This window comes from Pristiophorus japonicus, chromosome 16 (genome assembly GCF_044704955.1).
Source record: "Pristiophorus japonicus isolate sPriJap1 chromosome 16, sPriJap1.hap1, whole genome shotgun sequence".
Taxonomy (NCBI): domain Eukaryota; kingdom Metazoa; phylum Chordata; class Chondrichthyes; family Pristiophoridae; genus Pristiophorus; species Pristiophorus japonicus.
This window is the reverse complement of record NC_091992.1, coordinates 71726476-71870654: the sequence shown is the minus strand read 5'-3', so window position 1 is coordinate 71870654 and position 144179 is coordinate 71726476. Positions and strand designations below refer to the sequence as shown.

General features: G+C 46.8%; 2 protein-coding genes across 2 annotated transcripts in view; one reads left to right on the top strand and one right to left on the bottom strand.

The window, feature by feature from the left end:
- xylt2 (xylosyltransferase II) overlaps window positions 1-44461 on the top strand; it is a 370823-nt gene extending 326362 nt beyond the window's left edge. Inside the window, exons 6-11 of the mRNA XM_070857420.1 lie at window positions 10740-10956; window positions 27692-27868; window positions 28776-29038; window positions 32169-32364; window positions 41806-42139; window positions 43555-44461. Coding sequence (XP_070713521.1) covers window positions 10740-10956; window positions 27692-27868; window positions 28776-29038; window positions 32169-32364; window positions 41806-42139; window positions 43555-43877 — 1510 coding nt within the window. The 3' untranslated portion in view covers window positions 43878-44461. The remainder of the gene's footprint in view (window positions 1-10739; window positions 10957-27691; window positions 27869-28775; window positions 29039-32168; window positions 32365-41805; window positions 42140-43554) is intronic.
- A 10744-nt stretch (window positions 44462-55205) lies between these two features.
- On the bottom strand, window positions 55206-95199 carry LOC139226571 (uncharacterized). Its single transcript, XM_070857419.1, has 2 exons — window positions 94376-95199; window positions 55206-62553 (listed from the first exon to the last, which is right to left on the bottom strand). The coding sequence occupies exons 1-2, from the start codon at window positions 94626-94628 to the stop codon at window positions 62195-62197; spliced, it is 612 nt and encodes a 203-aa protein (XP_070713520.1). The 5' UTR covers window positions 94629-95199; the 3' UTR covers window positions 55206-62194.
- Between the last annotated feature and the right edge of the window lie 48980 nt (window positions 95200-144179).

Sequence of the window (144179 nt, the reverse complement as noted above, 5' to 3'; positions counted from 1 at the left end):
AGTCACCCATTATAACTGCTGCACCTTTATTGCATGCACTCCTAATTTCCTGTTTGATGCCCTCCCCAACATCACTACTACTGTTTGGAGGTCTGTACACAACTCCCACTAATGATTTTTGCCCTTTAGTGTTCTGCAGCTCTACCCATATAGATTCCACATCATCCAAGCTAATGTCTTTCCTAACTTTTGCATTAATCTCCTCTTTAACCAGCAATGCTACCCCACCTCCTTTTCCTTTTATTCTATCCTTCCTGAATGTTGAATACCCCTGGATGTCGAGTTCCCAGCCCTGATCATCCTGGAGCCACGTCTCCGTAATCCCAATCACATTATATTTGTTAACATCTATTTGCACAGTTAATTCATCCACCTTATTGCGGATACTCCTTGCATTAAGACACAAAGCCTTCAGGCTTGCTTTTTTAACACCCTTTGTCCTTGTAGAATTTTGCTGTACAGTGGCCCTTTTTGTTCTTTGCCTTGGGTTTCTCTGCCCTCCACTTTTCCTCATCTCCTTTCTGTCTTTTGATTTTGCCTCATTTTTGTCTCCCTCTGTCTCCCTGCATAGGTTCCCATCCCCCTGCAATATTAGTTTAACTCCTCCCCAACAGCACTAGCAAACACTCCCCCTAGGACATTGGTTCCGGACCTGCCCAGATGCAGACCGTCCGGTTTGTCCTGGTCCCACCTCCCCCAGAACCGGTTCCAATGCCCCAAGAATTTGAATCCCTCCCTGCTGCACCACTGCTCAAGCCATGTATTCATCTGCGCTATAATGATGAAGTATAATGTGGATAAATGTGAGGTTATCCACTTTGGTGGTAAAAACAGAGAGCCAGATTATTATCTGAATGGTGACAGATTAGGAAAAGGGGAGGCGCAACGAGACCTGGGTGTCATGGTACATCAGTCATTGAAGGTTGGCATGCAGGTACAGCAGGCGGTTAAGAAAGCAAATGGCATGTTGGCCTTCATAGCGAGGGGATTTGAGTAAAGGGGCAGGGAGGTCTTACTGCAGTTGTACAGGGCCTTGGTGAGGCCACACCTGGAGTATTGTGTACAGTTTTGGTCTCCTAACTTGAGGAAGGACATTCTTGCTATTGAGGGAGTGCAGCGAAGGTTCACCAGACTGATTCCCGGGATGGCGGGACTGACCTATCAAGAAAGACTGGATCAACTGGGCTTGTATTCACTGGAGTTCAGAAGAATGAGAGGGGACCTCATAGAAACGTTTAAAATTCTGATGGGTTCAGACAGGTTAGATGCAGGAAGGATGTTCCCAATGTTGGGGAAGTCCAGAACCAGGGGTCACAGTCTAAGGATAAGGGGTAAGCCATTTAGGACCGAGATGAGGAGAAACTTCTTCACCCAGAGAGTGGTGAACCTGTGGAATTCTCTACCACAGAAAGTTGTTGAGGCCAATTCACTAAATATATTCAAAAAGGAGTTAGATATAGTCCTTACTACTAGGGGGATCAAGGGGTATGGCAAGAAAGCAGGAATGGGGTACTGAAGTTGCATGTTCAGCCATGAACTCATTGAATGGCGGTGCAGGCTAGAAGGGCCGAATGGCCTACTCCTGCACCTATTTTCTATGTTTCTATGCAATTTTTTGTACGCTTAATGATGCATGTCAGCCTCGTGCACAATCCCCTACACCATTTAATTGGCCCAAAGCCTGCGTGCACAATTGCTGATTGACTAATTCCCTTTGACGCCACACAATCATTGGCCTATGTCTCATATTTCTCCAACGTGTTACCTCTGACACCTTGCTCTGTTTATCTGCCTCTCTGGGCCTTCTGTGGTTCAACAGTTTGGCAGCAGTCAATCATTCTGACATGTTTTTCCTGGCGTTATCTCTTCTGCCCGTTACACAACTTAGAAAGCTGACCACTACAAAATCCTATTGGCTCTTTTTAGTCCCGTGACCCATTTTTAACCCTTTAATTATAGCAGAGCTCGAAAGCCCCACTTCAGTAGGTCAGGAGTGAGACAGCCTGAGGTCTGGAGTCGCGGGGTCGGGGGTCGCAGTGTGAGGGGTTGGGGTCGCAGTGTGTGATGTCGGGGTCAGACATCTGAGGTCGGGGGTCGCAGTGTGGGGGGTCGCAGTGTTAGGGGTCAGGGTCGCAGTTTGTGAGGTCGGGGGTTGGACGCTCTGAGGTCGGGGATCGCAGTGCCTGAGGTCAGGGGTGCAGTGTGAGGGGTCGTGGTTGCAGTGTGAGGTCAGGGGTCAGATGGTCTGAGGTCGAAGTTTGCAGTGCCGGAGGTCGGATGTTCGGAGGTCGCAATGTCTGAGGTCAGGGGTCGCAGTGTCTGAGGTCAGAGTTGGTCGGGGGTCGCAGTGTCAGAGGTCGCGGTGTCTAAGATCGGGGGTCACAGTGTCGGGGGTCGGAGTATCTGAGATTGGAGTTGGATGGTCTGAGATCAGGTTGGATGGTCTGAGGTCGGGGGTCGCGGTGTCTGAGGTCAGGGGTCGCAGTGTCTGAGATCGGAGTTGGTCGGGGGTCGCGGTGTCTAAGGTCGGGGGTCACAGTGTCTGAGGTCGGGGTCTCAGTGTCGGAGGTCGCGGTGTCTGGGGTCGGAGTGTCTGAGATTGGGGTTGGGTGGTCTGAGATCAGGGTTGGACGGTCTGAGGTCGGGGTTGGACGGTCTGAGGTCGGGGTTGGACGGTCTGAGGTCGGGGGTCGCGGTGTCTGAGATCGGGGGTCGCGGTGTCCGAGGTCAGGAATCACTGAGAACCCGAGAATCAGTTTGAAAGCCCTTGAATTGAGGTTGCCATTGTTTAACAGCCCATAGCAGTAGTGGAATGTAGCGACTTTACAACCTGTTCTAACTGAGATGAAACCGGTAAATGACTTCAAGTTGGACATCTAGTAACAGACCAGTTGATGGAGTCTGGAACTTTCGTGCTCTGTGCACCAGGCAATGCATTTGCTGACTGGGGTACAATGGTGGGGGCACTATAACTGGCTTCACATACCTGGGTAAGTGAGGGGACAAATCACTCGATACCAATCCTGATCTTACTCACTGACACGCTGCAAAAGTGGATGTTGGGTGAGAAGAAGACCCCCAAGACTGAATAGCCCACTGACACTGGTTTTGGAATGTTTAATTTGGAGAGGACAGCTGGTGTTTGTAGAACAAGCAGCCCTGTGGTGATGGCACTGGGCTGGTAACCCAAATCCCACCGTGACCAGTGGTGAAATTAAATTCAATAAATCTGGTACTTTTATTTGGTGTAAAAATCCAACTGATACCATTCAGGAAAGGGAAGCTGCCATACGGTCTTAGCTTACCCGGTCTCTCCTGCACGTGACTGCAGTCCCACACTGTGTGAGTGGCTCTTGATGCCCTGAGGGCAGCAAAGGCTGCATTCCCATCTCAAGAACAAATGATAAAACACAAGTCACCATTTTCAGAAGAAGGTGGTTAGAGAAGACAGTTGGGAGCGGAGAGGAAGAGGAAGAGAAATGCCTGGAACAGAAATGAGAACAGAAACTGCACAGTTCCCTCTGGGGTTTTATGACCGTGCCACTTTCCGCAACTCATTCTGAAAAGCCGAGAGGTGTCGTTGTGGGCTGAAAATGCTTCTTGACACAGGGAAAACTGGGGGCTGTCAGGCGCAGTTTGTGTCAGAGCAGTGGGGGCCCTGTGGAGCGCTCCCAACACCTCCGAGACAGTGGAGCTGGCTGCTATTTGTCACTGCGCGTTTAGTAACTGGAGCAAGAGATACGAAGGAAATCGTCGGGAGGATTAATGTATTACTGCCTGTGTCAGCATAATAATGCGTGCTGCTTTGTGACAACACATAAAGGAACAACAGTTACTGCGGTGATGACATGGGATTGTTTGAAAAACAGCAGAGTGGTGTTTGGAACCCTGGCTTAAGTTCTTTCCCTTGCTCTCTCGAGAGCACGGACTTTTGCTGCAGTGCAGTTCAGCAGATGCCGGCACACCTTTACCTAAGTAGCTGATGTTCCCACTGAGTCTGGATAGTGAATCGCAGCAGGCTATTTCACTGTAAAGGGCACCACACCTGAGCCCAATTCAGTCCTCCTCTCATGTCTGCATGTGCAACAGGAGTATGCACAGGCCGATTGCTGGCCTCATCTGAGGCAGCTGATCTCAACTGGGCAAGCGGGAGAGCTGCTACAATTTGGGCTAGCGACAGGGGGATCAAGCAGGGGACCCCTTCCTAATAGCTACCTGCTATAAAGTGTTTGTGAATGGATGCTGGGTGACAGCAGGATTGAGCTGGGTGATGATGCCCCCATGATCAAATAGCCCGCCGACACTCATTTGCCTGAGTTCACACATGAACGGTGGCCAAATGGTGAGGTACCAGAAGGCGACCAACATCCCTGGAACTGTGCCCCAGGAAGAGTCTGACATCAGGAGAGGACTGGGGTGATAAACTAGGCAAAAAAACTCAGTTAGTTCTGCCAGTCAACCCTAGAAACAGCTGAAAGCAAGACACAGACAAATCTCATTGCTGTCAGATTTCCGAGATGTAAGTGATACGTGCCCCGATAAAGGCTGCAGCTTCAAAACCAATCAATAATGAATCTGCCCAGTATCTTCCTTGTGTTGCAGTTTCATCGACCCTGTTCCCAGCTCCCAGCCTGTTTATTCTCCCAGGACTGTTTATCTGTACACTCAGCCCTCTGGGAAGGCAAGCAGATAATGAACCCCTCCACCCATGCCCAGCACGCAGTTACTGACTGGGAAGCTCCCTTCAGGCAGCCCTGGTGAGCAGTGTTCACTCAGAGTGCTCTGTTACATTGACCCAGAGTCTGCTGGAGCGGGTCACTGTTAGACATTTTCCCACGCCCCTCAACTGAAAAAAAGTTTGTGCCATAAATTGCTGGAAGTGCGAGCTGATAGCGCATCGTGGGCATCTGGGACCTGTGTGAACGGTGGGACCAACAATCTGTCTCTGTAACTAATGAGATTTAAGGACAGAGAAAGAAGCAGAGGAACGATGGAGAAGGAAATAGAGGTGTAGAAAGAGAAAGAAAGAGAAATTGGATTAAGAGAGACAAAAGCGACAGAATGGATAAGTAAGAGAAATTTTAAAATAAAAATGTTAATTTTAAAAGCCTCGAAGAACAATATACTACCTGCAGGCAAGTGACTCCACCGTTTTAATTGATCCCTTTCTGGGCCAGAAGGGTTGAGTGGTATTGCAAGAACATAAATCTCCTCATGAAAGGGATCCTCACACTGAACTACCAGCCCTAAATTCCTGCGGCAAGTTTCATTTGTTTTAACAGCACAAATGCAGCAATGTTTTGAAAGTGGTGAGGAGGTTGGTGGCGAGATCCTGTTTCCGCGTGGCTGGCGACGGAGCGACTTGTGGCGATATCGCCTCCTCACCGCAGATTGCTGGGTTATTTACACACTCATAACGGCGAGGGCCATTAAAGGCGCCGTTATTATCCCAGCAAATTCTAGGCCATTATCTTTTCCATTAGTCTGGATGATGCTGCTAAAATTCAGCAGTTTTTTCTGCTCAGTGTGCGGGAAGGAAGATGTACAAAATGTGATATAAATGGTTGAGGAACACGATGCTCACTATGGAGAGTAAGTATAAGCAAAAGGAAGATAGATCCAAGAGTAAACTAAGTGAAGGGCCTCCAGACTGTAAGAAAAGATCAATTAAATTGGGAATCAAACAATAATATACAAAACCCACAGTGAATAAGAAGGGAGGAACTCGGATAAGCTTAGAGATATTAGAGGTAGAGGGGAGGCTGGAGACGAGGAGTTGATCAGGTTGATACGTACTAAATACTGTCAGTATCAGACAGCAGAATGTACTGATCAGACCTCACCTCGTACTCTGGTACTGCTCGCCACAACACAAAGAAAATGCAGACGCACTGAACAATGTGAGCAAACAGGAGAAGCACTGATCCCGAGCTTGCAAGGCATGTGTTATGGTGACAGATCGAGAAACACAAGCTGTGCAACCTGCAAATGGTGGCGACAACTGCATCAAGGAATCTAAAATATTGAGCAGTTTAGATCAGGGAGAGCCACAGCATTACTTCACAGTCAGTTAGGGGAGTAGGGGCAGATGCATAAAGCTAAATTGGTAAACATTACATTTAAAGTATGTTCAGAATAACTTTACTGAAAATGTGTTAAATGGAATAAATGGCCCATGACGCTAGTGGAGGCCAAAAGATTGTGGCCGTTCAAGATACAGTTGGATGCAATGGTACAAAGAGAATTAGCTTCGATGGGAGGGTTAGGATACTAGAGTGCTGGGCTTCAATGGAAAATTAAGGTATGAGAGCGATGGGTTGTGATGAGAGGGTTAGCGTTCTGGAGGAATGGGCTGAGATGGAAGAATTAGGATACTAGCGGTTTGGGTTGGGATGGGAGTATTAGGGTATAGAGGGATGGGCTGTGATGGGATATAGTTAGGGTACTGGGGGGATGGGCTGTGATTGGACAATTCGGATACGAGAGGTTTGGGCTGGGATGAGAGTATTAGGATACTGGAGGGATGGGCTATATTGGTAGGGCTAGGATACGAGAAGGATGGGCTGTGATGGGAGAGTTGGTGTATTGAGGGATGGGCTGTGATGGGAGAGTTGGTATTCTAGAGGGATGGGCTGTGATGGGAGAGTTGGTGTATTGAGGGATGGGCTGTGATGGGAGAGTTGGTGTATTGAGGGATGGGCTGTGATGGGAGAGTTGGTGTTCTAGAGGGATGGGCTGTGATGGGAGAGTTGGTGTATTGAGGGATGGGCTGTGATGGGAGAGTTGGTGTATTGAGGGATGGGCTGTGATGGGAGATATTGAGGGATGGACTGTGATGGGAGAGTTGGTGTATTGAGGGATGGGCTGTGATGGGAGAGTTGGTGTATTGAGGGATGGGCTGTGATGGGAGAGTTGGTGTTCCAGAGGGATGGGTGTGATGAGCTACTGTGGTATTTTCTCATCCTGACTTCCTTGTGTCAAGAGTCCTCAGTAGCTGTTCATCACTTGACAGTGAGTGTCAGTGGTGATCAGCCAGACCAGATCCTGCCCTTTCCACAAACACACCCTTTCCACACTGCATACAACCAGGAACACCAATGCTGGATGAGCACAGCTTGCTATGCAGGGTTGAGGGTATAAACCTGGGTCTCCCTGGTCTGCATGCAGCATTGTGCAGTTCATTTACCTGCTAAACCATAAGGGAGCATTTGTCAGTGATTTGTTCAGACTTCTGTTTACTACAGAAGATGCATTTATCTAAAACAAACATTAAACTCTCACCTCTGAGTCAGAAGATTGTTGGTTCAAGTTCTCAATCAAAAAATTTGAGCACATAATCCAGGCTGACGCTTCAGTGCAGTACTGATGTTAAACTAATATGGCAGGGGGCTGGGAACCTATGCAGGGAGACAGAGGGAAGTAAAATGGGGGCAGAAGCAAAAGATAGAAAGAAGAAAAGTAAAAGTGGAGGGCAGAGAAACCCAAGGTAAAAATCAAAAAGGGCCACATTACAGCAAAATTCTAAAGGGACAAAGTATGTGAAAAAGACAAGCCTGAAAGCTCTGTGCCTCATTGTGAGTAGTATTCATAATAAGGTGGACGAATTAACTGCGCAGACAGCAGTTAACGGATATGATGTAATTGGCATCACGGAGACATGGCTCCAGGGTGACCAAGGCTTGGAACTCAACATCCAGGGGTATTCAACATTCAGGAAGGATAGACAGAAAGAAAAAGGAGGTCGGGTAGCGTTGCTGGTTAAAGTGGAAATTAACGCAATAGTAAGGAAGGACATTAGCTTGGATGATGTGGAATCTGTAGGGGTAGAGCTGCGGAATACCAAAGGGAAGAAAACGCTAGTGGGAGTTGTGTACAGACCACCAAACAGTAGTAGTGAGGTTGGGGACAGCATCAAACAAGAAATTAGGGATACGTGCAATAAAGGTACAGCAGTTATCATGGGCAACTTTAATCTACATATAGATTGGGCTAACCAAACTGGTAGCAATACGGTGGAGGAGGATTTCCTGGAATTTAATAGGGATGGTTTTCTAGACCAATATGTCGAGGAACCAACTAGAGGGCTGGCCATCCTAGACTGGGTGATGTGTAATGAGAAAGGACTAATTAGCAATCTTGTTGTGCGAGGCCCCTTGGGGAAGAGTGACCATAACATGGTAGAATTCTTTATTAAGATGGAGAGTGACAGTGTTAATTCAGAGACTAGGAAAGGTAACTTCGATGGTATGAGACGTGAATTGGCTAGAATAGACTGGCGAATGATAACTTAAAGGATTGATGGTGGATAGGCAATGGCAGACGTTTAAAGAGCACATGGATGAACTTCCAACAATTGTACATCCCTGTCTGGAGTAAAAATAAAACGGGGAAGGTGGCTCAACCGTGGCTAACAAGGGAAATTAGAGATAGTGTTAAATCCAAGGAAGAGGCATATAAATTGGCCAGAAAAAGCAGCAAACCTGAGGACTGGGAGAAATTTAGAATCCAGCAGAGGAGGACAAAGTGTTTAATTAGGAGGGTGAAAATAGAGTATGAGAGGAAGCTTGCTGGGAACATAAAAACTGACTGCAAAAGCTTCTATAGATGTGAAGAAAAAGAGATTACTGAAGACAAACGTAGGTCCCTTGCAGTCAGAATCAGGTGAATTTATAATGGGGAAGAGAGAAATGGCAGACCAATTGAACAAATAGTTTGGTTCTGTCTTCACGAAGGAAGACACGAATAACCTTCCAGAAATACTAGGGGACAGAGGATCTAGCGAGAAGGAAGAACTGAAGGAAATCCTTATTAGTCAGGAAATTGTGTTAGAGAAATTGATGGGATTGAAGGCCGATAAATCCCTAGGTCCTGATAATCTGCATCCCAGAGTACTTAAGGAAGTGGCCCTAGAAATAGTGGATGCATTGCTGATCATTTTCCAACAGTCTATCGACTCTGGATCAGTTCCCATTGACTGGAGGGTAGCTAATGTAACACCACTTTCTAAAAAAAGAGGGAGAGAGAAAACAGGGAATTATAGACCGGTTAGCCTGACATCAGTAGTGGGGAAAATGTTGGAATCAATTACTGAAGTTGTAATAGCAGCGCATTTGGAAAGCAGTGACAGGATCGTTCCAAGTCAGCGTGGATTTATGAAAGAGAAATCATGCTTGACAAATCTTCTAAAAATTTTTGAGGATGTAACTAGTAGAGTGGACAAGGGAGAACCAGTGGATGTGGTTTATTTGGACTTTCAAAAAGCTTTTGACAAGGTCCCACACAAGAGATTGTTGTGCAAAATTAAAGCACATGGTATTGGGGGTAATATATTGACATGAATAGAGAACTGGTTGGCACACAGGAATCAAGAGAGTCGGGATAAACGGGTCCTTTTCAGACTAGTGGGGTGCCGCAGGGCTCAGTGCTGGGACCCCAGCTATTTACAATATACATCAGTGATTTAGATGAAGGAATTGAGTGTAATATCTCCAAGTTTGCAGATGACACTAAGCTGGATGGCTGTGTGAACTGTGAGGAGGATGTTAAGAGGCTGCAGAGTGACTTGGACAGGTTAGGTGAGTGGACAAATGCATGGCAGATGCAGTATAATGTGGATAAAAGTGAGGTTATTCACTTTGGTGGCAAAAACGTGAAGGCAGAATATTATCTGAATGGCGGCAGATTAGGAAAAGGGGAGGTGCAACGAGACCTGGGTGTCATGGTACATCGGTCATTGAAAGTTGGCATGCAGGTACAGCAGGCGGTGAAGAAGGCAAATGGCATGTTGGCCTTCATAGCTAGGGGATTTGAGTATAGGATCAGGGAGGTCTTACTGCAGTTGTGCAGGGCCTTGGTGAGGCCTCCCCTGGAATATTGTGTTCAGTTTTGGTCTCCTAATCTGAGGAAGGACTTTCTTGCTATTGAGGGAGTGCAACGAAGGTTCATCAGACTGATTCCCGGGATGGCCGGACTTACATATGAGGAGAGACTGAATCGACTGGGCCTTTATACACTGGAGTTTCGAAGGATGAGAGGGGATCTCATAGAAACATATAAAATTCTGATGGGTCTGGACAGGTTAGATGCAGGAAGAATGTTCCCGATGTTGGGGAAGTCCAGAACCAGGGGACATAGTCTAAGGATAAAGGGTAAGCCATTTAGGACCGAGATGAGGAGAAACTTCTTCACTCAGAGAGTTGTTAACCTGTGGAATTCTCTACCACAGATAGTTGTTGATGCCAAGATGGGTTAGATGGCTAAAGGGATCAAGGGGTATGGAGAGAAAGCAGGAAAGGGGTACTGAGGTGAATGATCAGCCATGATCTTATTGAAAGGTGGTGCAGGCTCGAAGGGCCGATGGCCTACTCCTGCACCTATTTGCTATGTTTCTATGTGCAGAGTTAAATGTGCTGTTTTTTGGAGGAGACATTACACCCAGCCTGCCCCTCAGGTGAATGTAAAAGGTCCCATGGCACTATTCGAAGAGCAGGGGAATTCTCCCCAGTGTCTTGGCCAATATTTATCTCTCAATCTCCATCTCTAAAACTGATAATCTGATCATTTCTCTCGTTGCTGTTTATGGGAGCATGCTGTGCGCAAATTGACTGCCACAGTTATTACATTACAACAGTGACAATGCTTCAGAAGTATTTCACTGGCTGTAAAGTGCTTTGGCACGTCCTAAGGTCAAGAAAGGCGTTATAGAAATGCAAGTTCTTTCTTATTCCTGTTATTTACAGATTCATCAAGAAGCAGGGGTTGGACCGACTCTTCCACGAATGTGACAACCACATGTGGCGCCTTGGAGACAGGCAGATCCCAGAAGGCATTATGGTGGATGGCGGTTCTGACTGGTTCGCTCTGACCCACAAGTTTGTTGATTATGTGGTGCACACGCAGGATGAGCTGGTCACTCAGCTGAAGCAGTTCTACTGGTACACACTGCTCCCAGCGGAGGTGAGAGCCGGCAGATGCACTGACACTTTCTTTTCAAATACCTTCTGTTCTGTGCCCATCAAAATGGCCAACTGTAGCGCTGGGGAATGGAACACTTTCCATTTCAGGCACACAGTGTCCGCATCAAACACTCCCAGGGCAGGCACAGCATGGGGTTAGATACAGAGTAAAGCTCCCTCTACACTGTCCCATCAAACACTCCCAGGACAGGTACAGCACGGGTTAGATACAGAGTAAAGCTCCCTCTACACTGTCCCATCAAACACTCCCAGGGCAGGTACAGCACGGGTTAGATACAGAGTAAAGCTCCCTCTACACTGTCCCATCAAACGCTCCCAGGGCAGGTACAGCACAGGTTAGATACAGCATTTAAAAAAGCAGGAAACTATAGACCAGTTAGCCTAACATCTGTCGTAGGGAAAATGCTGAAGTCCATTATTAAGGAAGCAGTAGCGGGACATTTGGAAAAGCATGATTCAATGAACCAGAGTCAACATGGTTTTATGAAAGGGAAATAGTGTTTTACAAATTTGCTGGAGTTCTTTAAGGATGTTACAAGCAGGGTGGATAAGGGGGAACCAGTGGATGTGGTGTATTTGGATTTCCAGAAGGCATTCGATAAGGTGCCACATAAAAGGTTACTGCACAAGATAAAAGCTCATGACATTGAGGGTAATATATTAGCATGGATAGAGGATTGGCTAACTAACAGAAAACAGAGAGTCGGGATAAATGGATCATTTTCCAGTTGGCAAACAGTGACTAGTGGGGTGCCGCAGGGATCAGTGTTGGGGCCTCAACTATTTACAATCTATATTAATGACTTGGATGAAGGGACCGAGTGTAATGTAGCCAAGTTTGCTGATGATACAAGGATGGGTGGGAAAGCAAATTGTGAGGAGGACACAAAAAATCTGCAAAGGGATATAGACAGGCTAAGTGAGTGGGCAAAAATTTGTCAGATGGAGTATAGGGCCCAAGTTTCCGCCTTCTGTAAAAACGGCGCACCTCCATAAGGAGCGGCAACTTTCTGGAATAAAAAGGGCACCGAAAACTTACCTTGTGATTTTCTCCGAGCTCCTTGGGACGTCTTCGGCCTCGGCGTGGCGCAGCACAAAGGGTCGGGGGCAGAGCCAGGTCCCGGCGCTGAAAACAGTGCCGGGACCTCTGCACTTGCGCGCTAGAGTGCGCGCGCATGTGCAATAGCTCCTCGCCCCGAATCTCTACAGTTCAGCCTCCCCTTCAGCTCCACCCCACTCCCTCCTGCTCAGCTCCCCCCCCCTCCAGTTCAGCCCCCCCCCCTCCCGTTCAGCTCCCCCCCTCCTGTTTAGCCCCCCCCCGTTCAGCCCTGCCCCCCCTCCCGTTCAGTCCCCCCCTACCATTCCTCCCCCCCACCTCCCCCCTCATTCAGCACCCCCCTCCCTCCCGTTCAGCCTCCCACCCCCACCCCCTCCCCTTCAGCCTCCCTCCCTCCCTCCCATTCTGCCTACGTTCAGCCTCCCCCCCTTCCCTCCCGTTCAGCCTTCCCCCCTCCCTCCCGTTCAGCCCTTCCCCTCCTCTCCCCCCCTCCTCCACCCCTTCCCTCCTCCTCCCCCCCTCCCCCTTCCCTCCTCCTCCGTCCCTCCCCCCCCCCCCTCCCCCACCCCTCGCTGTCAGAAACACAGAGAGACACTGACAGAGACAGAGAGAGAGAGAAATACTGACCGGGACAGAGAGAGAGAGACACTGGGGGGGCCTGTCCCAGCATGCTGTTGGAGGGCTCCCGATGCTGCAGTCGGTGAGTAGAAACTTAATTTTTTATTTATTGATTGATTTTTTTGAAAAAAAATTTTGATTGATGTATTGTTTGATTTATTTATCATTTATTATTGATGATGGCTCTTTATTTGTAAAAGTGAAGTGTTCTAAAAAAAAACTTTTCTAAAATGAACCTATTCTAACTCACTAGAATTGGAGCAAATTAAATGCCGAGAATTGCAATTTCTAAGATACTCCATTCTAAACTAGTTACTCCAAAAAAATAGGAGCAACTCAGGCCGAAACTTGAGCCCATAATGAGGCAAAATGTGAGGTTATCCACTTTGGCAGAAATAATAGAAAAGCAAATTATAATTTAAATGGAGAAAAATTGCAAAGTGCTGCAGTACAGAGGGACCTGGTGCATGAAACACAAAGTTAGTATGCAGGTACAGCAAGTAATCAGGAAGGCAAATGGAATGTTGGCCTTTATTGCAAGGGGGATAGAGTATAAAAGCAGAGAAGTCCTGCTACAACTGTACAGGGTATTGGTGAGGCCACACCCGGAGTACTGTGCATAATTTTTGTCTCCGTATTTAAGGAAGGATATACTTGCATTGGAGGCTGTTCAGAGAAGGTTCACTAGATTGATTCCGGAGATGAGGGTAGGTTGACTTATGAAGATAGGTAGAGTAGGTTGGGCCTATACACATTGGAGTTCAGAAGAATGAGAGGTGATTTTATTGAAACTTATAAGATAATGAGGAGGTTCAACAAAGTGGATGCAGAGAGGATATTTCCACTCATAGGGGAAACTAAAACTAGGGGACATTGTCTTAGAATAAGGGGCCGCCCATTTAAAACTGAAATGAAGAGAAATTTCTTCTCAGAGGGTTGTAAATCTGTGGAATTCTCTGCCCCAGAGAGCTGTGGAGGCTGGGTCATTAAATATATTTAAGGCGGAGATAGACAGATTTTTGAGCGATAAGGGAGTAAAGGGTTATGGGGAGCAGGCAGGGAAGTGGAGCTGAGTCCATGATCATGATCTTATTGAATGGCGGAGCAGGCTCGAGGGGCCGTATGGCTGACTTCTGCTCCTATTTCTTATGTTCTTATGTAAAGCTCCCTCTACACTGTCCCATCAGACACTCCCGGGTGATTATTTTCCATTTACGTTATCAGGCATCCGGTGGCCTCTTGAACTGAGAATGTTGTTTTAGTTAATTGGGCACAGATTTATCTTGTGGGGCCCATGCCTACTCGAACATATCCAAAACTGATTTCACTTAAGACTGTTACACCCATTAAACACAGGATACTTTCATATCATCAGTCTGGATTCAATTTAACATCAAACCATTTTTCAGCAGAGAAGGAATGTGCTCAATCCCCTATCCTTTCCCCATTCAGTCCACTCTCTGTGCTATCTCTCTCTCAGCAATCGCCATATCTCAGTCCCCTGCCCCTTCCCCAGATCATTTACAATATTTCCTCTTCAAACAGTTATCCACTTCCCTTTTGAAAGCTATTATGGATTTGGCTTGTCCCTCTGTTTCTAGTTGGACATTTATGTGCTCAAGCCCTCTGTGTATTTTTTTCTCTCTTAAACTGTCCCTTTATTCTTTTGGTGGTTATGTTAATTGATACCCTCTCCTTACCGACTCATCGACCAGTGGAATCGATTGTTTCTGATTTACCGCATCAAAACCCCTTGTAATTTTGAACATTGCTATCAGATCGCCACTTAAGCTTTGTCCGAATGAAAAGAGCCCCAGTTCCTCTCGTCTTTAATTTGAACTAAAGCCCCTTAGCCCTTGAAAATTGCTTCATTGGCTGTGAAGCGCTTTGGAACACCCTAAGGACGTGAAAGGCGCTATATAAATCCAGGTTCTTTCTGATATGTGCATTGCTCTGTGTCGGGTGGTGTGGGTGTATCAGAAATGGACAAATAATATACCAGGGTAAGAATTTAATAACCTGTTCTGCCACCGTAAGAACTGGCTTTCCATAATTGTCTCCCCTCCTAAAGATGCTGCTGTTGTTGGGGTCCAGTCCCACGGACGATGGATACCCTTTGGTACCATACCCAAGTTCCTGTTCTTTATGTGTGTGAGCCTAGACGGTGAGAGTTTGTCGGCTATTGATCCATGGAGGGCATCACAGTGAAGCCTGACTCTGTAGTCACCAGAGATCTGCAAATGCACACTGCAGTGAGGGGCAGGAACCCTGGCTGGTTTTTATATGTTCCTCCCCTCGCTAACCCAGGGAGTTTGGGACCAATTGTCGTGCCCTATTCCCGTCCCAGCTGAGATTAACCAGCTTGGCACAGACTTGAGATTGAACCTGTGACCTTCTGGCCAGTATGTGCTGCTGGGCACTTTGTTTTTATAATGCTCCTATGTCTTAGCTCAGACAGGTGTAATTAGATAATCCTCTACACAGTGTATTTATGTACAGTTAGGAGCTTTGATTGTGCGAGTAAATCAGGGCTGAATAGATGCAATTACTCAACTTCCATTAATGTGCCACATGGGCAGGCAGTTGACAGTAAATCATGCACGCTTGAAAGGTAGGGAAAAGTGCTAGCAGTGGGGTATTGACAGTACCTATGGGACTGGCTGAGGAGAAGCACGTCGTCCCCTGCAGTGCACCAAGACAGAAAATGTATTTCATTTCTAACTAAATAGAAAAGGTTAATGAGGTTGGGCACGTTATTACTGGAAAGGAAGAGATTTCGAGGTGACTTGATTCAAGCTTTCAAGATTATGAAAGAATTGACTTGAGTTGTTTGTGATGGTGAAGGTTTCATCAGCCCACTGCCCACTGCCGCCCACATTGCTCCTGCAGATCCGCCCAGTGCTACTTTGGAGGTGGCCTGGAGCGGGCGGGAGGGGAGAGCCACTGGGAAACACCCGCTGAGTGGCGCAACCCAGCTCCCGCCCGCTGAGCTCCCAGATTCCTGCGGGCGGGACTCGGTGGCAGAACGGGGAAGGACCGCTGGCTGGAGGCTGGTCTGTCCCCGACGGTAATATGAAGAACCTGAAAAAAAGGGTAGTGAACATTTTTTTTTTTTATTTCAACAGCGACTTACCTGCTTGGGGTCCCCTGGTCTTCCAATAGTTTTTTTATTTTTTAGTGGTGAATTTTTTTTTCAACTCTTCGACCCTCCGTGGGCCCGACTCCATCCTCGGCGGCACTTGGGCGGCAAGCGTCTCTGCTGCCGAGAATGGGACCTCCCGCCCGCGGCCGCCCAGATTGGCGACGTACGTTGTCCATTTGCCGCCCGCTGACCTTCGAGGGACCTCGGTCATGAATATCCCGCCCAAAGTACCGTCCGGTACCCCGGCGGCACTTGGGCGGGCGGAGGCCTTGATGAAAATCAGCCCCAATGAGTCAATTGGGAGTAAGGAGGGAAGTCGGGGGATCTTTTTCATCCAAAGGACAATGGAGTTTTGGAGTAATTTAGCAGGGAGAATGATTGAAGTGGGCAGATAAGAACATAAGAAAAGGTGAAGACAAAAAACGTGATTTGGCCATCCCTCCAGTCCTATAACTATCCAATCCAAGCCCATCCCTCCAGTCCTATAATTATCCAATCCAAGCCCATCCCACCATTACTATAACTATCCAATCCAAGCCCATCCCTCCAGTACCATAAGAACATAAGAATTAGGAGCAGGAGTGGGCCCTATGGCCCTTTGGGCCTGCTCTGCCATTCAATAAGATCATGGCTGATCCTCGACCTCAACTCCACTTTCCCGCCCTAACCCCACATCCCTGATTCCCTTAGAGTCCAAAAATATATCCACCTCAGTCTTGAATGTGCTCAACAACTGAGCATCCACAGCCCTCGGGGGCAGAGAATTCCAAAGTTTTACCACCCTCTAAGTGAAGAAATGGTTTCTCATCTCAGTCCTAAATCGCTGACCCCTTATCCTGAGACTACTAGTTCTAGACTCCCCAGCCAAGGGAAACAGCCTCTCCAGCATCTACCCTGTCAAGCCCTCCTAGAATGTTATATGTTTCAATGAAATCACCTTTCATTCTTCTAAACTTCAGGGAACCCTAACTCTCCATCGGAGCCCAGCCTTCTAGAACGCTAACTCTCCATCACAGGCTATCCCTCTAGTATGCTAACTCTCCCATTAATACACAAATCTGTATTTTAAACATCCTTTATTTTCTGTCTCTTAACTACCTTCTTTCTAGGACAGAGAGCGTCCTTTTCCCATAGGTGGCTGTTACACTGGCATCCTCTCAGTGTTTTATAGCATGACCAGGATTGAACATGTTCTCCAAGTAAGGTTCCCCGTAAAGCTTCCGCTGACCTTTGGCCATCTATCCCAGCATTCTGCTTCCATTGTCTTGCTATATTCCCAACACATTAAAAGTGATGAGCCTGTGACAAGGATGCTGTGATGTGAGAAATACAATTTTACAATTTCTGTCTGACATTTTAAGTGACATATTTATGGAATGATAGATGCATCAGAGTAAATAATATGTACAAAATGGGTTATTTTATGCATACCCAAAGATGCATATATGCTCTATACCCCAACAAAAGGAATTTATCCTGAATGTCCCTTTTGCTTTATAACCATGTGTGTTATGGATTTTTTCTTGTATACCTAACTCAAGATTAGATAAAACGTGAACAATGAAAGGCCATTCTGCCCATCAACGCTGCTCCTCCCACTGCCCATGTACACTCTCCCGATCATGGACGTTGCCCGTCCAATTAATTTCAGAGGGAAAGTTACTGTATTAATAATTCATGATTGCTAAATATTCATTCACCGCCTCGCATTTCCACTGTTCCCATGTTTCCTGCTGTCCTCCAGACAGTGTTCCCTCCATGGCAGGAAGCATTGTGTTCAGGAGTATTTGGCTAGCTGGTCTGTACCACCCCTATAACCACAAACCCTGTTCTCAAACATCTTTATCCTTTGTCTCTGCCTCAAATTTTAACCCTGTTCCCGTGTTCTACAACACATCAAGGTAAACATCCACTGTTTTAAAGACTTAGATCATAGGAACAGGTGTAGGCCCCTCAAGCCTGTCCTGCCATGGCTGATCTGTATCCTACCTCCATAATGCCTTAATACCCTTGGCTAGCAAAAATCTTATCGATCTGAAATGTAAAATGATTAATTGAACTAGCATCTACTGCTTTTTGTGGGAGATAATTCCACAATTCGACGACCCTTTGCGTGAAGGAGCGTTTCCTAACACCTCCTGAATGGCCTGGCTCTGATTTTAAGGTTAAGTCCCCTTGTCCTAGACTTCCCCACCAGCGGAAAATGGTTCTCTCTGGCTACCCTATCAATTCCTTTCAAAATCCCAAAAACCTCAATCAGTTCACCCCTTAACCTTCTATATCAACCTAGTTTATGTAATCTTTCCTCATAATCTAACCCTTGGACCCCCAGTAACATTCTCATGAATCTATGCTGCGCTCCTTCCAAGGCCAATATATCCTCCAAAGGTGTGGTGCCCAGAACTGCTCACAGTGCTGCAGCTGGGATCTAACCAAGGTATGGTTGTATTCTCCTTTATATTCTAGCCCTCTAGTTATAAAGGCTAACATTCTTTCGTAAATAACTACTACATTTTAATGATCTGTGTACGTGGACTCCGAAATCTCTTTGGGCCTCTGCAGTTTCTTGCATTTCACCATTTAAATAATACGCAGATCTCTCCTTTTTTGGTTCAAACTGGATGACCTCACAGTTACCTGCGTTGAAACCCATCTGCCACAGTTTCGCCCACTCACTGAATCTATCGATGTCTGTAATTTCATGCTCCCATCTACACTACTTACTGTACCTCCAATCATTGCATCCTCAGCAAACTTGGATGTATGACTCTCTATTGCATTATCTAAGTCATTAATAAATACATCGGTGGTGGGGAATTATAGACCGGTTAGCCTGACATCGGTGGTGGGAAAAATGTTGGAATCAGTTATTAAAGATGAAATAACAGCGCATTTGGAAAGTAGTGACAGGATTGGTCCAAGTCAGCATGGATTTATGACTTGACAAATCTTCTGGAATTTTTTGAGGATGTAACTAGTAGAGTGGACAAGGGAGAACCAGTGGATGTGGTGTATTTGGACTTTCAAAAGGCTTTTGACAAGGTCCCACGCAAAATCAAAGCACATAGTATAGGGGGTAATGTATTGACGTGGATAGAGAACTGGTTGGCAGACAGGAAGCACAGAGTCGGAATAAACGGGTCCTTTTCAGATTGGCAGGCAGTGATTAGTGGGGTGTCGCAGGGTTCAGTGCTGGGACCCCAGCTCTTTACAATATACATCAATGATTTGGATGAAGGAATTGAATGTAATATCTCCAAGTTTGCAGATGACACTAAGCTGGGTGGCGGTGTGAGCTGTGAGGGGGATGCTAAGAGGCTGCAGGGTTGCTTGGACAGGTTAGGTGAGTGGGCAAATGCATGGCAGATGCAATATAATGTGGATAAATGGAAGGTTATCCACTTTGGTGGCAAAAACAGGAAGACAGAATATTATCTGAATGGTGACAGATTAGGAAAAGGGAAGGTGCAACGAGACCTGGGTGTCATGGTACATCAGTCATTGAAAGTTGGCACGCAGGTACAGCAGGCGGTGAAGAAGGCAAATGGAATGTTGGCCTTCGTAGCTAGGGGAATTGAGTATAGGAGCAGGGAGGTCTTACTACAATTGTACAGAGCCTTGGTGAAGCCACACCTAGAATATGGTGTTCAGTTTTGGTCTCCTAATCTGAGGAAGGATGTTCTTGCTATTGAGGGAGTACAGCGAAGGTTCACCAGACTGATTCCCGGGATGGCAGGACTGACATATGAGGAGAGACTGGATCAACTGGGCTTGTATCCACTGGAGTTTAGAAGAATGAAAGGGGATCTCATAGAAACATATAAAACTCTGACGGGATTGGACAGGTTAGAGGCAGGAAGAATGTTCCCGTTGCTGGGGAGTTCCAGAACCAGGGGTCACAGTCTAAGAATAAGGGGTAAGCCATTTAGGACCGAGCTGAGGAGAAACTTCTTCACTCAGAGAGTTGTTAACCTGTGGAATTCTCTACCGCAGAAAGTTGTTGAGGCCAGTTCGTTAGATACATTCAAAAGGGAGTTAGATATGGCCCTTACGGCCAAAGGGATCAAGGGGTCTGGAGAGAAAGCAAGAAAGGGGTACTGAGGTTGAATGATCAGCCATGATCTTATTGAATGGTGGTGCAGGCTCGAAGGACCGAATGGCCTACTCCTGCACCTAATTTCTGTGTTTCTATGTTTTATAATGAATAGTTGAGGCCCCAGCACTGATCCTTGTGGGACACCACTAGTCACTTCCTTCTAATTTGAGTACATACCCATTATACCTACTCTCTGTCTCCTACCACCTAACCAATCTCCTAACCAGGTCAATAATTTGCCTTCAATTCCATGAGCTTTAATTTTAGCTAACAGTCTCTTATGTGGAACCTTATTGAATGCCTTCTGGAAGTCCATATAAACTACATCCATAGACATGATCTAACCCTCACAAATCCATGTTGGCTCTCTCTAATCAGATCAAGTTTCTCGGTCCTTAATTATAGATTCCACTAACTTCCCCACAACAGCTGTTAGACTAACAGGTCTAGAATGTTCTGATATCTCTTTCTCACCTTTCTTAAATAATAGAGTTACATTTGCAATTTGTCAATGTAAAGGCACAATTCCTGAATCGAGAGCGCTTTGGAAGATTATGGCTAAAGCATCTGCAATTTCCTCACCTGCATCCTTTAAACCCCTGGGGTGTAAACCATCGGGTGCTGGGGGCTTCCAGTCTGTCGTGGCATTGTTTTATGTAATACTGTTTTCGTACTTTAACTTTAGTGAGTCCTGTCTTTGAATCATTATTCGTTTCCCTGGAATGTCAGGTATAAGAACATAAGAACGTAAGAAATAGGAGCAGGAGGCCATACGGCCCCTCAAGCCTGCTCCGCCATTTGATACGATCATGGCTGATCCGATCATGGACTCAGGTCCACTTCCCTGCCCGCTCCCCATAACCCCTTATTCACTTATCGGTTAAGAAACTGACTATTTCTGTCTTAAATTTATACAATGTCCCAGCTTCCACAGCTTTCTGAGGCAACAAATTCCACAAATTTACAACCCTCTGAGAGAAAAAATTCCTCCTTATCTCTGTTTTAAATGGGTGGCCCCTTATTCTAAGATCATGCCCTCTAGTTCTAGTCTCTCCCATCAGTAGAAACATCCTCTCTGCATCCACCTTGTCAAGCCCCCCATAATCTTATACGTTTCGATAAGATCACCTCTCATTCTTCTGAATTCCAATGAGTAGAGGCCCAACCTTCTCAACCTTTCCTCATAAGTCAACCCCCTCATCTCCAGAATCAACCTAGTGAACCTTCTCTGAACTGTCTCCAAAGCAAGTATATCCTTTCGTAAATAGAGCCTTGGTGAAGCCACACCTAGAATATGGTGTTCAGTTTTGGTCTCCTAATCTGAGGAAGGATGTTCTTGCTATTGAGGGAGTACAGCGAAGGTTCACCAGACTGATTCCCGGGATGGCAGGACTGACATATGAGGAGAGACTGGATCAAAACTGCACGCAGTATTCCAGGTGTGGCCTCACCAATACCCTGTATAGCTGTAGCAAGACTTCCCTGCTTTTATACTCCATCCCCTTTGCAATAAAGGCCAAGATTCCATTGGCCTTCCTGATCACTTGCTGTACCTGCATACTAACCTTCTGTGTTTCATGCACAAGTACCCCTAGGTCCTACTGTACTGCAGCACTTTGCAATCTTTCTTCATTTAAATAATAACTTGCTCTTTAATTTTTTCTACCAAAGTGCATAACCTCACATTTTCCAACATTATACTCCATCTGCCAAATTTTTGCCCACTCACTTAGCCTGTCCATGTCCTTTTGCATGTTTTTTGTGTCCTCCTCACACATTGCTTTTCCTCCCATTTTTGTCAGCAAACTTGGCTACGTTACACTCAGTCCCTTCTTCCAAGTCATTAATATAGATTGTAAATAGTTGGGGTCCCAGCACTGATCCCTGCGGCACCCCACTAGTTACTGATTGCTAACCCGAGAATGAACCATTTATCCCAACTCTCTGTTTTCTGTTAGTTAGCCAATCCTCTATCCATGCTAATATATTACCCCCAACCCCGTGAAGTATATGCTCTTCCTCTACTGTGAAGACTGATACAAAGTCTTCCTATTGTTTTTGTCTTCCTTTGCCATGTTTTATATCCCCAGTCCCCTAGATATACACTATTCTTTACACTTTTTCATGCTCCTTCCTTTAGTTTTATGTTATGACCTTTATAGACCATGGCTGGTTTATTTGGTAAGTCAAGCCTTTGCCCCTTAGGGATATATATTAGTCCTGTATTAAGCTAAATTATTTTTTTGAAAAGCTCTGAATGTTGATCTGTAGATTTTTTTACTCGATAACCGTTTTAGCCAGTTTGCTGCTGCCAGCCTCCGTCCCATACCGAAATCTACAATCTTAGTAACTGTTACGTTTCTCCCTTTCAAACCTAACACTAAATGCGATCATATTATGAGCACTGTTAGATAAATGTTTCCTTCCTGTTAGATTATTAACTAAGTCTGGCTCATAACTGAAGCTAGTATGACCTGCCCTCTTGTTGGTTCCAGAACATATTGCTCCAGGAAACTAGCTTGAATTTCAGTTGTGAAGTTCACTGCTTTTCAGACTTCCCAATCTGTATGAAAATTAAAGTCTCCCATTAAAACAACTTTGCTTTTGCTAAAGCCTCTCCAATCTCTGAATTGATATATTCTGCCCCTTCATTGTTGCTATTAGAAGGCATGTAGACAACTCCCATTACAGTTTTACGTCCTCTCTTACTTCTCAATTCTAACAATAGAGTCTCCGCTGATGGATTTCCCTTATGTTTATCCTCTCTGACTAATGTTGTTCAACACGCAGTCAAACATTCAGGGTAAACGCACATACATACTCACAACCATCATCGCAATTACACAAGATGTGGTCATCGAAGATGCACACGTTAGTCAGATGAGCTCAACTGTGTCTCTATCTATTTCTCTGTCTGTCTGTCTCTCTCTCTCTCACTCTGTCACTCTCTGTGTCTCACTCTCTCTCTCTCTCTGTCTCTCTCTCTCCCTCACTCTGCCACTCTCTGTCTCTCTCTCTCTCTGTGTCTCTCTCTCTCTCTCTCACTCTCTGTCTCTCTCTCTGTCCATCCAACTTCTTCCCCCTTCCCATTTTCTTCCCACTTCTGGTTATGACCTCATATCATTTAAGCTGTTTCCAGGCTGCACTAATCGATTGGCCTTTTGCATCCATAACCCTTTACTCACTTTTCATACCAGTCCCTATCAAGAGATTCCAGGGCTACTAAATATTATGGTCCTAAAGTAGCACAGTTGTTTGGGTTATCGAAGCATAAAAAGAGACCTGAGTTTCCAATTGTCATAATAAAGCGAATCTAAATATAAACATGTGATAGCTGGCCTTCGAGAATGCTGCAGTGATGTTTGTACAGACACACTGTCAATTGTTTTTGCAGTCTTTCAGTCTCAGAATGTTTTAACAGTAGAGCTTAATATAAAATGGAAATTAATATAAATTATTTTTGTACAAGGTGAATTCCATTACTAACTTTTGATCTTGATCATAAGAACACAAGAAATAGGAGCAGGAGTAGGCCATACGGCCCCTCGAGCCTGCTCCTCCATTTAATACGATCGTGGCTGATCCGATCATGGATTCAGTTCCACTTCCCTGCCCGCTCCCCATAATCCCTTATTCCCTTATCGGTAAAGAAACTGTCTATTTCTGTCTTAAATTTATTCAATGTCCCAGCTTCCACAGCTCTCTGGGGCAGCGAATTCCACAAATTTACAACACTCTGAGAGAAGAAATTTCTCCTCATCTCAGTTTTAAATGGGCTGCCCCTTATTCTAAGATCATGCCCTCTAGTTCTAGTCTCCCCCATCAGTGGAAACATCCTCTCTGCATCCACCTTGTCGAGCCTCCTCATAATCTTATATGTTTCGATAAGATCACCTCTCAATCTTCTGAATTCCAATGAGTAGAGGCCCAACCTACTCAACCTTTCCTCATAAGTCAACCCCCTCATCCCTGGAATCAACCTAATGAACCTTCTCTGAACTGCTTCCAAAGCAAGTACATACTTTCATAAATGTGGAAACCAAAACTACACGCAGTATTCCAGGTGTGGCCTCACCAATACCTTATATAGCTGTAGCAAGACTTCCCTGCTTTTATACTCCTTCCCCTTTGCAATAAAGGCCAAGATACAATTGGCCTTCCTGATCACTTGCTGTAGCTGCATACTATCTCCTTTTGCATTTCATACACAAGTACCCCCAGGTCCCGCTGTACTGCGGCACTTCGCAATCTTTTTCCATTTAAATAATAACTTGCTCTTTGATTTTTTTCTGCCAAAGTGCATGACCTCACACTTTGCAACATTTTACTCCATCTGCCAAATATTTTCCCACTCACTTAGCCTGTTTATGTCCTTTTGCAGATTTTTTGTGTCCTCCTCACACATTGCTTTTCCTCCCATCTTTGTATCGTCAGCAGACTTGGCTATGTTACACTCTTCTTCCAAGTTGTTAATATAGATTGTAAATAGTTGGGGTCCCAGCACTGATCCCTGCGGCACCCCACTAGTTACTGATTGCCAACCAGAGAATGAACCATTTATCCCGACTCTCTGTTTTCTGTTAGTTAGCCAATCCTCTGTCCATGCTGATATATTACCCCAACCCCGTGAACTTTTATCTTGTGCAGTAACCTTTTATGTGGCACCTTATCAAATGCCTTCTGGAAGTCCAAATACACCACATCCACTGGTTCCCCTTTATCCACCTTGTTCATTACATCCTCGAAGAACTCCAGCAAATTTGTCAAATATGACTTCCCCTTTATAAATCCATGCTGACTCTGCCTGACCGAATTATGCTTTTCCAAATGTCCTGCTATTGCTTCTTTATTAATGAACTCCAACATTTTCCCAACCACAGATGTTAGGCTAACTGGTCTATAGTTTCCTGCTTTTTGTCTGCCTCCTTTTTTAAATAGGGGTGTTACATTTGCAGTTTTCCAATCTGCTGGGACCTCCCCAGAATCCAGGGAATTTTGGTAAATTACAACCAATGCATCCACTATCCCTGCCGCTATTTCTCTTAAGACGCATTCCTTAGGATGCAAGCCATCAGGTCCGGGGGATTTATCCGCCTTTAATCCCATTATCTTACTGAGTACCACCTCCTTCGTGATTGTGATTGTGTTAAGTTCCTCCCCCCCCCTATAGCCATATGGCTATCCACTGTTGGAATATTGTTAGTGTCCTCTACTGTAAAGGCTGATACAAAATATTTATTCAGAGTTTCTGCCATCTCCATGATCCCCATTACTAATTCCCCGGTCTCGTCCTCTAAGGGACCAACATTTACTTTAGCCACTCTTTTCCTTTTTATATACCTATAGAAACTCTTGCTATCTGTTTTTATATTTCGTGCTAGTTTATAGTCTATCTTCCCTTTCTTAATCATTTTTTTAGTCGTTCTTTGCTGGCTTTTAAAAGCTTCCCAATCTTCTGTCCTCCCACTAGTTTTGGCCACTTTGTATGTCCTTGTTTTTAATTGGATACTGTCCTTTATTTCTTTAGTTAGCCACGGATGGCTATCTTTTCTCTTACACCCTTTCCTCCTCGCTGGAATATATTTTACTTGAGAGTTGTGAAATATCTCCTTAAATGTACACCACTGTTCATCAACCATCCTACACTTTAATCTATTTTCCCAGTCCACTTTACCCAACTCTGCCCTCATACCTTCATAGTCTCCTTTATTTAAGCTTAGTACACTGGTTAGAGATCCAACTTTCTTACCCTCCATCTGAATTTGAAATTCAATCACGCTATGATCACTCATTCCGAGGGGATCCTTTACTAGGAGATTGTTTATTAATCCTGTCTCATTACACAGGACCAGATCTAAGATAGCCAGATTCTAACCTATTCAATCTTTCCCCATAATCAACCCCCTCATCTCCGGAATCAACCCTGTGAACCTTCTCTGAACTGCCTCCAAAGCAAGTATATCCTTTTGTAAATATGGAAACCAAAACTGCACGCAGTATTCCATGTGTGACCTCACCAATACCCTTTATAGCTGTAGCAAGACTTCCCTGCTTTTATACTCCATCCCCTTTGCAATAAAGGCCAAGATTCCATGGGCCTTCCTGATCACTTGCTGTACCTGCATACTAACTTTTTGTGTTTCATGCACAAGTACCCCCAGGTCCCGCTGTACTGCAGCACTTTGCAATCTTTCTTCATTTAAATAATAACTTGTTCTTTGATTTTTTTTCTGCCAAAATGCATGACCTCACACTTTCCAACATTATACTCCATCTGCCACATTTTTGCCCACTCACTTAGCCTGTCTGTGTCCTTTTGCAGATTTTTTTGTGTCCTCCTCACACATTGCTTTTCCTCCCATCTTTGTATCATCAGCAAACTTGGCTACATTACACTCAGTCCCTTCTTCCAAGTTGTTCATATAGATTGTAAATAGTTGGAGTCCCAGCACTGATCCCTGTGGCACCCCACTAGTTACTGATTGCCAACCCGAGAATGAACCATTTATCCTGACACTCTGTTTTCTGATCGTTAGCCAATCCATGCTAATATATTACCCCCAACCCCGTGCACTTTTATCTTGTGCAGTAACCTTTGATCATGAACAATACCATACTTTAAGCTCGCCCTGTAGCAGTGTTACTGGGGTCTCAGTAACATGCAATGAGAGTCAGCACCTGGCTGCTTTCTCTCATTCTCCTCTTTTATTTTGATCTCCCTTTTACTCTGCCTCCACTTCTACCACAGTAATGCTTTGTGTCAGCTGTGGCTCAGTGGGTAGCACACTCGCCTTGGAGTCAGAAGGTTGTGGGTTCAAGTACCACTCCATGGATGTGAGCATATAAATCTAGGCTGACACTCCGGTGCAGCGCTGAGGGAGTGCTGCACTGTCGGAGGTGCCATCTTTCGGATGAGGCATTAAACCAAGGCTCTGTCTGCTCTCTCAGGTGGATGTAACAGATCCCACGGCACTATTTCAAAGAAGAGTAGGGGAGTTATCCCCGGTGTCCTGGGCCAATATTTATCCCTCAACCAACATCACTAAAACAGATTATATGGTCATTATCACATTGCTGTTTGTGGGAGCTTGCTGTGCACAAATTGTCTGCCGCGTTTCCTACATTACAACAGTGACTACACTCCGAAAGTACTTCATTGGCTGTAAAGCAATTTGAGACGTCCGATGACCATGAAAGGCGCTATATAAATGCAACTCTTTAGGCTTAATGAACACACAGCTTACCCACACTGCTCAGGGGAACTGAAACTGCTCCCGAAGGTCACTGAGCAGTCTGGGTACACAGTACCCCATCAATCTGACACTTTGCACAGCCTGTAGCAGGAGAGCATCACGGGGCTAATTGCTGGTACTGCGTCATTTCCTCAGCCTGGAGCCCACTATGTACAAGTTCATGGTTTGTTCATATCTTATACCCTGAGATATCTGAGCTCCTCTAATTCTGCCCTCTTGAGCACCCCCTGATTATAATCGCTCAACCATCGGTGGCCGTGTCTTCAGCTGCCTGGGCACAAGCTCCAGAACTCCCTCCCTAAACATCTCTACCTCTCTTTCCTCCTTCAAGACGCTCCTTAAACCTACCTCTTTTGGTCATCTGCCCTAATTTCTCCTTATATGGCTCGGTGTCCTGCCCTAATTTCTCCTTATATGGCTCGGTGTCCAATTTATCTGTTTGTTCTTATAACACTGCTGTGAAGCACCTTGGGACGTTTTCCTGTTAAAGGCACTATATAAATACAAGCTGTTGTTGTCGTGACTTTCTCCATCTGCTCCCTCCCACAGTCCTTCTTCCACACGGTGTTGGAGAACAGCCACATGTGTGAGACATTGGTGGACAACAACCTGCGGGTCACCAACTGGAACCGCAAGCTGGGCTGCAAGTGCCAGTACAAACACATCGTGGACTGGTGTGGCTGCTCGCCCAATGACTTCAAGCCGCAAGACTTCATAAGACTTCAGGTAGAGAGAGTACGGCTTCCCTGTCAGCCCCAACAACCCACCCTTCACCGGGAGGCACTGCTTTCAGTAACAGCATTGGGTGGGCTCAGCGAGGGGTATTGTGGGTATGGTCAGCTCGCGCTTCTCTTACTGCCCAGGGAAGTGGAGTTCCAATCCCAGTCTGCATCCAGTGTAAAGCATCTGGCAATAAACAGCTGGCCTCAGTAAAAGTGACCATGGAGCTGTGGGATTGTCGTCAAAACCCAACTGGGTCACTGACGGCCGTTAGGGAAGGGAACGGTGCTTACCCGTCCTGTCTCCAGTCCCACCCTTTAACTGGCCTCTGAAGTTAATACCCCTGACTGCAGCGCTTCAAGAAGAAGGTTCGCAGAATGAACTATCTCGCACATGGAGAGTGGACCCTGGGGTGTGAGGCCCTGGGGGTGAGGGACCTGGGGTGTGGGGCCCTGGGGGTGGGGGGCCATGGGAGTTGGGGACCCTGGGGGTGAGGGACCCTGGGGTGGGGGACCGTGGGGGGTCCTGGGGGTGGGGGGTCCTGGGGGTGAGGGATCGTGGGGACCCTGGGGTGGAGGCCCTGGGGTGGGGGATCCTGGCTGGGGGCCCCTGGGGTGGGGGATCGCGGGGACCTTGGGGTGGGGGACCGCGGGGACCCTGGGATGGGGGGCCCTGGGTGGGGGGTCGCAGGGACCCTGGGGTGGGGGACAGTTGATGGTCCCCCGGGGTGAGGTCATGGAACCATCCCTGTGAGAGTCAGGGCCTTGAGGGAAGAAGGGGATGAAAAGTAACCCATCCTCTAAAACATAGACGACTGTAAAACCAATATGGACAAGGTGCCCATTTGATGGAAGCATTTATTCTCCTTTCTGATTGGGAGTTTTGATTCCGTTTTCTGCTTCTTTATTGACAGCAAATGACGAGACCAACGTTTTTTGCCCGGAAGTTTGAGTCGACGGTTAACCAGGAGGTGATTGATATTCTGGACTCGCACCTGTATGGCAGTTACCCTCCCGGGACAGCAGCTCTGAAAGCGTACTGGGAGAATGTGTACGATCAGATAGATGGGCTGAGCAGCCTCACCGATGTGGCCATTACCAGCTACATGGCCTTCTTCAGGCTGGGCCTGAGCAAAATGCAGTCGTCATGGCGCCGGGGTACAGACAGCCGCTGCAGGTAAGACAGTGAGTACAGTGCAGTAACCGAGACACACAGACCATCAGGTCCGCGCACATTCAGCTTGTCTCAGCCAACTGGCTGGGCATTATCATCGACCTCAGTGCCTCCGGGACAATGAGCCAGCGTTCCTGCTCCTGATCCGTCCAGTGACGCCAGCTGGGAAGTGTGTGGGTGCCGGGCTCGGGGGCAATGCCCGGCAAGGCAGCGATGGCCATGGAACTGTAGCCCAACAGGGTAGAGAATAGGCAGGGAAACAGGGAATGGTGAGTGCAGTGACATCATCACATTCTGAGTACGCAGTGACATCATCGCATTCTAAGTATGCAGTGACATCATCACATTGGGATGGGGAGGGAGCGGCAGTGTATCTGGGGGCAGTGTATCGGGGGGGGGCAGTGTATCGCGGGGGGCAGTGTATCGGGGGGGGGCAGTGTATCGGGGGGGGCAGTGTATCGCGGGGGGCAGTGTATCGGGGGGGGCAGTGTATCGGGGGGGGCAGTGTATCGCGGGGGCAGTGTATCGGGGGACAGGACAGTGTATCGGGGGGGCAGTGTATCAGGGGGCAGTGTATTGGGGGGGCAGTGTATCGGGGGCAGTGTATCAGGGGAGGGGCAGTGTATCGGGGGCAGTGTATCGGGGCAGTGTATTGGGAGGGGCAGTGTATCGGGAGGGGCAGTGTATCGGGAGGTGCAGTGTATCGGGGGCAGTGTATCAGGGGAGGGGCAGTGTATCGGGGGGGGCAGTGTATCGGGGGGCAGTGTATCAGGGGGGCAGTGCATCGGGGGGGGGCATTGTATCGGGGGGGCAGTGTCCCGGGGGGGGCAGTGTCTAGGAGGGGTGAAGGTGTATCGGGGACGAGGGTGTGGGGCTACTATGATGCTCTGCTGCCACCTGCAGAAATGTTTGCGCAGTGCGGAACAGCCTGTATTTCACACTGGGATTTTCCTGTGCGCTGTGGGAAACGCAATACTCCCGAGGTTTAAGGGTATCTGTCCTTGGCTGCAATGTCCCACTGAAATAAGGGAATGTTATAGTTCTGTACAACAAAACAGGTGTTATTTATGACTCCCACACTAACTATTCCCCAACTCTCCACTGGTGTAACCTATCCTGTATTTCATTTAGACATCAAATGTGGGAGTACGATCACCACACGGACGGCAGCAGTTCAAGAAGGCAGCTCACCACCACCTTCTCAAGAGCAATTAGGGATGGGCAATAAATGGGCCTTGGCAGCAACACAAACATCCCAGGAACAAATTTTTAAACCTGCAGTTCAACTGACATGCCCACTGGGGCCCCTCGAATTTCAAACCCAACACAGAAAGATGAGATGACTGATTGTGGTGGTTTTAAGGATCGTGTGAAATGTGCATGGCACGGATCTGTCGCACTTGCCTGCCTCAATTCAACTCAGGATGGCGGGTCTGGGAATTGAAAAATGATGCACAACGGGGTTAATTTTAGAACGAACTTTACTCTGTATCTAACCCATGCTGCACCTGCCCTGGGAGTGTTTGATGGGACAGTGTAGAGGGAGCTTTACTCTGTATCTAACCCTGTGCTGCACCTGCCCTGGGAGTGTTTGATGGGACAGTGTAGAGGGAGCTTTACTCTGTATCTAACTCCCTGTACCTGCCCTGGGAGTGTTTGATGGGACAGTGTAGAGGGAGCTTTACTCTGTATCTAACTCCCTGTACCTGCCCTGGGAGTGTTTGATGGGACAGTGTAGAGGGAGCTTTACTCTGTATCTAACCCGTGCTGTACCTGCCCTGGGAGTGTTTGATGGGACAGAGGGAGCTTTAACAACAGAAACATTCAGTACTCTTGCTGCCATCTATTGGTCCTGAGGGGATGCGTGGTGTAGCCAGTTTAAGAAGTGGGCGGCTGGTCGTGGATGTGGCAGTAACGGACCGATTTAGCGCTTGGAGCAGATTCCACAGCCCTATTCCTTGCCCAGTGGGTGGGAAAGGGCGATGCACTGCCACACCGCCCATCTCCCCCCCGATACACTGCCACACCGCCCCCCCCCCCCTTCCTCCCCAGGAGTTGGAGTACTGGGGGGAATGGGCTGTGATGGGAGAGTTGGAGTACTGGGGGGATGTGCTGTGATGGGAGAGTTGGGGTATGGGCTGTGATGGGAGAGTTGGGGCACTGGGGGGATGGGCTGCGATGGGAGAGTTGGTGTACTGGGGGGATGGGCTGTGATGGGCGAGTTGGTGTACTGGGGGGATGGGCTGTGATGGGAGAGTTGGTGTACTGGGGGGATGGGCTGTGATGGGAGAGTTGGTGTACTGGGGGGATGGGCTGTGATGGGAGAGTTGGTGTACTGGGGGGATGGGCTGTGATGGGAGAGTTGGTGTACTGGAGGGGATGGGCTGTGATTGGAGAGTTGGGGTACTGGGGGGATGGACTGTACTGGGAGGATGGGCTGTGATGGGAGAGTTGGTGTACTGGGGGGGATGGGCTGTGATTGGAGAGTTGGGGTACTGGAGGGATGGGCTGTGATTGGAGAGTTGGGGTACTGGGGGGGATGAGCTGCGATGGGAGAGTTGGGGTACTGGGGGGGACGGGCTGTGATGGGAGAGTTAGGGTACTGGGGGAATGGGTTTGAGTAGGCAGAATGGCTTTTCCTTATCTTTGCCTTTTGATGAGTGATTCGTTACTCTCATGTTACAGAAACTAATTTTGTTACCAGTGCAGCATCAGTTGTGCTCCCTGTTACCTGTGGTCTGTGTATTCTGTTTCTTGACAGTTCAATGGAGGGATTTGGTAGGAACTGCTGTCATATACACAGATGGATCATTGCACTCAAAGAGACAAACATTACAGAGCACTGACATTCGAAAAGCTAATACTTCTCACCTGGATACAATGTGCCAATCGACAACAGTGGACTCCCATGTGACCATGTGGGCTATGATTGGGCCACACTAACCATGTGACTGTGAACTGGTCACAGAGTCATGTGATTGATAATGATGTCGATTTAGAGCATAGTTTACTGAGATAAGTTAAAGGAAGGGTGTGCAGTTAACAGGGAACGATACTTATTTACCTCACGGTTTATTTTAACTTGTATGATCATGGAAAAGTCTTAACAATATTTGCCTTTTCCTTTGTTCAGCTACGAGCCCGTGGGACACCCCCTCTCTGTCCACCTGTACTTCTACGATGACCGATTCCAAGGTTACTTAGTGATGCAGCAAGTTCAGAATGTGACGACCGGACAGAAGGAGACCCTGGAGAACTGGGTGGTGCCTCGTTCCATGCTGCGCCTGGCAAATGTTGGCCCAGAGCTCGACCGTCTCCAGAACCTGGAGGTAACCAACCTTGCACTGCCACAGGGCGTGGCATTGCCAATGCTACACTTAGCTTACGTCAATTTATCAGAGAAATTTACAGCACAGAAGGAGGCCATTTTGGCCCATCATGTCCACACCGGCCGACCCAGAGCTATCCAGCCTAATCCCACTTTCCAACTCTGGGTCCGTAGCCCTGTAGGTTACGGCACTTCAGGTGCACATCCAGGTACTTTTTAAATGTGGTGAGGGTTTCTGCCTCTACCACCCTTTCAGGCCGTGAGTTTCAGACCCCCACCACCCTCTGGGTGAAGAAATTTCCCCTCAAATCCCCTCTAAACCCCCTACCAATTATTTTAAATCTATGCCCCCTGACTGTTCACCCCACAGCCAAGGGAAACAGATCCTTCCTATCCACTCTATCCAGGTCTCTCAATTTTATACATCTCAATAAGGTCTCCCCTCAGCCTCCTCTGTTCCAAACAATCCCAGCCTATCCAATCTTTCCTCATAGCTAAAATTTTCCAGTCCAGGCAACATCCTCGTAAATCTCCTCTGTACCCTCTCCAGTGCAATCACGTCACAATTTGTGCTCATCGTGGCCAGGGTAGTCACTGCTTGGGAGCGGACCACTTTCTGTTCCCGGCACCCAGTGTCAGTGTTCAGGATCAACTGTTAGTCAGCCTTCTTCCTCCTCTGGTTCCCATCAATACAGTCCGATTAAGCACAAGACACTTGATGGTGGAGTATATGGCACAGACTTTATTCATATACAGCACAGGTGATCCATCTATATGGTACAGCGAGTGGGGCCAAAATTGTCCTCCCCAAACAGAGCGCACCTACCATGTAAGATTTTTCTCCGCCCCAGTCCATGATGTTCCATCACAGTCCATGAGTTCCAGGTCTAAATTGCTTTTTTCCGGTCGGAGTGGTGTTGCTGTGGTCAGCGGGGCGAAAGGGTCGGGTCAGGTCAGCCGTCGCTCTGAGTCATCTTCTTCAGTCTACCCACGTAACTGAAGTCCCTCATCCCTGGAACCATTCTGGTAAATCCCCTCTGCACCCTCTCTGAGGCCTTCACACCCTTCCTAAAGTGCGGTGCCCAGAATTGGACACAATGCTCCAGTTGGGCCCGAACCAGTGTTTTATACAGGTTCATCATAACTTCCACACTTTTGTACTCTATACCTCTGTTTATGAAGCCCAGGATCCCGTAAGCTTTATTAAACGCTTTCTCAACCTGCCCTGCCACCTTCAACGATTTATGCCCATATACCCCCAGGTCTCTGTGTCCCTGACCCACTTCAGGATTGTATCCATTCGTTTATATTGTCTCTCCTCATTCTTTCTACCAAAATGTATCACGTTGCACTTTTCTGCCTTAAATTTCAGCTGCCACATGTCCGTCCATTCCACCAGCCTGTCTATGTCCTCTTGGAGTTTATCCCTCTCCTCCTCACTGTCACTATACTCCCAAGTTTTGTGCCATCTGCAAATTTTGAAATTGTGCCCTGTGCACCCATGTCCAAGTCATTAATATATATCAAGAAAAGCAGTGGTCCCAGTACTGACCCCTGGGGAACACCACTGTATGGTATGAGACGTGAATTGGCTAGAATAGACTGATGAATGATCCTTAAAGGGTTGACAGTGGATAGGCAATGGCAAACATTTAAGGATCACATGGATGAACTTCAACAATCGTACATCCCGGTCTGGAGTAAAAATAAAACGGGTAAGGTGGCTCAACCGTGGCTAACAAGGGAAATTAAGGATAGTGTTAAATCCAAGGAAGAGGCATATAATAAATTGGCCAGAAAAAGCAGCAAACCTGAGGACTGGGAAAATTTAGAATTCAGCAGAGGAGGACAAAGGGTTTAATTAGGAGAGGGAAAATAGAGTATGAGAGGAAGCTTGCTAGAAACATAAAAACTGTCTGCAAAAGCTTCTATAGATATGTGAAGTGAAAAAGATTTAGTGAAGACAAACGTAGGTCCCTTGCAGTCAGAATCAGGTGAATTTATAATGGGGAACAAAGAAATGGCAGACCAATTGAACAAATACTTCGGTTTTGTCTTCACGAAAGAGGACACAAATAACCTTCCAGAAATACTAGGGGACGAGGGTCTAGGGAGAAGGAGGAACTGAAGGAAATCCTTATTAGTCAGGAAATTGTGTTAGGGAAATTGATGGGATTGAAGGCCGATAAATCCCCAGGGCCTGATAGTCTGCATCCCAGAGTACTTAAGGAAGTGGCCCTAGAAAAAATGAATGCATTGGTGGTCATGTTCCAACATTCTATAGATTCTGGATCAGTTCCTATGGATTGGAGGGTAGCTAATGTAACACCACTTTTTAAGAAAGGAGGGAGAGAAAAAACGGGTAGTGGGGAAAATGTTGGAATCAATTATTAAAGATGAAATAGCAGCGCATTTGGAAAGTGGTGACAAGATCAGTCCAAGTCAGCATGGATTTATGAAAGAGAAATCATGCTTGATAAATCTTCTAGAATTTTTTGAGGATGTAACTAGTAGAGTGGACAGGGGAGAACCAGTGGATGTGGTGTATTTGGACTTTCAAAAGGCTTTTGACAAGGTCCCACACAAGAGATTAGTGTGCAAAATTAAAGCACATGGTATTGGGGGTAATGTATTGACGTGGATAGAGAACTGGTTGGCAGACAGGAAGCAGAGAGTCTGGATAAACGGGTCCTTTTCAGAATGGCAGGCAGTGACTCATGGGGTGCCGCAGGGACCCCAGCTATTTACAATATACATCAATGATTTAGATGAAGGAATTGAGTGTAATATCTCCAAGTTTGCAGATGACACTAAGCTGGGTGGCGGTGTGAGCTGCAAGGAGCTGCAGGGTGACTGGGACAGGTTAGGTGAGTGGGCAAATGCATGGCAAATGCAGTATAATGTGGATAAATTTGAGGTTATCCATTTTGGTGGCAAAAACACGAAGGCAGAATATTATGTGAATGACGGCAGATCAGGAAATGGGGAGGTGCAACGAGACCTGGGTGTCATGGTACATCAGTAGTTGAAAGTTGGCATGCAGGTACAGCAGGCAGTGAAGAAGGCAAGTAGTATGTTGGCCTTCATAGCGAGAGGATTTGAGTATAGGAGCAGGGAGGTCTTACTGCAGTTGTACAGGGCCTTGGTGAGGCCTCACCTGGAACATTGTGTTCAATTTTGATCTCCTAATCTGAGGAAGGATGTTCTTGCTATTGAGGGAGTGCAGCGAAGGTTCACCAGACTGATTCCTGGGATGGCAGGACTGACAGATGAGGAGAGACTGGATCGACTGGGCCTGGGAGTTTAGAAGAATGAGAGGGGATCTCATAGAAACATGTAAAATTCTGACGGGATTGGACAGGTTAGATGCAGGAAGAATGTTCCCAATGTTGGGAAAGTCCAGAACCAGGGGATACAGTCTTAGGATAAGGGGTAAGCCATTTAGGACTGAGAAGAGGAGAAACTTCTTCACTCAGAGTTGTTAACCTGTAGAATTCTCTACCGCAGAGAGTTGTTGATGGCAGTTCATTGGATATATTCAAGAGGGAGTTGGATATGGCCCTTACGGCTAAAGGGATCAAGGGGTGTGGAGAGAAAGCAGGAAAGGGGTACTGAGGTGAATGATCAGCCATGATCTTACTGAATGGTGGTGCAGGCTCGAATGGCCTGCTCCTGCCCCTATTTTCTATGTTTCCCCACCACAGAGGTTAAACTGACCGGCCTGTAGTTGCTGGGTTTATCTTTACTCCCTTTTTTGAACAAGGCTGTAACATTTGCAATTCTCTCACCCTCTGACACCACCCCCGTTTCTAAGGAGGATTGGAAGATTATGGCCAGTACCTCCGCCATTTCTTCCTTCACTTTCCTCAGCGTCCTAGGATATATCCCATCCATTCCTGGTGACTTATCTACTTTAAGTGCAGCCAGCCTTTCCAGTACCTCATCGTTATCGATTCTTATCCCATTCAGTATCTCCTCTACTTCCTCCTTCACTCTGTCTATGGCAGCATCTTCTTCCTTGGTGAAGACAGATGCTCATTTAGTATCTCAGCCATGCCTTCTGCCTCCGTGTGCAGGTCCCTAATCAGCCCATCCCTCCTACCTGTTTACTATTGATATGCCTATACAAGACTTTTAGATTCCATTTTATGTTAGCTGTCATTCTGTTCTCATAATCTCTCTGCCCCGTCTTCTTTCCTTTTCACTTCTCTGAACTTTTTATATTCAGCCTGATTCTCAGATATATTCTCAACCTGACATCTGTCATATGTGCTATTTTTCTGCTTCATCTTACACTCTATCTCTTTTGTGATCCAGGGAGCTCTGACTTTAGTTGCCCTACCTTTCCCCCTCGTGGGAATGTACCTCGACTTACCCGAACTATTTCCTCTTTAAAGGCAGCCCATTGTTTGATTACAGTTTTGCTGCCAATCTTTGATTCCAATTTACCCAGGCCAGATCCGTCTCATCCCACTGAAATTTGCCTTGCTCCAATTAAACATTTTTACTCTAGATTGCTCCCTGTCCTTTTCCATAGCTAGTCTAAACCTTATGATACTATGATCGCTGTTCCCTAAATGTTCCCCTACTGATACTTGCTCCACCTGACCCACCTCATTTCCCCAGAACCAGACCCAACAATGCCTCCTCCCTCGTCGGGCCGGAAATATACTGATCAAAAAAGTTCTCCTGAACTCACTTCAAAAATTCTTCCCCCTCTCTGCCCTTTGCACTATTTCTATCCCAGTCTATATTAGGATAGTTGAAGTCCCCCATGATCACTACTATCGTTCTTGCACCTCTCTGTAATTTCTCTGCGTTTGCTCCTCTATCTTTCCCACTATTTGGTGGCCTACAGAATGGCACCTCTATTGTTTCTTAACTCTAGCCATATAGATTCTGTCCTTGACCCCTCCAGGACATCCTCCCTCTCCAGCACTGTAACATTCTCCTTAACCAATACTGCCACACCACCTCCCATCTTTCCCTCCCTATTTTTCCTGAACACCCTATATCCAGGAATATTTACTACCGATCCTGCCCTTTGAGCCAAGTCTCAGTTATTGCCACAGCATCATATTCCCATGTGGCAATTTGTGCCTGCAGCTCACTTACCTTGTTTAATACGCTTCGTGCGTTCACATACATACACGGTGAACCTATCATAGACCAGCCTCTGTTCTCTCTTATTCTGACCCTACCTAATACCTTACTATTACTTGCTTTGGTGCTATCCGTCTCTCCAAATCCTTTGTTTCTCCTTACTAATGCTACATCCTGGTGCCCATCCTCCTGCCAGCTTAATTTAAACCCTCCCCAACAGCACCGGCGAGGATATTGGTCCCGGCCCTGTTGACGTGCAACCCGTCCGGCTTGTACAGATCCCATCTCCCCAAGAACCAGCCCCAATGCCCCAGGAATCTAAAGCCCTCCCTCCCTCCTGCACCATCTCTCCAGCCACACATTCATCTGCTCTATCCTCCTATTTTTGTACTCACTAGCTCGTGGCACCGGGAGTAATCCTGAGATTACTACCTTTTGAGGTCCTGCTTTTTAATCTCCTTCCAGCTCCCTAAAATCTGCCTGCAAGACCTCATCCCTCTTTTTACCTGTGTCATTGGTACAACATGGACCACGACATCTTGCTGTTCACCGCCCCCCCCCCCCCCCCCCCTCAGAAAGTTCTGCAGCCGCTCAGTGACATCCTTGACCCTGGCACCATGGAGGCATCCTGGAGTCACGTCTGCGGCCGCAGAAATGCCTGTCTCCTCCCCTAACTATTGAATCCCCTACCACTATAGCTCTTCCATTCTTCTTCCCTCCCCTGTGCAGCTGAGCCACTCGTGGTGCCGTGGACTTGGCTCTGGCTGCACTCCCCAGAGGAACCATCGCCCTCACCGCTACTCACAACAGCATACTGGTTGGAGAACGAGATGCACTCTGTGGACTCCTGCACTACCTGCCTGGTCCTCGTCTTCTATCTGGCTGTCACCCATTCCCTCTTTGCCTGTGCACTTTTTATCTGCGGGGTGAGCACCTCCTGAAACGCGCTAGCCACGTAGCTCTCAGCCTCGCGGATGCACCGCAGTGATGCCATCTGCTGCTCAAGCTCCAAAACTCGGAGCTCGAGCTCCTCCAGCTGGTGACCCCTCCTGCACACGTGGTCGCCCAGAATACACGAGAAGTGTCCTGGAGTTCCCCCATCGCACAGGATGTGCACTCCACTGGACCGCGCCGCCCTGCCATGCCTTTATTTATTCCAACTATTAACTAACTAACTTTTCTTTTTTTAAGTAACTTAAAAGAAATAAACTGAAGACTTAAAACAATCACCAACGACTCACCAATCAGCTCCTTCCCTTGCGCTGACGTCATTTACCTCGCTCCCTGACACTCGTGCTCCCTCCGAGCTCTTGGGCCGACCTTTATCTCCTCTCACTGTCCCGTAGGTCAGCGCTTGTGTCTATTAACTAAGAGGCTTTGGGTTCCGCTCCTCCTTTACAGTCAGACATCTCCGCCACCTTCCTCCTCTCCACCGAATTCCTGCGCTCACAAAATTCCTCCACTTTGCTTGCGAATGACTCAGTTTGCGAAACTCCCAGCTCTCTCCCCAAACTCTCTCCCTTCCTCCAGTCCGATAAACAGCCGTTCACCACTACTCTGTTTCCTGTCACTGAGCCAGTTCTGTATCCATGCTGCCACTGTCCCCTTTATTCCATGGGCTTCAGTTTTACTGCAAGCCTATTATGCTGCACTTTGTTGAACGCCTTTTGGAAATCCATGTACACCACGTCAACCGCACGCACTGCCCTCATCAACTCTCTCTGTTTCCTCATCAAAAAACTCAATCAAGTTGGTTAAACACGATTTGTCTTTAACAAATCCGTGCTGGCTTTCCTTAATTAATCCACACCTATCCAAGTGATTGTTAATTTTGTCCCTGATCACTTTCTAAAAGCTTCCCCGCCACCGAGATTTTTTTGAACAAGGGTGTAACATTTGCAACTCTCCAGGCCTCTGACACCACCCTGTATCTATGGAGAATTGGAAGATTATGGCTAGTACCTCCGCAATTTCTGCACACAATTCCCTCAGCGTCCTAGGATGCATCGCATTCGCTCCTGGTGATTGCTCTACTTTGAGTACATGACAAGACCTCATGATGTATCTGTTCCTGAATCCTTTGAAAACAGTCTATTTACATAAACAATTGTAGTTGTTTACTTCAAAGATACTTCTCTCCACCAACACTTCCCAACCTATCTGTTCCGGCATCTTTTGAAGAGTTTTATTACCAGTCACTTTTTTTCTTGCACGATCAATTCTTGCAGATAATACTCAGATTAAAAGCACAGTATAAGCCATGCTCTTTTCACATGGTATCTCTCTGCTATCCTATTTATATTGGAACGCCTGTTATTCTCTCTCTTTTCCCCCCCCCCCCCCTTCTCTCTTGCCGCCCCCCCCTCGCTCTCGGCCCCGCCCCCCTCGCTCTCGGCCCCGCCCCCCCTCGCTCTCGGCCCCGCCCCCCCCCTCGCTCTCCGCTCCCCGCGCTCTCTTTCTGTTATGTCTCATTCCCTGCGACTGTCACGTCCAGAGTAAGAGGAAAGTTATTGAACCAACAAATCTTCTTTGTTACTGAGTGGTGCAGTGCAGGTGATGGCGATAACGGTTATGGTGATGTTGAAGCTGAGGTATATAATAATTTCCGTTATTAACATTATTGTAGAGTTGCAGAAACGGCTTATCAGTATCGAGCCTGTATACAGCGACAGGCAGTGAAGGTTAAAAGCAGATCTAATAGATGGTTTTATATTGATGAATGATTTTGACATTGTGAATAGGGAAAGATTACGTTGTGTGGTTGGGGAGGCAGTGATGAGGGGTTATCTGTTCACTGATGTCACTAAGAGTGAGGAGGGGTTATCTGTTCACTGATGTCACTAAGAGTGAGGAGGAGTTAGCTGCGATTTCTGTAGAGAGATTTGTTGGAGCAGAATGGTTTGCCACAGGGCATGGTTGAGGCAGAGACCATTGCACTTTTTGAAGGAGAAATGGTTAAATATTTGATACAGGGAGATGCAGAGATTAGTTTGGGATTGACACAGGACTACGGGGAGAGAGCGGGGCAGTGGGATTAGTTTGGGATTGATACAGGGCTATGGGGAGAGAGCAGGACAGTGGCATTAGTTTGGGATTGATACAGGGCTATGGGGAAAGCAGGGGGCAATGGGATTAGTTTGCAATTGATACAGCAAGGAGCAAGCACAGATGCGATGGGCCGAATGGATTCCTTCTGTGCCATGACCTTTCCTCGGTGGCGGGGCAGTGAATTAACACACTGGCCTTGTGCCTGCCGGGCCTGAGCTCGGCTAGGGCCCAGACTGACCAGATGAAAGTCTAATTTCTACGGTGGCTCTGTAACATCGCCCTTGCCTCAGCTCATCTGCTGCTGAAATCCTCGTCCATGCCTTTGTTACCTCCAGACACAACTATTCCAACGCACTCCTGGCCAGCCTCCCATCTCCCCCCCACCACCCCCCCCCCCCCCCGCATAAACTTCAGATCATCAAAAATTCGGCAGCCCATGTCCTAACTCGCAGCAAGTCCCGCTCACCCATCACCCCCTGTGCTCGCTGCCCTGTGTCCTAACTCGCAGCAAGTCCCACTCACCCATCACCCCCTGTGCTCACTGCCCTGTGTCCTAACTCGCAGCAAGTCCCGCTCACCCATCACCCCCTGTGCTCACTGCCCTGTGTCCTAACTCGCAGCAAGTCCCACTCGCCCATCACCCCCTGTGCTCACTGCCCTGTGTCCTAACTCGCAGCAAGTCCCGCTCACCCATCACCCCCTGTGCTCACTGCCCTGTGTCCTAACTCGCAGCAAGTCCTGCTCACCCATTACCCCCTGTGCTCGCTGACCTACATCAGCTCCCGGTTAAGCAACGCCTCGATTTTAAAATTCTTATCCTTGTTTTCACATCCTTGGCCCCATCCCTCCCTACCTCCTGTAATCTCCTCCAGCCCCATCTAAGATCTCTGCACTCCTCTAATTCCGGCCTCTTGAGAGCATTCCTGATTTTAATTGCTCCACCATCAGTGGCTTACCTTTTGTTGCCTGGGCCCCAAGCTCTGGAATTCCCTCCCTAAACCTCTCTGCCTCTCTCTCTTCCTTTAGGACGCTCCTTAACACCTTCCTCTTTCACCAAGCTTTTGATCACCTGGCTTAATATTTCTTTGTGGCTCGGTGTCAAATTTTTATCTGATAATGCTCCTATGAAGGTCGTTTTGCTACTTTAAAGGCGCTATATCAATGCAGGTTGTTGGGGATGGGGTCGAGCAGAGGGAGCTGGAGTGCTTGGTGTTGATTTAAAGCTGTGCAATGCTTTGCTTTGATTTGCGTTGTCTGTGAGCGGAGCTAATCGCTGCCTTTCATTGTGTAGGTGGGAACGGAATGGGACCCCAAGGAGCGGCTATTCCGTAACTTTGGCGGTCTGATCTCGCCCTTTGACGAGCCCGTTGCCATGCAGAGATGGGCCAGAGGCACCAACATGACGGCCACGGTGGTGTGGATCGACCCCGCTTACATCATTGCCACGTCCTACGACATCACGGTGGATTCGGAGGCCGAGTACACGCAATACAAGCCCCCGTTAAACCGCCCGCTGCGGCCCGGGACCTGGACCCTGCGGGTGCTGCACCTGTGGGTGCCCCTGGCGGAGACCACCTTCCTGGTGGTCCCGTTGGCCTTCAGTGGGAAACGGCCGCTCAGAAAAGGTATGTTCAATCCTATGTGACGTTGAGGCCAGAATCTGCCTGCCAATCTCTCACTGGCCACCGCTGGGCAGCACTGAGCACAAGCACGTCCCTTTTCCTGACTGGGCTGCACCTCACTCACTACCCACTCACTTTGGGCATTTCAACGTATCTCACAAATGTAGAGAGACTGGAGGAGCTGGGGTCCTTCTCCTTGGATCAGAGAAGGTTAAGGGGGAGATTTAATGGCAGTGTTCAAAATCATGAAGGGTTTTGTTAAATGAGAATCTGTTTCCAGTGGGAGGTAACCGGAGGACACGGGTTTAAGATCATTGGCTCAAGTACCAGAGGGGACATGAGGTGAAGTATTTTTACTCAGCGAGTTGTTGTGATCTGGAACGCGCTGCCTGAAAGCAGGTGGAAGCAGATTCAATAGTAACTTTCAAATTGGATAAATATTTGAAGGGCGATGGGGAAAGAGCAGGGGGGGGGGCTAATTGGATCACTCTGTCACAGAGCCGGCACAGGCTCGATGGGCTGAATGGCCTCCTGTGCTGTATGATTCCCTCACGAATAAACGCGGCTCTGTGTTTAAACAGATTCATAGTGTGTCTCACTATTTGTGACCTCGGCCCCGATGTCTCCCTGGCTGTCAGAATGCTGTGAATGCGATAGGAGGAAACTGTGAGCTGTACACTGGGGATTCCGGGGTCCCGACTGACCGACAGCATAAACAAGGAAGGCGCTCTTCCCCCCTCCCTCCCCCATACTCTGGAAGGCTGGGTGTGTCCAGTGTTGTACCGAGCCGCCCCCAGACCAGGAGTGCTCCAGGTTTGTCCTTGGTCTGTGAGGAAGGTTCTGGGGATTACACCCTGACCTAGTGAGATGGGAAATCATCAAAGCAGTCCCACTCCCGATCCCTGTACTGTGAGTAACTGGCACAAGCCTGGTTTGTAGGATCAGACTGTGAGTCACCCACAGTGGAATAGCTATGGTGCGACCATTCCCACATAAAAAAGAAATAAATCATTTTTATTTTTATAGCATCTTTTGTAACCTCAGGACGATCAAAGCACTTTACAGCCAATGAAGTACTTTTGAAATCACTGGTGTAATATAGGAAACGTGGCAGCCACACTGTGCATAGCGATGTGTTAAATGACCAGAGATCGTTGACTGAGGGACACCGAGGAGAACTCCCCTGCTCTTCTTCGAATAGTGCCACGGAATCTTCTCTGGCCTCAGTTTAACATCTCATCCTAAAGACGGCACTGGGAGTGATGCCCTGGATTATGGGCTCAATTCCCCAGTAAGTGTGTCTCCTGTCAGGGGAGGGAAGGTGGGGGAAACCAGACATTGCTTAGTTTATTCTGGTAACTGCCATTCTGAGAGTTAATCAGTAAAAACAAACCCCTTCTCTCCTCTCTGCGATCCAGGACAGGACCTGTGGCAGCACGCTGGCCCACCGAACAATGAGTATATGGAGCAGAGCTTCCAGCACCTGAGCAGCATTCTCAACCTCCCTCCGGCAGATGTGGCTGCGAAAGAAGCTCTCCAAAACTCTCAGCTTGTGGGCAAACAGCTGGAATCCTGGGTGTATGAGAGCGTGGGCAAACTGTGGTCAGCGACCGACACCTGCGCAGTGGAACCATCACCGTGCCCGGCACTGCGACCCTGCCACAAGACCGTCTGGAGTTCCCTATCTGACGACCCCAAATCTGAACTGGGACCAGTCAAAGGTGACGGGCGCCTTAGGTAGCACAGGACGGGGGTCGGGGGGGAGGAGGGCACAAGACTTATCCCAGCAGAAAGAAACCTCCCTGCGGACTGGCAAGTCGGTCCAGTGCGCTGTCTGGATTGGCACTGGCAGCTCCAGGGATGGTGTCGATGGGTTTAAAAGACCGAACGTTTGAGGAGGATGAGAAGCAATTGTCTGCGAATGCCCAGGATCAGGGTATGGTCCCAGTCCAGTGCAACGATCAGGGCTTCGGCGGGAGTTGGACGGAGGTGTCTGCCCTCGACATGTTGCCAGCTGTGAGAGGGATGGCAGAACACCGGGCCCACGTTCAATGGCCCTCAGCAGATCGGAGATGAACCTGGGCAGCCCCAACAATCCCAGTTTCACACCACTGCCTCGCAAATCTCAGCACTTTTGCTAGCGTCCGTTTTGTGGTTGAATTTGAGCAAACGGTCGCTAGGTGGAATTAAATGAAATGATTCGATAGTTTGAAAGCCATCACCAGTGCCCTTGGAGGGAGAGACACACTAACTTCAGATGTTCTCGGTTTATTACCATATGGCCCCAACTACAGAACACTTTATAAAGAATTACCGTTTTAAAAATATTTCTGTCTTTAGTTTGTGCTCATCAAGCAGAGAGATGTCAGTACTGGGAAATGGAGAACTTTACATTTCAGGCACCCAGGGTCAGCACCACATACTCCCAGGGCAGGTACAGCACGGGGTTAGATACAGAGTAAAGCTCCCTCTACACTGTCCCATCAAACACTCCCAGGGCAGGTACAGCACGGGTTAGATACAGAGTAAAGCTCCCTCTACACTGTCCCATCAAACACTCCCAGGGCAGGTACAGCACGGGGTTAGATACAGAGTAAAGCTCCCTCTACACTGTCCCATCAAACACTCCCAGGGCAGGTACAGCACGGGTTAGATACAGAGTAAAGCTCCCTCTACACTGTCCCAACAATTAACCTCAGTCCCAATCTGAGAAGTGCCCCTCCAGTGTAGACGTGATGTTTCCCAGTCCTTACACCAGTCAGAATGTCAATTAAGAAATAAAGAAGGAACTTGCTTTTATTTGGCCTCATCACTTCCGCAGGATGTGGCAAAGGGTTTAAAATCCAATGAATCACGTTTGAAATCCAGTCACTGTTGTGACTCACTCAACAGAAATAATCAAAGGAGGCAGTGAAAATAGTGAGAATTAATTCTTAAAGGAGCCTGGTGATCGGACGAATGTTTGGTCTGCAGAACCCAGCTGGGGCAGTAGTGGGCCTCAGTACCCCTGGGTTCAGGAAATGAAACACCAGCCAGGGTTCCCACTCCCGATCACCACCCACTGACCCCGACTGGGAAAGGCAGGATCAGGTTCATTCGTGACGCTTTCTGTTGTCGAATAGCCTGCAGATACTCACTGTCTTGGCTGATACACAAAGTATGGCCACTTGTGCGAGGTACTGAATTAAGGTAATTGGTAAAAGACCCAGAGGGGAGAGGAGGAGAATTTCTTTGCGCAGTGAGTTGTTGTGATCGGGAACGCGTTGCCCGAAAGGGTGGTGGGAGCAGATTCGGTAGTAGCTCTCAAAAGGGAATTGGATATATACTTTCAATGGAATAATTTGCTGGATTAAGGGAAGTGGGAAGTGGCTGGATTGCTCTTTCACAGAGCCAGCACAGGCATGATGGGCCAAATGGCCCCCTTCTGTGCCGTATGATTCTATACTTGGAGGGTGCCTGTACCCCAGTAAAACAATATATATTCTTCACTGTGCAATAATTGTTGGTGGAAAAACTGGTTTTCATTTGTGAAACACAGGAGGTGATGGTGCTTCTTGTATCAGTGCAGCAAAAATAATACTCAGTCCCCAGCTCCACCTTTAAAACCGAGCGGTCCAGGGTCTGACAATGGCTCATTCAAAGGCCCTTCCATTTGATTTTACTATCCATGTTTACTTGGACTGCTTGTTTTGATAAGAACAGTACAGAAAGAAACATTGCATAGTTTCTGTAATATATAAAATGTCATGTATATAGTGTATAGTTTGTTCCGCAGTGTGATATAGTACCAGCCGTGTGGGCAGAAACACGTTCCCTGCCTCAGCTGGCAAGGTCTGTATCTTTCTCCTTTACCCTGCTCCTCAAAACCCACAGAGCAACGGAGAATTCCTATTTTTTGAATAATAAAGTGTACACAATATCCGTAGCTAAAAGCTAGTTATTTCACTTGAATCCCGCCCTCAGTGCTGTTTTCTGCCATTCTTTCCCTGTATTCCTATATTACGTAGAACTTTCAGCACAGAATCAGGCCATTCGGCCCAGTGGGTCCGTGCCGGGGTTTATGCTCCACTCGAGCCCCCTCCCACCCCTCTCCATCTCGCCCCATCACCACATCCTTCTATTCCTTTCTCCCTCGTGTTTATCCAGCTTCCCCTTAAATGCATCGATACTATTCGCCTCGACCTCCCTATCTCTGTAACCTCCCCCAGCCCTACAAGCCTCCGCGATCTCTGCGCTCCTCCAATTCTGGCCTCTTGCGTATCCCCGAATTTAATCGCTTCACCGTTGGCGGCTTCCAGCTGCCTGACCCTCTCTGTCTAAGACGCTTCTTAAAACCTGCTGCTTTGACCAAGCTTTTTGTCATCTGTCCTGATATCTCCTTCTGTGGCTCGGTGTCCAAAATGTTTTTATTGATATCGCTCTTGTTAAGCGCCTTGGGATGTTTTGCTGCAACAAATGGCTATATAAATGTAAATTGTTTTTCTGGTCACATGTTCCACATTCTAACCACTCTCTGGGTAAAGAAGGTTTTCTCAATTCCCTAGTGGATTTCTTGATTTATAGAACAGCTTCAGGATTCAGGCACAGTGAAGCATTATTAAATTTTTTTTTTCTCATGAATTATTTTGCAACTTTCCCTGATGGGGCTCTTCAGATTTATCCAGTGAGTGGCTGGGCCATCAGACCCAGCATGCTGGGTCCAACCCCTGGTCCCAGCCCAGTGGCTGATCGCGGGAGGGGTGCTGTGTTTGGTCTCAGGACCTCTAGGCTGGGGAAGGGTGCAAGAAAATGAGCCAAGATGCCTGACTGAGCGGTCCCGTACTACAGTGAGTTTCCTCTGATTGCGGCATGAGTTGGTGGTGGAGCGAGCATAGAATTAGGAGCAGGAGTGGGCCATACGGCCCCTCGAGCCTGCTCCGCCATTCAATAAGATCATGGCTGATCATCGACCTCAACTCCACTTTCCCACCCGATCACCATATCTCTTGATTCCCCTAGATTCCAAAAATCTATCGATCTCAGCCTTGAATCTACTCCGAGACTCGGCATCCACAGCCCTCTGGGCAGGGAATTCCAAGGATTCACAATCCTCTGAGTGAAGAAATTTCTCATCTCCGTATTAAATGGCCAACCCCTTATCCTAAGACTGTGACCCCTGGTTCTAGGCACTCCAGCCCAGGGGAAACGGCCTCTCAGCATCTACCCTGTCAATCCCCTTAAGAATCTTTTATGTTGCAATGAAATCACCTCTCATTCTTCTAAACTCCAGAGAGAGTAGAGGCTCAGTCTCTCCTCATCCCAGGAATCAACCTCTAAGGCATGTATGTCATTTCTCAGATAAGTAGACCAAAACTGTGCCTAGTACTCCAGGTGTGGTCTCACCAAGGCCCTGTACAATTGTAGTAAGGCTTCCTTACTCTTGTACTCCAACCCCCTTGCAATAAAGGACAACATGCCATTTGCCTTCCTATTTGCTTACTGTACCTGTATGCTAACTCTGTTTCCTGTACGAGGGGCACGCAAATCTCTCAACACTAACATTTAACAGTTTCTCACCATTTAAAAAAAATATATTCTCTCTTGCTATTCTTCTTACCAAAGTGAATAACCTCACATTTCACTCTTCTGCCACCTTATTGCCCACTCACTTAACTTGTCTATATTCCTTTATGGTCTCCTCACAGCTTACTTTCCCACCTAGCTGTTTATTGTCAGCAAACTTGGATACATTGCACTCGGTCCCTTCATCTAAGTCATTAATATAGATTGTAAATAGCTGAGACCCAAGCACTAGTTAAAATGACCCGTTTATCCCAATTCTCTGTTAACCAATCCCCTATTCATGCTAATATATTACCCCCAACCCCAGGAGCCCTTATCTTGTGTATCAACCTTTCATGTGGCACCTTATCGAATGTCATTTGGAAATCCAAATATACTACATCCACTGGTTCCCCTTTATCTATTCTGCAAGTTAAATCCTCAAAAAACCCTAATTTGTTTTAACACTATTTCCCTTTCATAAAACCATGTTGACTCTGCCTAATCATATTATAATTTTCTAAGTGTCCTGTTACCTCTTCCTTAATAATGGATTCCAGCATTTTCCCAACGACTGATGTCAGGCTAACTAGCCTATAGTTCCTTGTCTTCCCTCTCCTTTTTTGAACAATGGGATTATGTTTGCAATGGGACTGATTTCAATCTATGGAATTTTAGAAGATCACAACCAATGCATCCACTATCTCTGCAGTTACCTCTTTTAGAACCGTAGGATGTAGGCCGTCAGGTCCAAGGGATTTGTCGGCTTTTAGTCCCATTAGTTTCTCAAGTACTTTTTCTCCACTGATATTAATTACTTTAAGTTCCTCAGTCTTATTAGCCCCTTGGTTCCCCACTATATTTGGTATGGTTTTTGTATCGTCGACTGTGAAGACAGATACAAAATATTTGTTTAAAGTCTCCGCCATTTCCTTATTTTCCATTATAATTTCACCTGTCTCGGCCTCTAAGGGATCAACGCTTACTTTTGCTATTCTTCCTTTTTGCATACTTGTAGAAGCTCTTAAAATATGTTTTGAAATGAGCTGGTGGTGGAATACGAAGGTGGTGAAATAATTTAATGGAATGAGTTGATGATGTAAGGAGTTGCTGGTGGAATGAATGGCGCTGGAGCGGGCTGGTGGTGCAATATGTTGGTGGTGGAATGAGCTACTGGTTAATGGGTCGGAATGAGCTACTTGTGGTTTGAATTGGTGATGCAATGAGCTGGTGATCATGGAACGATTTGATGATACAATGACCTTTGGTGAGTTGGGCTTGTGGTTGAATGAGATTGTGATAGATTAAGCTGGTCATGGAAGGACATGGATGGTGAAGGGGTGGACAGTGAGGGGATGGACAGAGAAAGTGCAGGGAACAGCACCTGCCCTTATACATGGCCTTCGACCTTACAAAGGCCTTTGACACTGTCAACCGGGAGGGTCTGTGGAGCACCCTCCCCTGTTTCGGCTGCCCCCAAATGTTCGTCACCATCCTCCGCTTGCTCCACGACAACATGCAGGTCGTGATCCTTACCAACGGATTCGTTACAGACCCAATCCACGTCCGGACTGGGGTCATCATAGGCAGTCCCTCGGAATCGAGGAAGACTTGCTTCCACCCTTAAAATGAGTCCTTAGGTGGCTGAACAGTCCCAATACGAGAACCACAGTCCCTGTCGCAGGTGGGACAGATCGTCGTTGAGGGTAAGGGTGGGTGGGACTGGTTTGCTGCATGCTCTTTCCGCTGCCTGCGCTTGTTTTCTGCATGCACTCGTCGATGAGACTCGAGGTGCTCAGCGCCCTCCCGGATGCACTTCCTCCACTTAGAGCAGTCTTTGGCCAGAGACTCCCAGGTGTCGGTGGGGATGTTGCACTTTATCAGGAAGGCTTTGAGGGTGTCCTTGTAACGTTTCCTTTGCCCACCTTTGGCTCGTTTGCCGTGAAGGAGTTCCGAGTAGAGCGTTTGCTTTGGGAGTCTCGTGTCAGGCATGCGGACAATGTGGCTTGTCCAGCGGAGCTGGTCAAGTGTCGTCAGTGCTTCGATGCTGGGGATGTTGGCCTGGTCGAGGACGCTAACGTTGGTGCATCTGTCCTCCCAGGGGATTTTGTAGGATCATGTGGAGGCATCGTTAGTGGGACTTCTCCAGTGATTTGAGGTGTCTACTGTACATGGTCCATGTCTCTGAGCCATACAGGAGGGCGGGTATTACAACAGCCCTGTAGACCATGAGCTTGGTGGTAGAGTTGAGGGCCTGGTCTTCAAACACTCTTTTCCTCAGGCGGCCGAAGACTGCACTGGCGCACTGGGGGCGGTGTTGAATCTTCTCATCGATGTCTGCTTTCTGCTTTTGTTGCTAAGAGGCTCCCGAGGTATGGGAAATGGTCCACGTTGTCCAGGGCCGCGCCATGGGTCTTGAAACATAGAAACATAGAAAATAGGTGCAGGAGTAGGCCTTTCGGCCCTTCTAGCCTGCACTGCCATTCAATGAGTTCATGGCTGAACATGCAACTTCAGTACCCCATTCCTGCTTTCTCGCCATACCCCTTGATCCCCCGAGTAGTAAGTACTACATCGAACTCCTTTTTGAATATATTTAGTGAATTGGCCTCAACAACTTTCTGTGGTAGAGAATTCCACAGGTTCAGCACTCTCTGGGTGAAGAAATTTCTCCTCATCTTGGTCCTAAATGGCTTACCCCTTATCCTTAGACTGTGACCCCTGGTTCTGACTTCCCCAACATTGGGAACATTCTTCCTGCATCTAACCTGTCTGAACCCATCAGAATTTTAAACGTTTCTATGAGTTCCCCTCTCATTCTTCTGAACTCCAGTGAATACAAACCCAGTTGATCCAGTCTTTCTTGATAGGTCAGTCCCGCCATCCCGGGAATCTGTCTGGTGAACCTTCGCTGCACTCCCTCAATAGCAAGAATGTCTTTCCTCAAGTTAGGAGACCAAAACTGTACACAATACTCCAGGTGTGGCCTCACCAAGGCCCTGTACAACTGTAGCAACACCTCCCTGCCCCTGTACTCCAATCCCCTCGTTATGAAGGCCAACATGCCATTTGCTTTCTTAACCACCTGCTGTACCTGCATGCCAACCTTCAATGACTGATGTACCATGACACCCAGGTCTCGTTGCACCTCCCCTTTTCCTAATCTGTCACCATTCAGATAATAGTCTGTCTCTCTGTTTTTACCACCAAAGTAGATAACCTCACATTTATCCACATTATACTTCATCTGCCATGCATTTGCCCACTCACCTAACCTATCCAAGTCACTCTGCAGCCTCATAGCATCCTCCTCGCAGCTCACACTGCCACCCAACTTAGTGTCATCCGCAAATTTGGAGATACACATTTAATCCCTCATTCTAAGTCATTAATGAACAATGTAAACAGCTGGGGCCCCAGCACAGAACCTTGCGGTACCCCACTAGTCACTGCCTGCCATTCTGAAAAGTACCCATTTGCTCCTACTCTTTGCTTCCTGTCTGACAACCAGTTCTTAATCCACGTCAGCACACTACCCCCAGTCCCATGTGCTTTAACTTTGCACATTAATCTCTTGTGTGGGACTTTGTCGAAAGCCTTCTGAAAGTCCAAATACACTACATCAGCTGGTTCTCCCTTGTCCACTCTACTGGAAACATCCTCAAAAAATTCCAGAAGATTTGTCAAGCATGATTTCTCTTTCACAAATCCATGCTGACTTGCACCTATAATGTCACCTCTTTCCAAATGCGCTGCTATGGCATCCTTAATAATTGATTCCATCATTTTACCCACTACTGAGGTCAGGCTGACCGGTCTGTAATTCCCTGTTTTCTCTCTCCCTCCTTTTTTAAAAAGTGGGGTTACATTGGCTACCCTCCACTCGATAGGAACTGATCCAAAGTCAATGGAATGTTGGAAAATGACTGTCAATGCATCCGCTATTTCCAAGGCCACCTCCTTAAGTACTCTGGGATGCAGTCCATCAGGCCCTGGGGATTTATCGGCCTTCAATCCCATCAATTTCCCCAACACAATTTGCCAACTAATAAGGATTTCCCTCAGTTCCTCCTCCTTACTAGACCCTCTGACCCCTTTTATATCCGGAAGGTTGTATGTGTCCTCCTTAGTGAATACCGAACCAAAGTACTTGTTCAATTGGTCCGCCATTTCTTTGTTCCCCGTTATGACTTCCCCTGATTCTGACTGCAGGGGACCTACGTTTGTCTTTACTAACCTTTTTCTCTTTACATATCTATACAAACTTTTGCAATCCGTCTTGATGTTCCCTGCAAGCTTCCCCTCGTACTCGATTTTCCCTGCCCTAATCAAACCCTTTGTCCTCCTCTGCTGAGTTCTAAATTTCTCCCAGTTCCGGGTTCGCTGCTATTTCTGGCCAATTTGTATGCCACTTCCTTGGCTTTAATACTATCCCTGATTTCCCTTGATAGCCACGGTTGAGCCACCTTCCTTTTTTTATTTTTATGCCAGACAGGAATGTACAATTGTTGTAGTTCATCCATGCGGTCTCTAAATGTCTGCCATTGCCCATCCACAGTCAACCCCTTAAGTATCATTCGCCAATCTATCCGAGCCAATTCACGCCTCATAGCTTCAAAGTTACCCTTCTTTAAGTTTTGGACTATGGTCTCTGAATTAACTTTCATTCTCCATCCTAATGCAGAATTCCACCATATTATGGTCACTCTTCCCCAAGGGGCCTCGCACAACGAGATTGCTAATTAATCCTCTCTCATTACATAACACCCAGTCTAAGATGGCCTCCCCCCTAGTTGGTTCCTTAACATATTGGTCTAGAAAACCATCCCTTATGCACTCCAGGAAATCCTCCTCCACCGTATTGCTTCCAGTTTGGTTAGCCCAATCTATGTGCATATTAAAGTCACCCATTATAACTGCTGCAGCTTTATTGCACGCACCCCTAATTTCCTGTTTGATGCCCTCCCCAACATCACTACTACTGTTTGGAGGTCTGTACACAACTCCCACTAATGTTTTTTGCCCTTTGGTGTTCTGCAGCTCGACTCATATAGATTCCACATCATTCAAGCTAATGTCCTTCCTAACTATTACATTAATCTCCTCTTTAACCAGCAATGCTACCCCACCTCCTTTTCCTTTTATTCTATCCTTCCTGAATGTTGAATACCCTGGATGTTGAGTTCCCAGCCGTGATCATCCTGGAGCCACGTCTCTGTAATCCCAATCACATCATATTTGTTAACCTCTATTTGCACAGTTAATTCATCCACCTTATTACAGATACTCCTTGCATTAAGACACAAAGCCTTCAGGCTTGTTTTTTTAACACCCTTTGTCTTTTTAGAATTTTGCTGTAGAGTGGCCCTTTTTGTTCTTTGCCTTGTGTTTCTCTGCCCTCCACTTTTCCTCATCTCCTTTCTGTCTTTTGCTTTTGTCTCCTTTTTGTTTCCCTCTGTCTCCCTGCATTGGTTCCCATCCCCCTGCCATATTACTTTAACTCCTCCCCAACAGCACTAGCAAACACTCCCCCTAGGACATTGGTTCCAGTCCTGTCCAGGTGCAGACCGTCCGGTTTGTACTGGTCCCACCTCCCCCAGAACCGGTTCCAATGCCCCAGGAATTTGAATCCCTCCCTGCTGCACCACTGCTCAAGCCACGTATTCATCTGCGCTATCCTACGATTCCTACTCTGACTAGCACGTGGCACTGGTAGCAATCCCGAGATTACTACTTTTGAGGTCCTACTTTTTAATTTAGCTCCTAGCTCCTTAAATTCGTTTCATAGGACCTCATCCCTTTTTTTACCTATGTCGTTGGTACCAATGTGCACCACGACAACTGGCTGTTCTCCCTCCCTTTTTAGAATGTCCTGCACCCGCTCCGAAACATCCTTGACCCTTGCACCAGGGAGGCAACATACCATCCTGGAGTCTCGGTTGCGGCCGCAGAAACGCCTATCAATTCCCCTCACAATTGAATCCCCTATCACTATCGCTCTCCCACTCTTTTTCCTGCCCTCCTGTGCAACAGAGCCAGCCACGGTGCCATGAACTTGGCTGCTGCTGCCCTCCCCTGATGAGTCATCCCCCTCAACAGTACTTGATGACTGGAGGGCAGTGCTGTGCGGCGAGGACAGGCTGGTGGAGGACCTTTGTCTTATGTATGTTTAGCGTAAGGCCCATGCTTTCATACGCCTCAGTAAATAAGTCGACTATGTCCTGGGGTTCGGCCTCTGAATGTGCGCAGAAGCAGGCGTTGTCCACGTACTGCAGCTCGACGACAGAGGTTGGGGTGGTCTTGGACGTGGCCTGGAGACGGCGCAGGTTGAACAGTTTCCCCACTGGATCTATAGTCTAGTTCCACTCCAGCGGGGAGTTTGTTGACTAAGGTGGAGCGTGGCAGCGAGGAAGATTGAGAAGAAGGTTGGGGCGATGACGCAGCCCCGTTTGACCCTGGTCCGGACGTGGATTGGGTCTGTAATGGATCCGTTGATAAGGATCACGGCTTGCATGCTATCGTGGCGCAGGCGGAGGGTTGGGGCGATGCCGCCGGGCTGCCACCAAGCTCATGGTCTACAGGGCCGTAGTAATACCCACCTCCTGTATGGTTCAGAGACATGGACCATGTACAGTAAACAATTCAAGTCGCTGGAGAAATACCACCAGCGATGTCTCCGCATGATCCTACAAATCTCCTGGGAGGACAGACGCACCAACATGAACATCCTCGACCAGGCCAACATCCCCAGCATTGAAACACTGACCACACTTGATCAACTCTGCTGGGCAAGCCACATTGTCCGCATGCCAGACACGAGACTCCCAAAGCAAGCGCTCTACTCGGAACTCCTTCACGGCAAATGAGCCAAAGGTGGGCAGAAGAAACACTACAAGAACATCCTCAAAGCCTCCCTGATAAAGTGCAACATCCCCACTGACACCTGGGAGTCCCTGGCCAAAGACCATCGTAAGTGGAGGAAGTGCATCTGGGAGAACGCTGAGCGCCTCGAGTCTCATCGCTGAGAGCATGTAGAAATCAAGCGCAGGCAGCGGAAAGAGTGTGCGGCAAACCAGTCCCACCCACCCCTTCTCTCAACGACTATCTGTCCCACCTGTGACAGGGACTGTGGTTCTTGTATTGGACTGTCCAGCCACCTAAGGACACATTTTAAGAGTGGAAGCAAGTCTTCCTCAATTCTGAGGGACTGCCTATGATGGACGGGAAGGAAGGTGGATGAGGAACTGCTAAAGCAATTAGGTTAAACTCGAATGCAACGGGTTGGTGCAATGATCTGCTGATTGAATGAATTGGTGGTGTAATGAGCTGGTGGAGGAGTGAGTTGGGGGTACATTAGTACATTAGTTGGTGTTGGAAGTAAGTTGCTGGATTGAGCTTTTAGTGGAATTAGTCGATAGTGGTAGAATGACTAGGCGCTGGACCGAGCTGGCGTGGATCGAGTTGGCTTTGCTCTTGTTCTGTTCCATAATGTAAATGTAGAGCAATTGGGAGACCGAAATATTGGAGCTTTAACATTTATTTCAATTGGTTTGCAGTTCGTACAAATTGTTCAGTATTAGCAGCATCTAGACTTGCGATTTTAACCTTGTCTATAACTGATTCTATGTATGGTAATAGTATACACCTAAGAGGAGCATATAGAAGGTATACATTAGTGCAAAAAACATTCAGAAAAATGCTTGTTTTATATTTACAATAGCAGTGCAGTTTAGGAGACACATTTAAAATTGTGATACTCAGACACTTGAGACACATTTCTTGTAACAAATGTGAGCATTTTCCTCCATGTTCAATGATGGGCTAACCCCCTGGAACTTGTGGCTTGGAACCATGCCATTTCTGAGGGAGTCGTTTAGTTCTCAGCCCTTCAGCACTCTCCCATCCTTCTCGGAAGAGGAACTCACCCCCTGACTCCAATGGGCCAGTGAACAGTAGGTCAGATTACAGACTCACTGTCTCAGCAAGAGCAGGCCTCGAAGGAACCGCAATCAGCCAGCTTGTCAACAACAGCTGCTATTTATATAGCGTGTTAAACGTAGTAAAATGTCCCAAGGTGCTTCTCAGGAGTGTTATAAAACAAAATTTGACACCGAGCCACAAAAGGAGAAATTTGGGAAGATGACCAAAAGCTTGGTCAAAGAGGTAGGTTTTAAGGAGGAATGAGAAGTAGCGAGGCGGAGAGGTTTAGGGATGAAAATCCAGAGCTCAGAGCCCAGGCAACAGAAGGCACAGCCACCAATGGTGGAGCAATTATAATTGAGGATGGTCAAGAGGCCCTTATTAGAGGAGTGCTGAGATCTCAGGATGGGGGGGGGGGGTTGTGGGGCTGGAGGAGATTAGAGATAGGGAGGGGAGAGGCCATGGAGGGATTTGAAAACAAGGATGAAAATTTTAAACTCGAGGTGTTGCCGGACCGTGAGCCAATGTAGGTCGGCGAGCACAGAGGTGATGGGTGAGTGGGTCACAAACAGCACCTTTAATTCAGGGCCCAAGGGAAACTGTGCAAAATGGCAGAAATAAGGGTTTGTTCAGTGTACAAAAGCGAAGAATTAATATTTTCAGTGTATAATGCCACCTATCACAGCAGCCTGGTTTGCTGTGTACTGTATCTGTTCCAATAAGGGATGCTGTCAGAAATGACCGCGACTGACAACCATTCTGAGCCTCTGAATATGCCGGGTGTTCCAAGCAGTCACATGGAGAACTTCAACATTTAGTAATAACTCTGAGCGGGGTTGTGAGTTATGAGAGAAGAAGCTTAAATTGATGAGGATTCTTAACAAGTACTTTCTATCAGTGCTTACCTAAGAACTCACTTTCAGAGTGAAAGCAAGTCTTCCTCGATTTCGAGGGACTGCCTACGATCGCCTGGATGGGTCGGAGAGGCATTTTCCCAGACTTTTTCTTCCTAAATTGGCCTGGGTTTTTACCTAATGTTTACCTCTCCCAGGAGATCACATGGCTCCAGTTGGGGTGGAGTGTAGAATGTTTCAGTATAAGGGGAGTCGCAGTTGTGACGCGGACTGGTTTGGGCCGGGTGCTCTTTGCCTTTCCGCCATTGTTCATAGGTTTATATGTAACCTTCACAGTGAGGATGTAACTGGTAGAGTGGACAAGGGAGAACCAGTGGATGTGGTCTATTTAGACTTTCAAAAGGCTTTCGACAAGGTCCCACACAAGAGATTGGTGTGCAAAATTAAAGCACATGGTATTGGGGGTAATGTACTGACGTGGATAGAGAACTGGTTGGCAGACAGGAAGCAGAGAGTCGGGATAAACGGGTCATTTTCAGAATGGCAGGCAGTGACTAGTGGGGTGCCGCAGGGCTCAGTGCTGGAACCCCTTACAATATACATTAATGATTTGGATGAGGGAATTGAGTGTAATATCTCCAAGTTTGCAGATGACACTAAGCTGGGTGGCAGTGTGAGCTATGAGGAGGACGCTAAAAGGCTGCAGGGTGACTTGGACAGGTTAGTTGAGTGGGCAAATGCGTGGCAGATGCAATATAATGTGGATAAATGTGAGGCTATCCACTTTGGTGGCAAAAACACGAAGGCAGAATATTATCTGAATAGCGGCAGATTAGGAAAAGGGGAGGTGCAACGAGACCTGGGTGTCATGGTTAATCAGTCATTGAAAGTTGGCATGCAGGTACAGCAGGTGGTGAAGAAGGCAAATGGTATGTTGGCCTTCATAGCTAGGGGATTTGAGTATAGGAGCAGGGAGGTCTTACTGCAGTTGTACAGGACCTTGGTGAGGCCTCACCTGGAATATTGTGTTCAGTTTTGGTCTAATCTGAGGAAGGACGTTCTTGCTATTGAGGGAGTGCAGCGAAGGTTCACCAGACTAATTCCTGGGATGGCAGGACTAACATATGAGGAGAGACTGGATCGACTGGGCCTGTATTCAATGGAGTTTAGAAGGATGAGAGGGGATCTCATAGAAACATATAAAATTCTGACAGGACTGGACAGGTTAGATGCAGGAAGAATGTTCCCGATGTTGGGGAAGTCCAGAATCAGAGGAAATAGTCTAAGGATAAGGAGTAAGCCATTTAGGACTGAGATGAGGAGAAACTTCTTCACTCAGAGAGTTGTTAACCTGTGGAATTCCCTGCCGCAGAGAGTTGTTGATGGCAGTTCATTGGATATATTCAAGAGGGAGTTAGATATGGCCCTTATGGCTAAAGGGATCAAGGGGTATGGAGAGAAAGCAGGAAAGGGATACTGAGGGAATGATCAGCCATGATCTTATTGAATGATGGTGCAGGCTCGAAGGGCCGAATGGCCTGCTCTTGCACCTATTTTCTATGTTTCTATATTTTCAGGGCTGCTAACCAAGGGCCGTGCGGCTCTTTGTCAGCTGGTGTGGATATGATGGGCCGAGGTGGCCTCCTTCTGCACTGTAAATTTCTATGTTTCTATGATGACACGAGAATGATCATGGGGGAAGAGGTCAATCCTGAATTGGTTAAAGTGAGAGGAGAAATATTATAAATAAAAGGAAGGTGAGAGAGAGAGGTTAATTAAGCTGAAGAGAGACAAAATGCCAGGACCTGATGGGTTACATACAAGGATCCTGAGGGAAATGGAGGGCAGAAATAGTGAAGGCCCTGGGGTAATGGGCATGTTCCCCAATGGGCAGGATGTGACTAGTGCGCTCTACTGGGCCATCAGCTTTTCACCATATTTATAAATGCCTTGGATGAAGGAACAGCGAGCTGTATATCCAATTTGCTGACGGCACCAAGTTCGGTGTCACAGTAAACAGTGCAGATGGGAGCAGACAGTTGCAACGGGACATTGGCAGATTCAGTGAGTGGGCAAAACTGTGGCAGATGGAGTTTAAATAAACATGAGAACATAAGAAATAGGAACAGGAGTTGGCCATTTGGCCCCTCGAGCCTGCTCCGCCATTCAATAAGATCATGGCTGATCTGATCATGGACTCAGCTCCACTTCCCTGCCCACTCCCCATAACCCTTGACTCCCTTTATCGCTCAAAAATCTGTCTATCTCTGCCTTAAATATATTTAATGACCCAGCCTCCACCGCTCTCTGATGCAGAGAATTCCACAGATTTACAACCCTCAGAGAAGAAATGGCTCCTCATCTCAGTTTTAAATGGGCGGCCTCTTATTCTAAGACTACCCCTAGTTTTAGTTTCCCCGATGAGTGGAAATATCCTCTCTGCATCCATCTTGTCAAGTCCCCTCAATATCTTATAAGTTTCAATAAGATCACCTCTCATTCTTCTGAACTCCAATGAGTATAGGCTCAACCTATCTTCATAAGTTAACCTCCTCATCTCCAGAATCAACCTAGTGAACCTTCTCTGAACAGCCTCCAATGCAAGTATATCCCTCCTTAAATACGGAGACCAAAACTCTACGCAGCACTCCAGGTGTGGCCTCACCAATACCCTGTACAGTTGTAGCAGGACTTCTCTGCTTTTATACTCCATCCCCCTTGCAATAAAGGCCAAGATTCCATTTGCCTTCCTGATTACTTGCTGTACCTGCATACTAACTTTTTGTGTTTCATGCACAAGGACCCCCAGGTCTCTGTACTGCAGCACTTTGCAATTTTTCAACATTTAAATTATAATTTGCTTTTTTATTATTTCTGCCAAAGTGGATAACCTCACACTTTCCCACCATTATACTCCATCTGCCAAATTTTTGCCCACTCACTTAGCCTGTCTATCCTTGCTGCTCCTGCTGTACCTGCCCATTGGTCATTGATGTATATCACAAAAAGCAAGGGACCCAGTACTGAGTCCTGCGGAACCACAGTGGAAACAGCCTTCCAGTCACAAAAATACCCATCAACCATTACCCTTTGCTTCCTGCCTTTGAGTCAATTCTGGATCCAACTTGCCACTTTGCCCTGAATCCCATGGGCTTTTACTTTTGTGACCAGACTGCCATGTGGGACCTTATCAAAAGCCTTGCTAAAGACCATATATACTACATTGTACGCACTACCCTCATCGACCATCTTCGTTACCTCCTCAAAAAATTCAATCAAGTTAGTCAGACACGACCTTCCCTAAACACATCCGTGCTGACTGACCCTGATTAATCCGTGTCTTTCTAAATGAAGATTTGTCGGGGCGAAGGAGCGGCAAGAATTCGAAGAGGGATGTGATCGGGGCCCAGGAGAGGCGTGAGTTCGGGGCAAGAGACAAGGACCCAGGAGCAGCACAGGCCAGCCCACACTGCGATATGTGTGCACGCTAGGTCTGTGCAGCAGAGCTGGTCTCCAGTCGTCTTGATTAACCCTTGCCACTGGACCAAGACCTAGCTCTGTCAAGCCCGTGTGTTGGCTGGTGTGCAACGGCCACACCACGTTTAAAAAAAATAAAAAATCCATGCACAGGCATCTTCCACCCTTCAGGATTTAGTTCGGGACCTGGAATATTAGGTCTTTCATTGAAACAGCTGTGAACTTCTTGTTGTGGAAGCAAGTCATCCTCGACTCCAGGGATTGCCTCTGATGATAATGACTATATACCTTTGCAGATTTTTGTGTCCTCCTCACAATTTGCTTTCTTACCCACCTTTGTATCATCAGAAAACTTGGCTACATTACACTCGGTCCCTCCATCCAAGTCATTAATATAGATTGTAAATAGTTGAGGCCCCAGCACTGATCCCTGCAGCATTCCACTAGTCACTGTTTCCCAACTGGAAAATGATCCATTTATCCCGACTCTCTTTTGTGTTAGTCAGCCAATCCTCTATCCACGCCAATATATTACCCCCAACCCCGTGAGCTTTTATCTTGTGCAGTAACCTTTTAGTGTGGGGAAATGTGAGGTCATCCACTTTGGACCTACAAAAGATCGACCAGAGTAATTTCTAAATGGCGAGAAGCAAGGAACTGTGGGGGAGCCGAGGGATTTAGGGATCTCTGCACAGAAATCACTGAAAGCAAATGGACAGGAACAAAACATAATTATAATGGCGAATGGAATGTTATCCCTTATCTCGAGGGGACTGGTATATACAGGGGCGAAAGTGATGCTACAGTTATATAAAGCTCTGGTCAGACCCCATCGGGACACTGCGTGCAGTCCTGGGCCCTGCCCCTTAGGAAGGATAGATCGGCCTCAGAGGGGGAGCAGCGCAGATTCAGAACAGAACAAGGGGACATAATCTTAAAATGAGAGCTAAGCCATTCAGAGGTAATGTCACTTCTTCACACAAAGGGTAGTGGACATCTGGAACCCTTACCCCAACAAGCTGTTGAGGCTGGGTCAGCTATGATCTAATTGAATGGCAGAACAGTCCCGTGGGGCTGAATGGCCGACTTCTGTTCCTGGGTTCCTAATATCAGTAGGTGCTATTTTCCCTCTGTGTTTTGAGTGTATTTGCAAGATACTATCCGACATACACTTTGCAGTTTATAGTGCTGATGAACGACTTAACATGCTGATGAACGACAGCCTGACTTAACATTATAAAGTTATTGTGAATTGTTAATACACTGGGAGGGTGAGAGCAAGTGTATGACGCTTTTATATTAAGTATCATGCATGTATTTAAGGCTAGTTAAAGCTCCCTCCCCTGCCCCTGCACATACCACCAACCCTGTGTGCACTGTTCCATCAGGCCCTTGGTTTCTATGGCTACCAGATGTATAATGAGGCCTACTTTGTGGATTCACTTTCTGTACAATATATATAATGCCAACATACAAGTAAGATTAATGCTTCGGGATTGGTCAGGTGTGATCTCCTAAAGATACAGAAATTCAACGCCATCTCCTCGTGTCTTCCAGCTCAGTGAGCAGCGCAAGAGCCAACAGTTTGATGAGAAGAAATCCATTGTGCAACAAGGAAACCACTTCAGCGTGGCTTTCGATGAAGGGTTGCCAACTCTGGTTGGATATATTCCTGGAGGTTTCAAGGCATCCATAACCGCCTCGCCCCCACACTCCCGCCATTGGTCGCTCGACATGTCCATCCTCGTGGCGCCCAGGCTCCCCTCAGCCAATCGGGATGCTGCCTGATTGGCTGAGTTACGATTCATCCGAACAACCTTCTGTCCTCGCCTCCAATTCTTTATCTGCCTCTATGATTTTTCTCCCAGGTTTCTCGGCAGCAGTGTCAAAGAGATGAATCTTTAACTCCAGAACAATCCAGTGAGGGTTGGCAACCCAGTCTCGACATGACTTTGCATTGCCTGTTATACTGAGTCTCAGCAGCATTGAGAACTGGGTGAAACCCCTATGTTGAATTCACAGACTTACACAGAACAAGGACATATAAAAAATAGAAGATCATTCTCTCGCTATAAAACAAGGGGTCCCAATATTTCCTAGGAGTCAAGGACCCCACTTTATCACATCTCTAAATATTCCTATGCTTCTTCTGTCCAATGACAGTCTCGATTTAGTCTCCTTTCAAAATATCTTTAGAAAAAAACATTACTGTGCATATTTAGTTCACTGTGGACATATTGTCCAACGTCCTTCCACACGGAGACTCCTAGAACCTGGACCAGATGGTGGCCAGGAAGGGTGGGCATTTAAGGGTGGTGTTCAGCGAGTCACACGATGTGGAGATAGTTTCCTGGCAGGTGACCTGCACGCAGAAGTTGCTGGCCGTTGTTTTGAAAAGGTTTGTTGTGTCAAACTTGATGCCGCACTGCTCACTCATTATGGAGCTGGTGGCCTGTGGGGTCATGTGGACCTCCTGGGCCGACATCGCTGTTGCTGAGCTCAGTCCGTAACTTGCAGACGAGTTGACTTTTCCCTTGTCGGTGTCTAAGAACACAAAGGCTTTGTCCAACTGCTCTCCACTCCGGCAGCGCAGGTAAGAAGGCCAACAGTATTGGTTCTCACTGCCTGTTGGGACAAGAGCAGAAAAGGAAGATCTTTAGAATTATTGCATCTGAGCTTTCATCGGAGGTACCAACTTTCGGATGTGACGTTAAACCGAGGCCCCGCCTGCCCCCTCAGGTGGACATAAAAGATCCCGTGGTCACTATTCGAAGAAGAGCAAGGGAGTTATCCCTGGTGTCCTGGCCAATATTTAACATCGCCTCAGACATTTACAGAACTGAAGGAGGCCTTTTGGCTCATCTACCCAGCCTAATCCCACTTTCCAGCTCTCGGTCCGTAGCCCTGTAGGTTACGGCACTTCAAGTGCAGAACCAAGTATTTTTTAAATGTGGTGAGGGTTTCTGCCTCCGCCCTTTCAGGCAGTGAGTTCCAGACTCTCACCACCCTCTGGATGAAAAAAATTCTCCTCAACTCCCCTCTAATCCTTCTACCAATTACTTTAAATCTATGCCCCCAGGTTATTGACCCCCATGCTAAGGGGAAACAGGTCCTCCCTATACACTCTATCTCGGCCCCTCGTCATTTTATACACCTTAATTAAATCTCCCCTCAGCCTCCTCTGTTCCAAAGAAAACAACCCCAGCCTATCCAATTTTTCCACATAGCTAAAATTCTTCAGTCCTGGTAACATCCTCGTAAATCTCCTCTGTACCCTCTCTCGTGCAATCACATCTTTCCTGTAATGCGGTGACCAGAACTGCATGCAGTACTCTACCTGTGGCCTAACTAGTGTTTTATTCAGCATAACCTCCCTGCTCTTGTATTCTATGCCTCGGCTAATAAAGGCAAGTATTCCGTATGCCTTCTTAACCACCTTATCTACCTGGCCTGCTATCTTCAGGGATCTGTGGACATACACTCCAAGGTCCCTTTGTTTCTCTACACTTCTCAGTATTCTCCCATTTAATGTTATTCCCTTTCCTGGTTAGCTCTCCCCAAATGCATTACCTCACACTTCTCTGGATTGAATTCCATTTGCCACTGTTCTGCCCACCTGACCAGTTGATTGATATCTTCCTGCAGCTTTCTTCTTCAATACCAACCACACAGCCAATTTTTGTATCATCTGCAAACTTTTTAATCATACCCCAACATTCAAGTCTAAATCGTTGATATATACCACAAAAAGCAAGGGACCTAGTACTGAGCCCTGTAGAACCCCACTGGAAACAGCCTTCCAATCATAAAAACACCTATCAACCATTACCCTTTGCTTCTTGTCTCTGAGCCAATTTTGGATCCAACTTGCCACTTTGCCCTGGATCCCATGAGCTTTTATTTTCATGACCAGTCTGCCATTTGGCACTTTGTCAAAAGCTTTGCTAAAATCCATATACACTACATCATACACACTGCCCTCATTGACCCTCCTTGTTACCTCGTCAAAAAATTCAATCAAGTTAGTCAGACACGACCTTCCCTTAACAAATCCATGCTGGCTGTCCTTGATTAATCCGTGCCTTTCTAAATGATTTATCCTGTCAGAATTTTTTCCAATAATTTTTCCACCACCGAAGTTAGGCTGAGTGGCCTGTAATTACTCGGTCTATCCCTTTCTCCTTTTTTAAACAAGGGTACCACGTTAGCAGTCCTCTGGCACCATGCCTGTAGCCAGCGAGGATTGGAAAATGATGGTCAGAGTCTCCGTTATTTCCTCCCTTGCTTCTCGTAACAGCCTGGGATACATTTCATCCAGGCCTGGCGATTTATCCACTTTCAAAGATTCTAAACCCCTTTATACTTCCTCTCTTCCTATCTAATATTTCACACTCCTCCTCCTCAACTACAATGTCTGAATTGTCCACTCTTTTGTGAAGATAGACACAATGTATTCATTAAGAACCATATCCCTCAACCAATATCACTGGGTAGCTGTAGGGCTGGACTTCTGCCCATCCCTTAGCATGCACAATATGTTCCCCACCACCAAGAGTGAGCTGTCACTGCAGCGTGCACAATCCTGGGGGGGCCTCACTGCAGCATGGACAATCCTGGGGGCTATCACTGCCAGCATGCACAGTCCTGGGGGCTATCACTGCCAGCATGGACAGTCCTGGGGGCTATCACTGCCAGCATGGACAGTCCTGGGGGCTATCACTGACAGCATGGACAGTCCTGGGGGCTATCACTGCAGTATGGACAATCCTGGGGGCTATCACTGCCAGCATGCACAGTCCTGGGGGCTATCACTGCCAGCATGCACAGTCCTGGGGGCTATCACTGCCAGCATGGACAGTCCTGGGGGCTATCACTGCCAGCATGGACAGTCCTGGGGGCTATCACTGCCAGCATGGACAGTCCTGGGGGCTATCACTGCAGTATGGACAATCCTGGGGGCTATCACTGCAGTATGGACAGTCCTGGGGGCTATCACTGCAGTATTGACAGTCCTGGGGGCTATCACTGCAGTATGGACAGTCCTGGGGGCTATCACTGCAGTATGGACAGTCCTGAGGGCCCTCACTGCAGTATGGACAGTCCTGAGGGCCCTCACTGCAGTATGGACAATCCTGAGGGCCCTCACTGCAGTATGGACAGTACTGAGGGCCCTCACTGCAGCAGCACAAGAGACAGAGGTCATGAGCAAAGTTGGCACGGCCTCAATTGAGGCCACAGCCTACAAAAGTAAGTGCTTGTGGCTGAGCTGGCAGCAGAGATGGCTGCTAATAGGCTCTCTCCATCCACACTGACACAGCGTGTCAGGGCCCACCCAGACTTCCCCTCACGCTCCCAGGGAGCAGTTACTGGGGTAATCAACAGCTGGGCCTCACTGCAGCCAGCGTATGAACGTGGCGGGTGGAGAAGTGGGACAACAAGGACTTTTGCTTTCTCCCCTAAGCTGAGGACCACTGGAAATAAGGCTTATAGCATAAGTGAAGACATAAAAAATTACAGCAATTTAAATAAAATGACTAAACGCATCTGTAGAATAGCACTTTCCCCAGTTGAATCAACGGTTTTCGGTCAAAGGCCTTTGCCCCTGACAGAGGCCTGAGCCTTGAGTAGTTGCAGGCTACAGCTCCCAGCATGCACCTGTCCATACAACTAATAAGATTGTGTAAAATATAACTGATATCAGCAGCGGCCACAGCCTGACATTTACAAGCAGTTACTCTGTCCCTCTCTCCTCACCCCCGAGTGACTTCAGCAATTTCTCGGTACTGCAATGCCTGGGTTTGCGTGTCTGGAGCAAAGGCCTTAAGCTGAGCAGCCATGAAAGGTCACAATGGCCAGCAATGTCAGGGGATGCTCCAGTCACCTATTTCATTGGTGCAGCCCCTAGAATCACAGAAATTTACAGCATGGGAAGGAGACCATTCGGCCCATCCTGTCCGCGCCAGCCGACAAAGCTATCCAGCCTAATCCCACTTTCCAGCTCTGGGTCTGCAGCCCTGCAGGTTATGGCACTTCAGGTGCACATCCAAGTACTTTTTATGTGTGGTGAGGGTTTATGCCTCTACCACCCTTTCAGGCAGTGAGTTCCAGATCCCCACCACCCTCTGGGTGAAGAAATTCCCCTCAAATTCCCTCTAAACCTTCTACCAATTACTTTAAATCTATGCGCTCTGGTTGTTGACCCCTCTGCTGAGGGAAATAGGTCCTTCCTATCCACTCTCTCGGTCCCTCATAATTTTATACACCTCAATAAGGTCTCCCCTCAGCCTCTGTTCCAAAGAAAACAAACCCAGCCTATTCAATCTTTCCTCATCGCTAATATTCTCCAGTCCAGGCAATATCCTCCTAAATCTCCTCTGCACCCTCTCTAGTGCAATCACATCCTTCCTGTAATGCGGTGACCAGAACTGCACGCAATACTCCAGCTGCGGCCTAACTAGTGTTTTATACGGTTCAAGCATAACACCCCTGCTCTTGTATTCTATGCCTCGGCCAATAAAGGCAAGCATCCGTATGCCTTCTTAACCATCTTATCTACCTGGCCCGCTACCTTCAGGGATCTGTGGAGATGCACTCCAAGGTCCCTTTGTTCCTCTATACTTCTCAGTGTCCTACCATTTAATGTGTATTCCCTTGCTTTATTAACTCTCCCCAAATGCATTATCTCACACTTCTCTGTACACGTCTCTCGCAAGATAATGACCCTGCAATTCTAGGATTCCCTCTCCACCACTGGATGGTGTCAGAGTAAACACCTAGGCCGTTCCGTCTGGGGCAGAGGCGAGCGAGAGAGGAACCAGCCCTTTCGGCCGAAGATATTTCCACTCTGCCTCTCTCCATCTACACTGTCTCTCTAATACTCTCTTTATTTCCACACACCCTCTCTCCATTTACTTTCCCCCTGGCTTCATTTCCAAACCCTTTCTTTATTAACACTTTTTCCCAGACTCCCTTTCCCTATTGCTTTTTTCCATTTCTTCCTTCACATTCTTCTCTTCTGGCGACACAGGAGATAACCCAGTTCTTCCTTTGCTTTCCCATCCAATAGATCGTGCTCTGAATTGTTTCAGTTATAAAGACCCCTTTTATTTGGGCAGGTGGTTAACCAGGACGGGCTGACTCGATGCAATGGGAGGTGACCTGCCAAACCTGACCCTGCTGGTGGTTATCCCAGTATTCAGAGACCCGAGCTTGCGTCTCCACTCACAGGAAATGTGGGGCTCGAACCCATAACCTTCCGAATCAGACCTGGGAATGCTACCGCTGAGCCAAGGCTCACCCCTTCCTACTCTCTCCTCCCAAATTACACTCTCCTCCTCTCCATTTACACACTCCCTCTCTCCATTAACACTCTCCCTCAACACACTCCCTCCCTCCATTTACACACACTCTCCATTTACACTCTCCCTCTCCCCATTTACACACTCCCTCTCCCCATTTATGCTCTCCCTCTCCACATTTCATAGGCAGTCGCTCGGAATCGAGGAAGACTTGCTTCCACTCCCAAAATGAGTTATTTCATGGCTGAACAATCTGGGAGACTTCTGCCATTCAATAAGATCATGGCTGATCTGATTCTGGCCTCAGATCTGATTCTGGCCTCAACTCCACTTCCCTGCCCACTCCCCATAACCCTTGACTCCCTTATCGTTCAAAAATCCGATAGAGCCACAGACTCTGTCACAGGTGGGACAGACATTCGTCGAGGGAAGGGTTGGATGAGACTGGTTTGCCGCATGCTCCTTCCACTGTCTGCGCTTGACCTCTTCGCGTTGAGACTCGAAGAGCTCAACGCCCTCCCGGATGCACTTTCTCCACCTCGGGCGGTCTTCGGCCAGGGTCTCCCGGGTGTCAGTGTTAATGTTGCACTTTACCAGGGAGGCTTTGAGGGTGTCCTTATAATGTTTCCGCTGTCCTCCTTTGGCTCGTTTACCATGGAGGAGCTCTGCATAAAGCATTTGCTTCGGGAGTCTCGTATTTGGCATGCGAATTATATGGCCTGCCCAGCGAAGCTGATCGAGTGTGGTCAGTGCTTCAATACTGGGGATGTTAGCCTGGTCGAGGACACTGATGTTGGTCCACCTGTCTCCCAGGGGATTTGCAGGATCTTGAGGAGACATTGTTGGTGATATATCTCCAGTGACTTGAGGTGCCTTCTATACATCATCCAAGCCTCAGACCCATACAGGAGGGTGGGTATTATTACTACAGCTTGAGCTTGGTAGTAGATTTGAGGGCTTGGTCTTCAAACACTCTCTTCCTCAGACGGCCGAAGGCTCTACTGGCGCACTGGGGGCGATGTTGAATCTCTGAATCAATATCTGCCTTTGTTGATAAGAGGCTCCTGAGATATGGGAAATGGTCCACATTGTTGAGGGCTGTGCCGTGGATCTTGATGATTGGAGGGCAGTGCTGTGCGGCAGGGACAGGCTGGTGCAGGACCTTTATCTTACACTCTCCCTCTCCCCATTTACTCACTCACTCTCTCCATTTACACTCTCTATCTTTCCATTTACACTCTCCCTCTCAAAATTTACACTCCTTCTCCCCATTTACATTCTTCCACTCTCCAATTATACACTCACTCTCCCCATTTACACTCTCCCTCTCCCCAGTTACACACACCCTCTCACCATTTACTCTCACCCTCTCACCATTTACACATTCTCTCTCACCATTTACTCTCACCCTCTCACCATTTACTCTCATCCTCTCACCATTTACGCTTTCTCTCTCATCATTTATACACTCCCTGTCTTCACTTACAGTCTCACTCTCTCCATTTACACACATTCACTCTCCATTTACACTCCCTCTCTCCATTCACACTCTCCCTCTCTCCAGTTATACCCTCCCTCTCCCCATTTACACACTCCCTCTCTCCAGTGCCACGTGCTAGTCAGAGTAGGAATCGCAGGATAGCTCAGATGAATACGTGCCTTAAGGAGTGGTGCAGAAAGGAGGGATTCAAATTCCTGGGACATTGGAACCGGTTCTGGGGGAGGTGGGACCAGTACAAACCGGACAGTCTGCACCTGGGCAGAACCGGAACCAATGTCCTAGGGGGAGTGTTTGCTAGTGCTGTTGGGGAGGAGTTAAACTAATATGGCAGGGGGATGGAAACCTATGCAGGGAGACAGAGGGAAGTAGAATGGGGGCAGAAGCAAAAGATAGAAAGAAGAAAAGTAAAAGTGGAGGGCAGAGAAAGCTAAGGCAAAAAGCAAAAAGGGCCACATTACAACAAATTTCTAAAGGGGCAAAGTGTGTTAGAAAGACAAGCCTGAAGGCTCTATGCTTCAATGCGAGGAGTATTCGCAATAAGGTGGACGAATTAACTGCGCAGATAGCAGTTAACGGGTATGATGTAATTGGCATCTAAGAGACATGGTTCCAGGGTGACCAAGGCTGGAAACTCAACATCGAGGGGTATTCAACATTTAGGAAGGATAGACAGAAAGGAAAAGGAGGTGGGGTGGCATTGCTGGTTAAAGAGGAAATTAATGCAATAGTAAGAAAGGACATTAGCTTGGATGATGTGGAATCGGTATGGATGGAGCTATGGAATACCAAGGGGCAGAAACCCTAGTGGGAGTTGTGTACATACCACCAAACAGTAGTAGTGAGGTTGGGGATGGCAGGATCAAACAAGAAATTAGGGATGCATGCAATAAAGGTACAGCAGTTATCATGGGTGACTTTAATCTACATATTGACTGGGCTAACCAAACTGGTAGCAATGCGGTGGAGGAGGATTTCCTGGAGTGTATTAGGGATGGTTTTCTAGACCAATATGTTGAGGAACCAACCAGGGAGCTGGTCACCCTAGACTGGGTGATGTGTAATGAGAAAGGACTAATTAGCAATCTTGTTGTGCGAGGCCCCTTGGGGAAGAGTGACCATAACATGGTGGAATTCTTTATTAGGATGGAGAGTGACACAGTTAATTCAGAAACTAGGGTTCTGAACTTAAGGAAAGGTAACTTTGATGGTTTGAGGCGTGAATTGGCTAGAATAGACTGGCAAATGATACTTAAAAGGTTGACGGTGGATAGGCAATGGCAAACATTTAAAGATCACATGGATGAACTTCAGCAATTGTACATCTCTGTCTGGAGTAAAAATAAAACGGGGAAGGTGGCTCAACCGTGGCTAACAAGGGAAATTAAGGATAGTGTTAAATCTAAGGAAGAGGCATATAAATTGGCCAGAAAAAGCAGCAAACCTGAGGTCTGGGAGAAATTTATAATTCAGCAGAGGAGGACAAAGGGTTTAATTAGGAGGGGGGAAATAGAGTACGAGAAGAAGCTTGCAGGGAGCATAAAAACTGACTGCAAAAGCTTCTATGTGAAGAGAAAAAGATTAGTGAAGACAAACGTAGGTCCCTTGCAGTCGGATTCAGGTGAATTTATAATGGGGAACAAAGAAATGGCAGACCAATTGAACAAATACTTTGGTTCTGTCTTCACGAAAGAAGACACAAATAACCTTCCGGAAGTACTAGGGGACCGAGGGACTAGTGAGAAGGAGGAACTGAAGGATATCCTTATTAGGCGGGAAATTGTGTTAGGGAAATTCATGGGATTGAAGGCCGATAAATCCCCGGGGCCTGATACTCTGCATCCCAGAGTAATTAAGGAAGAGGCCCTAGAAATAGTGGATGCATTGGTGATCATTGTCTAACAGTCTATCGACTCTAGATCAGTTCCTATGGACTGGAGGGTAGCTAATGTAACACCACTTTTTAAAAAGGGAGGGAGAGAGAAAGCGGGTAATTATACACCGATTAGCCTGACATCAGTGGTGGGGAAAATATTGGAATCAATTAGTAAGGATGAAATAGCAGCGCATCTGGAAAGCAGTGACAGGATCGGTTCAAATCAGCATGGATATATGAAGGGGAAATCATGCTTGACAAATCTTCTGGAATTTTTTGAGGATGTAACTAGTAGAGTGGACAAGGGAGAACCACTGGATGTGGTGTATTTGGACTTTCAAAAGTCTTTTGACAAGGTCCCACACAAGAGATTGGTGTGCAAAATCAAAGCACATGGTTTTGGGGGTAATATACTGACGTGGATAGAGAACTGGTTGGCAGTCAGGAAGCAGAGAGTCAGGATAAATGGGTCCCTTTTTAGAATGGCAGACAGTGACTAGTGGGTGCCGCAGGGCTCAGTGCTGGGACCCCAGCTCTTTACTATACATCAATGATTTGGATGAAGGAATTGAGTGTAATATCTCCAAGTTTCCAGATGACACTAAACTGGGTGGCGGTGTGAGCTGTGAGGGGGATGCTAAGAGGCTGCAGGGTGACTTGGACAGGTTAGGTGAGTGGGCAAATGCATGGCAGATGCAGTATAATGTGGATAAATGTGAGGTTATCCACCTTGGGGGCAAAAACGCGAAGACAGAATATTATCTGAATAGTGGCAGATTAGGAAAAGGGGAGGTACAAGAGACCTGGGTGTCATCAGTCATTGAAAGTTGGCATGCAGGTACAGCAGGCGGTAAAGAAGCCTTCATAGCTCGGGGATTTGAGTATAGGAGCAGGGAGGTCTTACTGCAGTTGTACAGGGCCTTGGTGAGGCTTCACCTGGAATATTGTGTTCAGTTTTGGTCTCCTAATCTGAGGAAGGACGTTCTTGCTATTGAGGGAGTGCAGCGAAAGTTCACCAGACTGATTCCCCGGGATGGCTGGAATGACATATGAGGAGAGACTGGATCAACTGGGCCTTTATACATTGGAGTTTAGAAGGATGAGAGGGGATCTCATAGAAACATACAAGATTCTGACGGGACGGGACAGGTTAGATGCGGGTAGATTGTTCCCGATGTTGGGGAAGTCCAGAACCAGGGGACACAGAATTAGAATAAGGGGTAGACCATTTAGGACTGAGATGAAGAGAAACTTCTTCACTCAGAGAGTTGTTAACCTGTGTAATTCCCTGCCGCAGAGAGTTGTTGATGCCAGTTCATTGGATATATTGAAGAGGGAGTTAGATATGGCCCTTACGGCTAAGGGGATCAAGGGGTATGGAGAGAAAGCAGGAAAGGGGTACTGAGGGAATGATCAGCCATGATCTTATTGAATGGTGGTACAGGCTCGAAGGGCCGAATGGCCTACTCCTGCACCTATATTCTATGTTTCTCCATTTATACTCTCCCTCTCCCCATTTACACTCTCCCTCTCCCCATTTACACTCTCCCTCTCCCTATTTCATAGGCAGTCCCTCGGAATCGAGGAGGACTTACTTCCACTCCCAAAATGAGTTATTTGATGGCTGAACAGTCCGATAGAGCCACAGACCCTGTTACAGGTGGGACAGACATTCGTCGAGGGAAGGGATGGGTGGGGCTGGTTTGCCGCCCGCTCCTTCCGCTGCCTGCACTTGACCTCTTCACGCTCTTCGCGTTGAGACCCAGATGCACTTTCTCCAGCTCGGGCGGTCTTCGGCCAGGGTCTCCCAGGTGTCAGTGGTGATGTCGCACTTTACCAGGAAGGCTTTGAGGGTGTCCTTATAACGTTTCCGCTGTCCTCCTTTGACTCGTTTACCATGGAGGAGCTCTGCATAAAGCATTTGCTTAGGGAGTCTCGTATCTGGCATGCGAACTATGTGGCCTGCCCAGCGAAGCTGATGAGTGTGGTCAGTGCTTCAATACTGGGGATGTTGGCCTGGTCGTGGACACTGATGTTGGTGCGCCTGTCCTCCCAGGGGATTTGCAGGATCTTGCGGCGACATCGTTGGTGATATATCTCCAGCGACTTACGATGCCTTCTATACATCATCCATGCCTCAGATCCATTCAGAAGGGCGGGCATTACTACTACAGCCCTGTTGACCATGAGCTTGGTGGTAGACTTGAGGGCCTGGTCTTCAAACACTCCTTTCCTCAGACGGCCGAAGGCTGCACTTGTGCACTGGGGGCGATATTGTATCACCGCATCAAAGTCAGCTTTGTTGATAAGAGGCTTCCGCGATATGGGAAATGGTCCACGTTGTGGAGGGCCGTGCCATGAATCTTGATGATTGGAGGGCAGTGCTGTGCGGCGGGACAGGCTGGTGGAGGATCTTTGTCTTACATACACCCTTCTCTCTACTTACACTCTCCCTCTTCCCATTTACTCACTCCCCCTTTCCATTTACACTCTCCTTCTCCGCATTTACATACTCCCTCTCTCCACTTACACTCTCCCTGCCTCCATTTTCAGTCTTCCTTTCCCCATTTACACACTCCCTCTCTCCATTTACACTCTCCCTCTCTCCATTAACACTCTCCCTCTCTCCATTAACACACTCCCCCTTTCCATTTACACTCTCCTTCTCCACATTTACACACTCCCTCTCTCCACTTACACTCTCCCTGCCTCCATTTTCAGTCTTCCTTTCCCCATTTACACACTCCCTCTCTCCATTTACACTCTCCCTCTCTCCAGTAATACCCTCCCTCTACACATTAACACATTCCTTCTCTCCATTTACACTCACTCCCTGTTTACACGCTCCCTCTCCCCATTTACACTCTCCCTCTCCCCATTTCCACCCTCCTTCTCTCCATTTACACTCTCCCTCTCTCCATTTACACACTCCCTCTCTCCATTTACGCACTCCCTCTCTCCATTTACGCACTCCCTCTCTCCATTTACACTCTCTCTCTCCCCGTATACACTCTCCCTTCAGTTATACACTCCCTCTCTCAATGTAAACTCTCCCTCTCGCCATTTACACTCTCATAGAAACATAGAATATAGGTGCAGTAGGCCATTCGGCCCTTCGAGCCTGCACCGCCATTCAATACGATCATGGCTGATCATTCCCTCAGTACCCTTTTCCTGCTTTCTCTCCATAACCCCTGATCCCTTTAGCCGTAAGGGCCATATCTAACTCTCTGTTGAATATATCTAACGAACTGGCCTCAACAACTTTCTGCGGCAGAGAATTCCTCAGGTTAACAACTCTGAGTGAAGAAGTTTCTTCTCATCTCGGTCCTAAATGGCTTACCCCTTATTCTGAGACTGTGACCCCTGGTTCTGGACTTCCTCAGTATTGGGATCATTCTTCCTGCCTCTAACCTGTCCAATCCCATCAGAATTTTAGATGTTTGTATGAGATCCCCTCTCATTCTTCGAAACTCCAGTGAATACTGGCTCAGTCGATCCAGTCTCTCCTCATATGTAAGTCCGGCCATCCCGGGAATCAGTCTGGTGAACCTTCACTGCACTCCCTCAATGCAAGAATATCCTTCCTCAGATTAGGAGACCAAAACTGAACACAATATTCCAGGTGAGGCCTCACCAAGGCCCTGCACAACTGTAGTAAGACCTCCCTGCTCCTATACTGAAATCCCCTAGCTATGAAGGCCAACATGCCATTTGCCTTCTTCACCACCTGCTGTACCTGCATGCCAACTTTCAATGACTGATGTACCATGACATCCAGGTCTCGTTGCACCTCCCCTTTTCCTAATCTGTCGCCATTCAGATAATATTCTGTCTTCGTGTTTTTGCCACCAAAGTGGATAACCTCACATTTATCCACATTATACTGCATCTGCCAAGCTTTAGCCCACTCACCTAACCTGTCCAAGTCACCTTGCAGCCTCTTAGCATCCTCCTCACAGCTCACACCACCACCCAGCTTAGTGTCATCTGCAAACTTGGAGATATTACACTCAATTCCTTCATCTAAATCATTGATGTATATTGGAAATAGCTGGGGTCCCAGCACTGAGCCCTGCGGCACCCCACTAGTCACTGCCTGCCATTCTGAAAAGGACCCGTTTATCCCGACTCTCTGCTTCCTGTCTGCCAACCAGTTCTCTATCCACGTCAATACATTACCCCCAATACCATGTGCTTTAACTTTGCACACTAATCTCTTGTGTGGGACCTTGTCATAAGCCTTTTGAAATTCCAAATTCACCACATCCACTGGTTCTCCCTTGCCCACTCTGCTAGTTACATCCTCAAAAAATTCTCGAAGATTTGTCAAGCAGGATTTCCCTTTCATAAATCCATGCTGACTTGGACCGATCCTGTTACTGCTTTCCAAATGCGCATCTTTAATAATTGATTCCAACATTTTCTCCACTACCGATGTCAGGCTAACCGGTCTATAATGCCCCATTTTCTCGCGCCCTCCTTTTTTAAAAAGTGGTGTTACATTAGCTACCCTCCAGTCCATAGGAACTGATCCAGAGTCGATAGACTGTTGGAAAATGATCACCAATGCATCCACTATTTCTAGGGTCACTTCCTTAAGTACTCTGGAATACAGACTATCAGGCCCTGGGGATTTATCGGCCTACAATCCCATCAATTTCCCTAACACAATTTCCTGATTAATAAAGATTTCCTTCAGTTCCTCCTTCTCACTAGACCCTCGGTCCCCTAGTATTTTCGAAAGGTTATTTGTGTCTTCCTTCGTGAAGACAGAACCAAAGTATTTGTTCAATTTGTCTGCCATTTCTTTGTTCCCCATTATAAATTCACCTGATTCTGACTGCAAGGGACCTACGTTTAAACACTCCCTCTCTCCATTTACACGCTCCCCCAACCCATTTACACTCTCCCTCCCCCCATTTTACACGCTCCCTCCATTTACACACTCCCCCTCTCCATTTACACTCTCTCCCCATTTACACTCTCCCTCTCTCCACTTACACTCTCCCTCTCTCCACTTACACTCTCCCTCCATTTACACACTTATCTTTAGACTGTGACCCCTGGTTCTGGACTTCCCCAACATCGGGAACATTCTTCCTGCATCTAACCTGTCCAATCCCGTCAGAATTTTATACGTTTCTATGAGATCCCCTCTCATTCTTCTAAATTCCAGTGAATATAAATCTAGTCGATCCAGTCTTTCTTCTTATGTCAGTCCAGCCATCCCGGGAATCAGTCTGGTGAACCTTCACTGCACTCCTTCAATAGCAAGAATGTCCTTCCTCAGATTAGGAGACCAAAACTGTACACAATACTCAAGGTGTGACCTCACCAACTGCAGAAAGGCCTCCCTGCTCCTATACTCAAATCCTCTCGCTATGAAGGCCACCATGCCATTTGCCTTCTTCACTGCCTGCTGTACCTGCATGCCAACTTTCAATGACTGATATACCATGACACCCAGAACTCGTTGTAGCTCCCTTTACCTAATCTGTCACCATTCAGATAATATTCTGCCTTCCTGTTTTTGCCACCAAAGTGGATAACCTCACATTTATCTACATTATATTGCATCTGCCATGCATTTGCCCTCTCACCTACCTGATTTAGATGAAGGAATTGAGTATAATATATCCAAGTTTGCAGATGACACTAAACTGGGTGGCGGTGTGAGCTGTGAGGGGGACGCTAAGAGGCTGCAGGGTGACTTGGACAGGTTAGGTGAGTGGGCAAATGCATGACAGATGCAGTATAATGTGGATAAATGTGAGATTATCCACTTCGGGGGCAAAAACACGAAGGCAGACTATTACCTGAATGGTGGCAGATTAGGAAAAGGGGAGGTGCAACGAGACCTGGGTGTCATGGTTCATCAGTCATTGAAAGTTGGCATGCAGGTACAGCAGGCGGTGAAGAAGCCAAATGGTATGTTGGCCTTCATAGCTAGGATATTTGAGTATAGGAGCAGGGAGGTCTTACTGCAGTTGTACAGGACCTCACCTGGAATATGGTGTTCAGTTTTGGTCTGCTAATCTGAGGAAGGATGTTCTTGCTATTGAGGGAGTGCAGCGAAGGTTCACCAGACTGATTCCAGGGATGGCTAGACTGACATATGAGAAGAAAGTGGATCAACTGGACCTTTACACACTGGAGTTTAGAACAATGAGAGGGGATCTCATAGAAACATATAAAATTCTGACGGGACTGGACAGGTTAGATGCGGGAAGAATGTTCCCCATGTTGGGGAAGTCCAGAACCAGGGGACACAGTCTTAGGATAAGGGTAGGCCATTTAGGACTGAGATGAGGAGAAACGTCTTCACTCAGAGTGTTGTTAACCTGTGGAATTCCCTGCCACAGTGAGTTGTTGATGCCAGTTCATTGGATATATTCAAGAGGGAGTTAGATATGGCCTTTACGGCTAAAGGAAAAGGGGTACTGATGGAATGATCAGCCATGATCGTATTTAAATGGTGGTTCAGGCTTGAAGGGCCGAATGGCCTACTTCTGCACCTATTTTCTATGTTTCTATCTCCAAGTTACCCTGCAGCCTCTTAGCATCCTCCTCACAGCTCTCACTGCCACCCAGCTTAGTGTCATCTGCAAACTTGGAGATATTACATTCTTCCTATCTGCCAACCAGTTCTCTATCCACGTCAATACATTGCCCCCAATAACATGTGCTTTAATTTTGCACACTAATTTCTTGTGTGAGACTTTGTCAAAAGCCTTATGAAAGTCCAAATACACCACATCCACTGATTCACCATTGTCCACGCTATTAGTTTCATCCTCAAAAAAGTCTAGAAGATTTGTCAAGCATGATTTCCCTTTCATAAATCCATGCTAATTTGGACCGATCCTGTCACTGCTTTCCAAATGCTATTACATCTTTAATAATTGATTCCAACATTTTCCCCACTACCGATATCAGGCTAACTGGTCTATAATTCCCTGTTTTCTCTCTCCCTCCTATTTTAAAAAGTGGTGTTACATTAGCTACCCTCCAATCCATAGGAACTGATCCAGAATCTATAGAATGTTGGAACATGACCACCAATGCATCCACTATTTCTAGGGCCACTTCCTTAAGTACTCTGGGATGCAGACTATCAGGCCTTGGGGATCTATCAGCTTTCAATCCCATCAATTTCCCTAACACAATTTCCTGACTAATAAGGATTTCCTTCAGTTCCTCCTTCTCGCTCGACCTTCGGTCCACTAGTATTTCCGGAAGGTTATTTGTGTCTTCCTTCGTGAAGACAGAACCAAAGTATTTGTTCAATTGGTCTGCCATTTCTTTGTTCCCCATTTAAATTCACCTGATTCTGATTGCAAGGGACCTACATTTGTCTTCACTAATCTTTTTCTCTTCACATATATATAGAAACTTTTGCAGTCAGTTTTTATGTTCCCTGCAAGCTTACTCCCATACTCTATTTTCCCCCTCCTAATTAAACCCTTTGTCCCCCTCTGCTGAATTCTAAATTTCTCCCAGTCCTCAGGTTTGCTGATTTTTCTGGCCAATTTATATGGCTCTTCCTTGGATTTAACACTATCCCTAATTTCCCTTGTTAGCCACAGTTGAGCCACCTTCCCAGTTATATTTTTACTCCAGACAGGGATGTACAATTGTTGATGTTCATCCATGTGATCTTTAAATGTCTGCCATTGCCTATCCGTCAACCCTTTAAGTATCATTTGCCAGTCTATCCTAGCCAATTCACGTCTCATACCATCGAAGTTACCTTTCTTTAAGTTCAGGACTCTAGTCTCTGAATTAACTGTGTCACTCTCCATCTTAATGAAGAATTCTACCATATTATGGTCACTCTTCCCCAAGGGCTTTGCACAAGATTGCTAATTAATCCTCTCTCATTACACAACACCCAGTTTAGGATGGCCAGCTCTCTAGTTGGTTCCTCGACATATTGGTCTAGAAAATCATCCCTTATACACTCCAGGAAATCCTCCTCCACCTTATTGCTACCAGTTTGGTTAGCCCAATCTATATGTACATTAAAGTCACCCATGATAACTGCTGTACCTTTATTGCACACATCCCTAATTTCCTGTTTGATCCTGCCATCCCCAAACTCACTACTACTGTTTGGTGGTCTGTACACAACTCCCACTATGTTTTCTGCCCTTTGGTGTTCTGCAGCTCTACCCATAGATTCCACATCATCCAAGCTAATTTCCTTCCTTACTATTGCATTAATCTCCTCTTTAACCTGCAACGCTACCCCACCTCCTTTTCCTTTCTGTTCATCCTTCCTGAATATTGAATACCCCTAAATGTTGAGTTCCCAGCCTTGGTCACCCTGGAGCCATGTCTCCGTAATTCCAATTACATCATATCCGTTAACAGCTGTCTGGGCAGTTAATTCATCCACCTTATTACGAATACTCCTCGCATTGAGACACACGGCCTTCAGGCTTGTTTTTTTAACACTTTTTGTCCTTTTAAAATTATGTTGTAATGTGGTCCTTTTTCATTTTTGCCTTTGATTTCTCTGCCCTCCACTTTTACTTATCCCCTTTTTACCTTTTGCTTCTGCCCCCATTTTACTTCCCTCTGTCTCCCTGCATAGATTCCCATCCCCCTGCCAAATTAGTTTAAATTCTCCCCATCATCATCAACATCATCATCATTGGCAGTCCCTCGGAATTGAGGAAGACTTGCTTTCACTTGAGTCCTTTGGTGGCTGAACAATCCAATACAAGAGCCACAGACTCCGTAACAGGTTGGACAGATAGTCGTTGAGTAAAGGGGTGGGTGCCACACTCTCTTTCCACTGTAAAAATATAACCGGGAAGGTGGCTCAACCGTGGCTAACAAGGGAAATTAAGGATAGTGTTAAATCCAAGGAAGAGGCATATAAATTGGCCAGAAAAATCAGCAAACCTGAGGACTGGGAGAAATTTAGAATTCAGCAGTGGAGGACAAAGGGTTTAATTAGAAGGGGGAAAATAGAGCTTGAGAGGAAGCTTGCTGGGAACATAAAAACTGACTGGAAACGCTTCTATAGATATGTGAAGAGAAAAAGATTGGTGAAGACAAACGTAGGTCCCTTGCAGTCAGATTCAGATGAATTTATAATGGGGAACAAAGAAATGGCAGACCAATTGAACAAATACTTTGGTTCTGTCTTCACGAAGGATGACACAATTAACCATCCGGAAATACTAGGTGAACGAGGATCTAGAGAGAAGGAGGAACTGAAGGAAATCCTTATTAGTCAGGAAATTGTGTTAGGGAAATTGATGGGATTGAAGGCCGATAAATCCCCGGGGCCTGATAGTCTGCATCCCAGAGTACTTAGGGAAGTGGCCCTAGAAATAGTGGATGCATTGATGATCATTTTCCAACAATCTATCTACTCTGGATCAGTTCCTATGGACTGGAGGGTAGCTAATGTAACACCACTTTTTAAAAAAGGAGGGAGAGAGAAAATGGGTAATTATAGACCGGTTGGCCTGACATTAGTAGTGGGGAAAATGTTGGTGTAGTGTATGGAGAAAGAGTCAGACTGAACACTGTGAGCTCAAAGTATAGTGTAACCGTAGTCTTTTATTGCAGGTCTCCAGAGTGTCTCTCCAACCTGTGAAGCCTTCTTAAATACCTGTGCTCCCAAGGGATTATGGGATCCCTTGGGACTCCGGGGAATGACCCCTCTGGTGGCTATACAGAGTAAATACAAATTCACATGGATAACAACATTCTCCCCCAAGGTCAATAGGGTAATTATTTACAATGTGAGTTGATCTGGGGCCCTTCTTGCCCTGGTTGATCGTCTTGGTGTGAAAGCTGGTGTTGTTGGATCATTTGTTGGGCCCTCGCTGGGCTGCTGTGCAGTTGGCCTTGCTGGGCTGCCTGATGTGTTGGGCCCAGCAGGGCTGCTGTGGATGATGGCTTCTGCTTCGTGGTCAACCGTGGTGTCGGTTGCCACTGGTGTGTGTGTTGGGGGATCAAAAAAGGTAAGGTACAAGGTGGGCTGCTCAGGGTAGTCCGTGAATCTGAGTTTGATTTGGTCCAAGTGTTTTCGGTGAATTAGTCCATTTGAAAGTTTGACCCAAAACACCCTGCTCCCTTCTTTGGCCACGACAGTGTCGGGAAGCCACTTGGGACCTTGTCCATAATTTAATACAAATACAGATTCATTGACTTCAATCTCGCGTGACACAATTGCGCTATCATGGTATGCACTTTGTTGAAGCCGCCTGCCCTCTACCTGTTCATGTAGACCAGGGTGAACTAATGAGAGCCTTGTCTCAAGTGCTCTATTCATGAGCAGTTCAGCAGGTGGGATCCCAGTGAGTGAGTGGGGTCTCGTGCGGTAGCTAAGCAGGACTCGGGATAGGTGAGTCTGCAGTGAGCCTTCAGTTACCCTCTTCAAGCCTTGCTTGATGGTTTGCATTGCTCTCTCTGCCTGACCATTGGACGCTGGTTTAAACGGGGCAGATGTGACATGTTTGATCCCGTTACGGGTCATGAATTCTTTGAACTCAGCACTGGTAAAACATGGCCCGTTGTCGCTCACCAGAACATCGGGTAAGCCGTGAGTGGCAAACATGGCCCGCAGGCTTTCAGTAGTGGCAGTGGACGTGCTAGCCGACATTATCTTACATTAAATCCACTTGGAGTACGCGTCTACAACCACAAGGAACATTCTACCCAAGAACGAGCCTGCATAGTCGACGTGTACCCTAGACCCCGGTTTGGAGGGCCAAGACGATAAACTTAGCGGCGCCTCCCGGGTACATTGCTTAACTGCGAGCATGTATTACATCTGTGAACACAGGACTCGAAGTCCGCATTGACACCGGGCCACCACACATGGGATCTGGCTATCGCTTTCATCATTACGATGCCTGGGTGGGTATTGTGGAGGTCATTGAAGGTCCTTCTTGGGGACCACTACTCGATTGCCCCACAGAAGACAGTCTGCCTGTATAGACATTTCATCTTTGCGCTGCTGGAACGGCTTTATTTCTTCCTGCGTTTCCACTGGGACACTGGACCAGCTCCCGTGAAGCACACAGCTTTTGACTAGAGATAATAAGGGGTCCTGGCTTGTCCAGGTTCTGATCTGCCGGGCAGTGACAGGTGATTGCTCACTCTCAAATGCTTCTGCAACCATGGCTAGATCTGCAGGCTGCGCCATTTCCACCCCCGTGGTGGGCAATGGCAGCCTACTGAGAGCATCGGCGCAGTTTTCTGTGCCTGGCCTGTGGCGGATAGCGTAGTTGTATGCGGACAACGTGAGCGCCCATCTCTGGATGCGGGCCGATGCGTTGGTATTTATCCCTTTACTCTCGGAACACAGGGATATTAGTGGCTTATGGTCAATTTCCAATTCGAATTTTAGCCCAAACAAATATTGATGCATTTTCTTTACACCATAGACACACGCTAACGCTTCTTTTTCAATCGTGCTATAGGCTCTCTCGGCCTTAGACAGACTCCTGGATGCATAAGCAGCCGGTTGCAGTTTCCCGAAATCATTAGCTTGTTGCAAAACACACCCGATGCCATATGACAATGCATCACATGCTAGTACCAAACATTACATGGATCATACAGCACAAGCAATTTGTTTGAGCATAACAATTTTCTCACTTTTACAAAGGCATTTTCTTGGCTTTTGCCCCAAACCCATTCGCCCCCTTTTCGTAGTAAGACATGTAGTGGTTCTGGCAGGGTGCTGAGACCCGGTAAGAAGTTACCAAAGTAGTTCAAGAGTCCCAGAAACGACCGCAGCTCTGTCACGTTCTCTGACCTCGGTGTGTTCTCGATTGCCTCCGTCTTCGCGTTGGTGGGCCTGATGCCGTCCACCGCAATCCTCCTTCCCAGAAACTCCACTTCAGGCGCCAGGAAAACGCACTTCAAGCCTTTTAACCTGAGCCCCACGCAGTTGAGTCGACTAAGAACCTCCTCCAGGTTCTGCCGGTGCTCGACTGTGTTCCGACCTGTGACCAAGATGTCGTCCTGGAAGACCACGGTGTGCGGGACCGACTTCAGTAAACTTTCCATGTTTCTCTGGAATATCGCCCCCCCCCCGCCGATTGGATTCCAAACGGGCATCTGTTATAAACAAAAAGACCACTGTGCTTCTTGATGCAGGTGAGGGCCTTTGATGATTCCTCCAGTACCTGCGCCATGTAGGCTGAGGTCAGATCCAGCTTCGTGAATGTCTTTCCTCCCGCCAGCGTTGCAAAGGGGTCGTCTGCTTTTGGTAGTGGGTATTGGTCCTGCAGGGAGAAACGATTGATAGTTACTTTGTAATCGCCACAGATTCTGATGGTGCCGTCTCCCTTGAGGACTAGGACGATAGGACTGGCCAACTCACTGAACTCGATCGGTGAGATGATGCCCTCTCTTTGTAGCCGGTCTAGCTCGATCTTTACCCTTTCTCTCATCATGTACGGTACTGCTCTCGCCTTGTGATTAGGTGGATCTGCACTTTTGCTCCTTGGAATTTCCCGATGCCTGGTTCGAACAGCGAAGAAAATTTGTTTAAGACCTGGGCACACGAAGTGTCGTCAGCAGGCGATAGCGCTCGGACGTCGTCCCAGTTCCAGCGTATCTTTCCCAGCCAGATCCTGCCGAGCAGCGTGGGACTATCGCCTAGTACCACTCAGAGTGGTAGCTTGTGCACCGCTCCATCATAGGAGACCTTTGCGGTAGCACTGCTGATTACAGGAATCAGTTCTTTTGTGTAAGTTCTTAGTTTCGTGCGAATTGGAGTTAAGACTGGCCTTGAGACCTTGTTGCACCATAACCTTTCGAAAGTCTTTTTGCCCATGATGGACTGGCTTGCGCCCGTGTCCAGCTCCATTGACACCAGGAGTCCATTTAGTTCAACAGTGAGCATTATCGTGGGACAATTTGTGGTGAATGTGTGTACCCCATGTACCTCTGCCTCCTCTATCTGAGGCTCTGTTTTGTCGTGATCCTCCTCTGCAACCTGGTGGTTTGCAGGTTTAACAGACTTAGCAGCTCGCCTGCACACTCGTTGGAGGTGTCCCATTGTTCCACAGCCGTTGCAAATGTATCCTTTAAATCGGCATGAATCAAAATGATGATCACCCCTGCAGCGCCAACAAGGTGTTAATGGCCTTGCATTAATCACCCTTGATGGTGGACTCAGACACCTGCGGACGTGTAGCTGCAGTTATGTGTGACCTGCCCTGTATGTTACGATTCGAAAACAACATCACTTTGTTCACAGTACTTGTAGCAGCACTTGTGTGCTGAGAGATTTGCTTAGTATTGTCACTCGTGGCAATGAACTCCTGGACTATCGCTATGGCCTTACTCAAGGTTGGGGTCTCTACAGTCAAAAGTTTGCGAAGTATGGTTTCGTGGCCAATGCCAAATCCGAAAAAGTCTCTGAGCATGTGCTCCAAATGTCCTTCAAATTCGCAATGTCCTGCAAGGCGTCTTAGCTCGGCGACATAACTCGCCACTTCCTGGCCTTCAGATCTTTTGTAGGTGTAGACCCGGTACCTCACCATAAGAACGCTTTCCTTCGGGTTCAAATGCTCTTGGACCAGTGTGCACAAATCGTCGTACGATTTCTCCGTGGGTTTCGCTGGAGTGAGCAGATTCTTCATGAGGCCATACGTTGGTGCCCCACAGACGGTGAGGAGGATCGCCCTTCGTTTGGCAGCATTCTCTTCCCCATCTAGCTCATTGGCCACGAATTATTGGTCAAGCTGCTCCACAAAAGTTTCCCAATCATCTCCCTCAGAAAATTTCTCCAGGATGCCCACTGTTCTCTGCATCTTTGGGTTCGCTATCTGTATCTCGGCGCCAGTTGTAGTGTGTGGAGAAAAAGTCAGACTGAACACTGTGAGCTCAAAGTAAAGTAAGGTCTCCAGAGTGCCTCTCCAACCTGTGAAGCCTTCTTAAATACCTGTGCTCCCAAGGGATTATGGGATCCCTTGGGACACCGGGGAATGAGTCCTCTGGTGGCTGTACAGAGTAAATACAAGTCCACATATATAACAGTTGGAATCAATTATTAAAGATAAAATAGCAGCGCATTTGGAAAACAGTGACAGGATCGGTCCAAGTCAGCATGGATTTATAAAAGGGAAATCATTCTTGACAAATCTTCTAGAATTTTTTGAGGATGTAACTAGTAGAGTGGACAAGGGAGAACCAGTGGATGTGGTGTATTTGGACTTTCAAAAGGCTTTTGACAAGGTCCCACACAAGAGATTGGTGTGCAAAATTAAAGCACATGGCATTGGGGGTAATGTATTGACATGGATAGAGAACTGGTTGGCAGACAGGAAGCAGAGAGTCGGGATAAACGGGTCCTTTTGGAATGGCAGGCAGTGACTAGTGGAGTGCCGCAGGGCTCAGTGCTGGGACCCCAGCTATTTACAATATACATCAATGATTTAGATGAAGAAATTGAGTATAATATCTCCAAGTTTGCAGATGACACTAAGCTGGGTGGCGGTGTGAGCTGTGAGGAGGATGCTAAGAGGCTGCAGGGTGACTTGGACAGGTTAGGTGAGTGGGCAAATGCATGGCAGATGCAGTATAATGTGGATAAAAGTGAGGTTATCCACTTTGGTGTCAAAAACACGAAGGCGGAATATTATCTGAATGGTGGCAGATTAGGAAAAGGGAAGGTGCAACGATACCTAGGTGTCATGGTACATCAGTCATTGAAAGTTGGCATGCAGGTACAGCAGGCGGTGAAGAAGGCAAATGGTATGTTGGCCTTCATAGCTAGGGGATTTGAGTATAGGAGCAGGGAGGTCTTACTGCAATTGTACAGGGCCTTGGTGAGGCCTCACTTGGAGTATTGTGTTCAGTTTTGGTCTCCTAATCTGAGGAAGGATGTTCTTGCTATTGAGAGAGTGCAGTGAAGATTCACCAGACTGATTCCCGGGATGGCAGGACTGACATATGAGGAGAGACTGGATCAACTGGCCCTGTATTCACTGGAGTTTAGAAGGATGCGAGGGGATCTCATAGAAATGTATAAAATTCTGATGGGACTGGACAGGTTAGATGCGGAAAGAATGCTCCCGATGTTGGGGAAATCCAGAACCAGGGGACACAGTCTAAGGATAAGGGGTAAGTGTTTAGGACTGAGATGAGGAGAAACTTCTTCACTCAGAGATTTGTTAACCTGTGGAATTCTCTACTGCAGAGAGTTGTTGATGCCAGCTCATTGGATATATTCAAAAGGGAGTTAGATATGGCCCTTATGGCTAAAGGGATCAAGGGGTATGGAGAGAAAGCAGGAAAGGGGTACTGAGGTGAATGATCAGCTATGATCTTATTGAATGGTGGTGCAGACTCTAAGGGCCGAATGGCCTACTCCTGCAACTATTTTCTACGTTTCTATGTCTGTGCTTGATTTCTGCATGCTCTCGGCGTTGAGACTTGAGGTGCTCAGCGCCCTCTTGGATGCACTTCCTCCACTTAGGACGGTCTTGGGCTAGGGTCTCCCAGGTGTCAGTGGGGATGTTGCACTTTATCAGGGAGGCTTTAAGGGTGTCCTTGTAGCGTTTCCGCTGCCCACCTTTGGCTCGTTTGCCGTGATGGAGCTCCGAGTAGAGCACTTGTTTTGGGAGTCTCGTGTCTGGCATGCGGACAGTGTGGCCTGCCCAGCAGAGCTGATCGAGTGTGGTCACTGCTTCAATGCTGGAGATGTTAGCCTGAATGAGGATGCTGATGTTGGTGCGCCTGTCCTCCCAGGGGATTTGTAGGATATTGCGGAGACATCGTTGGTGATATTTCTCCAGCGACTTGAGGTGTCTACTGTACATGGTCCATGTCTCACAGCCATACAGGAGGACAGGTATTACTACAGTCCTGTAGACCATGAGCTTGGTGGCAGTTTTGAGGGCCTGGTCTTAACTCTTTTCCTCAGGTGGCCGAAGGCTGCACTGGTGCACTGGAGGCAGTGCTGGATATCGTCGTTGATGCCTGCTCTTGTTGATAGGAGGCTCCCGAGATATGGGAAGTGGTCCATGGTGTCCAGGGCCGCACCGTGGATCTTGATGACTGCGGGGAGTGCCGTGCGGTGAGGACAGGCTGGTGGAGGACCTTTGTCTTACGGATGTTTAGCATAAGTCCCATGCTTTCGTGCGCCTCAGTAAATACGTCGACTATGTCCTGGTGTGCAGCCTCTGTATGTGCGCAGCATCTGTATGTGCGCAGATACTAGCGTCGTCCACGTACTGTAGCTCGACGACAGAGGTTGGGGTGGTCTTGAATCTGGCCTGGAGACGGCACAGGTTGAACAGGTTCCCACTGGTTCTGTAGTTTAGTTCCACTCCAGCGGGGAGTTTGTTGACTGAGGTGGAGCATGACGGCGAGAAAGATTGAGAAGAGGGTATCGGGCCTCCAACATCCACCCCTCCCCCCACCCCCCCCCCCCCACCAGCGGCAATCGGAACACCTCCAGCGGCGGCTGATGGGCCTCTGCTCCACGACAAAGTCTGGCCCACCTCGACGATGGCTGGACCTCCCCTGGCAACAGACGACCCTCCCCAACAGCACAAGCAAACACTCCCCCCTAGGACATCGGTTCCGGTCCTGCCCAGTTGCAGACCATCCAGTCTGTATTGATCCCATCTCCCCCAGAATCGGTTCCAATGTCCCAGGAATTTGAATCCCTCCCTCTTGCGCCATTCCTCAAGCCACGTATTCATCTTAGCTATCCTGCTATTTCTACTCTGACCAGCACGTGGCACTGGTAGCAATCCTGAGATTATTCTCGCTCTCCCCATTTACATTCTCCCTCCATTTACACACTCACTCTCTCCACTTACACTCTCCCTCTCTCCACTTACACTCTCCCTCTCTCCACTTACACTCTCCCCCCATTTACAATCTCTCCCTGTTGTGTCTTGGATAAAGAGTCAGACTAGATGCTGCGAGCTCAAAGTAAGTCCTTTATTACAGATCTTAGAGTGCCTCTCCAGCCTTTAAGGCCTCCTTATATACAGGTGCGCCCAAGGGACTCCAGGGGATAAGCCCTCTGGTGGTTAGACGTGGTAATTACAGGTTTACATACATAACAACACTTTCCCCCCCAAAGTCAATAGTGTAACTATTTACAATGTGAGTTGATCTGGGGCCTTCCTTTCCCTGGTTGATCGTCTCGGTGCAAATGCTGGTGTTGGTGAGTCGTTTGTTGGGCCTTCGCTGGGCTGCTGCGCAGCTGGCCTTGCTGGGCTGCTGCAGGTGATGGGTTCTGCTTCGTGGTCAACCGCTGGGTCGGTTGCCACTTGTGTGTGTGTTGGAGGGTCGAAAAGGTAGAGTCTATTGTGGGTTGTTCTGGATAGTCCGTAAATCTGAGTTTGGTTTGGTCCAAGTGTTTTCTGCAGGTGAGTCTATTTGCGAGTTTGACCACAAACACCCTACTCCCCTCTTTGGCCAAAACAGTGCCAGCAATCCACTTGGAACCTTGTCCATAGTTCAACACAAATACAGGGTCATTTACTTCAATTTCGCGTGAACATTTGCGCGATCATGATATGTATTCTGTTGAAGTCACCTGCTCTCTACCTGTTTGTGTAGATCAGAGTGGATTAACGAGAGCCTTGTCTTAAGTGCCCTTTTCATGAGCAGTTCAGCGGGAGGGACCCCAGTGAGCGAGTGGGGTCTTGTGCGGTAACTAAGCAGGACTCGGCATAGGAGAGTCTGCAATGAGCCTTCAGTTACCCTCTTCAAGCTCTGCTTGATTGTTTGAACTGCTCGTTCTGCCCGACCGTTGGACGCTGGCTTAAACGGGGCAGACGTGACATGTTTGACCCCATTGCGGGTCATGAATTCCTTGAATTCGGCACTGGTAAAGCACGGCCCATTGTCACTTACAAGGACATCAGGCAGGTCGTGCGTGGTAAACATGACCCTTAGGCTTTCAATGGTGGCAGCGGACGTGCTTGCCGACATTATCACACATTCAATCCATTTGGAGTACGCATCTACAACCACTAAAAACATTTTTCCCAAGAATGGGCCTGCATAGTCGATATGAACTCTAGACCACGGTTTGAAGGGCCAAGACCATAAACTTAGTGGCGCCTCCCTGGGTGCATTGCTTAACTGGGAACATGTATTATATTTGTGCACACAGGACTCTAAGTCTGCATCGATACCAGACCACCACACATGGTATCTGGCTATCGCTTTCATCATTACAATGCCTGGGCGGGTACTGTGGAAATCACTAATGAAAGTGTCCCTGCCCTTTTTTGGCACAACTCCCAAATTACCCCATAGGAGGCAGTCTGCCTGTATGGACATTTCATCTTTGCACCGCTGGTACGACTTTCTTTCTTCCTGCATCTCTAACGGGACACTAGACCAACTCCCGTGGAGCACACCGTTTTTTACTAAGGACAGTAAAGGGTCCAGGCTCGTCCAGGTTCTAATCTGTTGGGCGGTAACAGGTTCACTCTCGAAATGCTTCCATTACCATAACTAAATCTGCAGGCTATGCCATCTCCACCCCGGTGGTGGGCAATGGTAGCCTACTGAGAGCATTGGCACAGTTTTGTGTGCCTGGCCTGTGGTGGATGGCGTAGTTGTATGCGGACAACGTGAGCGCCCGTCTCTGGATGCGGTCCGATGCATTTGTATTTATCCCCTTATTTTCAGAAAAGAGGGATATAAGCAGTTTCCAATTTAAATTTGAGCCCAAACAAATATTGATGCATTTTCTTTACCCCGTAAACACACGCTAATGCTTCTTTTTCGATCATACTGTAGACCCTCTTGGCCTTAGACAGTCTTCTGCATGCATAAGCAACCGGTTGCAATTTCCCAAATTCATTAGCTTGTTTCAATACGTACCCGACCCCGTACGACGACGCATCACATGCTAGTACCAAAAGTTTACATGGATCATACAAGCAATTTGTTCGAACATAACAGCTTCCTAGCTTTCTCAAAGGCATTTTCTTGGCTTTTACTCCAAAAGCCATTCATCTTCTTTACGCAGTAAAGAGTGCAGGGGTTCTAACAATGTGCTAAGACCCGGAAGAAGTTACCAAAATAGTCCCTAGTACTTCCGGAAGGTTATTTGTGTCTTCCTTCGTGAAGACAGAACCAAAGTATTTGTTCAATTGGTGTGCCATTTCTTTGTTCCCCATTATAAATTCACCTGATTCTGACTGCAAGGGACCTGCATTTGTCTTCACTAATCTTTTTCTCTTCACATAACTACAGAAGCTTTTGCAGTCAGTTTTTAATGTTCCCTGCAAGCTTACTCTCATACCCTATTTCCCCCTCCTAATTAAACCCTTAGTCCTCCTCTGCTGAATTCTAAATTTCTCCCAGTCCTCAGGTTTGCTGCTTTTTCTGGCCAATTTATATGCCTCTTCTTTGGATTTAACACTATCCCTAATTTCCCTTGTTAGCCACGGTTGAGCCACTTTCCCCATTTTAATTTTAGGCCAGACAGGGATATACAATTGTTGAAGTTCATCCATGTGATCTTTAAATATCTGCCATTGCCTATCTACCGTCAACCCTTTAAGTATCATTCACCAGTCTATCCTAGCCAATTCACGTCTCATACCATCGAAGTTAAGTTCAGGACCCTAGTCTCTGAATTAACTATGTCACTCTCCATCTTAATGAAGAATTCTACCATGTTATGGTCACTCTGCCCCAAGGGACCTCGCACAACAAGATTGCTAATTAATCCTCTCTCATTACACAACACCCAGTCTAGGATGCCCAACTCTCTAGTTGGTTCCTCGACATATTGGTCGAGAAAACCATCCCTTATACACTCCAGGAAATCCTCCTCCAGCTTATTGCTACCAGTTTGGTTAGCCCAATCTATATGTAGATTAAAATCACCCATGATAACTGCTGTACCTTTATTGCACACATCCCTAATTTCCTGTTTGATGCCATCCCCAACCTCACTACTACTGTTTGGTGATCTGTACACAACTCCCACTAGCGTTTTCTGCCCTTTGGTGTTCCGCAACTCTATCCATACAGATTCCACATCATGCAAACTAATGTCCTTCCTTACCATTGTGTTAATCTCCTCTTTAACCAGCAACACTACCCCACCTCCTTTTCCTTTCTGTCTATCTTTCCTGAATATTGAATACCGATGTTGAGTTCCCAGCCTTGGTCACCCTGGAGCCATGTCTCCGTAATCCCAATTACATCATATCCGTTAACAGCTGTCTGCGCAGTTAATTCATCCACCTTATTACGAATGCTCCTCACATTGAGACACAGAGCTTTCAGAATTGTTTTTTTTAACACTTTTTGTCTTTTTAGAATTATGTTGCAATGTGGCCCTTTTTTATTTTTGCCTTTGATTTCTCTGTCCTCCACTTTTACTTATCTCCTTCCTACCTTTTGCTTCTGGCCCCATTTTATGTCCCTCTGTCTCCCTGCATAGATTTCCATCCCCCTGCCATATTAGTTTAACCCCTCCCCAACAGCACTAGCAAACACTCCCCCTAGGACATTGGTCCCACCTCCCCCAGAACCGGTTCCAATGTCCCAGGAATTTCAATCCCTCCCTCCTGCACCATTCCTCCAGCCACGTATTCATCTTAACTATCCTGCAATTCCTACTCTGACTCGCACGTGGCACTGGTAGCAATCCTGAGATTACTCTCCCCCTCCTCATTTACACACTCCCTCTCCCCAGTTACACTCTCCCTCCATTTACACACTCACTCTCTCCATTTGCAATCTCCATCTCCCCATTTACACACTTCCTCTCTCCATTTACACTCCATCTCTCCACTTCCTTCCTCCCTCTCCCCGTTTACACACTCTGCCCATTTACACTCTCCCTCTCCCCATTTGCACACTCTGTCCATTTACACACTCCCTCTCTCGATTTAAACATTCCCCCTCTCCACTTACACACTCCCTCTCTCCACTTACACTCCCCCGCTCGCCATTTACACTTTCCCTCTCCCCATTTACACAATCCCTCTCTCCATTTACACCCTCACTCCTATTTAGCTGGTTACCATAGTGAGCTGTTCGGTTGGTACACTGCCTTTCTTGGTGTGTTGCTCACCGCTTTACATTGATGAATAAAACGATTTAACTATTTCACCTCTGTGCCTGTTTTTTGCTCGAGCATTCCCAAACTAATCCCACTGCCCCGCTTTCTCCCTATAGCCCTGTATCTCGCCGCCATGCTCCACCTCACAGTTAACAAGCTCCCCGCTTGAGTGGAACTAAACTATAAAACCTGTGGGAACCTGTTCAACCTGCGCTGTCTCCAGGCCAGGACCAAGACCACCCCAACCTCTGTCGTCGAGCTACAGTACGCGGACGATGCCTGCGTCTGCGCACATAGAGAGGCTGCACTCCAGGACACAGCCAACGTATTTACTGAGGCGTACGAAAGCATGGGCCTTACACTAAACATCCGTAAGACAAAGGTCCGCCACCAGCCTGTCCTCACCGCACAGCATTGCCCCCCAGTCATCAAGATTTACGGCGCGGCCCTGCACAACGTGGACCATTTCCCATACCTCGGGAGCCTCCTATCAACAAGAGCAGGCATTGATGAGGAGATTTAACACCGCCTCCAGTGCGCCAGTGCAGCCTTCGGCCACCTGAGGAAAAGAGTGTTTGAAGACCAGGCCCCCAAAACCGCCATGGTCTACAGGGCTGTAGTAATACCTGCCCTCCTGTATGGCTCAGAGGCATGGACCATGTGCAGTAGACACCTCAAGTTGCCGGAGAAATATCACCAACGATGTCTTCGCAAAATCCTACAAATCCCCTGGGAGGACAGGCGCACCAACATCAGCGTCCTCATTCAGGCTAACAGCCCCAGCATCGAAGCACTGACCACACTCGATCAGCTCTGCTGGGCAGGCCACATTGTTTGCATGCCTGACACGAGACTCCCAAAACAAGTGCTCTACTCGGAACTCCCTCACGGCAAACGAGCCAAATGTGGGCAGCGGAAACGCTACAAGGACACCCTCAAAGCCTCCCTGATAAAGTGCGACATCTCCACTGGCACCTGAGAGTCCCGAGCCAAAGACCGCCCTAAGTGGAGGAAGTGCATCCGAGAGGGCGCTGAGCAACTCGAGTCTCAACGCCGAGAGCATGCAGAAATCAAGCGTAGATAGGGGAAAGAGCATGCGGCAAACCAGTCCCACCCACCCCTTCCCTCAATGACTATCTGTCCCACCTGTGACAGGGACTGTGGCTCTCATATCGCACTGTTCAGCTACCAAAAAACTCACTTCAAGAGTGGAAGCAAGTCTTCCTCGATTCCAAGGGACTGCCTATGATGATGATGAGTATCAATCCCCAAACTAATCCCACTGCCCTACTCCCTCCCCATAGCCCTGTATCAATCCTAAACTAATCTCACTGACCCGCTCCCTCCCCATAGCCCTGGATCAATCCTATACTAATCCCACTGCCCCGCTCTCTCCCCATAGCCCTGTATAAATCCCAAACTAATCCCACTCTCTCCCCATAGCCCTGTATCAATCCCAAACTAATCTCACTGCCCCATTCTCTCCTCATAGCCCTGCATCAATCCCCAAACATATCCCACTGCCCCGCTCTGTTTGAAGAAATTGCTCCTGCTTGTAGCAGCCTCGATTCTGAGTCAAACGTTTGTGGGTTCAAGTCCCACTCCAGACACTTGTGCATATAATGCAGGCTAACGCTGAGAAAGACCAACATTTTCTTTACGTGTTTAAAAGCGGTCGATTTGTAACGGAGATCACGGCGGGGGGGGGGGGGGGTGGGTAGCTTTTATTAGTGTGCCTCATTCACGGGGGGTGCCAAAGACCAGTTACTCCTGGCACAGCTTCGTGACGTGCTGCCCACCCCCACACTGGATTTCGGGACCTCTCTCCCCTCCTCCGCTCTGAGTTAGTGTCTGTCTCCTTGGTTACTGATGGTGGTGCTTATATCAAACTTATTGTTCAGTCTATTTGCACGTTCAATAACATCAGCCCTGACCACACCCTCCCCTCCCGCAGTGTAAACAGCTTCCTCAGCCCCTCCTACTCTCCGCACTTAGTTTGATTGCGCCCCCGCCCCCGAATCCCGCGGTTATCCCCCTCCCCGTCACAGTATAAAACATCGCCCTGAATTGGACACATCATTCTGGGAGCAAGAGGGAATTCAAATAATTTGTACACAAGCTGTGCAAGAAGCCAAGACCTCACCAGTTTTGCTACATTACTCTTCACCCCATCATTCCTCCTTAATGTACTGGCAAGGCTTCAGTTCATCAAATCAGAGGCGCAGCTACAACCTGCCTCTTCCATGCCTGCTTGTTTTTTGCTCTGACCCTATCAAACATGTGCGTGTGTCTCTCTCTGCCTGTGTGTTTGTGTATGTGTGCCTGTGTGTTTCTATGTGTGCCTGTGTGTGTGTATGTGTGTATATGTGCGTGTGTCTGCGTGTGTGTTCATGTGTATGTGCGTGTGTCTCTCTCTGCCTCTGTGTGTGTGTCCATGTGTTTATGTGTGTGTGCCTCTGTGTGTCCATGTGTATGTGTGTGTCTCTCTCTGCCTCTGTGTTTGTGTATGTGTGCATGTGTGTATATGTGCGTATGTCTGTGTGTGTGTCCATGTGTATATGTGCGTGTGTCTGTGTGTGTGTCCATGTGTATATGTGCGTGTGTCTGTGTGTGTGTCCATGTGTATATGTGCGTGTGTCTGTCCATGTGTATATGTGCCCTTCCCCCTTTCTTAAATGCAATGAGAATAATTGACGTGCCCGCTAGGTTTGGTGTCACTGAGTGATGGTTACCTGTCACTGAGTTATGTAAACGGACGGTTATTCTCTTCTGCTGTCGGAGGATCTTCAAGTAAGTCAGCACAGTGCAGTTCAGCATGCACTCGTTTGAGGGAGGGAGCCTCTTGGGACTTTCGGAGAAGTGCCGCTGCTCGCTGTAGCTCAGACAGGGAGGCGATGTTATCGGTGCGCTGCAGACGTCATTTGTGCTGAAGCAGGCGCAAAGCAGCCAGATGCTGAATGATTCCCAAAGCCAGGTCTGAGCCATCCTTTCACAGGCCTGGTAAACGTCACTGCGATCGATCGCCTGACCGAGCTGCTGTTGACTTGCGGCCCTGGAGGTGGGGACAGTTTGCGAGGGGTTGACGCAAGGCCGGCACGGCCAGCTGGTGCTATGTTTGGAATCTTCTGGCAAAGGTGATGGTGTGTAAACAGCAATGCATCACCCGGCTTGTGGGCCACTTCACACATGCGAAAACCATTTGTCCCGAGAGCGGAGTTTAACCCTGTGAGGAGCACAGACCCAGGCTGGGCTTTGAGCAAAGTGCACTGCACACAGCTGGCCTCCCGAGCCCGCTCCGCCATCTGAGGAGATGGCGGCTGACGGACGGCCCCGGCTCTGTGATTGCCGCCTTTTCTCCAGGGCCCTTGGTCCCCGCACCGGACACATCCGCCCACCTCAGCCCTGAAGATTTACACCGACCCGCAGCATCCACAGCCTTTGGGGGATTTGGTGGAACACAGAGTTGGAGATCTCCAGCACCCCGGGGCTGAGAGCGGGCTTCCCTGAGCGGGGCCTGGGCGCGCAGCGCGGGCAGTGCACGGGCCGCCCAGCGCCGCGCCCCGCGATCACCTTTGGTAACCTCACTAATCGTCAGGGTGAAAGTGCAAGGGGCACTGCTGACTGCCTCCCTCACCCACAGCCCCTGCCCACACACACAGCCCTGGCACTGCCCCTGCCCACACACAGCCCTGCCTCTGCCCACACACAGCCCTGGCACTGCCCCTGCCCACACACACAGCCCTGCCCCTGCCCACACTCACAGCCCTGGCACTGCCCCTGCCCACATATACAGCCCTGCCCACACAGCCCTGGCACTGCCCCTGCCCACATACACAGCCCTGGCACTGCTCCTGCACACAAACACAGCCCTGCCCTTGCCCACACACAGCCCTGGCACTGCCCCTGCCCCCACACACAGCCCTGGCACTGCCCCCACACACAGCCCTGGCACTGCCCCTGCCCCCACACACAGCCCTGGCACTGCCCCTGCCCCCACACACAGCCCTGGCACTGCCCCTGCCCCCACACAGCCCTGCCCCTGCCCACACACACAGCCCTGGCACTGCCCCTGCCCCCACACACAGCCCTGCCCCTGCCCACACACACAGCCCTGGCACTGCCCCTGCCCACACACACACAGCCCTGCCCACACACACAGCCCTGGCACTGCCCCTGCCCACACACACAGCCCTGGCACTACCAACATACACAGCCCTGGCACTGCCCACACACAGAGCCCTGGCACTGTCCACATACACAGCCCTGGCACTGTCCACACACACAGCCCTGGTACTGCCCACACACACAGCCCTGGCACTGCCCCTGCCCACACACACACAGCCCTGCCCACACACACAGCCCTGGCACTGCCCCTGCCCACACACACAGCCCTGGCACTACCAACATACACAGCCCTGGCACTGCCCACACACAGAGCCCTGGCACTGTCCACATACACAGCCCTGGCACTGTCCACACACACAGCCCTGGTACTGCCCACACACACAGCCCTGGTACTGCCCACACACACAGCCCTGGTACTGCCCCTGCCCACACACACAGCCCTGGCACTGCCCCTGCTGATTTATTAAATCGAGAACAAAGCCACAACTCCTGCCAGGCCTGAAACAGGGCAGGAAGGTCTGACGCCCGCAGACGCAGGGTGACGGAGGGGGGCACAACACGACACAAAGCTGAGGGACACCAAGGGGTCGGCAGCACGAGAAGCCGCTCAACAGCTTCCAGGTAATAATTCTGTCGCAGTCACACATGCCGGACTGTAACGCACTGGAAAAGTCGGGTCCTAATCCATTCATCTATAACATATAGATTGGCTAAGGGACAGAAAGCCAAGAGTGGCGGTGAGCAGCGGGTTTTCAGACTGCAGGGAAGTATAGAGTGGTGTGCCCCGGGTGGGTATTGGCACATTGCTCTATTTGATATATATGAATAACCTGAAACATAGAAACATAGAAAATAGGTGCAGGAGTAGGCCATTCGGCCCTTTAAGCCTGCATCACCATTCAATATGATCATGGCTGATCATGCAACTTCAGAACCCCATTCCTGCTTTCTCTCCATACCCCTTGATCTCTTTAGCCGTAAGGGCCACATCTAACTCCCTTTTGAATATATCTAACGAACTGACCTCAACAATTTTCTGTGGTAGACAATTCCACAGGTTCACAATTCTCTGAGTGAAGAAGTTTCTCCTCATCTCGGTCCTAAATGACTTACCCCTTATCCTTACCCCTGACCCCTGGTTCTGGACTTCCCCAACATCGGGAACATTCTTCCTGCATCTAACCTGTCCAGTCCCGTCAGAATTTTATATGTTTCTATGAGATCCCCTCTCATCCTTCTAATTTCCAGTGAATATAAGCCTAGTCGACCCAGTCTTCATGCATATGTCAGTCCTGCCATCCCGGGAACCAGTCTGGTGAACTTTTGCTGCACTCTCTCAATGGCAAGAATGTCCTTCCTCAGATTAGGAGACCAAAACTGTACACAATATTCAAGGTGTGGTCTCACCAAGGCCCTGTACAACTGCAGTAAGACCTTCCCGCTCCTCTCGCTATGAAGGCCAACATGCCATTTGCCTTCTTCACCGGCTACTGTACCTGCATGCCAACTTTCAATGACTGATGTACCATGACACACAGGTCTCGTTGCACCTCCCCTTTCCCTAATCTGTCACCATTCAGATAATATTCTGCCTTCCTGTTTTTGCCACCAAAGTGGATAACCTCACATTTATCTACATTATACTGCATCTGCCATGCATTTGCCCACTCACCTAACCTGTCCAAGTCACCCTGCAGCCTCTTAGCATCCTCCTCACAGCTCACACTGCCACCCAGCTTAGTGTCATCTGCAAACTTGGAGATATTAAATTCAATTCCTTCGTCTAAATCATTAATGTATATTGTAAATAGCTGGGGTCCAAGCACTGAACCTTGTGGTATCCCACTAGTCACTGCCTGCCATTCTGAAAAGGACCCGTTTATCCCAACTATCTGCTTCCTGTCTGCCAACCAGTTCTCTATCCACGTCAATACATTACCCCCAATACCATGTGCTTTAATTTTGCACACTAAACTCTTGTGTGGGACCTTGTCAAAAGCCTTTTGAAAGTCCAAATACACCACATCCACTGGTTCTCCCTTGTCCACTCTACTAGTTACATCCTCAAAAAATTCTAGAAGACTTGTCAAGCATGATTTCCCTTTCATAAATCCATGCTGACTTGGACCGATCCTGTCACTGCTTTCCAAATGCACTGCTATTACATCTTTAATAATTGATTCCAACATTTTCCCCACTACCAATGTCAGGCTAACCAGTCTATAATTCCCTGTTTTCTCTCTCCCTCCTTTTTAAAAAGTGGTGTTACATTAGCTACCCTCCAATCCATAGGAACTGATCCAGAATCTATAGAATGTTGGAACATGACCACCAATGCATCCACTATTTCTAGGGCCACTTCCTTAAGTACTCTGGGATGCAGACTATCAGGCCCTGGGGATTAATCGGCCTTCAATCCCATCAATTTCCCTAACACAATTTCCCGCCTAATAAGGATTTCCTTCAGCTCCTCCTTCTCACTAGACCCTCGGTCCCCTAGTATTTCCAGAAGGTTATTTGTGTCTTCCTTAGTGAAGACAGAATGAAAGTATTTGTTCAATTGGTCTGCCATTTTTTTGTTCCCCATTATTATATTAGAGATATAATAGAGGGATATATTAGAGAGATATGTTAGCGATATATTAGAGGGATATAGAGAGATATATCAAAGAGATATATTAGAGGGATCTATTAGAGGGGTATTAGAGATCTATTAGAGGGATATATTATAGGGATACATTCGAGAGAGCTATTAGAGGGATATATTAGATATATTAGAAGGATATATTAGAGATGTGTAAGAGGATATATTGGAGATATATAGAGAGATATATTAGAGAGATTTATTAGAGATATATAGAGGGATATATTAGAGAGAGATATTAGAGAGATATATTAGAAGGATATATTAGAGGGATATATTAGAGTGATTTATTAGAGAAATATAGAGGGATATATTAGAGAGATATATTAGAGGGATATATTAAAGAGATATATTAGAGGGATATATTAGAGAGTTATATTAGAGAGATACATTAGAGGGATATATTAGAGAGATATATTAGAGAGATATATTAGAGGGATATATTAGAGAGATATATTCAAGATATATTAGAGGGATATAGATATATTAGAGGGATATGAGAGATATATTAGTGAAAAAGCAACAAACCAGAGGACTGGGAGAAATTTAGAATTCAGCAGAGGAGGGCAGTGTTTAATTAAGAGAGGGAAAATAGAGTATGAGAAGAAGCTTGCCGGGAACATAAAAACTGACTTCTATAGATATGTGAAGAGAAAAAGATTAGTGAAGACAAACGTAGGTCCCTTGCAGTCGGATTCAGGTGAATTTATAATGGGGAACAAAGAAATGGCAGACCAATTGAACAAATACTTTGGTTCTGTCTTCACGAAGGAAGACACAAATAACCTTCCGGAAGTACTAGGGGACCGAGGGTCTAGTGAGAAGGAGAAACTGAAGGATATCCTTATTAGATGGGAAATTGTGTTAGGGAAATTGATGGGATTGAAGGCCGATAAATCACCAGGGCCTGATAGTCTGCATCCCAGAGTACTTAAGGAAGTGGCCCTAGAAATAGTGGATGCATTGGTGATCATTTTCCAACAGTCTGTCGACTCTGGATCAGTTCCTATGGACTGGAGGGTAGCTACTGTAACACCACTTTTTAAAAATGGAGGGAGAGAGAAAGCGGGTAATTATAGACCGGTTAGCCTGACATCAGTGGTGAGGAAAATGTTGGAATCAATTATTAAGGATGAAATAGCAGCGCATTTGGAAAGCAGTGACAGGATCGGTTCAAGTCAGCATGGATTTATGAAGGGGAAATCATGCTTGACAAATCTTCTGGAATTTTTTGACGATGTAACTAGTAGAGTGGACAAGGGAGAACCAGTGGATGTGGTGTATTTGGACTTTGAAAAGGCTTTTGACAAGGTCCCACACAAGAGCCTGGTGTGCAAAATCAAAGCACATGGTATTGGGGGTAATATACTGACGTGGATATAGAATTGGTTGGCAGACAGGATTCAGAGAGTTGGGATAAACGCATCCTTTTCAGAATGGCAAGCAGTGACTAGTGGCGTGCCGCAGGGTTCAGTGCTGGGACCCCAGCTCTTTACAATATACATCAGTGATATGGATGAACAAAGTGAGTGCAATATCTCCAAGTTTGGAGATGACACTAAACTGGGTGGCAGTGTGAGCTGTGAGGGATACGCTAGGAGGCTGCAGAGTGACTTGGACAGGTTAGGTGAGTGGGCAAATGCATGGCAGATGCAGTATAATGTGGATAAATGTGAGGCTATCCATTTTGGGGGCAAAACGCGAAGACAGAATATTATCTGAATGCCGACAGATTAGGAAATGGGGAGGTGCAATGAGACCTGTGTGTCATGGTTCATCAGTCATTGAAGTTTGGTATACAGGTACAGCAGGCGGTGAAGAAAGCAAATGGTATGTTGGCCTTCATAGCTAGGGGATTTGAGTATAGGAGCAGGGAGGTCTTACTGCAGTTGTGCAGGGCCTTGGTGAGGCCTCACCTAGAATATTGTGTTCAGTTTTGGTCTCCTAATCTGAGGAAGGACGTTCTTGCTGTTGAGGGAGTGCAGCGAAGGTTCACCAGACTGATTCCCGGGATGGCGGGACTGACATATGAGGAGAGACTGGATCGACTGAGCCTGTATTCACTGGAGTTTCGAAGAATGAGAGGGGATCTCATACAAACATCTAAAATTCTGATGGGATTGGACAGGTTAGAGGCAGGAAGAATGTTCCCAATACTGGGGAAGTCCAGAACCAGGAGTCACAGTCTCAGAATAATGGGTAAGCCATTTAGGACCGAGATGAGGAGAAACTTCTTCACTCAGAGTTGTTAACCTGTGGAATTCTCTACCGTAGAAAGCTGTTGAGGCCAGTTCGTTAGATATATTCAACAGGGAGTTAGATATGGCCCTTACGGCTAAAGGGATCAAGGGGTATGGAGAGAAAGCAGGAAAGGGGTACTGAGATGAATGATCAGCCATGATCTTATTGAATGCTGGTGCAGGCTCGAAGGGCCGAATGGCCTACTCCCGCACCTATTTTCTATGTTTCGATGTTTCTATGATATATTAGATGGATAGCGAGAGAGATATCAGAGAGATATATTAGAGGGATATATTAGAGATATATTAGAGAGATATATCAGAGCGATATATTAGAGTGTTAGAGGGTTATTATAGAAGGATATATTAGATATATTAGAGAGAGAGATTAAAGAGAGATATTGGAGGGATATATTGGAGGATATATATGAGAGATATATTAGAGGGTTATATTAGAGCGTTGTATTAGAGGGTTATAGAGGGATATACTAGAGATATATGTTAGCGATATATTAGAGATATAGTAAAGGGATATATGAGTGATCTATTAGAGGGATATAGTAGAAAGATATATTAGAGGGATATATTAGTTATATTAGAGATATATTACAGCGATATATTAGAGAAATATATTAAAGAGATATATGAGAGGGATCTATTAGAGGGATCTATTAGAGGGATATATTAGAGATAAATATTAGAGAGAAAGATTAGAGGGATATCTTGGGGGGATATATATAGAAACATAGAAAATGGGTGCAGGAGTAGGCCATTCGGCCCTTCGAGCCTGCACCATTATTCAATAAGATCATGGCTGATCATTCCCTCAGTACCCCTTTCCTGCTTTCTCTCCATACCCCTTGATCCCTTTAGCCGTAAGGGCCATAATCTAACTCCCTCTTGAATATATCCAATGAACTGGCATCAACAACTCTCTGCGGTAGGGAATTCCACAGGTTAACAACTCTCAGAGTGAAGAAGTTTCTCCTCATCTCAGTCCTAAATGGCCTACCCCTTATCCTAAGACTCTGTCCCCTGGTTCTGGACCTCCCCAATATCTGGAACATTCTTCCTGCATCTAACCTGTCCAGTCCCGTCAGAATCTTATATGTTTCTATGAGATCCCCTCTCATCCTTCTAAACTCCAGTGTATAAAGGCCCAGTTGATCCAGTCTCTCCTCATACGTCAGTCCTGCCATCCCGGGAATCAGTCTGGTGAACCTTCGCGGCACTCCCTCAATAGCAAGAATGTACTTCCTCAGATTAGGAGACCAAAACTGAACACAATATTCCAGGTGAGGCCTCACCAAGGCTCTGTACAACTGCAGTAAGACCTCCCTGCTCCTATACTCAAATCCTCTAGCTATGAAGGCCAACATACCATTTGCCTTCTTCACCGCCTGCTGTACCTGCATGCCAACCTTCAATGACTGATGAATCATGACACCCAGATCTCGTTGCACCTCCCCTTTTCTTAATCTGCCACCATTCAGATAATATTCTGCCTTCATGATTTTGCCCCCAAAATAGATAACCTCACATTTATCCACATTATACTGCATCTGCCATGCATTTGCCCACTCACCTAACCTGTCTACGTCACCCTGCAGCCTCTTAACATCCTCCTCACAGCTCACACCGCCACCCAGTTTAATGTCATCTGCAAACTTGGAGATATTACACTCAATTCCTTCATCTAAATCATTGATGTATATTGTAAAGAGCTGGGGTCCCAGCACTGAGCCCTGCGGCACCCCACTAGTCACTGCCTGTTATTTTGAAAAGGACGCGTTTATCCCAACTCTCTGCTTCCTGCCTGCCAACCAGTTCACTATCCATGTCAGTACATTACCCCCAATACCATGTACTTTGATTAATATGAGAGATATATTAGACATATATTAGAGGGATCTATTAGGGATATATTAGAGACATATATTAGAGGGATATAGAGATGTGTATTTGGGATATATTAGAGAGATATCAGAGAGAGATAATCAGAAAGATATATCAGAGGGATATATTAGAGAGATATATTAGAGATATATTAGAGGGATATATATTACAGGGATAGAGAAATATATTAGAGGGATATATTAGATAGAGATATTCGAGGGAAATATTGGAGAGATATATTAGAGGGATGCATTTGAGATATATTAGAGATATTTTAGAGGGCTACATTAGAGATATATATTAGAAAGATGTATTAGAGGGATATATTGGAGGGATATATATGAGAGCTATATTAGAGAGATATATTAGAGGGATATAGAAACATAGAAATAGGTGCAGGAGTAGGCCATTCGGCCCTTCAAGCCTGCACCACCATTCAATGAGATCATGGCTGATCATTCCTTCAGTATCCCTTTCCTACTTTCTCTCCATACCCCTTGATCCCTTTAGCCGTAAGGGCCATATCTAACTCCCTCTTGAATATATCCAATGAGCTGGCATCAACAACTCTCTGCGGCAGGGAATTCCACAGGTTAACAACTCTCTGAGTGAAGAAGTTTTTCCTCATCTCAGTCATAAATGGCCTACCCCTTATCCTAAGACTCTGCTTCTGGACTTCCCCAACATCAGGAACATTCTTCCTGCATCTAACCTGTCCAGTCCCGTCAGAATCTTATACGTTTCTATGAGATCCCCTGTCATCCTTCTAAACTCCAGTGAATAAAGGCCCAGTTGATACAGTCTCTCCTCATATGTCAGTCCTGCCATCCCTGGAATCAGTCTGGTGAACCTTCGCTGCACCCTCTCAACAGCAAGAACGTCCTTCCTCAGATTAGAAGACCAAAACTGAACACAATATTCCAGGTGAGGTCTCACGAAGGTCCTATACAACTGCAGTAAGACCTCCCTGCTATACTCAAATCCCTTAACTATGAAGGCCAACATACCATTTGCCTTCTTCACCGTCTGCTGTACCTGCATGCCAACTTTCAATGACTGATGAACCATGACACCCAGGTCTCGTTCCTAATCTGACACCATTCAGATAATATACTGCCTTCGCGTTTTTGCCCCCAAAGTGGATAACCTCACCTTTATCCACGTTATACTGCATCTGCCATGCATTTGCCCACTCACCTAACCTGTCCAAGTCACCCTGCAGCCTCTTAGCGTCCTCCTCACAGCTCACACCTCCACCCAGTTTAGAGTCATCTGCAAACTTGGAGATATTGCACTCAATTCCTTCATCTAAATCATTGATGTATATTATAAAGAGCTGGGGTCCCAGCACTGAGCCCTGCGGCACACCACTAGTCACTGCCTGCCATTCTGAAAAGGACCCGTTTATCCCGACTCTCTGCCTCCTATCTGCCAACCAGTTCTCTATCCACGTCAGTACATTACCCCCAATACCATGTGCTTTGATTTTGCATACCAATCTCTTGTGTGGGACCTTGTCAAAAGCCTTTTGAATGTCCAAATACACCACATCCACTGGTTCTCCCTTGTCCACTCTACTAGTTACATCCTCAAAAAACTCCAAAAGATTTGTCAAGCATGATTTCCCTTTCATAAATCCATGCTGACTTGGACCGATCCTGTCACTGCTTTCGAAATGCGCTGCTATTTCATCCTTAACGATTGATTCCCAACATTTTCCCCACTACTGATGTCAGGCTAACCGGTCTATAATTACCTGTTTTCTCTCTCCCTCCTTTTTTGAAAAGTGGTGTTACATTAGCTACCCTCCAGTCCATAAGAACTGATCCAGAGTCGATAGACTGTTGAAAAATGATCACCAATGCATCCACTATTTCTAGGGCCACTTCCTTAAGTATTCTGGGATGCAGACTATCAGGCCCTGGGGATTTATCAGCCTTCAATCCCATCAATTTCTTAATAAGGATATCCTTCAGTTCCTCCTCCTCACTAGATCCTCGGTTCCCTAGTACTTCCCAAAGGTTATTTGTGTCTTCCTTCGTGAATGCAGAACCAAAGTATTTGTTCAATTGGTCTGCCATTTCTTTGTTCCCCATTATCAATTCACCTGAATCCAACTGCAAGGGACCTACGTTTGTCTTCACTAATCTTTTTCTCTTCACATATCTATAGAAGCTTTTGCAGTCAGTTTTTATGTTCCCGGCAAGCTTCCTCTCATACTCTATTTTTCCCTTCTTAATCAAACCCTTAGTCCTCCTCTGCTGAATTCTAAATTTCTCCCAGTCCTCAGGTTTGCTGCTTTTTCTGGCCAATTTATATGCCTCTTCCTTGGATTTAACACTCCTTATTTTCCCTTGTTTGCCACAGTTGAGCCACCTTCCCCATTTTATTTTTACTCCAGACAGAGATGTATATTAGAGATATATTAGAGATATATCAAAGGGATATATTAGAGATATATTAGAGGAATATATTAGAGAGATATATTAAAGGGATATATTAGAGAGATATATTAAAGGGATATATTAGAGAGATATATTAGAGAGATATATTAGAGGGATATATTAGAGAGATATATTAAAGGGATATATTAGAGGGATATATTTGAAGGATATTAAAGGGATATATTAGAGAGATATATTAGAGGGATATATTAGAGAGATATATTAAAGGGATATATTAGAGAGATATATTAGAGGGATATATTAGAGATATATTAAAGGGATATATTAGAGAGATATATTCAAGGGATATATTAGAGGGATATATTAGAGAGATATATTAAAGAGATATATTAGAGGGATATATTAGTGAGATATATTAAAGGGATATATTAGAGGGATATATTTGAAGGATATTAAAGGGATATATTAGAGAGATATATTAGAGGGATATATTAGAGAGATATATTAAAGGGATATATTAGAGAGATATATTAGAGCGATATATTAGAGGGATATATTAAAGGGATATATTAGAGGGATATATTAGAGAGATATATTAGAGGGATATATTAAAGGGATATATTAGAGGGATATTAGAGGGATATATTAGAGGGATATATTAGAGAGATATATTAGAGGGATATATTAGAGAGATATATTAAAGGGATATATTAGAGGGATATATTAGAAGGATATTAAAGGGATATATAAGAGAGATATATTAGAGGGATATATTAGAGAGATATATTAAAGGGATACATTAGAGAGATATAGTAGAGGGATATATTAAAGGGATATATTAGAGAGATATATTAGAGGGATATATTAGAGGGATATATTAGAGATATATTAAAGGGATATATTAGAGAGATATATTCAAGGGATATATTCGAGGGATATATTTGAAATATATTAAAGGGATATATTAGAGCGATATATTAAAGGGATATATTAGAGGGATATATTAGAGGGATATTAAAGGGATATATTAGAGAGATATATTAAAGGGATATATTAGAGGGATATATTAGAGGGATATATTAGAGAGATATATTAGAGATATATTAAAGGGATATATTAGAGATATATTCGAGGGATATATTAGAGGGATATATTTGAGATATATTAAAGGGATATATTAGAGATATATTAAAGGGATATATTAGAGAGATATATTAGATATATTAGAGGGATATATTAGAGGGATATATTAGAGATATATTAAAGGGATATATTAGAGAGATATATTCAAGAGATATATTAGAGGGATATATTTGAAATATATTAAAGGGATATATTAGAGAGATATATTAAAGGGATATATTAGAGGGATATATTAGAGGGATATTAAAGGGATATATTAGAGAGATATATTAAAGGGATATATTAGAGGGATATATTAGAGGGATATATTAGAGGGATATATTAGAGAGATATATTAGAGATATATTAAAGGGATATATTAGAGAGATATATTCGAGGGATATATTAGAGGGATATATTAAAGGGATATATTAGAGATATATTAAAGGGATATATTAGAGAGATATATTAGAGAGATATATTAGAGGGATATATTCGAGAGAGATATTAGAGGGATATATGAGGGAGATCTATTAGAGGGATATATTAGAGAGATATGGAGGGATATATTAGAGGCCCAGGGGCAGCATGGGCCAGCCCACACGGCGATGTGTGCGCACTAGGTCCGTGCAGTAAAGCTGGTCTCCAGTCGCCTTGGATAATCCTTGCCACTGGACCAAGACCCAGCTCTGTCAAGCCCATGTGATGGCTGGTGTGCAACAGCCACCACACGTTAAAAAAATCCACACACAGGCATCTTCCACTCTTCAGGATGTAGTTCGGGTCCTTCATTGAAACACCTGTGAACTCATCTTTTTTTGGCGTGGAACCAAGTCATCCTCGTTTCGAGGAACCGTCTATGATGATGATGATATTAGAGATATATTAGAGGCTAGAACCTCCACTTTTGTGCTTATCGCCCAAAAACGGGCGTTATTTCTGGCGTGGGCAGTAAAAAAGAGTTTTCAGATCGCCGGCTTCTCGTCCATTCTCAAAACACCTAGTTTACATTTTTGAAAATGGGCGTTACCGCGAGCGATATCAAATGGGTGGTAACGTTACATTTTTTTGACCTTCTACCGTAAAGTGCGACCGTCCTTAGCAACGGTATGGCAATGCTCGATTCCCGCGATTCTGGAGGTCAAGGGTCACCATGACATGCGCAGAAGAGGAGACGGAGAGAGAGGGAGCGCAGAGGGACTGAAGCGTGGCTGGGTGTGATGTGGCTGCTTTGGGAGGAAGGAGGGAGACTTTAGAGCTTCACAGCAAGTAGGCAAACAAAAATTAGCTGTTACTAGCCACATATTTGACCGAATTTGCCCTCTAATGGAGAGAGAGGAGAGAGGAGCACGCTGTGGAGACTGACGCTGGAGAGAGCAGTGAGGTGGGAGAGGAGCACATTGGAGGGCGCAAAAGAGCCAGGAGGTTCTCGGACAAGGCAAGTGCCTCCCTCCTGCAGGAGGTCGAGTCACGCTGGGGTGATTTGACACAGGGAGGGCGTGGGAAGCCCACCCCAAAGGCATACCAGGAGATATGGACCGAGATAGCAGAGGTGGTCTCATCAGCGTGAGGGCAACCAATGCCGCAAACGATGGAACGATCTTGTGGGATCCGCAAGAGTAAGTATTACATTGATTTACATGTACTTATGTATTTATATAATTTGATTTGTAACAGTCATGAGTGACTATCAGCAGATGTGAGGTCTTGCACTTTTACCGGGAATGTTTTATACTCAAAGCCTGCGGTCATGGTGTACGTCTTTAGGTAAAGAATGATAATAATCATAATAATCATGATTACATCTGTCGATTATTTGTTGTATCAGTCTCTGTGACAGTACCTAGCAATGATATCATGTAATGATCTCATGCCATGTCGTCCTGTCACCTTTTACAGAAGAAGCTATCGATGATGAGGTCCATGCAGAGGCGACCGGGTGGGGGGCCACCAGTCCCCAGCGACATCACAGAGATGGAGGAGTGAGTGCTCACACTCATGGGGAAGCACCCCCGGACAGCCACGGACACATCTGCAGACCCTAAAGTGATGCTATGTGAGTAAAGCTTACACCCATTGCGTCACGTAAAGTCTATAGATGCCACACCGACTCATATACAGACAGTCATATAAGATAGATGATTTCTAAAAGTGTCATAGAAATTATTGTGTTCCTAACACAGATGAGACTGCACACAGGGAGGTTAAAGTAACAGTGACCTCAGTCTTTATTAAGACACTCCAGAGTGAGGAACAGGCCTTAGGGGCCGGCTTATATACAGTGCTCCCAAGGGATGCTGGGATCCCTTGGCACTTCAGGGGATGCACTCCCTGGTGGCGGAACATGGGAGTGCATGCTTTACAGATACACAACATCACTCCGCCCCCCAAAGTCAAAGTGAAAACTATTTACAAGGTGAGGCGGTCGGGAGCCTTTCTTTCCCTGGTGGACCGCCTCGGTACAAATGTCTGTTCTGGTGGGTTGGCTGTGCCTTCACTGGGCTGGCGTGTTGTTGCCCTGCAGGGCTGCTGTAAGCCTGGCCTTGCTGGGCTGTTGGGCGTGATGGGTTCGATTTGCTGGTCCGGGGTGGTGTCGTTGATCCTTTGGGTGCGTGTTGTGGGCTTGAAAAAGGTGGTGTCTGCTGTGGGTTGTTCAGGGCAGTCTGTGAACCGCAGCCTCGTTTGGTCCAGGTGTTTTCTGAAAATGTGTCCATTGCCTAGTTTGACTACAAACACCCTACTCCCTTCTTTAGCTATCACCGTGCCCGCGATCCACTTGGGACCATGTCCATAGTTTAGCACATACACAGGGTCATTCAGATCAATTTCCTGTGACACAGTGGCGCGACCATCATTTACATTTTGTTGCTGCCGCCTGCTCTCTACCTGATCATGCAGGTTGGGGTGAATCAGCGAGAGTCTGGTTTTGTGTCCTTTTCATGAGTAGCTCAGCCGGGGGCACCCCTGTGAGCGAGTGGGGTCTCGTGCAGTAGCTGAGCAGTACTCGGGACAGGCGGGTTTGGAGTGAGCCTTCTGTGACTCATTTAAGGCTCTGTTTGATTGTTTGTACTGCCCGCTCTGCCTGCCCATTGGAGGCTGGTTTAAACGGGGCCGAGGTGACATGTTTGATCCCATTGCGTGTCATGAATTCTTTAAATTCGGCACTGGTGAAACATGGCCCATTGTCACTGACCAGTGTGTCAGGCAGGCCGTGGGTGGCAAACATGGCCCTCAAGCTTTCAATAGTGGTGGTGGCGGTGCTTCCCGAAATTATTTCACATTCAATCCATTTTGAAAAAGCATCCACCACCACTAGGAACATTTTACCAAGAAATGGGCCCGCATAGTCGACATGGATCCTTGACCATGGTCTGGAGGGCCAGGATCACAAACTTAGTGGTGCCTCTCTGGGCGCGTTGCTCAACTGAGCACACACGCTGCATTGCCATACACAGGACTCTTAAGTCAGAGTCAATACTGGGCCACCACACATGGGATCTGGCTATCGCTTTCATCATTACTATACCCGGGTGTGTGCTGTGGAGATCAGAGATGAACGTCTCCCTGCCCTTTTTGGGTAGCACTACGCAGTTACCCCACAACAGGCAGTCTGCCTGAATGGACAGTTCGTTCTTTCGCCGCTGGAACGGCTTGATTAGCTCTTGCATTTCAACGGGGATGCTGGCCCAGCTCCCATGCAGTACACAGTTTTTTACTAGGGACAGCAGAGGATCTTGGCTGGTCCAAGTCCTAATCTGGCAGGCCGTGAAGGTGATTTTCAAATGCTTCCATGACCATCAACAAGTCTGCGGGCTGCGCCACCATCAACAAGTTTGCAGGCTGCGCCATTTCCACTCCCGTGGTGGGCAATGGTAGCCGACTGAGAACATCCGCACAGTTCTCGGTGCCTGGCCTGTGGCGGATGGTATTGTTATACGCTGATAGCGCGAGTGCCCACCTTTGTATGCGGGCTGAGGCATTAGTATTTATCCCCTTGTTTTCAGCGAACAGGGATATGAGGGACTTGTGATCGGTTTCCAGCTCAAATTTGAGGTCAAACAGGTACTGATGCATTTTCTTTACCCCGAACACACACGCTAATGCCTCTTTCTCAATTAGACAAGCTTCTGGAGGCATTGGCGACAGGTTGCAACTTACCCGCAACGTTAGCTTGTTGGAATACACACCCGACTCCATACGACGATGCATCACATGCTAGCACAAGTCTTTTACACGGGTTATACAATACAAGCAGCTTGTTGGAGCATAAAATGTTTCTGGCTTTCTCAAAAGCAATTACTTGTTTTTTTCCCCATACCCAGTTCTCACCTTTACGCAATAACACTGGGGCTCTAAGAGGGTGCTTAACGCTGGTAGGAAGTTACCAAAATAGTTGAGGAGTCCCAGAAACGACCTCAGCTCCGTGACGTTCTGTGGCCTGGGCGCGTTCCTGATAGCCTCTGTCTTGGTGTCTGTGGGCCGAATGCCGTCCGCCGCGATCTTTCTCCGCAAAACCTCCACTTCTGTTGTCATGACAACACATTTCGACATCTTCAGCCACAGCCCTATGCAATCCAGTCGCTGGAGGACCTCCTCCAGGTTTTGTAGGCGCTCGACGGTGTCCCAACCCGTGCCCAATATGTCGTCCTGAAAAACCACCATGCGTGGTACTGACTTGAGTAGGCTCTCCATGTTTCTCTGGAAGATCGCTGCAGCCAACCGAATTCCAAACCGGTATCTGTTGAAGATGAACAGTCCCTTGTGCGTGTTGATGCAGGTTACGGCCTTCGAAGACTCCTCCAGCTCCTGCGTCATGTAGGCCAAAGTCAGGTTGAGCTTGGTGAACGTCTTGCCTTCTGCCAGCGTCGCAAATAGGTCGTCTTCCTTAGGTACCGGGTATTGCTCCTGTAGCGGGAAACGATTAATAGCTACTTTATAATCGCCGCAAATCCTGACCGTGCCATCACTTTTGAATACTGGAACAATGGGGCTGGCCCACTCGCTGAATTCCACTGGGGAGATGATGCCCTCGCGTTGCAGCCTGTCCAGCTCGATTTCCACTCTCTCCCTCATCATGTGAGGTACCGCTCGCGCCTTGTGGTGAATGGGTCGTGCCTCTGGGACCAAGTGGATCCGCACCTTCCCCCCGGAAAAGTTTCCAATGCCTGGCTCAAAAAGGGAAGGAAATTTGTTAAGGACCTGGGTACATGAGGCCTCATCGACATGTGATAGCTCTCGGATGTCATCCCAGTTCCAGTGGATTTTGCCCAGCCAGCCCCTTCCAAGCAGTGTGGGGCCATCGCCCGGGACAATCCAGAGTGGCAGTTCATGCACCATGCCCTCGTAGGTGACCTTGACCATGGCGCTGCCCAGGACAGTGATAAGCTCTTTGGTGTACATTCTCAGTTTTGTGTGGATGGGGCTCAGGGCTGGTCTGAGTGCCTTGTTACATCACAGTCTCTCAAACATCTTTTTACTCATTATGGATTGGGTAGCGCCAGTGTCCAGTTCCATGGCTACGGGTAAGCCATTCAATTTTACATTTAGCATTATAGGTGGACATTTCATCGAAAATGAGTGCACCCCGTGTACTTCAGCATCTGCCACCTCTCTCTGAGGCTCGAAATTGCTTTGATCCACCATGGACCGATCTTCCTCATGGTTTCTGTCCTGTACATTTCTGCTCGCAAACACAGTTCCAGTTAATTTATGAACATCGCTAGCATTTGTGTGTTGAGAGATTTGTTTGGTGTTATTACTGGTGGACATAAACGCCTGTGCTATCGCAATGGCCTTACTGAGGGTCGGTGTCTCTACAGTCAAAAGTTTTTGTAGGATGGTCTCGTGGCCAATGCCCAGTACAGAAAAGTCTCTGAGCATTTGCTCCAGGTAGCCATCAAACTCACATTGTCCTGTAAGTCGCCTTAGCTCGGCGATGAAGCTCGCCACTTCCTGACCTTCAGATCGCTGATAAGTATAGAACCGATACCTCGCCAGCAGCACGCTCTCCCTCGGGTGAAGATGCTCCCGAACCAGTGTACACAGCTCCTCATATGACTTATCTGTGGGTTTCATCGGAGCCAGAAGATTCTTCATGAGGCTGTAGATCGGTGCCCTGCAGACCGTGAGGAGGACCGCTCTCCTTTTTGCAGCACTTACTTCTCCGTCCAGCCAGAAATGTACAGGACAGAAACCATGAGTCTGCAACTGCCAGCAGGCCTCAGGTGACCCAGATGACTCAGAGTCCCCAACAAAGGATGAATGCAAGGCAATTCACACCTTGTTGGTGTTGCGGAGGCTTCCATTCAACATATTCATGCCGCTTCAAAGGGTATGTTTGCGAGAGCTGTGGAACAATGGGGGACCTCCAACGAGCTTGCAGACGAGCAAGATCTGCAAAATCTGCTAGCCACCACGTGGCAGAGGAAGATCGGTCCATGGTGGATCAAAGCAATTTCGAGCCTCAGAGAGAGGTTGCAGATGCTGAAGTACACGGGGTGCACTCATTTTCGACGAAATGTCCACCTATAATGCTAAATGTAAAATTGAATGGCTTACCTGTAGCCATGGAACTGGACACTGGCGCTACCCAATCCATCATGAGTAAAAAGATGTTTGAGAGACTGTGATGCAACAAGGCACTGGTCTAGCCGTTCGATATAGGCTTTCCAGTCCTCACCCTCCAAGAACTTCTCCAGGTTTCCCACAGTTTGCTGCATCTTTGCGTTGGATTCGCATACTCGTCGCCAGTTATTGTGTTCCTAACACAGATGAGGCTGCACACTGGGAGGTTAAAGTAACAGTGACCTCAGTCTTTATTAAGACACTCCAGAATGAGGAACAGGCCTCAGGGGCTGGCTTATATCCAGTGCTCCCAAGGGATGCTGGGATCCCTTGGGACTTCAGGGGATGCACTCCCTGGTGGCGGAACATGGGAGTGCATGCTTTACAGATACACAACAGAAATAACGCTGGCCTAATGAAAATCATTGCAATGCACAATGTGATGATGGTCATGAAATGTAATGTCTGCAATGATTTTGAGAGTGGTGGTGCTTTTGTCGTGCATATGCTGTATGTAGCGCTGGACTCACATTGTCACCCTAGCACCCCGCTCTCCTCTAATAACCTCATTTGTATTTTGCAGCTCCCAGGCAAGACCACAGAGGCCAGAAGGTGGGGATACGCCTGCTGCATCTGGTGCTGAGGAGCTCCGATTGTCACTCGTCAATCCGCTGGGTCTGTTCTCGACGGATGAGAGCGCGAACTTCGAAGAACCTGCATCGCCACGCTCCAGAAGCCATTCCACCCCAAGACCATCTAATGGTCCCCCGGTCATTCCCGCCTCCACTCTGGAGGTACCTGCCCCAAGCACCTCTCCACAGGGCACCCCATTTGTCCTCAGGACGGCACCAACCCTGCGGAGGCCTCGTGGACGCGACAGGTCTGTTCCATGAGCACGACATGACAGCAGAGAGCTGGTACAGTTGTCCCGAGGACTGTAGACATTGGTGACCAGCTCATCGAAGCACTGGGGGGCATATCCCGACAACTGGCCACCATGACTGAGTACATTCTGCGGATGGCGGAGTCTCTGGATGCGATAGCCAGGAACACTGCTGCCACAGGCCTCCCAGTGGTCGCTGAGGGCAGCACTCCACTCCTAGGTTCCGCACCACCACTGCGAACGAAGATGAGAGCAAGGGACAAGATCCTGCTTCTGCATCAGAGAATGTTGCCCTCTCGGCATCCCCCCCCCCCCATCCCGCTCCCATACCCGTGCAACGACCGCATCTGTCTTCATCCCCCCGAATGAGGCACCGTCTGGGAGAAGCTCCTCAACCAGGCGCCGTGGAGTGAGGAGGGGAAGGGGTAGAGGTGAGGAGAAGTAGGGGAGGGGGGAAGGAAAGTGAGGTGCATGAGCGCAGATGATGGCTGTGTTATATCTCCATCTGTGTGTATGCAATTTGTTGCAATATATGGGGGCTGGGGACCCGCTCCTGCTTTGCCTTTGTATTCTGTGTTGTTGGACGTGTTGAACATGTGATTTATGTCAATGGTGAAAAAAGTGGGGTGTGGGCGGGGGTTGCGTGTTATTGGCTGTGAGCCTTATGATTTCAGACCAATGTTGGTATTAAACTTTTGTTATTGAACATAACCTTGTTGCGCATTGTCTCAGATAGCTGGACCGTTACAGACTGTTGATTCCTTACCATGAAAGGGTTAAATACATCTTAACATCAATCAACGTAAACTTTAACTGGCACCAAGGTGATGGGCACCATTGAGGTCTGAGCTGCACACACACAGCAGTGTGTCAGCGTTGTCACTCACATCAGTGCTCTTTCAGGCAAATCTTTCAGATATCAGCTCCTCACGTAAGAGTAGGATTTAACAAATGCCAGCCACACCGCTGGCGTTCGTTTCGGTTAGTTCCACTTTTTGTGGACGGTTTTTTGAGCGGGCGATATTCTGGCCGATATGTGTGGGAGGTGGTGAAATTGACGATGGGCGATTAATGTGCAAAGTTAAAGCACATGGGATTGGGGGTAGTGTGCTGACGTGGATTGAGAACTGGTTATCAGACAGGAAGCAAAGAGTAGGAGTAAACGGGTACTTTTCAGAATGGCAGGCAGTGACTAGTGGAGTGCCGCAAGGTTCTGTGCTGGGGCCCCAGCTGTTTACATTGTACATTAATGATTTAGACGAGGGGATTAAATGCAGTATCTCCAAATTTGCGGATGATACTAAGTTGGGTGGCAGTGTGAGCTGCGAGGAGGATGCTATTAGGCTGCAGAGTGACTTGGATAGGTTAGGTGAGTGGGCAAATGCATGGCAGATGAAGTATAATGTGGATAAATGTGAGGTTATCCACTTTGGTGGTAAAAACAGAGAGACAGACTATTATCTGAATGGTGACAGATTAGGAAAAGGGAAGGTGCAACGAGACCTGGGTGTCATGGTACATCAGTCATTGAAGGTTAGCATGCAGGTACAGCAGGCGGTTAAGAAAGCAAATGGCATGTTGGCCTTCATAGCGAGGGGATTTGAATACAGGGGCAGGGAGGTGTTGCTACAGTTGTACAGGGCCTTGGTGAGGCCACACCTGGAGTATTGTGTACAGTTTTGGTCTCCTAACTTGAGGAAGGACATTCTTGCTATTGAGGGAGTGCAGCGAAGGTTCACCAGACTGATTCCCGGGATGGCGGGACTGACCTATCAAGAAAGATTGGATCAACTGGGCTTGTATTCACTGGAGTTCAGAAGAATGAGAGGGGACCTCATAGAAACGTTTAAAATTCTGACGGGTTTAGACAGGTTAGATGCAGAAAGAATGTTCCCAATGTTGGGGAAGTCCAGAACCAGGGGTCACAGTCTGAGGATAAGGGGTAAGCCATTTAGGACCGAGATGAGGAGAGACTTCTTCACCCAGAGAGTGGTGAACCTGTGGAATTCTCTACCACAGAAAGTAGTTGAGGCCAATTCACTAAATATATTCAAAAGGGAGTTAGATGAAGTCCTTACTACTCGGGGGATCAAGGGTTATGGCGAGAAAGCAGGAAGGGGGTACTGAAGTTTCATGTTCAGCCATGAACTCATTGAATGGCGGTGAAGGCTAGAAGGGCTGAATGGCCTGCTCCTGCACCTATTTTCTATGTTTCTATGTTTCTATGTTTCCATGGCCGCTAGTTTAGGTAAATATGCTCTTTACGACAAAAGACAGTGGGTATTGAATCTTGGGGTTAATTCTGTGCGGAAAGTAACGCTGCGTGATATTATGGGCATTGATTTTGGCCAAAAAATGTAGGCGGGCGGTAATATTTTTTCCCGGCATTAAAGCCATTGGGAAAATAACGCTCAGCGATAAGTCTCCTAAAAAAGACCGCCAGTTTCCATTTTGTGCCAAAATGGGCGATAAATGGGCATTATACGTCATTTCAGCGGTAGAATGGACGTTAAATGAGCGTTAAGCAGCCAAAAAAAGTGGAGGTTCTAGCCCATAGAGATATATTAGAGGGATATATTAGAGAGATATAATGGAGCGATATATTAGAGATACATTAGATATATTAGAGGGATATAGAGATATATTGGAGAGATATATTGGAGAGATATATTGGAGAGATATATTGGAGAGATATATTAGAGGGATATATTAGAGAGATATATTAGAGAGGTATAATGGAGAGATATATTAGAGATACATTCGATATAATAGAGGGATATATTAGAGGAATATATTAGAGGAATATATTAGAGAGATATATTAAAGGGCTATAGAGATACATTAGATGGATATTTTAGAGATATTAGAGGGATATATTAGAGGGATATATTAGAGGGATATATTAGAGGAATATATTAGAGAGATATATTAAAGGGCTATAGAGATACATTAGAGGGATATTTTAGAGATATTAGAGGGATATATTACAGGTATATATTACAGATATATTAGAGATATTAGAAGGATATATTAGAGGGATATATTAGAGATATATTAGAGGGATATATATATTAGAGAGATATATTAGAGATATTAGAGGGATATATCAGAGAGATATCTTAGAGAGTTATATTAGAGGTATATATTAGAGGGTTATATTAGAGATATATTAGAGCGATATATTAGAGAGATATGTTAAAGAGATATATGAGAGGGATATATTAAAGAGATAAATTAGAGGGATATATTAGAGGGATATAGGGCTAGACTTTACACTTTTGTGCAGAGCACCTAAAAATGGGCGTTATTTCCAGCATGGGCGGCAAAAATGGGTTTTGAGATCGCTGGATTATCGGCCATTTTTAAAACCCTAACTTTTTATTTTTGAAAATGGCCGTTACCGCGAGCGATCTGAAATGGCTGATAGCGTTACATTTTTTTGACCTTCTGCCGTAAAGTGTCGCCGACCATAGCAAAGGCATGGCAACGCTCGTTTCCCGCATTTCAGGAGGTCATGGATCATCATTACCTGCGCATAAGTGGAGACAGAGAGAGGGGGAGCAAAGAGGAACTGAAAGCATGTATGGGTGTGCTGTATGCTTCTTTGGCTGTTGTGGAGGCAGGAGGGAGATTCACCAGCAGCAAAAATCTTATTAAGCACAAAGAAGGATGTTGGCATCGAGTTTTTGTGGAAAAATTAATATTTAACATGGAAGGGATGGAGGAGGCGACCCAGCATGCTGTAAAGACTGAGGACACCGGCGAAAGCAGTGAGCTGGGAGAGGAGCAATTGGGAGGATGCAAAAGAGCAAGGAGATTCTCGGACGAGGCAAATGCCTCCCTCGTGCAGGAGGTCGAGTCACGCTGGGGTCAATTGACCCAGGGAGGGTGTGGGATGCCCACCCCAAAGGCCTACCAGAAGATATGGGCCGAGATAGCCGAGGTGGTCTCATCGGCGACCAACGAGGTGCGTGAGGGCAACCAGTGCCACAAGCGATGGAACGACCTTGTTGGATCCGCCAGAGTAAGTATTACATTTATTTACATATTTATATTTATATAATTGGAAATTGTAAGTGTAATGAGTGATTAAAATCAAATGTAATGTCTTGCACTTATACCGGTCACAGTGTACTTCTTTAGATAAAGAATGCTAATTTTCATTATAATCATGATTATATCTGTCGCTTATGTGTTGTATCAGTCCCTGTGATAGTATCTAGCAATGATTTCACGCAATGATCTCATGCCATGTCGTGCTGTTCGTTACCTTTTACAGAAAAAGCTTTCGAGGAATAGAGCTGAGCAGAGGCGAATGGGTGGGGGGCCACCAGTATCATCGACTTCACCAACATCGAGGAGCGGGCGCTGGCACTAGTGGGGACTCAGGTCGGCCACGCAAGCCGCAGCAGAACCTGATGTAATGCCACATGAGTAAAGCATACACCATTGCGTGATGTAAAGTCAATAGATGCCACACCCACTCACATCCGACCAATATTATATGATAGATGAATCATAAAATTCTTCTCTAAATAATGATGTCCTCATGAGAATCATTGCAATGCAGAATTTGGTGATGGTCATGAAATGTGATGTCTGTGATGATCTTGATAGCGGTGTTACTTTTGTCATGCATATGCTGTGTGTAACGCTGGACTCACCATGTGACCCTAGCACCCACTTCTCCTCTAATAACCTCATTTATGTTTTGTAGCTCAGCCAGCAGCACGGCCCCATGCAAGAACAGTGAGCCCAGAAGGTGGGAGCGTGGGGCCGGACTCGCCGGACTCTCCTCCATCTGGTGCTGAGGAGCACCAATTCTCGCCCGTGCATCTGCTGGGTCCCTTCTCAATGGATGACAGTATTGACTTCGAGGAGCCTGCATCCCCAACCTCCATAATCCATTCGACACCGATGACATCTAGTGCTCCTGCGGCCATTCCCACATCCACCGTGGAGGTACTGGGCCCAAGTTCCTTGCCACAGAGCACCCCAGGTGTCTCCATGACGGCGCCAACCAAGCGGCAGGCCCCCAAATAATAACTTCACGGTGGGGCGGGCAATAATCAAGGGAATAATGGAGGCATGTGAAAAAGGACCAGCAGTAATCATGGGGGATTTTAACCTACATATCGATTGGTCAACTCAAATCGCACGGGGTAGCCTGGAGGAGGAATTCATAGAATGCATACGGGATTGTTTCTTAGAACAGTATGTTACAGAACCTACAAGGGAGCAAGCGATCTTAGATCTGGTCCTGTGTAATGAGACAGGAATAATAAACGATCTCCTAGTAAAAGATCCTCTCGGAATGAGTGATCACAGTATGGTTGAATTTGTAATACAGATTGAGGGTGAGGAAGTAGTGTCTCAAACGAGCGTACTATGCTTAAACAAAGGGGTCTACAGTGGGATGAGGGCAGAGTTGGCTAAAGTAGACTGAAAACACAGACTAAACGGTGGCACAATTAAGGAACAGTGGAGGACTTTTAAGGAGCTCTTTCATAGTGCTCAACAAAAATATATTCCAATGAAAAAGAAGGGCGGTAAGAGAAGGGATAACCAGCCGTGGATAACCAGGGAAATTAAGGAGAGTATCAAATTAAAAACCAATGCGTATAAGGTGGCCAAGGTTAGTGGGAAAATAGAAGATTGGGAAAATTTTAAACAACAGCAAAGAATGACTAAGAAAGCAATAAAGAAAGGAAAGATAGATTACGAAGGTAAACTTGCGCAAAACATAAAAACGGATAGTAAAAGCTTTTACAGATATATAAAACGAGTGACTAAAGTAAATGTTGGTCCCTTAGAAGATGAGAAGGGGGATTTAATAATGGGAAATGTGGAAATGGCTGAGACCTTAAACAATTATTTTGCTTCGGTCTTCACAGTGGAAGACACAGAAACCATGCCAGAAATTGCTGGTCACAGGAATGTGGGAAGGGAGGACCTGGAGACAATCACTATCACTAGGGGGGTAGTGCTGGACAGGCTAATGGGACTCAAGGTAGATAAGTCCCCTGGTCCTGATGAAATACATCCCAGGGTATTAAAAGAGATGGCGGAAGTTATAGCAGATGCATTCGTTATAATCTACCAAAATTCTCTGGACTCTGGGGAGGTACCAGCGGATTGGAAAGCAGCTAATGTAACGCCTCTGTTTAAAAAAGGGGACAGACAAAAGGCAGGTAACTATAGGCCGGTTAGTTTAACATCTGTAGTGGGGAAAATGCTTGAAACTATCATTAAGCAAGAAATAGCGGGACATCTAGATAGGAATAGTGCAATCAAGCAGACACAGCATGGATTCATGAAGGAGAAATCATGTTTAACTAATTTACTGGAATTCTTTGAGGATATAACGAGCATGGTGGATAGAGGTGTACCGATGGATGTGGTGTATTTAGATTTCCAAAAGGCATTCGATAAGGTGCCACACAAAAGGTTACTGCAGAAGATAAAGGTACGCGGGGTCAGTGGATAGAGAATTGGCTGGCTAACAGAAAGCAGAGAGTCGAGATAAATGGGTCCTTTTCGGGTTGGAAATCGGTGGTTAGTGGTGTGCCACAGGGATCGGTGCTGGGACCACAACTGTTTACAATATACATAGATGACCTGGAAGAGGGGACAGAGTGTAGTGTAACAAAATTTGCAGATGACACAAAGATTAATGGGAAAGCAGGTTGTGTAGAGGACACAGAGAGGCTGCAAAGAGATTTAGATAGGTTAAGCGAATGGGCTAAGGTTTGGCAGATGGAATACAATGTCGGAAAGTGTGAGGTCATCCACCTTGGGGAAAAAAAACAAAAAAAGGGAATACTATTTGAATGGGGAGAAATTAAAACATGCTGGGGTGCAGAGGGACCTGGGGGTCCTTGTGCATGAAACTCTTTTAGAGTCTACCTGCAAAACATAAAACATTTATCCGTGCCACCCGACCTGGATGACACACCAGACATTTACAAGGCCCTTTTTTTTCTTTTTTGTTTTTTTTGTGTGTTTTTCTTTTTTTTGGTTTTTTTTTTGGGCGCTAAAATCACATTTTTCCAAGTGCCCCCTATAAAAGGGGAGGGGGACACTAAAAGCACCGGCAATTAAAATAAATTAAACTTTAAAACGTAAAATCAAATTAAAATTTGGTTGCCGGGCGTGATGATGCACTCCAGTCCCTCCGGTGCCCACCTCTCGCAGAAGGCCGCGAGCGTACGGGTGGACACCGCGTGCTCCATCTCCAAGGACACCCTGGACCGGATGGAAGAGCGAAAAAGAGGCAGGCAGTCAGGTTGAACGACCCCCTCGACCGCCCGCTGCCTGGACCGGCTGATGGCACCCTTGGCCGTGCCCAGGAGCAGTCCTACGAGGAGGCCTTCGGACCTACCCGCTCCCCTCCGCACAGGGTGCCCAAAGATCAGGAGAGTGGGACTGAAGTGCAGCCAGAATTTCAGGAGCAGCCCCTTCAAATAATAAAACAGGGGCTGCAACCTCGTGCATTCCATCAAAACATGGAACACGGACTCCTCCAGACCGCAGAAATTGCAGGCGGCCTGGGAGTCCGTGAACCGGCTTAAAAATCTATTGCACGGCACTGCTCCGTGCACCACCCTCCAGGCCAAGTCCTCGATGAATAGTGGGAGGACCCCTGCGTAGAATGCCCTCCATCGGGGACCCCCGCCTCCTCCGGACGGCAGGATGGTACGCCATGGCGTGTCCGGACGGCAGGCGAGGATGGCAAAGTTGAGAGTGTGCAGGAGCAGCCCGTACAGGAAACCCCTCCGCGCGGAACTGAAAGGCACGGAGGGGATTTCCCCGAGGCGGCTCAAGTTGTGAGGCGCCGGCCCCCGAGGGAGGTTCCGGGGTTTGGCGCCGATGAGGAATTCCGTCCGGACGGGGGTCAGTTCGGACGGGATCTCCCCACGTGCTTGAGTTTCCTCGATGCACCTAACGGAGTCAGGGCCCAAAGCTGTTTTTAGCGACTCGATGGCATCGGCCGCGTGGCGGACGTTGGCAGAATTTAGGCGCCGCACTCCTTGTGCATGAATCCCAAAAAAGTTAGTTTGCAGGTGCAGCAGGTAATCAGGAAGGCGAATGGAATGTTGGCCTTCATTGCGAGAGGGATGGAGTACAAAAGCAGGGAGGTCCTTCTGCAACTGTATAGGGTATTGGTGAGGCCGCACCTGGAGTACTGCATGCAGTTTTGGTTGCCTTATTTAAGGAAGGATATACTGGCTTTGGAGGGGGTACAGAGACGATTCACTTGGTTGATTCTGGAGATGAGGGGGTTACCTTATGATGATAGATTGAGTAGACTGGGTCTTTACTCGTTGGAGTTCAGAAGGATGAGGGGTGATCTTATAGAAACATTTAAAATAATGAAAGGGATAGACAAGATAGAGGCAGAGAGGTTGTTTCCACTGGTCGGGGAGACTAGAACTAGGGGGCACAGCCTCAAAATATGGGGGAGCCAATTTAAAACCGAGTTGAGAAGGAATTTCATCTCCCAGAGGGTTGTGAATCTGTGGAATTCTCTGCCCAGGGAAGCAGTTGAGGCTAGCTCATTGAATGTATTCAAGTCACAGATAGATAGATTTTTAACTAATAAAGGAATTAAGGGTTATGGGGAGCGGGCGGGTAAGTGGAGCTGAGTCCACGGCCAGATCAGCCATGATCTTGTTGAATGGCGGAGCAGGCTCGAGGGGCTAGATGGCCTACTCCTGTTCCTAATTCTTATGTATGTTCTAGGACTGCTCCACGAGCAGCAGATCTGAGCGGGAACGTGGTACACTTGTCCAGGAAGAGTGTTGACATAGCTCAGCAGATCCAACAGACAATGGGGGGCATATCCTTCTAGCTGACCAGCATGTCCGCCACCATGACGGAGTACGTGCCACGGATGGTGGAGGCCCTGGAGCTGAAAGCGAGGAACACTGGTGGCAGAGGCCTTCCAGTGGTCCCGGAGCTCGGTACTGCACCCCAAGGTGCCGCACCCCCATTGCCAACGACACATGAGAGCCAGGAGGAAGATCTTGCTTCTGGTCCGGAGGATGTTCCCACCTTGGTACCGTCCTCTCCTATATCCGTCGAAGCAGCGGTTCTGCCCTTATCCCCCCCCCCCCCCCCCCCTCAAAGAAGCAGCGTCTGAAGAGCTCCTCGGCGTCAGGAGGGGAAGGGGAAGGGGTAGAGGTGGGGAGGAGAAGCAGGGGGGGAAAGGAAAGTGAGGTGCATGGCCACAGGTGTTGTCTTGGGCATATTTTTAGGTTGCTGCTGCTATTTTGGTGGGAGAGTCGGGGGAAGGGGCGAGGGGGCTACCTTGCTAGTTTGCATTTGTGTTCCGTTTTGCTGGAAATGGTGACCAATCAAATGATGTAAATGTGAGAAATGTGTTGTTGGCTGGGGTGGGGGTGGGGTGTTTTTTACAGATATAATTATGATTTCACACAAATGGTCGGATTAAATGTTTTTTATTTAACATAACCTTGTTGCGCATTGTCTCAGATAACTGCACCGCTACACACTGGTGATTCCTTAACATGAAAGGGTATAATTACACTTAACTTGAATCAACTTAAACTTTAACTGTCACCAAGGTGATGCACACCATTGATGTATGACCTGCACACCCAGCAGTGTTGCAGCTTTGTAAACAACAACAATGTTCTTTCAAGCAAAGCGCTCATTTATGAGCTGCTGACGTAAGAGTCTTGCAGCTATGTAGCCACCACGGGCCCTTTCCTGCGGTCTAGAGTGGGACGGGGACATGGTTTCAGCGTCAGCCTGATTGTCTGGCCCGAGGTCAGCATCCACTTCCTCATCCTCCTCTTCCTCTCTCTCCTGAGGTGGACCGTCAGTCCCTTCTGGCAATTCTTGTCCCCTCCTGATAGCCAGGTTGTGCAGCATGGAGCACACCGCCACGAACTGAGCTACCTGCTCAGGGTGGTATTGCAGCTCACCTCCTGAATGGTCCAGGCATCTAAAGTGCTGCTTAAGCACTCCAATGGTTTTCTCGACGATATTGCGAGTTGCTCTGTGGCTCTCATATCGCTTCTCGGCTTCGGTGTGGGTGTCACGCAGGGGGGTCATCAGCCAGGTGGTAAGGCCATATCCTTTGTCACCAAGAAATCAGCATTGACCTGTGGCTGACTGGTAAACATGTCAGATACAGCGCTCTCATGCAGGATGTGAGCATCATGGATGCTGCCTGGAAATTTGGCATTCACTGCCATAATAATTTGCTGGTGGTCGACAACGAGTTGCATATTCAGGGAGTGGAATCCCTTGCGGTTCCTGCATCCTGATGTGTGTACAGTCTATTGCTCCCTGCACCTTGGGGAAGTTAACAATTCGGCAGAATCTTAAAGCCCTGTCAGTCTGAGTCTCCCTGGTCATAAGTCCATCCTGCGTGCGTAAAGGGCTTCAGCGACCTGTCAAATGCAGCAATGTGTGGCATGCTGAGATATAGCGCAAATGTCGCCAGCTGAGGCCTGAAAGGAACTCAACGAACGAAAGTGCCACAGTGACCTTGACCTCGACAGACAGTGCGGTCCTGATGGTGCTGGCAGGCTGCAGATCTCCCCTGATGAGCTGACATATCTCACTGATAACCTCCTTGTGGACCGCGCAGTCTCCTAAGGCAGGTGTTATCGGACAAGTTGAAGTAAGACCGCTTCTCCCTGTAAGTGTGTGGGGTGTAACGTCTGGTCCTCCTCATCAATCTGGCACGTCTTACATTGGGCACATAATGCTGTCGAATGTACCTTCTGCCATCTCTACTCTGCAGCAACGCTTGGTCATCAAGACAGGCTGAGAAATGGCTGGCCCCAGTCCAATAACTATCAGTATAATACCGATTCTTCAGAAGCAATAAATGTCCCCATGAAGACACCTAAAGTAAATTCCAATCATCCACAGTATAAAAAGATGTTTGTTCAGATATTCACATCACCTTAAAAGACCTCCAGAGTACATCCAAACTCCTCCGAAGTTGAAGCAGAGCAGCCTTTTAAATGATGTGACCTGTGATTTAGAAAATGGCGTCCATACCGCTGTGATTAGTTCAGGTGAGAGCAACTTTTTCACAGCGGTTGTTCCGGCGAGCGATATTGTCGGCGAGATGTGTGGAGGTGCCAAAACTAACGCTGGCCGATTTTCTGGGCGTTAGTTTCGGCAAATGTGATCTTTATGACAAAAAACAGTGGCCGGGTGGTATTATTAAATCTCGGCGTTAATTACATGCCGAAAGTAATGCCGGGCGATATTATGGGTGTTGGTTTCGCCCATTCTGATCTTTTCGCCCCAAAAAAGTGGGCGGGCGGTATTTTTTATCGGTGTTACGTACATGCCGAAAGTCACGCTCGGCGATAAGTGATCGAGAAATGGGCGTTAATTTCCATTTTGTGGCTAAATAGACGATATATGGGCATTACACCTCATTTCAGCGTTAAACTGGACGTTAAGTGGGCGGTATGCATGCAAAAATAATGGAAAATCTAGCCCTATGTCCCCTACTTTTAGTTTCCCCGATGAGTGGAAATATCCTCTCTGCATCCACCTTGTCAAACCCCCTCATTATCTCATATGTTTTAATTAGATCACCTCTCATTCTTCTGAACTCCAATGAGTATAGGCCCAACCTACTCAACTATTTTCATAAGTCAACCCCCTCATCTCCAGAATCAACATAGTGAACCCACTCTGAACAGCCTCCAATGCAAGTATATCCTTCCTTAAATACAGAGACCAAAACTGTACACAGTACTCCAGGTGTGGTCTCACCAATACCATGTATAGTTGTAGCAGGACTTCTCTGCTTTTATACAAATTTTTGCCCACTCACTTAGCCTGAATATATTCCTTTGCAGATTTTTTGTGTCCTCCTCACAATTTGCTTTCCCACCCATCTTTGTATCATCAGCAAACTTGGCTACATTACACTCAGTTCCTTCATCCAAGTCATTCATATAGATTGTAAATAGTTGAGGCCCCAGCATCGATCCCTGCGATACCCCATTAGTTACTGTTTGCCAACCGGAAAATGACCCATTTATCCCGACTCTCTGTTTTCTGTTAGTTAACCAATCCTCTATCAATGCTAATATATTACCCCCAACCCCGTAAACTTTTTATCTTGTGCAGTAATCTTTTATGTGGCACCTTATCGAATGCCTTCTGGAAATCCAAATACACCACATACCCCTTATCCACAATGCTCGTTACATCCTCAAAGAACTCCAGAAAATTTATCAAACATGATTTCCCTTTCATAAAACCATGCTGTGTGGCGGGGTCAGGTTGGTGGAGGACCTTTGTCTTACAGATGTTTAGTGTAAGGTCCATGCTGTCGTACACCTCGGTGAAGGTGTTGACGATGGCTTGGAGTGCAGCCTCTGAATGTGCGCAGACGCAAGTGTAGCATAGTGTAGTATAGAAAGATAATGATTCATGAAGTCTATTCTTCAAAAGGTTTAGGAACTGTTACATCAGGAAGTCCTGTTTAAAGGAAGTAGCTTTTGAGTAAACAACTGTTTACATGAATAGTCTGCAAAGGATTTGGGAACAGATACATCACAAGGTCTTGTCTGTGACATGTATCTTTGATGTGGGCAGAATATGGTGTATAAAGGAGCAGGTTTTCAATAGTAATTCAATGGGCTCGAAAGATACAGAAACCGAAAAGCCACTCTCTGATCCGGTTTGGATTAACCCTCATCCTAGGTATCAATAAATCCTGTTCCGTACACTCCAGCACCAAGTGTCCCATGTTTACTCGAAACATGGCTCCGGTTGGGGTGGAGTGTAGAATGTTTCGGTGTAAGGGGTGTCACAGTTGTGTGGGGCGGACTGGTTGGGCTGGGTGCTCTTTACCTTTCCACCATTGTTCATTGTTCATAGGTTTTTATGTAACCTTCAGGGCTGATGACCGAGGGCCGCGCGGCTCTTTGTCGGCCGGTGCAGACACGATGGGCCGAAGTGGCCTCCTTCTGTGCTATAAATTTTTATGTTTCTATGAAACGTGTTGTTGTGAACCAGAGAAGGAAGGAGGTTGAATGCTGATATTTGGTGCCGTGAACTCGTCCAATGAATACCTGGACGGTGAGTATGATTTACTATCGATCGTGGAGATACTGGGAATCGCCATCTAGGAAATTCGAGGGAATCAGACAAAATACGTGGTTTCTCGACCCAGTTTGTCCCTTTGAAAATTTCTGACTGGATTAAAAGTAAGGGGGACCTTATTGTTTTTCCAAAATAATTTTAAACTGATGTGTCTATTTGTAGCACAGAAGTTCTGATTGGTCACCTTGGATGACAAGACACACTCAGCAGATGGAATGTGTAATTAGATCCTGCCTGCCAATGTAATCAATTATTTTGCAAAGTGTAATTCGAGCCATTCGAGCCGACTCCAGACAGAACACAGCTCACTTGGACCAGATACGGCTCACTCACAAATTAAGACCTTCTCCCACCTCCCAAACCGATTGCAGACCTCCTCTGTTCCCCGCCCCCTCCACCCGCAACTGAGTTCTTGACCTCCCCTCCCCCAAGTTCCTGACGTCCTCTCCCCCCAAGTTTCTGATGACCTCCTCCCCATGAGTTCCTGACCTCCCTCCCCCCACCCAACCCCTGCCGAAGTTCCTCCCCCCACCCCCCAGGTTCCTGGCCTTTCCTTCCCCTATCTAGAGATGGGGCAGTGTGTGTGGGTCAGGCGTTGTTAACAGGTTTATTGGGTATGAAGTGATCTGCAGATTTCATCCAGTCCAATGATATCACTTGCGACACACGCACCGATCTTTCTGAGCAATCAATCAGATCTTGGTGGGGGGCGAGGGAGAAGCTGGTGTGGGTATAAAGGGGGTGGGGTTGGAAGAATGTGATCCGTCTTACCATCCGGATCACGTTCTCGCTCTTATCCAACCCACCCTTTAGACCTGGATCATGTTCATCCCCATCCCCACTGTGCTCTCTGTGCTCCTTACCACCCGCACTCCCCCCTCCCCACTGAGTTCCTGATCTCCTCTCCCCCCTCCCCCAGTCCCTGATCTCCTCTCCCCCACACACCCCGGTCCCTGATCTCCTCTCTCCTATACCCCCAGTTCCTGATCTCTCCCTCCACACCCCCAGTCCATGATCTCCTCTCCCCCACACCCCCCCGGTTCCTGATCTCCTCTCCCCCACACCCCCCTTCCCCCAGTTCCTGATCTCCTCTCCCCACACCCCCCTTCCCCCGGTCCCTGATCTCCTCTCCCCCACACCCCTGGTCCCTGATCTCCTCTCCCCCACACCCCCAGTTCCTGATCTCCTCTCCCCCACACCCCAAGTCCCTGATCTCCTCTCCCCCACACCCCCAGTTCCTGATCTCCTCTCCCCCAGTCCCTGATCTCCTCTCCCCCACACACCCCCGGTCTCTGATCTCCTCTCTCCTACACCCCCAGTTCCTGATCTCCTCTCCCCCACACCCCCAGTTCCTGATCTCCTCTCCCCCACACCCCCAGTCCCTGATCTCCTCTCCCCCCACACCCCCAGTTCCTGATCTCCTCTCCCCCACACCCCCCCTCCCCCAGTCCCTGATCTCCTCTCCCACCACACCCCCAGTTCCTGATCTCCTCTCCCCCCCCAGTTCCAGAGCTTTCCCGCCCACCCCAGTTCCTGACCTGTACAGAATTGTGAAAAACATTTTTATTATGGTGAAATTCTGGTTGATGTAAATTGTGTGAGAATCTCTAGTTCCGGACTTGGGACAATCACATCAATAATTGCCATTTTTGCATTTCTGACGAATGTCCAGAATTTGAAATGATTCTGATTGTTTAATCATCTTGGTCATTTTGGAATGTGTGACCAGAGAACAAAGTGGCAAGCTATTGTCCTGGGAGGACAGACGCACCAACATTAAGATCCTCGATCAGGCCAACATCCCCAGCATCGAAGCATTGACCACACTTGACCAGCTCCGTTGGGCGGGTCACATTGTTCGCATGCCTGACACAAGACTCCCAAAGCAAGCGCTCTACTCGGAACTCCTACACAGCAAGCGTGCCAAAGGTGAGCAGAGGAAAGATTTCAAGGAGACCCTCAAAGCCTCCTTGATAAAGTGTAACATCCCCACCGACACCTGGGAGTCTCTGGCCAAAGACCGCCCTAAGTGGAGGAAGAGCATCCGGGAGGGCGCTGAGCACCTCGAGTCTCATCGCTGAGAGCATGCAGAAAACAAGGGCAGGCAGCGGAAGGAGCATGCGGCAAACCTGTCCCACCCACCCCTTCCCTCAACTACTGTCTGTCCCACCTGCAACAGAGACTGTAATTCCCGTATTGGACTGTTCAGTCACCTGAGAACTCACTTTTAGAGTGGAAGCAAGTCTTCCTCGATTCCGAGGGACTGCCTATGATGATGATGGTGATGAAGACATCCTGTAGTTGGACTGTACTGTAGAATTATCTCACACAATGGTTAACGTTTACATTGGTGATGCTGATGATTGCTGCTGTGTGTAACGGATTTTTAATTCCTAGGGATGGATAAAAAATGCGCTAACTTTTTTGTGCCTTTATGGCTCATGTTTTGAACATTGGAAGTAAAAGAAAAGAGTGACCATAATATGATAAAATTTCATATTGAGTGTGAACGTGATTTAGTTAAATGCGAAACTAGGGTCTTAAATCTAAACAAAGCAAACAAGGTAGGTATGTGGGGAGAGGTGGCTAAAGTAGATTGGGGAACTATATTAAAAGATGTGACAGTAGACAAGCAATGGCTAGTGTCATGTATTCAACTGTCATTGTAACCCATGTATAAACTGACCTAAGTTGTACACCGTGAGAACACTGACCACTAGGTGGTGAACTTGTGGGAGACACTCCTAACCTGGACTTTCAGGTATAAAAGGGGAAGCTCCACCCACCTTCATCAGGGAGTACGTCCTGGATCCACAAACCGCCAGGAGATGAGCCCTGCATTTGTCGGCCGAATCCTGTCCCAACCATTCCTTGGTGACGAAACTTTGCTGTAGTCTCTCAATAAAATCATCCCAATCATCAGCAACACAGTACCTCTCGAATGTGGTGCTAGTGGCCATGCTCGTGTGGTTTAAATTCCAGTTTCTCATCGCCAATAATATGTCCTTACTATACAGTATAAATGCACATGAGGCCTATACTTGAGAGAAGGTCACTCTGTGACCAGTAACCTTTATTAGCCAGCACTCAAGTGATGAAGGTGGGTGGAGCTTCCCCTTTTATACCTGAAGGTCCAGGTTAGGAGCGTCTCCCACAAGTTCACCACCTATTGGTCAGTGTTCTCACGGTGTACAACTTAGGTCAGCTTATACATGGATTACAATGACAGCTGAATACATGACAACTAGCATTTAAACAATACATAATTTACAACAAACTAAACTAAACAGTCAGGGGGAGGGATCCGGTGAGCGGAGATTTAAAAAGTCAAAGAGAAAGGAGAAGGAGAGTGCACGATAGCGCTAGGGGTAATGATAACCAGAGTGTGACAGGAAGTGACAGAGCGTATACACAGACAAAATTTAAAGTTTTATATCTGAACGCACAAAGCATTCGTAACAAGATAGATGAGTTGACAGCACAAATAGAAATAAATGGGTATGATCTGATTGCCGTTACAGAGACGTGGTTGCAGGGTGACCAAGGCTGGGAATTAAATATTCAGGGTTATCTTTTCGCAAGATAGGCAGAAAGGAAAAGGAGCTCTGTTAAGGATGGGATCAGTGCAGTAGTGAGAAATTATATTAATAAGGGAAAGAAATCACTGGTAGGAGTAATCTATCGGCCCCCTAACAATAGCCACACTGTAACACAGAATATAAATCAAGAAATAACGGAGTCTTGCAAGAAAGGTACGGCAATAATCACGGGCGATTTTAATCTTCATATTGATTGGACAAATCAAATTGGCAAAGGTAGCCTTGAGGAAGAGTTCATAGAGTGTATGCGGGATGGTTTCTTGGAACAATACATTGTGGAGCCAACCAGGGAGCAAGCTATTCTAGATCTGGTAATGTGTAATGAGACTGGATTAATTAATGATCCTGTAGTTAGGATCCTTTTGGGAAGAGTGATCATAGCATGGTAGAATTTCAAATTCAGTTTGAGGATGAGAAAGCTAGGTCTCAAATTAGTGTCCTGAACTTAAATAAAGGTAATTACAATGGTATGAAGGCAGAGTTGGTTAAAGTGGACTGGGAAAATATATGAAAGGGTAAGACTGTAGAAAAGCTGTGGCAAACATTTAAGGAGATATTTCATAACTCATAGCAAAGATTTGTTCCAGTGAGAAAAAAAGATGCTAAGAGAAGGATGAACCATCCGTGGCTAACTAAGGAAGTAAAGGATGGTATCAAATTGAAAACAAAGGCATACAATGTTACGAAGGGCAGTGGAAGGCCAGAGGATTGGGAAATGTTTAGAAACCAGCAAAGGATGACTAAAAAAATTATAAAGACAGAGAAGATAGCATACGAGAGTAAACTAGCAAGAAATATAAAAACAGACAGTAAGAGCTTCGACAGGTATATAAAAATGAAACGAGTAGCTAAAGCTGCTTAGAGGATGGGACTGGGGAATTAATAATAGGGAATAAGGAAATGGCAGAGACTTTGAACAAATATTTTGTATCGGTCTTCACGGTAGAAGACACTAAAAAATCTCAATAATTGATAATCAAGGAGCTAGTGGGGGCCGGGGGGGAAAACTTAAAACAATCCCTATAACTGGAGATAAAGTACTAGGCAAACTAATGGGACTAAAGGTGAACAAGTTCCCTGGACCCGATGGTCTGCATCCTAGCGTCTTAAAAGAAGTGGCTGCAGAGATAGTGGATGCATTGGTTGTAATCTACCAAAATTCCTTGAATTCTGGAGAGGCCCCAGCAGACTGGAAAACCGCAAATGTAACGCCCCTATTTAAGAAAGGAGGGAGACAGAAAGCAGGAAACTATAGACCAGTTAACCTAAAATCTGTCATTAGGAAAATGCTGGAGTCCATCATTAAGGAAGTAGTAGCAGGACATTTAGAAAATCATAATGCAGTCAAGCAGAGTCAGCATGGTTTTATGAAAGGGAAATCATGTTTGACAAATTTGCTGGAGTTCTTTGAGGATGTAACGAGCAGGGTGGATAAGGGGGAACCAGTGGAGGTGGTGTATTTGGATTTCCAGAAAGCATTCGATAAGGTGCCACATAAAAGGTTACTGCACAAGATGAGAGCTCACGGGGTTGGGGATAATATATTAGCATGGATAGAGGATTGGCTAACTAACAGAAAACAGAGTGTCAGGATAAATGGGTCATTTTCAAGTTGGCAAAGAGTGACTAGTGGGGTGCCACAGGGATCAGTACTGGGGCCTCAACTATTTACAATTTATATTAATGACTTGGATGAAGGGACCGAGTGTAACGTAGCCAAATTTGATGATGATACAAAGATAGGTTGGAAAGCAAGTAGTGAGGAGGACACAAAAAATCTGCAAAGGGATATAGACAGGCTCAGTGAGTGGGCAATAATTTGGCAGATGGAGTACAATGTGGGAAAATGTGAGGTTACCCACTTTGATAGGAAAAATAAAAAAGCAAATTATTATTTAAATGTGGAGAGATTACAAAATGCTGCAGTACAGAGGGACCTGGGTATTCTTGTACATGAAACGCAAAAAGTTAGTATGCAGGTCCAGCAAGTAATCAGAAAGGCAAATGGAATGTTGACCTTTATTGCAAGGGGAATGGAGTATAAAAGCAGAGAAGTCCTGCTACAATTGTACAGGGTATTTGTGAGGCCACACCTGGAGTACTGCGTACAGTTTTGGTTTCCGTATTTAAGGAAGGATATACTTGCACTGGAGGCAGTTCAGATAAGGTTCACGAGGTTGATTCCGGAGATGAAGGGGTTTTATATGAAGAAAGGTTGAGCAGGTTAGGCTTATACTCATTGGAGTTTAGAAGAATGAGAGGTAATCTTATTGAAATATATAAGATTCTAAGGAGGTTGACAGGTAGATGCAGAGAGGATGTTTCAATTCATGGGAATAAGGAAAAGACAGAGAAATTAAACACTGTGCGTCTGTCTTCACGGAAGAAGACACAAAAAATCTCCTGAAATCCGATAAATTCCCTGGACCTGATGGCTGACATCCTAGCGTTTTGAAAGAGGTGACTATAGATAGTGGATGAATTGGTTGTCATCTTCCAAAACTCCACAGAGTCTAAAACAGTTCCTGCAGATTGGATGGTAGCTAATGTAACCCCGCTATTTAAAAAAGGAGGGAGAGAGAAAATGGGGAACTACAGACCAGTTAGCCTGACATCAGTAGTAGGGAAAATGCTGGAATCTGTTGTAAAAATGTGGTAACAGGGTACTTAAAAAATAATAATAGGATTAGGCAGAGTCAACAGGAATTTATGAAAGGGAAATCATGTTTGAAAAATCTGTCAGAGTTGTTTGAAGTTGTAACTAGCAGAATAGATAAGGGGGAACCAGTGGATGTGGTGTATTTGGATTTTCAGAAGGCATTCGATAAAGTGCCACACAAGAGTTTATTGAACAAAATTAGGTAGGGCTCATGGAATCAAGGGTAATATACTAGCATAGATTGAGGATTGGTTAACGGACAGAAAATAGAGTGTAGGAATAAACGGGTCATTTTCGGGTTGGCAGGCTGTAACTAGTGGGGTACCACAAGGATCAGTGCTTGGGCCCCAACTATTCACAATCTATATCAATGATTTGGATGAGGGATCCAAATGTAGTATATCCAACTTTGCTGATGATACGAAGCTGGGTGGGAATGTAAGTTATGAGGAGGATGCAAAGAGACTTCAAGGGGATACAGACAGGCTGAGTGAGTGGGCAAGAACATGGCAAATGGAATATAATATGGAGAAATGTGAAGTTATCCACTTTGGCAGGAAAAATAGAAAAGCAGAGTATTTTTTAAATGGTGAGGGATTGGGAAATGTTGGTGTTCAGAGGGACCTGGGTGCCCTTGTACACCAATCACTGAACGTTAACATGCAGGTACAGCAAGCAGTTAAGAAAGCAAATGGTATGTTGGCCTTCATTACAAGAGGATTTGAGTATAAGAGTAAAGATGTCTTACTGCAATTATATAGGGCCCTGGTGAGACCACACCTGGAGTATTGTGCACAGTTTTGGTCTCCTTACCTAAGGAAGGATATACTTGCCATAGAGGGAGTGCAACGAAGGTTCCCCAGACTGATTCCTGGGATGGGGGGATTGTCCTATGGAGAGAGATTAAGTAGTCCTTTATTCTATGGAGCCCGAAATTCATCGACATACCATCCACTAACCGCCCGCTTACCGCCAAAAAATACAAGTTTGGAAAAAAACAGCTACCGACTGCCGACATCCCACTCGGCAGAAGATTCATCATTGACATATCGCCGAGCAGTATGCACACCGTCCGCCATGTAGAACCGCCCGCATACGCCCAAAAAGTGCAAGTTTGATGTCATACCACCGGAGCTGCATACCGTCCTGGAGAAGGTGGTTTTACTCGATCTTCAGTGGGTGGGAATGGGTAGTAGTGCTCGAAGTCGCCATTTTGAAATTAGGAATAGTCAGCAAAAGCAACACCTTGGTATTTCAGAGGTGAAAGTAACTTTACAGTGCGATTCACAGTGCGATTTACAGTGCGATTTACAGTGAGATTCACAGTGCAATTCACAGTGCGATTTACAGTGCGATTTACAGTGCGATTCACAGTGCGATTTACAGTGCGATTCACATTGCAATTCACCGTGCGATTTACAGTGCGATTCACAGTGCGATTCACCGTGCTATTCACAGTGCAATTTACAGTGGGATTTACTGTGCAATTTACCATGCAATTCACAGTGCGATTCACAGTGCGATTCACAGTGCGATTCACAGCGCGATTTACAGTGCGATTCACCGTGCGATTCACCGTGCGATTCACCGTGCGATTCACAGTGCGATTCACCGTGCTATTCACCGTGCGATTTACAGTGGGATTTACTGTGCAATTTACCATGCAATTCACAGTGCGATTCACAGTGCAATTCACAGTGCGATTCACAGTGCGATTTACAGTGCGATTCACAGTGCGATTCACCGTGCTATTCACAGTGCGATTTACAGTGGGATTTACTGTGCAATTTACAGTGCGATTCACAGTGCGATTCACAGTGCGATTTACAGTGCGATTCACAGTGCGATTTACAGTGCGATTCACAGCGCGATCACCGTGTAATTTACAGTGCGATTTACAGTGCGATTCATAGTGCGATTCACAGTGTGATTCACAGTGCGATTCACAGTGCGATTCACAGTGCGATTCACAGTGCGATTTACCGTGCAAGTCACAGTGCGATTTACCATGCGATTCACAGTGCGATTTACCGTGCGATTCACAGTGCGAGTCACAGTGCGATTGACCGTGTGATTCACAGTGCGATACACAGTGCGATTCACAGTGCGATTTACCGTGCAAGTCACAGTGCGATTTACCGTGCGATTCACAGTGCGATTTACCGTGCGATTCACAGTGCGATTTACCATGCGAGTCACAGTGCGATTGACCGTGTGATTCACAGTGCGATTCACAGTGCGATTCACCATGCGATTCACAGTGCGATTTACAGTGCATTTTACAGTGCGATTTACCATGCGATTTACAGTGCGATTTACAGTGCGATTCACAGTGCGATTTACAGTGCGATTCACAGTGCGATTTACCGTGTGATTTACCGTGCGATTCACCGTGCGATTCACCGTGCGATTCACAGTGCAATTCACCGTGCGATTCACAGTGCAATTCACAGTGCGATTTACAGTGCAATATACAGTGCGATTTACCATGCGATTCACAGTGCGATTCACAGTGCGATTTACAGTGCATTTAAGAGTGCGATTTACCATGCGATTTACCGTGCGATTTACCATGCGATTCACAGTGCGATTTACAGTGCGATTCACAGTGCGATTCACAGTGCGATTCACAGTGCGATTTACCGTGCGATTTACCGTGCGATTCACCGTGCGATTCACCGTGCGATTCACAGTGCAATTCACCGTGCGATTCACAGTGCAAATCACAGTGCGATTTACAGTGCAATATACAGTGCGATTTACCATGCGATTCACAGTGCGATTCACAGTGCGATTTACAGTGCATTTAAGAGTGCGATTTACCATGCGATTTACCGTGCGATTTACCATGCGATTCACAGTGCGATTTACAGTGCGATTCACAGTGCGATTCACAGTGCAATTTACAGTGCATTTTACAGTGCGATTTACCATGCGATTTACAGTGTGATTTACAGTGCGATTCACAGTGCGATTTACAGTGCGATTCACAGTGCGATTTACCGTGTGATTCACCGTGCGATTCACAGTGCAATTCACAGTGCATTTTACAGTGCGATTTACCATGCGATTTACAGTGTGATTTACAGTGCGATTCACAGTGCGATTTACAGTGCGATTCACAGTGCGATTTACCGTGTGATTCACCGTGCGATTCACAGTGCAATTCACAGTGCAATTCACAATGTGATTTACAGTGCATTTTACAGTACGATTTACCATGCGATTTACAGTGCGATTTACAGTGCGATTCACAGTGCGATTCACAGTGCGATTTACAGTGCGATTTACCATGCGATTCACAGTGCGATTCACAGTGCGATTCACAGTGCGATTTACCTTGCAATTTACAATGCGATTCACGATTCACAGTGCTATTCACAGTGCGATTCACAGTGCGATTCACAGCGCGATTCACAGTGCGATTTACAGTGCGATTTACAGTGCGATTCACAGTGCGATTCACAGTGCGATTTACAGTGCGATTTACCATGCGATTCACAGTGCGATTCACAGTGCGATTCACAGTGCGATTTACCTTGCAATTTACAATGCGATTCACGATTCACAGTGCTATTCACAGTGCGATTCACAGTGCGATTCACAGCGCGATTCACAGTGCGATTTACAGTGCGATTTACAGTGCGATTCACAGTGCGATTTATAGTGCGATTCACAGTGTGATTCACAGTGCGATTTACAGTGCAATTCACAGTTTGATTCACCGTGCGATACACAGTGCGATTTACAGTGTGATTCACAGCGCGATTCACAGTGCGATTTACCATACGATTTACAGTGCGAATTACAGTGTGATTCACAGTGCGATTTACCGTGCGATTCACAGTGCAATTTACAGTGCGATTCACAGTGCAATCCACAATGCGATTTACAGTGCATTTTACAGTGCGATTTACCATGCGATTTACAGTGCGAATCACAGTGCGATTTACAGTGCGATGTACAGTGCGATGTACAGTGCGATTCACATTGCGATTTACAGTGCGATTTACAGTGCGATTCACAGTGCGATTCACAGTGCGATTTACAGTGCAATTCACAGTGCGATTCACAGTGCGATTTATTGTGCGATTCACAGTGTGATTTACAGTGCGATTCACAGTGCAATTCACAGTGCGATTTACAGTGCATTTTACAGTGCGATTTACCATGCGATGCACAGTGCGATTCACAGTGCGATTCACAGTGCGATTTACCGTGCGATTCACAGTACGATTTACAGTGCGATTCACAGTGCAATTCACAATGCGATTTACAGTGCATTTTACAGTGCGATTTACCGTGCGATTTACAGTGCGATTCACAGTGTGATTCACAGTGCGATTCACAGTGCGATTTACAATGCGATTCACAGTGCGATTCACAATGCGATTCACAGTGCGATTCACAGTGCGATTGACCATGTGATTCACAGTGCGATTCACAGTGCGATTCACAGTGCGATTCACAGTGTGATTTACAGTGCATTTTACAGTGCGATTTACCATGCGATTTACAGTGCGATTCACAGTGCAATTTACAGTGCGATTCACAGTGCGCTTTACAGTGCGATTCACAGTGCGATTCACAGTGCGATTTACCGTGCGATTCACAGTGCGATTCACAGTGCGATTCACAGTGCATTTTACAGTGCGATTTACCATGCGATTTACAGTGCGATTCACAGTGCGATTTACAGTGCGATTTACCGTGCGATTTACCGTGCGATTCACCGTGCGATTCACAGTGCAATTCGCCGTGTGATTCACAGTGCGATTCACAGTGTGATTTACAGTGCATTTTACAGTGCGATTTACCGAATGCTATTCACAGTGCGATTCACAGTGCAATTCACAGTGCGATTCACAGTGCTATTCACAGCGCAATTCACAGTGCGATTTACAGTGCATTTAAGAGTGCGATTTACCATGCGATTTACAGTGCGATTTACTGTGCGATTCACAGTGCGATTTACAGTACGATTCACAGTGCAATACACAGTGCGATTTACAGTGTGATTCACAGCGCGATTCACCATGTAATTTACAGTGCGATTCACAGTGCGATTCACAGTGTGATTCACAGTGCGATTTACAGTGCGATTCACAGTTTGATTCACCGTGCGATACACAGTGCCATTTACAGTGTGATTCACAGCGCGATTCACAGTGCGATTTACCGTGCGATTTACAGTGCGAATTACAGTGCGAGTCACAGTGCGATTTACCGTGCGATTCACAGTGCGATTTACAGTGCGATTCACAGTGCGATTCACAGTGCAATTTACAGTGCATTTTACAGTGCGATTTACCATGCGATTTACAGTGTGATTTACAGTGCGATTCACAGTGCGATTTACAGTGCGATTCACAGTGCGATTTACCGTGTGATTCACCGTGCGATTCACAGTGCAATTCACAGTGCAATTCACAATGTGATTTACAGTGCATTTTACAGTACGATTTACCATGCGATTTACAGTGCGATTTACAGTGCGATTCACAGTGCGATTCACAGTGCGATTTACAGTGCGATTTACCATGCGATTCACAGTGCGATTCACAGTGCGATTCACAGTGCGATTTACCTTGCAATTTACAATGCGATTCACGATTCACAGTGCTATTCACAGTGCGATTCACAGTGCGATTCACAGCGCGATTCACAGTGCGATTTACAGTGCGATTTACAGTGCGATTCACAGTGCGATTCACAGTGCGATTTACAGTGCGATTTACCATGCGATTCACAGTGCGATTCACAGTGCGATTCACAGTGCGATTTACCTTGCAATTTACAATGCGATTCACGATTCACAGTGCTATTCACAGTGCGATTCACAGTGCGATTCACAGCGCGATTCACAGTGCGATTTACAGTGCGATTTACAGTGCGATTCACAGTGCGATTTATAGTGCGATTCACAGTGTGATTCACAGTGCGATTTACAGTGCAATTCACAGTTTGATTCACCGTGCGATACACAGTGCGATTTACAGTGTGATTCACAGCGCGATTCACAGTGCGATTTACCATACGATTTACAGTGCGAATTACAGTGTGATTCACAGTGCGATTTACCGTGCGATTCACAGTGCAATTTACAGTGCGATTCACAGTGCAATCCACAATGCGATTTACAGTGCATTTTACAGTGCGATTTACCATGCGATTTACAGTGCGAATCACAGTGCGATTTACAGTGCGATGTACAGTGCGATGTACAGTGCGATTCACATTGCGATTTACAGTGCGATTTACAGTGCGATTCACAGTGCGATTCACAGTGCGATTTACAGTGCAATTCACAGTGCGATTCACAGTGCGATTTATTGTGCGATTCACAGTGTGATTTACAGTGCGATTCACAGTGCAATTCACAGTGCGATTTACAGTGCATTTTACAGTGCGATTTACCATGCGATGCACAGTGCGATTCACAGTGCGATTCACAGTGCGATTTACCGTGCGATTCACAGTACGATTTACAGTGCGATTCACAGTGCAATTCACAATGCGATTTACAGTGCATTTTACAGTGCGATTTACCGTGCGATTTACAGTGCGATTCACAGTGTGATTCACAGTGCGATTCACAGTGCGATTTACAATGCGATTCACAGTGCGATTCACAATGCGATTCACAGTGCGATTCACAGTGCGATTGACCATGTGATTCACAGTGCGATTCACAGTGCGATTCACAGTGCGATTCACAGTGTGATTTACAGTGCATTTTACAGTGCGATTTACCATGCGATTTACAGTGCGATTCACAGTGCAATTTACAGTGCGATTCACAGTGCGCTTTACAGTGCGATTCACAGTGCGATTCACAGTGCGATTTACCGTGCGATTCACAGTGCGATTCACAGTGCGATTCACAGTGCATTTTACAGTGCGATTTACCATGCGATTTACAGTGCGATTCACAGTGCGATTTACAGTGCGATTTACCGTGCGATTTACCGTGCGATTCACCGTGCGATTCACAGTGCAATTCGCCGTGTGATTCACAGTGCGATTCACAGTGTGATTTACAGTGCATTTTACAGTGCGATTTACCGAATGCTATTCACAGTGCGATTCACAGTGCAATTCACAGTGCGATTCACAGTGCTATTCACAGCGCAATTCACAGTGCGATTTACAGTGCATTTAAGAGTGCGATTTACCATGCGATTTACAGTGCGATTTACTGTGCGATTCACAGTGCGATTTACAGTACGATTCACAGTGCAATACACAGTGCGATTTACAGTGTGATTCACAGCGCGATTCACCATGTAATTTACAGTGCGATTCACAGTGCGATTCACAGTGTGATTCACAGTGCGATTTACAGTGCGATTCACAGTTTGATTCACCGTGCGATACACAGTGCCATTTACAGTGTGATTCACAGCGCGATTCACAGTGCGATTTACCGTGCGATTTACAGTGCGAATTACAGTGCGAGTCACAGTGCGATTTACCGTGCGATTCACAGTGCAATTTACAGTGCGATTCACAGTGCAATTCACAATGCGATTTACAGTGCATTTTACAGTGCGATTTACCATGCGATTTACAGTGCGAATCACAGTGCGATTTACAGTGCGATATACAGTGCGATGTACAGTGCGATTCACAGTGCATTTTACAGTGCGATTTACCATGCGATTTACAGTGCGATTCACATTGCGATTTACAGTGCGATTCACAGTGCGATTCACAGTGCGATTTACAGTGCGATTCACAGTGCGATTTACAGTGCGATTCACAGTGCGATTCACAGTGCAATTTACAGTGCGATTCACAGTGCGATTCACAGTGCGCTTTATAGTGCGATTCACAGTGCGATTCACAGTGCGATTTACCGTGCGATTTACAGTGCAATATACAGTGCGATTTACCATGCGATTCACAGTGTGATTCACAGTGCGATTTACAGTACGATTCACAGTGCAATTCACAGTGCGATTTACAGTGCATTTAAGAGTGCGATTTACCATGCGATTTACCGTGCGATTTACAGTGCGATTCACAGTGCAATTCACAGTGCAATTTACAGTGCATTTTACAGTGCGATTTACCATGCGATTTACAGTGTGATTTACAGTGCGATTCACAGTGTGATTTACAGTGCGATTCACAGTGCGATTCACAGTGCGATTTACCGTGTGATTCACCGTGCGATTCACAGTGCAATTCACAGTGCAATTCACAATGTGATTTACAGTGCATTTTACAGTACGATTTACCATGCGATATACAGTGCGATTCACAGTGCGATTTACAGTGCGATTCACAGTGCGATTCACAGTGCGATTTACAGTGCGATTTACCATGCGATTCACAGTGCGATTCACAGTGCTATTCACAGTGCGATTCACAGTGCGATTTACCATGCGATTTACAATGCGATTCACGATTCACAGTGCGATTCACAGTGCGATTTACAGTACGATTCACAATGCGATTCACAATGCGATTCACAGCGCGATTCACAGTGCGATTTACAGTGCGATTTACAGTGCGATTCACAGTGCGATTTATAGTGTGATTCACAGTGTACTTCACAGTGCGATTTACAGTGCGATTCACAGTTTGATTCACCATGCAATACACAGTGCGATTTACAGTGTGATTCACAGCGCGATTCACAGTGCGATTTACCGTGCGATTTACAGTGCGAATTACAGTGCGATTCACAGTGCGATTTACCGTGCGATTCACAGTGCAATTTACAGTGCGATTCACAGTGCAATTCACAATGCGATTTACAGTGCATTTTACAGTGCGATTTACCATGCGATTTACAGTGCGAATCACAGTGCGATTTACAGTGCGATGTACAGTGCGATGTACAGTGCGATTCACAGTGCGATTTACCATGCGATTTACAGTGCGATTCACATTGCGATTTACAGTGCGATTCACAGTGCGATTCACAGTGCGATTCACAGTGCGATTCACAGTGCAATTCACAATGCGATTTACAGTGCATTTTACAGTGCGATTTACCGTGCGATTTACAGTGCGATTCACAGTGCGATTCACAGTGCGATTCACAGTGCGATTTACCATGCGATGCACAGTGCGATTCACAGTGTGATTTACAGTGCATTTTACAGTGCGATTTACCATGCGATTTACAGTGCGATTCACAGTGCAATTTACAGTGCGATTCACAGTGCGATTCACAGTGCGCTTTACAGTGCGATTCACAGTGCGATTCACAGTGCGATTTACCGTGCGATTCACAGTGCGATTCACAGTGCGATTCACAGTGCAATTTACAGTGCGATTCACAGTGCGATTCACAGTGCGCTTTACAGTGCGATTCACAGTGCGATTTACCATGCGATTCACAGTGCGATTCACAGTGCGATTTACAGTGCATTTTACAGTGCAATTTACCATGCGATATACAGTGCGATTCACAGTGCGATTTACAGTGCGATTTACCGTGCGATTTACCGTGCAATTCACAGTGCGATTCACAGTGCATTTCACCGTGTGATTCACAGTGCGATTCACAGCGCGATTTACAGTGCATTTTACAGTGCGATTTACCATACGATTCACAGTGCGATTCTAAGTGCGATTCACAGTGCTATTCACAGCGCAATTCACAGTGCATTTAAGAGTGCGATTTACAATGCGATTTACAGTGCGATTTACCGTGCGATTCACAGTGCGATTTACAGTACAATTCACAGTGCAATACACAGTGCGATTTACAGTGTGATTCACAGCGCGATACACAGTGCCATTTACAGTGTGATTCACAGCGCGATTCACAGTGCGATTTACCGTGCGATTTACAGTGCGATTCACAGTGCGATTCACAGTGCGATTTACCGTGCGATTCACAGTGCAATTTACAGTGCGATTCACAGTGCAATTCACAATGCGATTTACAGTGCGATTTACCATGCGATTTACAGTGCAAATCACAGTGCGATTTACAGTGCGATGTACAGTGCGATTCACAGTGCATTTTACAGTGCGATTTACCATGCGATTTATAGTGCGATTCACATTGCGATTTACAGTGCAATTCACAGTGCGATTCACAGTGCGATTCACAGTGCGATTTACAGTGCGATTCACAGTGCGATTCACAGTGCGATTTATTGTGCGATTCACAGTGCGATTTACAGTGCGATTTACAGTGCATTTTACAGTGCGATTTACCATGCGATTTACAGTGCGATTCACAGTGCGATTCACAGTGCGGTTTACCGTGCGATTCACAGTACGATTTACAGTGCGATTCACAGTGCAATTCACAATGCGATTTACAGTGCATTTTACAGTGCGATTTACCGTGCGATTTACAGTGCGATTCACAGTGCGATTCACAGTGTGATTTACAATGCGATTCACAGTGCGATTCACAGTGCGATTGACCGTGTGATTCACAGTGCGATTCACAGTGCGATTCACAGTGCGATTCACAGTGTGATTTACAGTGCATTTTACAGTGCGATTTACCATGCGATTTACAGTGCGATTCACAGTGCAATTTACAGTGCGATTCACAGTGCGATTCACAGTGCGCTTTACAGTGCGATTCACAGTGCGATTCACAGTGCAATTTACCGTGCGATTCACAGTGCGATTCACAGTGCGATTTACAGTGCATTTTACAGTGTGATTTACCATGCAATTTACAGTGCGATTCACAGTGCGATTTACAGTGCGATTCACAGTGCAATTCAGTGCGATTTACAGTGCATTTTACAGTGCGATTTACCATGCGATTTACAGTGCGATTCACAGTGTGATTCACAGTGCGATTTACAGTGCATTTTACAGTGCGATTTACCATGCGATGCACAGTGCGATTCACAGTGCGATTCACAGTGCGATTTACCGTGCGATTCACAGTACGATTTACAGTGCGATTCACAGTGCAATTCACAATGCGATTTACAGTGCATTTTACAGTGCGATTTACCGTGCGATTTACAGTGCGATTCACAGTGTGATTCACAGTGCGATTCACAGTGCGATTTACAATGCGATTCACAGTGCGATTCACAATGCGATTCACAGTGCGATTCACAGTGCGATTGACCATGTGATTCACAGTGCGATTCACAGTGCGATTCACAGTGCGATTCACAGTGTGATTTACAGTGCATTTTACAGTGCGATTTACCATGCGATTTACAGTGCGATTCACAGTGCAATTTACAGTGCGATTCACAGTGCGCTTTACAGTGCGATTCACAGTGCGATTCACAGTGCGATTTACCGTGCGATTCACAGTGCGATTCACAGTGCGATTCACAG

Bases quoted from the DNA above. Each gene is read 5' to 3' on its own strand.
- LOC139226571 (XM_070857419.1), bottom strand. From the start codon at position 94,628: ATGGCTCAGACCTGGCTTTGGGAATCATTCAGCATCTGGCTGCTTTGC. The intron at 62,554-94,375 runs GTAACCATCACT...TTGTCCCAACAG, and splicing joins TTTACATAACTCAGTGACAG to GCAGTGAGAACCAATACTGT.